The 144,179-nt window shown below is 42.7% G+C and overlaps 4 protein-coding genes across 4 annotated transcripts; 1 reads left to right on the plus strand and 3 right to left on the minus strand.

The window, feature by feature from the left end:
- Nucleotides 1–855: 855 nt before the first annotated feature.
- On the minus strand, nt 856–26,834 carry ide (insulin-degrading enzyme). Its single transcript, XM_053436364.1, has 25 exons — nt 26,470–26,834; nt 24,246–24,430; nt 23,314–23,521; nt 21,249–21,418; nt 19,974–20,096; nt 18,994–19,106; nt 18,723–18,885; nt 18,266–18,358; nt 18,060–18,151; nt 17,642–17,722; nt 17,161–17,264; nt 16,034–16,136; nt 15,802–15,924; nt 15,297–15,379; nt 14,569–14,713; nt 12,018–12,128; nt 11,683–11,803; nt 10,664–10,755; nt 9,704–9,815; nt 6,851–7,018; nt 6,051–6,323; nt 4,985–5,046; nt 3,317–3,389; nt 3,150–3,217; nt 856–1,870 (listed from the first exon to the last, which is right to left on the minus strand). The coding sequence occupies exons 1-25, from the start codon at nt 26,553–26,555 to the stop codon at nt 1,775–1,777; spliced, it is 3,048 nt and encodes a 1,015-aa protein (XP_053292339.1). The 5' UTR covers nt 26,556–26,834; the 3' UTR covers nt 856–1,774.
- Nucleotides 26,835–27,408: 574 nt separating this feature from the next.
- On the plus strand, nt 27,409–43,289 carry LOC128453461 (kynurenine 3-monooxygenase). Its single transcript, XM_053436380.1, has 15 exons — nt 27,409–27,726; nt 27,943–28,012; nt 28,130–28,227; nt 28,764–28,853; nt 29,291–29,339; nt 31,282–31,369; nt 35,531–35,696; nt 35,802–35,873; nt 37,366–37,487; nt 37,970–38,117; nt 38,196–38,253; nt 38,721–38,803; nt 39,863–39,964; nt 40,052–40,111; nt 41,234–43,289. The coding sequence occupies exons 1-15, from the start codon at nt 27,664–27,666 to the stop codon at nt 41,375–41,377; spliced, it is 1,413 nt and encodes a 470-aa protein (XP_053292355.1). The 5' UTR covers nt 27,409–27,663; the 3' UTR covers nt 41,378–43,289.
- Nucleotides 43,290–43,817: 528 nt separating this feature from the next.
- Nucleotides 43,818–54,828, minus strand: opn3 (opsin 3). The gene is made up of 4 exons (XM_053436625.1): nt 54,471–54,828; nt 48,196–48,515; nt 45,017–45,268; nt 43,818–44,622 (listed from the first exon to the last, which is right to left on the minus strand). The coding sequence occupies exons 1-4, from the start codon at nt 54,787–54,789 to the stop codon at nt 44,350–44,352; spliced, it is 1,164 nt and encodes a 387-aa protein (XP_053292600.1). The 5' UTR covers nt 54,790–54,828; the 3' UTR covers nt 43,818–44,349.
- A 15,152-nt stretch (nt 54,829–69,980) lies between these two features.
- On the minus strand, nt 69,981–77,266 carry LOC128453813 (intraflagellar transport protein 88 homolog). The gene is made up of 17 exons (XM_053436903.1): nt 77,198–77,266; nt 76,784–76,879; nt 76,139–76,241; nt 75,646–75,992; nt 75,385–75,452; nt 74,767–74,853; nt 74,204–74,303; nt 73,733–73,819; nt 73,358–73,544; nt 72,913–73,021; nt 72,598–72,748; nt 72,232–72,347; nt 71,819–71,871; nt 71,212–71,277; nt 71,012–71,109; nt 70,716–70,788; nt 69,981–70,105 (listed from the first exon to the last, which is right to left on the minus strand). The coding sequence occupies exons 3-17, from the start codon at nt 76,200–76,202 to the stop codon at nt 69,981–69,983; spliced, it is 1,731 nt and encodes a 576-aa protein (XP_053292878.1). The 5' UTR covers nt 76,203–76,241; nt 76,784–76,879; nt 77,198–77,266.
- Between the last annotated feature and the right edge of the window lie 66,913 nt (nt 77,267–144,179).

Here is a 144,179-nt window from a genome sequence, read left to right on the forward strand (position 1 = left end):
GAGCACGGCGCTAACATCGCTGTGCTCAGAGCGGACAGTCGTCTCCATCGAGCTGTGGCCACGTCTCACTCTGCCTCAAACTGTCCAACATCATCAAGGTTTATTGCTTTGAGAGAGAGAAGTGCATATATTCAGACCAGAGCTTTTCTCCAACTCCCTGTAGACATCCACGCGTTTCTTTTCAGAGAAGAAGGCGAGCTGCTGCTTTCTTTATTATCATTATGAATCTATGTTAAGAGGCAGGACACAGTCCAGCATTTCTGGGTGGGTGTGGGATGACAGATGGTTCAGGATTCTGCTCTGGATCAGACCAGGAGCAGCTCAGTGCAGCCACACAGTGAGTGATGCCCCCCTGGAAAGGCACAAGCTGCACAAGGTCTCACCTGCAGACAGTGTGAGGATCGTTTTTCTCCCAGAGCAAAACAGAATGGAGGAGAAAATGAAAATAATAGTGCACTTCATTTCTGCAGCAGCTTTTAACTTTACAAAATATAACTAATCTCAATTAAGCTGTTTTCAGACATAAGCGGAGGAGAACGTCGACAAGACAAATCTCCAGTGTTGAGGTGTGTGGGGGGGGGGGGGGGGGGGGGGGGGGTCAAGCAGGCAGATATTCATTCTGCTGCAGATATCACGTGTTTTTATTTTACAGCACAGACACCGGGTCTCGCCCATTCATCTGTGGCTCCACTTTTCATCTTATTATTTGATTTCCTTCAGTTTAGCTTCTGCCGCTTGTTACAAATGTCTTGAACGCCTGTGGAGGATCTCCTGCTGCGTTCTCATCTCGGTTCTTACGGAGAACGTCTGAAAGCAACTCGAGTGAAGTGAACAAAAGCACGACCGTAGATGACAGACTGATAAAAGTGTTTTATAGTTTAATTCTTCACTAATAAAAATTCAATGAGAAAGAAAAAAAACAAACAGCATGGAGGTACCCTGAGATGTCTGGATTACACACTACTGGAAAATGCAATACAAAATAAAAACTATTTTTACAGGTATGATTCTCTGTGAAATTAAAACAGCTCCTCAAAAGGTTCCCAACATTTCACCAGTTTCCTAACAAAGAAATGTAAAATATCATGAGGATTAAAAGTAGAATTATAAGGCAAACATTCTTCAGGTTGAACAAAATGTTCCGTTCTACCGAGTGCGTCTTTTAAGATAAAGTTTTCAGGAGCGACTTGGAGCCTCCGAGGGTTACATGACAAACGTAAAAAGAGAAAAGACCTTCATGGGGCTACTGCCCTCCGCTTGCGCATAATCACAATACCCCCGCTGTCCCTTCTCGAAGCAGCGCCTCTCAAATTATTATTTAAATAAAATTACCTCCTAGTGTGAAGCTTCTGCAGTACACATTCTTTAAAAAGGGGATCTGGCCCTTGTCTTTTTTTGTTTAAGCTTGTTTCTATTTCCTCTAGGACAACCTACACAGTGTTGTGATGCGCGTGAGTGTTGTGGTTCCTTTCAGAGGCTTGAACGTGTTGTGAGTCTGGCGTGAATTCTAAATCGCAGCTACGTTGACGATCACGGCTATTTGTGATTCAAATACACGCGTTGGTTTTTCTTGTAGTGGTTCCGGCCTGCCACACACGTCCACCCACACACACCCAGCCAAACACACACACACACACACACACACACACACACACACACACACACATGCAGGCTCAGTCAGATTAAAGTCTTCCTGATGGGAAGGAGCGGGGGTGTGATGAACAGAGCAGGCGCCCCCCCCCCCCGCTGCTGCGTGTCCACCTGCAGGCCTCGCTCACAGCTTAGCAGCCATGAAGTTGATGTGAGGTTTGACGAGTGGGAACAGAGGGAGACTCCTCTTGAACTCCGTCATGTTCTCAACCAACGTGGGCTGTAAACAAACAAACAAACAAACAGCAGGTCAGACCCACACACCTGACTCTAAGAGCTGTATGCACATTGTTTCTATGGCAACTACGATGAGTACTTTCTAACTTAGGACGAGTGAGTTAGCTCGAGTCCGTTACAGCAGCTGCGCACATTATGGTTTTGGTTCTTTTTCACTCAGCATCTATCACTTCTTCTAAAAGTAGAAGTTTCCTGAGTTTAGACGCAGTTTCTCTTCTGCAGAACTGACCACAGAGACTTTTCAGTTTGGTCTCGACCCAAGTGACGGGTGTGAAACGTGCCTCGGATCAACGACCCAGAATATAGTCCGACCAACACAGGTGGTCCGAAGATGTGACCAATTAAATAATGGCTCTGTTTGCTTGCAGTTCAGAAGTTGAAAAGAAATCGAAGCAGCGATCTTCACCTCTGTTTATATATTGTGCTCGTCCTAAGTATTGTACCTTTAGTTTGTGATGCTAGTAGTAACACCGTAGTTATACTAGAGTAGCAATGAAATGGTTCATTCATGTTCCCTGGTTAAACAGAGCACGTCGCTCTACGATCCAATCAGTGTCAAGTAGAGGTGCATATATCGTACCAAAGTCTTTTGTTCGCAACTGAAACTACAATGTTAAACCAAAACTATCTGGATCCCATTTAACAACTAAGACATGAAGCTTGGTTAATACTTTAGGATGTGAAAACCCTCAGGTCGTACAATAAATATAGATTTTAATATAAAAAAAAACTTTTTAAATAACTTTACTCAAAACAGCAGGACGTGGAGCAGTTCAGAAACATTTACCTGCACATGTTAACAGATTGTGTGATCTAATGTTGTTCAGGGTCTGGATGTGGGACTGAGTCTAAATAAACAGTGAGTCCATGGTGATGATCAAACATGTCACTCAGTATCACAGTGAGACTTCAAGAAGGAGTAAGAGTAAGATACACAGGATAAATCAGGGTAAGATACAAAGGTTCTAAGTGTTAATGGAATCCATACATTGTTAGTTTAGGTCTTTTCAGGTGATTTGACAAATAGACTGTTGCTAAAAACACAGGGTCTGGTACGATGACTGGCATTATCACATTTTACCTCTACACAAACTTCTGTCCACACGGAGCAGGACTAGTTCTTTAAAGGGTCTAGTTTCTGTCCTCTTGTACAAAGCAGTTAGTGTTTAATAAGCCTGGACGTGCTGTGTGCAGTTCACTGATGTCCTGTCACATTAGTTCAGAAGGCTTGATGGAGCATAAACAGAGAACATGACTGTTACCTGTGGCAGAGAAGGAGCAGGAGCAAGGTTGACATCATTCTGAGCCGGGAACTCTCCCACTATGGGACCTGGAGAACACACACACACACACACAGTGTAAGGGTGACGTCAAGGTAAACCTGACGCTGACTGAAGCCAATGTGACCAGCACGTCTACAGACACTCACAGGAGTCCATCTCTCTGGACAGGACGTGCACAGACACCTTGTGTCTCTTCGGGGCTTCGATCGTCAGTCGTTCCTGCAGAGACACAGACGGACGGGTGAGTTGATGAGCGGGAAGGAAACGGGAAACATTGGAACGGCTTCGTTAAATGACGACTGCATCATTACTAGAACCACACATTCGAGTCAAAGTCATTCATTAAAGACTGAAGCCCCTTTTCCACTGGCAAGACCGGGAGGTGAAAGTGTGACGTTTAACAAGACGCACCAGGAAAAAAAAGGAGGCTTACTCCTTCACTGGCAACATGACAGGAGTCGATTTTAGCATGTTGACCGGTGTTTAATAAACTGGCATATAGCCACTAATTTTGGTGTATTGTAGGGTTCAAAACTCTGGTAAAGTGTGGCCAACATGGCCGTGGTTTCCCCCCCAGTCTGGGATGAGATGTGACAGTCCCGTGGAGACTCAGCTCCGCAGTCGGGCCTCATCACTGTCTCTGGATGGAGGATTATACCAGAGTGAAGATTTGGCTCATCTGCAGTCACACAGCGTCGGCTCTGCTGGCCAAAAAACATGGGTGGGGGGGGGAGAGTGATCGCAGCCGATATGACATTAGAAATGCATTAGGTGTATTCTGCATGGGGCCTGGAATGGTTTCTGCCGGGCAGAGATAATGCCAATTCTTTCAGCGGCCGCACGTCTTCGGCCGTTTATCCTCCTTGAAACAGGCTGGCTGTCATTACGGGGCTGATACGCTGAGAGCACCTCGTGTCAGTGTCACCTCCACGGCTATGAATAGAAGCAGGGAGGGAGATGAAAGCTGGGGGGGGGCAGACTGAGTCCAGTAAAACGATGTGTGCATGTGGATACAAACACGCACACACACACTAGACCAATACTGCTGTTATCACAAATGTACCCATCATGCAGTCAGTGCTGAGTAACAGTGATATGAGAGATATCATTCAGACAGTACAGCTAATCAATACAACGCTGATCATGTGTAGCAGGGAGGTAAAGCATCTGAAAAGAAGCTACAGAAACACTTAAAGTTGGGTTATTGTGGTAAATCATGTAGCTGCCACCCAACAGCACCTCTGCAGTCAGTACAGCGTTAACTACGGCAACAAGGTCCCAAAATTTAGGTCAAACCATAATCATAATCTAAGGCTCAAATAAAACGGTGGCGCTCTGAGCAACAAATCTAGCCAGGGAGCCATTTTATGTTCATTCCCTTCAAAATGATGTTGGTATCTCCATTTGAAATAATAAGCTAAAACTCTCAAACTCAGATCTGTGTGTTATTACTGGTTTTTACCGTCCTCTCATCACAACAAGTGAGAATAAGGATTAATGATATTTAACAAGAGGTTTAAATAGTCATCTGAAGAGTCTGAACTGCCCCTGACATGATGGGGTTGGTACTTCAACTCACATGAGAACTTGTCTTTCACTCTTTAATACTCAGAAACACACATCGATAGAAACCATTCCTGTTTGCAACATTGAGTGAGTCGAAAACTAGAAAAATCATTAAGTCTGAGTACAACACCCAGTCCACAAGTTCAGGAGGGGACTGAGTGAGAAGACAAGTAGAGGACGGGGACATGTCTCCCACTGTCACATGTAGTCAAAGAAAGACCCATGTGACAGAGGGTTGAACTACTTACTCTGTAGAACTCCATGATGTTTTCTTTTGTCAAAGTCTTCAGATACGCCACTTCAACGTTATCTGCAACACGACAAGGGAAACACAAGTGTCAGCATAAATCAGTTCTAGACACATCACTGCTCAGCCAGAGGAAACAGCCTGGACTTCACATGAGCTCTATTTTAACACATTATGTGTGTTCATTTTAAATAAGTACTGTTTGTTATTGTGTCATAAGATTCAATCAACCAATGCCCTTCTACAATCCCATCCTACCCTTCCTTGCATAAAAGCACATGTTAACAAGGTTTATGTAAAATAACATAAGGTAGGAAATAAGTAGATATATAATTAATTAAAATGGATATAGACAAATAAATCCTAGTCAAACTGCTATTTTAACATTTTTTAAAGTGAAAGCAGTTTTATTTTAGGTCAAAGCTGTTATTGTTGCAAAATAATGTGTATCTAAAACACTCACTTTAAATTGCTGTTCAGACTCAGTTGCTTATGAAAAGCTCTGATATCAGGATGTTGTCAAGTTAATTTGTCATTATATATTAAGTTTATTGTTTGACTTTATTTGTTATATTGTCTCCAAGTTCTGAGCTGCACAAGGAGGGAAATTCACAGAGAAGACTCAGTCTCTAAATAAAAAGTCTAATAAACGTCTGTTGCCCCTGAGTGATGATGTGTGCTGGATGTTTTTCTGTGCCCTTGGCGTTGAGCGCCAGCCGCCCACCCAGCCTCCTCCACCTCCTAGTATCAGTAATCACCACCACCCCCTTAGGCAGCCGCTCAGTGTTGCCATCACTCAGGGCTTTAGGCAGATTACTAGTGATTCAGGCCCATTAAAATCCATTACTGCACTCAGGAGAGCGCTGCAACAGAGAGGTGTGCTACGGCAGCAGATTATTACGGGCTTTAATCGGGCTCACCTCTGGGATGGACCAAAATACTGAGAACCACAGAACTTACAGCACGTCTGGCTTTGTATGCAACACAAGCGCTTCAGAACAGCTGGTAGATCCGGAGAGGGTTTTTGAAAAATGCTACAGTGAGCAGAGACATGACGAGGACCTCACCTCTGTCAAAATTATACTGCTGAGAGATGATCTCTCCCCAGTACTTGGCGCACTCAGCGGACAGCTTCTTGGGCTTGTCCAGGCGGCGGATGGCCAGGGCCTGGATGTGTTTCTGAAAGGCTTCATCGTTCATCTCCTCCACAGCCTTCTCCATGGTGCAGAGGAAAGCCTCCACGCGGCTCTCTAGGTAGTGCGGCGCTTTCTCCGACTGGATGATAAAGCGCAGCCCTTGAACGCCGTTCGCCCGCCGCGGCCCACTGAACACAATGTATCCTGTGGGGGGCGGGGGGAAGACAAGGAAGATATGTTAAACCTCAAGCAGGAAGACAATTTGGTTTAAATCAGAGAAAAACTGCTCAACGGTCATTTGGTTCCAAACTATGGATTTCACATCCGCTAACAGACATGAACCTTATACGTGTTTAGGTAGAAGCATTTTACAGGAAGGATTTAGTGAAGCGTGGTCCTCGCTTATTTCTTACCACCTTCTTTCGATTTATCTTGATAATCACATTAGGTCTGCGTCTATTATTATAGAACAGCTGCCAAGGAAATGTGGTTCTGAGCCACAATCTACCCTAAAATTTTGAACCATCATCAGCACTTTAGAAACTTCACTTACACAGTTCCTGTTCTATGTAGAGCTGTATCTGATTTCTAAATGCAGATTAAAAATCCTCTTCTAAGAAAAATGCCCAAATTCACTTAGTCCCAGCAGTTTTTCTTGCATCTGCGTGACTTGAAAAGTAGGTTGGAAAATCCAATAAGCTAAACATTGGACATGATATTTTCGGACTCACCCAGCTGTTCTTTGGTTCTCAGTGTGTTGAAGCAGGGCTCGGAGATGATCTGACAGAACAGCTCCAGCTGCATGTTGTCGCGGGTCGACTGCATGTCTGTCTGGTAGTAGATCTCAATGCCACAATTGTTGTGCACCTCGTTCCTCTGCTGATAAACATACCAGCCACCTGAGAGGAACAGAAGAAAGTGGGTCGTCTCTTTCAGTATCATCAATCAGAAAATGCAAACACATTCACTTAGAAATGAATTACTGATGCAGAAAAAAAAAGAAGCAGGGCTTCTGAGCTGGGAACCAAACGTTCACAAGGTATACAAAAAAAAACAGAACATCCGAACTTGATTAACACTGGGTGCTGGACAGAAGTTACAAAAATCAAAAGACAAGAATGTCCACACACCAGTCGATGCTCCCAGAAACAAATTAATGTAGGTGAAGTTTCTGGGGAAAAGGCACAATCGAACATGACCTGTCAGGTGACCTTTCAGTGCCGGTATCTCTGTCAGAAGAAAGGCCAGTGCCTGCTTTCCTGGTAGTTAAAATTTGTTCATGGGAGCATTAACTGTTGTGATGATATTCTCGTCTTATGAAAAACACAGCTCACTTTTTAAGAATTGTCTCAAGACTAAAGAAAGTAACCCAACTGAAAGTGTATCCATGCATTTTTTTTAGGTAGATGTATATTTAACAGTCATTGAGGTAGCTAAGAAAAGTTTCAAGTCATTTAAATCTAAACGCTTTCATAATTTAAAAAACCCTCCCCTGTCTTGTGCCGCTCAGTTTAACATAAACCAGATAATGAAGGAGGTTATGGAAGACAGAATAAGATAACATAAGCACTTTAATTTCTTTCTGCTTTGTGTGTGTAGATTTAATTTAGATTATAAAGCCTGTAAATGTTCAAAGAATTCTTTCTAACATGACTGCACCCTGGTGAGATATGTTGACAACTACACTTAGCATGTAATGCAGTCAGTGAGCTCAAGTAGAAACCGAAATCCACAATGATCCATCATCCGAGATAAGAATGCTAATGTATTTCACCGGCTCAGATACACACATCGATACAATCCATTCCCCTTTGCAAAAAAGAGTGTGTCAAAAATAACTGCATCATTAAGTCTGAGTAAAATACCTTGCACAAGTGTTGAGCTGTTTCTGTAATAGATACACAGCCAGCCAAGCCTGGGCACTTTGCTTGAGGCACTGATTGAGTGTAAAACATCAGAGGTTCAGACGGAGGACAGTGGGGACACTCTTCAGAAAGGCGGAGATGTTCTGCTGAATACCAACATTGTGCTTTTTTTTGCTGAGTGTCTCCAAATTGGCCTCCTCCAGCCTTTTATCTCTACTTGAAATATGCCTGCTGAGGAGCCCTCCATTCATCCATGGGGAAAACCAGCTTCTTTTACGCTCTGCTTCAGTTTGTTTGAGTCCAGTGTGATCAAGCTCACTTTGAATGAAAGAGAAGTTAAGGCTGGGTAATGCAGGTAGCTTTATGCACATGCTGACTGAGCACTGCGGCTCTGCACTCAGGAAGCGTCGGGTGTGCACAGACTTTCAAAACTGCCCTCGCATTCTTCTACTAACTTCGCACTTAAGTTCACTTAGAAAACACAATAAGGAATAGGTGACAACTTTGATTGTTCAAAGCACAAAAGTAAAGCGTCACGCTGTCAGTGTGGCATAAACAACAACCATGAAACACTATACAATAAAACTGCGTATTTGCTTGTCAAGTACGAACTGTGTCAATAACCCAGTTATTCATTTTCTGTGCATTTAAAAGATATGCCAGGTTGTTGAGTCTTTGCTAAGGTAAAATAAGACTTTAAGAACATTAGTGGTCGAGTAATCTATTTTCTAGAGTTGAACCCAGGCCACTCAGGGGTGTTTCGCGGAACCTCTTGGTTTTTCGTTTCAGCGCCTGTATTATCGGGTTAAATCTGCAACACTGACTGCTCCTATTTTCTCTGTGTAGCGTGCCTGGTTCACAGAAACATAGACAGTGAAAATTATCTTTTACCGAAGTCTGTCGAATGTGTCAGGGTTTCGTACCGTAATGTCCTGGTATTTAGTTGAGCACAGACCTATTTCTATTCAAGGAAGTAGTCAGACGAGAAACCTCACGTAGCAGCTTCACTGCAGACACACTCCAGACGTGCAGAAGTCACAGCAGATCAGCGATGCAGCCGTCAGATGCTGCCCCCCCCAGCCACATTGGCCAAGGCGTTAGTCCTTGTACTAAAAAGTCTAATGATTCATTTAAGATCACGTGCTCTCACAGAGATCCCTGTATAATCGCCTGCAGGTTAATTTGAACTTACTGCTCCAAAGCTTTCAGCTCTGAGAGTAATGTGTTTTTAGGACAACCAGCCAGTTAGTCATTTCTTAAGCCAATTTTGTGTTTACGTCCTATTCGTCCTTCTCTTGTGCCCCTGCTCTGTGTCTGACTGGCAGCCTGGAGCCAAACCTGGAAAATCCCTCGGTGACACACAGGATGTCTCCGGGTGGCCCTGCACGGCTCTGCTTTTCCTCTCCATATCACTCAAGTTTCCTAATGTAATCAGACAGGTCGCACAGGTGCTTGGCTTTGCATGTCAGCGGTCATCTCTGTATTGCGCAGAGGAGGCTGTGTGTGTACTTTGCCGGATGACGTTCGTTTCTACTCAGTTAGGTTCCTCTGTGGGGAACGAGGGATATTGAATTTAATCAAGTCTTAACAAACGTAAGAAGGCGTCACTGATGACGAGGGCAGAGGCACTGGGTAAGAACTCTTCGGCGTAGTCGCCATGGAGACCGGCATGACTGGCCGCTGATGAATAAGAGCGGTGTGGAGGAGTACAGGACCTACCGTCTGGAACCTGCAACTCTCTGTAGCGAATCAGTTGGCTCGGGAGGAGGGGCTTCGTGTGAGCGTGCTCAATGAGCTTGTCCTCCAACATTTGCATCATGCCAAGAGCAGACTGGGGAGAGAGAAAATACACTTTAGTCCACAAAAACTTTAAAAGTATTTTCAAGATAAATCGTACGATAAAAGTTTTACAATTTAATTACTGTGCACGGTTTCCCCTAAGCTGGCTCCTATTTTATTTAGATTTACTATGTACATTATCCTTAATTGCTTCCAGCATTCACTGACAGTTGCATTAATCTCTAAGCTCTACAAGACCAGAATTAAGTTTGCTTGACATTGAACCTTTCCCCCTTGTAAAGCAAATTGATGGTATATGTGGGCAATACACTGCTCTCAACCATCACTAATACTCAGTGAGGTTAGATTGATATTCACTGGATATGTTCCTCCTTCATTAACTTTCTAAGCAGATGGTTTGTTTCATTAGCAGGAATTGTGATCCATTGTCTACTGGGGCTACTACAGGTACCATAACACAAAGGCAGTGAATGTAATTATATTTGCTGTGCTCAGGGCTTGAAACAAATCGGTTTGAACGAGACCACAGCATTGTATGTTTCTAAAAACAAGGTACTGCTTAGTTGGGTTAATCCCAAACCTCAGTGTGGACACTCAAAAGTCTTCCACTTTTTAGCATAGCAAGTAATTTTCCTGCAGAACTACTTCAGCTGAATCATATTTTGAAGACATGTAATGTAAACGGCTCTGGACTCTTTCCACAGCATCTTAAGGGCTTCAGGTCTGAGCTCTGACTGGGCTTTTCAAAAAAAAAATCAAAATACATTGTCATGCTGCTTCGCTGAACTTTTACTGAGCTTTAGATAGAAAAACAGACATAAAAGTGTCATAAAATTCCAGTTCACTCAGCTGCCGCTAAAAAAGTAACTCCAGACAAACCTCCTTGGTGATGTTTCCGTGGAGAAGGGTTTCAATATGTAACCGTGACAATAGCTGAGGTATGAAGGCCTTGAGGCGTGGGAGCGTTACATCTGGAAAACAGATCACACACACACAACAGCAATTTATCAAAGAGCGATTTCAGAAGCTGCTATCAACACTGAATCTGGAAAAAAAAAGGTGAATAAATGCTGTGTGGCAATTTCACTGTACAGCATCTCGGTCACAGACATAAACAGGGTCACGTGATAGATTGTCATGCAAACCTGGAACAACACACAGCCAAAGCATTTAGTTACACATGCACACAAAATCCAGTCTGTCTCAATGTGGGCTGGCCAATCTGAATTCAAGCTAAGTCTGACCTACATTCACGAGGATGAGCTACAACATGGATACACACACAGACACTCGATTTATATAATGTATTCTTTGTCCATAGCAGCACCAACACACAAAAGCAAGAGAAACTGGTCAAAAGATCCCAGACAGAGGACGTGTTAGTGTGGGGACACTGACAAGAGAACAAGCTGTGGTAATTGGAGGCCGTGTTGCCGGGGCTTCCGGCCTTGACCCTTCAGGTTAATCGAGTCTCATGTGAATCCAGGGATAAGGTGTGTAAGCTCTGTTGTAAAAACATAATCCTCCCTTCAGGTTTCACACTGGCACTGCAAAGAGGAAGGACTGCAGCCAGGGAGGCATCTGCTGGAAATCAGCCTCAGCATTCAAATGAGGATTCAAAGGAGAGGGAGGAGTGAAAGACTGTACACCAAACACCTCAAACTTTATCCTAGCTCCTTCTTACCTATTCACTAACAAACTCATTCTACCAACCAGCTATATAGGCCAAGCTTCATTTGTTCAGTTCAATCCTCACTAAAGGGATTAATTATGCGAATTTCAGTTTGGCCCATAGAAGAAAAGGTGCTAATGAGCACAAAGTGAAAAATGAGATTGAAGGAATAAGGACTGGGACTTAAAGACGAACGTAAAGAGAGCGATTAAGAACAGTGTCTCACCATCCAGGGCCTCTCTGAGCTCATCTTTGGTCCAAGCAACCTCAGTCATTAGTAGACGGAGGTAGTACATGGCGTGCTGGTGAGGCTGCTCGGCTCTGAAGTTATTCAAAGACCTCATGTACTGCAGGGAGAGAGAGAGATGGTCAAGACAGTTTGACATCAGGGACTGAAAGAGTCAAAATTATTTCTAATGCTACATCACTGCTCTTGTGTTGGAAGGAAAAATAAAGATTCAAAAGATGTTCAGTGAACTGGTGAAAGAGATTTTTCCTCAACCATGAGTCATCATAAACTTGTATGATGATGATGATGATTGCGTTGCAGTCAGACCTTACCGCTTCTTTGATGATGTCAAAGCGCCTCTCGTCTATCTCGAAGTTGGCCATTTTCTCAATGATCTTCTTCAGCAGGATGTGCTGTTTGTCATTGTAACCTTTAACGGACAGCTGTAGCAGACATGGACAGAGGACACATGGTACGTTATCAAACAACACAGAGATAAGATGACGCTAGATAAGGTGATCAGTGTGTGACAGAGCAAACTGGAGCTTCATTTGTTTATTTTAAGTTTTGAGGGATCCATTTCTAATGTGTAGATAAGTGCTTTGATTTCTGGCAGAACAAATGATTTTCAACAAAATCCCCCATCTATCGATGAGTCAACTTCACTACAATTCATACTTAAAAGGTAAAGTCCCAATAAAGCACCAGTACGGTTAATAAACACTGACATTCCACTTTAATTCAATGAGTGAAAGTCTTTGACATACTTATTGTATAGTATGGCGTGTTTGTGCATTAACAAATATGAAATGTCACAGAATGATTAAATATATGTATAAGAAGATTGATCTAAATTAGGAAGAATCACTTCATCATCTCTGGTAACATATTTCACTGTCATCTCTCAGGAAGATGATGCTTTCTTATGGAAATATATATCTTACAAATTGAGACCGTGACAGTCTCAATTTGTGAAGGTTATTTAAAGCTTCACTTTGCAATGTAATTCAAACCTTATGGCCCTTCCATGATTCAGCAAAAACCTGCAGCTACATGGCAATGCTCCCTCTCAGACTCATCCCATTCCACGCTTCTGCGTCGCTAAGCCCCCGAGGTGACACCTGTTAAAAGTAATCTCTCCTAACATCATTAACCTTGAAGAGAGGTCAGCCAGCTACACCGATACTGCTGACTCAAATCAGCCAAACACAATCACACAGCTACAGTGTGTTGAGGAACAGTGCCGAAGGGCACAACGCAATCAGAAATTTACTGGGAGTAGCAAAAAAAAAATGCAGGTTACTGGATCATATAACAAAAGGCTGCAGAGTGTTAGTTAGAAGTTAGAAAAAAACAAAAGCACCACCACCGCAAATAAGTCATACGTGAGTAGGTTGCTAATTTGCTATGGAACACTAAATCCCTGACACACAGGCACAAAGCTATACTCTTAAACTTATGTAACCATCGCAGCTAACCATGTCCACCGAACGTCCTGGTTACACATTCACTTCCATCGTCTTTTCTGCACTAACAGCAGAAATGTTACTAAAAATATCTGCATCTGCCTCTTCTGACTTCATTATTTGTGTCCTGAAGACATTACCCTGAACAAATTTCAGAAGTGAAGCCGTAATATCAGCTGAACCCACTAGAGTTCAGTGTATACTGACAGTCTGCATAAAATGTTTAAGGTTTATTATTTTCAAGGCTATAAAATAAAAGGCCAGTACTTTAAATAATCTCAAATATAATTCATTTCATATAGGCTCATGTTAGAAATGAAAGCCTTGTTAATTTGAGTTGTCTAGTAAAGAAAAAATATATTAAATCCCTTTGGGTGAATGCAAATGCCTATGACATCTCCAGAGGGCAGCATTACCTATCCTACAGTAACATTAAGTTTGAGATAGCACAGCAGCAATCACAGATTCCAGTAAATCTCGCAGGTTGCACAAACGACACACAGCACTGCTCATGTTCAAATAGAGCGCAGACCACCAAGCCAGTTCCACTCTGTAGCAGCCGCAGAACGAACCATTCACTGGTGCCCCACTTCCCTCCAAAATTCAAACAGCTTACTTACGAGGATGGCATTCATCCCTGAGGCTACGCCATACACCAGCCCGGCCAGGCGGGCTGCATATGTATACTCTTTTAAATCATCCTTCAGTAACCTGAGTAACAAGTAGGTCATGTTGCAGTGCAGGGGATCTGTGTATAGGTAGCGACTAATGGGAGGGAAAAAAGAACAGATAAAAAGTTGGGAATGAGGGGTTGCCAACCAGAGGGGGAAAGAAAACAACAAGTATAAGAAGAATGATAATAAGAGTATGTATATGCAGCCTTGTGACCAGCTGTCTGTCCTGACAGGCACAAACTCCTCTAGAGATGACTCGCAAGCCCAGTTACAAAATAAATCACCATATTTAAATACTGCATGGTGTTAACTGCAAGTATGCAATTACCTCCGATAACCCAAAACTGTGAGAGAATAAATACCTCCTCAGATGATGAGGTTTCATGGAACATGGGTGAGATGGGAATAATGAGGAATGAAAAAAAGACGCAGACCCAACAGACCAACCAGGTGTAGGTCAGAAGGTTTTGTAAATTATTTGCATTTTTCTTAAGCTACAAAGGTGAGAGTTACCACATGTCTCAAATTGACAATGACTTTGATAATACAAATAAGTGGTTTTCTGAAACTGTATTTCCATTCATCTGATTGTGAAGAAAAACCTTCCAATCTGACGAGGTAAACAGCTTCAAATTACCTGTTGCCTGGCTGAGCCACAGCAACACAGTCTGAGGTGATGAGTAGGGGACGTAAGGTCTGGGATGTGGTGTGTGTGCACTGGGAAGGCCTTTCTGAATACTTACATACATCCCATAGACGGTATTTTGGAGGTCATAGTTCAAACCAGCTAGCTCGGCTGCATATGCATACTCGTTGAGGGAGTCCTTGAGGAGCTCCAGGTATAAATATGCCATGTTACAATGCAATGGGTCCACATATGCAAACGGGCTGTAGAGGAAACCGCAGTGGTTAAACAAAGCACAGAAACACAGCATAGAGATACTAGTCTCTTCATTGTCTCATGGTAAGAGCTGAAGAGAACACAAGTACAGTACATGAGTTTACAAATAACCAAACAATTAGCTGCAGTTATTAAAGGGTGTAATGCTACAGTATGTGAGTACAGTTTTCACAATGCCCTGAAGATTCGGTTTGGCAGCTTATTACAGATATGGTGTAAACAGATTAATTACAGTCTAATGGACTAATACTGTGTAACTAGAGTCCCACCCAGAAGGGTTTGGCAGAATTTCAGGTGTTATCTGCTGAAATACAGACATGTGAACAGGGGAAGAAACCTCCAAAGTAAGATTGTGTTCAGAAGTTAATTATATGAAAACTGAACAGTTGGTGCAAAACTATTCATCTTCGAGTGAAATCCTGTTGTGATATTTAGTGGTAGTGAGTTTTTTTTTTTTTTCATTACTTAAAAAAGTTGGAAGATGTTTAGTATTACTAAACTAAACGTGATTTGCATTGACATAGAACTTGGTGCCAGGTGAGTTACACAGGTTCATAGATATTGACTCACCTAAAGAACTCAAAGTTCAGACAAGCCTTGGGCAGGAAGAATTTGTCATCCTGTTTGAACCACACCTTGCTCATGGCAGTGTCCTGTAAGAAACACCACAAGCAGGCAGTTGTCATTTTTAGATTCATTTAACATTCACTCTGTAAAAAGAAGCATTTGCATGGGGGTCCATGGAGATGCCAGCAAAAGCTCACCTCAGCTTATCATCACAATCAGACTCTTGACATCATGTTAGTTTAATATTAACAGATTATAAATATGGTATGCAAGTACTAATAGAAAAAGACAGCGGCTCTTATCTTGTCTTTCTTTCACAAAATGGAATATGTGTGCTGTTCTTCAAGTAAAACTAATGAATTCAACCGTATCACTTGATCACAAGGAAAAACATTATCACCATATGAAAGTGTAAGAGATTTGTAACTATATCAGTGCAGCAGCGACTTTGTCTTAAGGTAAGGAAAGTAACAATTCTTTGGTGAGAGAGCAGCTTTTCAAATCTTGCCTTGATTAAAGTTGGTACTGATGGAGAGTCTTTCTCGAGAGGGTAGATCTCGAAGTTGGTTGGGATGAACTCGTTCTTCATCGGTAATTTGAACTTGCCGTTGAGGTCTGCATTTTCCCATTTCTGGAAGACAGGAAAACATTGAGCAAGCAGCGTCTCTTAGGACTTCCACAGCAGTCATACACCCACACCAAATAAGAAGAACAGACTCCACAATGACTTAATTGATCACCTTGATGGTCTCTTCGGTGATGGCCTCCTGTTTGTAATGTGTGCCATACCATTCTTCTGTCTTGTCTGTTTGCCCTTCAAAAGACTTTGACACCACCGCAACCCTGGAAAAGAAAAAAGAAAGAAAACCATGTCACATTACATGATAAAAACACATCTCTTACCAAGCATATTAGATACTGTTTGTACGCCACAACTCCACAATATGAGATGAAAGTGGTTTGCTATTAGTGTTCTATTTGAACACATGTTTGCCTCAAACTGACCAGAAATATTTTGAATTCCTATACGAACGACTGGAGACCTCAGTGTCCTGCATTTGGAGTTTGTGCTTCACTGGTAACTTAAACATTTATACAATAAAAAAAAACAGCAACAGTAGATAACTACTTATTAAACAACCCATGATGACTCAATGCAAGCGTGATGATGCAATCAAACTTGCTATAACTTCCCTTCCAGCGGACTGAGTGAAACTGGCACTAAAGGGAATCTAATGAATTTTAAGCAGCGCTGGTGAATCCCCAAGGTTAAAAAGCCACTTTAGCAAAGGAAGAGACTGGCATTCAAACAATCAGTGTCACTGAGTGCAAGCTATCTCTTCCATGGTGAGCATTAAAGAATAGAGTCGTCACACATCTGCACTTCGCATGAAATGATATACAGTTAAAGGCTACATCTATGAATACATTTTAAAAGCTTGATATCACAGCCAACAGCTACAGAAAAGGACGTCACTCTCCCTCTGTGTGGGTTGTAATCTGTGCAATGATTGTGCGCAAAGAAGGATGACGTGTCTGTACTTTCTTCCACTACAAATAATGAAGCCAAAATATATCTAACACAGGTGCAGCCATCTTGTGCTGGAGACATCATTTAGAGCTAGAATCTGCACAGTAATGTTCAGGGAGTTGAGCTGCGGAGTTGAGGTCCCACCAGTAAACCCACCCACTCCCACTTATATATAACATATTATTAAAGGTGAAATATTTTATTCGGGCCAAAGTGTCAACACTCTTCGGTTGAGCATGCCTCAAAAAACAACAAAGAAAACATTTTATACTTATATATTGACAGCGTCCCTCAGTGGTTCTGAAACTGACCAGAGACTGATGTTCTCACACTGACCTGACATGTTCTGGTCTCAGCTTATCCAGCACCATCTGGATCAGATCTGGTCTGAATTCCTCCAAAAGGTACTCTGCTGCTAGAACCTCTTCAAGGGGGTAGTACTGAAACACAGAGCCGACAGTTGATAGCACTGTATAGCTGGAGGTGAGGAGATAAATAGTAAGAAATTTGAGGCAACGACAGAGAATTAAATTCTTACTTTCTTTAAAGCTAAAATATTTGAATGATTCAACCGCCACTGGAGGTGAGAATCAATCTATCATTTTAGTTATAGGTTTCATTAATTTAGCAAGTGACAGTGAATTGAAATTCCATGGTAAAAACAGTAAATGAGTCTTGATGAGACAATCCTGACTGTAACTCTGCAAAATCTTCATTCTCTCAATGCAGTCAACATGAGGAGCACGCAGCCTAATGACGCCATGAGCTGCATGGTGTTGCCATGGAAACAGCCTTTACAGATGGAGAGGGGACCTACATGTAGTAATCCAGCAACTTTGGAAGTGTAACCTCGGGGTCTTTCCTTGTCCTTGAACCTGAAGGCCACTTTGTTTAAATCCTACAGAGAAAGAGACAGATTTGGAGGTTGAAACAGGCAAAGTCATGACATAGATATAAACGACATAAATGTCTAACCAGATTCTAGACGGAAAGAACTGCACAGAAAGATTTTACACTGCAGTATGAAAGCTGTATATAATGCAGCTTCATTTATATGGCATAGAGAGACACGGCAGAGAAGATGATGAATGTAACTGACAGGTTTGAATCCATCAATCTCAGCTGTCAGTGTCTCTGCTGCTTTATTAGTGTCTCAGCTAACCAGAACTAAGTGGGTCCAGTTTGTCGTGCCCCTCCACCTGAACTCTTGTCGCTGGGTAGAGAACGTTCATTACCTTGCACTCATCAAACACCCACTCCTGAGGCCCCTCTGTACGCAGCTTCTGGACGTATTGGAACATGTGGAAGATGATGTCCTCAACGTGCACTGCATCAACACACAGATTAATGTTCTTTATCAACGCATAGCCTCATTAACAAATAATCACAACCATGTGCAGGAAAACATTTACAAACATGTAGAGTCAGGTGTGTTACTTACAAAGGCCCTCTTCAGTCAAGTCCACATTGATGATAAAGAACATGAATCCTCTGGCTCCTTCTTTTTGCCCTCCGACAAGCGTGTTCACCCAACCTAAAAATCATAAATCAAATTGATCACCTTTAGCATTATAATTATTTTTCATTTATTCATGAGTAGATTTTATTTCTTTATATGGTGGAAATTTAAATCTCTGCATATGCTTGATAATATATTTAGAATTATTTAAAAAAAAATCTGGATTATGAATTAGAAAAGTATACTCTGGTGGGCAATTACTCTATCTTAGGGTTTTTCTATAAAATGGGAACTACACAAAGTAAAATTGTAAATTCTCATTTTTATTTTAATTCCATTTTCAATTCTTTTTTTGAAAAAGATAACTTTCAACCTATCACAATCCCTAAATGCTCCAAACATGTCTGTCATTATCTGGCGGCTTTACCCATCTTTTTACCTTTAGATTTTAGCTCAGACAACAAACTTCCAGGTCCTTCATGGCCAATCAGATGTCCTAGATAATGTCCAGGGTTAGACTTGTAGTACTTCTGTAGGTCCGGGATGGGGAAGGTCACATAAAGGTTCCGGATGTCTTTGATAGGCACCACATTGTAGAATTGCTATGACAGAACACAAAGAACATTAAATCAAGTTGCTTGGGAAATTACATCATAACTTCTTAGGTATAAAGTTGAATAAATCCTGGGGCGATAAGTTAAGCAGCTCACTCTGAGGTGTTCTTCCTGGAAGGGATGCTCGGGGAATTCTGGCACAGGCACATTCTTGTTTTCCACTTCTGCAAACAGCTTCACCACCATGGAGGTCAAATCATCTAATGATTCTGTAGGTAACCAAGAAGGACAAAAACTTGAATTTTCTCATTTATCATAGATTAAGTTAAAATACAATAAGTAGGTTATATGAGTGATGAGGATGTTTAACTGTTTAGCAGAAGATTTGAATGCGACTTTGACTTTGAATGCGCTCATCTACTTAAGTAAAAACCTACTAAAGCCGTCTCATCATTATTACTCATTTCCAGGATGCTCACATCAGTTTGTCAGCAATAATTTATTTTAACAATAAATGCTGTACAGAAGCTGATGAGAATATATAATTGATGATATTGATTGATGCATCATTACATAGGCTTATCATATTTAATGGTGTAATTAGAAAGCTATTGAAACCATATTTGTGAAACATTTTAGCCGTTAACTCTTCCTTTTAGCTAAGTTACATCAGTAGTGTTTGTAAATGTCTTCACAGGAAGAGGTTGTACTTCTACCACAAAGGAAGCAGAAGTTTTCACGATAAGGGATTACTACGAGTAAGAAGCGTGAAAGGCTAGAGGGAGGAGAGAGAGATGAGAAAATAAATAGAACATCCCACAATGTTCAGCATAGCTAAACAAGCGGTAAAGATACAATATGATAAGCTGTAGGGCATAGAACATATGGACAAACCTTTAAGAAGTTACTCAACCAGAATTAGGTAGAAGCTTCTTTTTCATAACGATGGTTTCCAAGAATTACAGTTTTAAACTTTTAATTAAAAAAATATATATAAAAATCTATGGTTCTTGCCCAACACACCAAGTCATATGTGACATGTATTGTTTGTTTCCCTTTAATGTCTTAGAGTACTGTTAAAGCCAAGTGATGTTTTTGTTAAATTTAAATGTTACTTATGAGTCATGAACTCTTACCTCTCCCTAACACACACAATCCCATGAGGTTAGAGGAGTAATACATGGAGTGAAACTGCAGGAGCTCCTGACGGATGTCGATCCCTTCTTTACAAGGTCTGGTCTCAAGGGTCAACTTGTTACCTGTAGGAGAAATAAGGGATATATATTTTGACTGAGTATATGCTCTGTTTTGATTTTTAAATGCCACTACTTCATGACAAAGAACAGATGTAATAATCTATCTTTGAAACCTTGCAAATACATTATTCTTCATAGTTCAACCTCAATTAAAAAGCTTGTTTAAATAAAAAGATTAAAAAATATGACCAGTGCCGACTGACACTTCCTTAAATTTATTATAAAGAATGGACAGGTGATGATCACAGAAAAGGGTGAAATAATGAATACGCCTCCTTTTGGAATAAGATTTCATTCATTGCTGCCTTACAAACATGTGAGTGGTTTAGGCTGAGAACCTGAAAGGCTAAGGGATTAGGATCACTATGATTATGATTCACTTTTATGATCACTTTTTTATTTTCACTTTATGGTTTCAAAGTGAAAATGGTCTTTAAAGTACATGAACAAGCTGCTTGCCTGCATAACCTCTGAAGAAAGCCAGGTGCCATTGGTTGAAACTTTGAGACAATGAATAGGAATTAATCTGGAGAAGATTATGATGGTCAGTTAGGAGCTTGTCAGGGCCGGTATGATCCTCCTCTATTTTCAACTGGAATAAAGACGATATAATTCAAGACTGCCATCAGGTGGCTATTTTGAGCATGGAGCTACTCCGAGCCAGTGCTACTCTAATCCGGCAATTCAGTTAAATACAGCATGCTCCCTTCATGATATGAGAAGCTTTACTGCAACAGTTCCATGTCAACTGAACATTTTAGTGATCAATATATTTATTGCCCATATAGCTTTAGAAAACCATGTCCTTGTTTGGCAAGTGTGACGCAGTTCTTTGTGTAAAGCAAGACATAATCTTTAACCGTTTAGCCTGTGTACCTGTCACTCAGAAGCTGTTATGAGTCAAGGTGACCTTCATGCGTGTACACTTATTACCACCATAGATGAATGATTTGGTGGGAAATGCTGATTAATAAGAAGTATTCATAGGACCATATATATATATAAATATTACACCGCTTTAGTAATTTATTAGTGTCTAAATACTTATTGTTCTCAATTGTGTTTGGTGTGTAGCCACAGAGAGAGACTGCAACGATGACTTACTATAACATAAGTGATTAATGTAACGAGCAATGGTGGTAATGGAGTTTCTACCTGTTCCAAATTTACTGAAGGGGTGGTTAGGGTTGCCAGTGGCCTTCTCTAGCTGAAACAGCCTCCAGGCATCATTCATTAGGTTCTTCTCATGCTCGGAGTCCACAGCATTCACCTCTCTGTCCTTACAGCTCTCATCAAACAGTGGACAGAGGAAGAACTGGGCAAACCTACACAGATAAAAAATGACAACTAATTCAACATACCACATTACATTATGTAGAATCACCATTTACATTTACAATGAAAGAGCCAGGGATTTGTAACTTTCAACAATAAAAGATGTGCACTTGGTGACCAAATGCTATTCAAATGAAGGTCATCTATGTATACGTGCGTGTGTGTGTGTGCACAGTACAATTTTAAGAAACAGAAAAATATATAAAGTCTGTAATGGGGAAAAAACGAAATTTGCATGAACATTAGGTGTGAGCAACTGCCATGTAAATTAGAAGTGATACGAACACAGACAATTTGAATGTTTTTAAAGCCACCCCACAGATCAGTTGCTGTTGTAGATTTAAGCAACAGATGGCATATTGTTCAAAGTCCGGATAAAAATCCTTGTTGGATTGAACTAAAATGTTGCTGGATGCTTAAATCTGTTAAGACTCCTTGCATAACAATCACATCATGAATGTTGTTCTGAAACATGAACTACACTTTAGGTGTTTGCATTAAGTATTGGGTTGGGGTTGCATTAAGACTTACATAAGATGATGGGTATAAAAATCCCACTATTTTAAATTATCAAATGTCTAGAGTCACTGTGATTATAACTATACGAGTGGTTCAAATAATTCAAACCGTAGATGACAAATTATTCTTTCAGACATATTGCTGTTCTATTTTCAAAGATGGACAATCATCAATATTTCAGCACACTCTGTAATGTTCTTTCCAACCACACTAGCATCCAGATGGCCTTTGCAATTCACTGGCACAGAGGAACAATTAGTCTGTGCTACAGACACAGGTGCTTGCTAGACTATCATTCATTTATAAGTAGGTAACCTTATCCCTATAGGTTCAATACTGACACCACCTGACTGTCCTCTGACACAGCTGACTGGGGAGCTCTGCTCCCCAGCAAGGCCAGGGACATCAGTCTCACCCTGTGCCTGAGGTTTCTAGTTTGAGGGGGGTAGGAACTAGTGCTGATGGTTACAAAATTGAGCATAATGAAACAGGGTCTGGTAACCAAAGACGGACAGACAATGACCTGGCAGCGTTCGTGAATTAACAACTGGGCTCCCATGGGAAGAATCGTATACTGATACAACCACTTAGACCAGGTGTGTGGGACATCCTGCATCGGAGCCGTGTGTGCTCCCTGAAAGACTTTAAACTGGAACATAACAAAATTCATAAAAAGCTATTAAAAAAAGGAACCCAGACACCTAAAAAACACTTGGTCAGGGTGACCTGAACGCACATGTAGCACAGGTCAAACTTTTCTGGCAGAAAGGCAAGCTAACCCAATAGTTTTGTTGCCAAACCCAGTTTTGGGGAAATCATTTCAGTAGTTTTTGCGTAATCTTGCTTACAAACATACAAACCAAGAGCAAACACACACAGGGATGAAAACATAACTGTCTTGGCAGAGGTAAACATTTGTTTTGTAAGACTTTGAGTAGAGTGGACAGAGTTGCTAAAACCAGACAAAACTAAAACATGTTAGTTATTGCAAAAAAGGTCTGAAGGAATCCACAAAAAAGTTATAGTTTCTCTCTGGTTTCATCAACACCATCATCTGACATCAAACCCCTCGTAAAAGAGCAGTTCCAGTCCTCTCATCAGAGAGGTTAGTGTGATGCAAGTTCAATTATTTAGTATAGACCTAGGAGGATGTTACACAAATTGAAATGGCTCTTGACAGGTTCCCCAAGCCTGACTTCAACAAACTGATGTCAAGTACTTTAATTGAACAAAGGTCTCCTCTATGCAAGTGGAGTGGAGTGAGAATGATCAGCTGTCTAGAGGTTACTTTCAGGTTTGCTAATTAAGGCTTACATTTAAGGAAGGACAACGAAAAAGCAATCCCATTAAAATAACAGGAACGTACCTATCAAGTGCGCCTTCCAGGTGCTCATGGGACACATCAAAGTAATAGTTGGTATGCTCTCCACTAGTAAAGGCATTGGAGCTGCCTGCATGCTCGCTGAGGAACTGGCTGTACTCATTCTCCTTGGGATACTTCTCTGTTCCCAGGAACAGCATGTGCTCACAGAAGTGTGCCAGGCCCGAGATATTCCCTGGGTCCGATAATGAACCTGTGAATTCAAGAGAAATGATCACAAAAAAATGTAATCAATCAAGCTATATCAATTTGCTCATTAATGTTAACAGATACGTGTCAGAGATTGACAAGCTGGTCAGCCAGGGTGGGGAAGAAAGCAAAGAGCAGAAAAAGATTCAGGGTGTACATCAATAGTTGTTATAAGTGTCATTTCAGCAATCTTTTTACTCTTAAACATGAGACTTAAATAATGAAGTGTATGCAATTTACTACTCTGAAAGATGTACTAGTCAAAATACCTGGCATACTCTGGCCTCATTATCAGTACATCTTCAACTATGAAACATCTGTCCACAAACACAATTTAGCTTTAAGTGTTGAGAATTGAATCACCACTCCCTCCTTTCAACTTACTATGGCTTAATCTGAGGAGAGTTACATGTTAAATCATAACAACGTAGCTTTTGCGAGTTAGTAGTTTTAACACAAAATGAGAGGTAGACAGTAATAATTTGTTAACATTGTCATTCAGAGCAACAGGAACAATTGGCCGCAGAGGTCAAAGCATAGAGAAGAATATGAGCAGCATTGGGTTTTACTCTGTACATGTGATTATTATCTGTAAAGTAAATTTCTTTGAAGGAATTTTTATATGTGGGGCAAGATAGTCGCATTGTATTCCACTTCTATGCCCTAAACCGGTATAATACAGGTTCCCATGGGGACGAAAGCCACTGGCTGGCAAGACAATACCTCACCTATGTGAACATCCAAAGCAGCTGAGGATTTATCTGTGGTTGGGTCACTGATGAGCATGGCCTTCAGGCCATTGGTAAACTCCAGAGCCCTGTAAACCCGTTTGTCCTCTGGAGAGCGAATTATGTCTCTAACCACCCTCTGCACAGCCGGGTCGGTCATTCTGAGTGGTAAGGATGACACCAGCCTGTAGTGGAGGAAACAGTCAAAAGATTAATGCAGATAGCCATGTTCCTGTTTTATGTCCTCACTCTGATCAAACCTAACATTATGGCCGAAGGAGATATTAGAGCTGAGGGAAACTGCAGATGCAGCCTGCTTTGGGTCCAAATAATTACAAGTGACATCCAAGTATATTTCTGAAACCTTCAAGAAAAATACTGTGCATCATGTATATACACGGATATATTGGTCAGTCAGTAGTTCACTAGGATCACCCAGCTAAATTGAATACAGTTGGACACAACACTGCTACTAAAAAGCCTAACTTCATGAAGAATGTCCACATTCAAGTCTGGAGACAAGGAAGGGCATGGAAAAAAACTCATTCTTTTTAACCTGTTCCTGAGTTTACTTTGCTTCGCGCTCTGGACCATTTCCTTGTTGACTGATGCTCTGCCATTTTCTGATTGAAGAGGCTTTGCTTTGAATATCTGTTGATACTGGTCTGCTTTCATTCTTCCTAAGAATTTATGACCTGAGTGAGCCTCCACTGGGTTTGACTTTGGAAATGATATCTCTCTCACCACATGTACCTGTGCAGTTTACAACCAAATAACTTCTTTGGTCTCATCAGACTACACAATCTTGCCTCACATTATGTTCTTCGCAGTTGCATGCCCTGAATTCTTTGAAACATTTTATATCCCTCTCAAGCTTTGTGAAAAATAACCAATTTCATATTGAGGTTATACGACAGCTGCTTCCCTGATCCCATTGTTTAAGTGGCTCTCAGCAGACTGATTGAAACCAACCTGGTGCCACTCATCAAGCTTTATGTTCTGGCGATATTTGTTTAAAGATCAGACACCTGATTTTACATATTAAAAAGGTAAATCCTAGAGGTTTTATAAAAAAAAAAAAAAAAAAAGGTACTTAAAAAAGAATTTAAACTTTGAACTTCTTGCCATAAAAGATAAAGTTGGACTCATACTCAGCTTAGACCATCCCATACAATTACTTTTACAGGGGACCGTAATACCTTATTATGAAAGAGTACACTGAGCATAAATTGTGCATTAAAGTGTTTTATTTAAATCTATTAGGAGACACAAACTTTTGCCCTGAAAGGTAAATCCGTGTGTGGACTGAATATAACACACAGCTTTGTGAATAATGCAATACGGTTTAACAGCAGCACAAGCGCGGCCCTCAATGTGTGAAGGTAGGATTGACCGTAGTAGAATCCAAGAGCATTGGTTTTAACTAGGTGCACCTAATAAAAAGCCAACTGGGGAGTGTTGGGGAGACACTACCTTCAGGTCAGAAGTGAGGTTGACGGCGACATTCAGGACACAACGCAACAATGACACAAAGCCGGTAACCTCACTGTGAGAGACGGTGCTGTTGTTGAATGTTTGATGTAGCCCATTTTGTAAAGGAATACAAATAAGCCATTTATTTACAGCTGCAAATGCACTTGTGGGGAACGGTTTCAGAAATACAGCTAAATAACATTTTCGAACAGTTTGTATATTTACTTAGAGGCACGACTAAAATGAAGACCATAATATATCCTGACTAGGTTTGTAGAAATGTTTGGCCAAAAATACGTACAATTCTCAATTCCGTGTTATAAAGTGAATTAATAGGACGCATATTGGTGCTTCTCATCGAACCCAGTGGAGATTAGCGTTGGTAGCTAGCTAGCCAGAGGACCTTAATCCCACTCACAGGAGGGACACCAGCGTTAGCTTCATTTATCAAAAAAGATAAAGATAACGTGCGTCATGGTGGCAGCGGGATCAGATTGTTTAGGTTGATGCTAACATACAAAAACACACTCTGTTGTAAAGTAAACTATATCTCGTCCAGTTATATAGGCAACCCGCACGCAAAGCATTTGAGCTAACAAAGCTAACCAGTGATGCTAGCCGGTCAACAAACCGGCTTTAACAGCCCAAGTTGCTAACGTAAACTCTGATGCTAACTACCCAGCTGCGTGTCGTGGAAAATAATTCCGTGGTTTTTATCAAAGAGTTTCGGCCTTTGTCTGGCAACACTCACCTAAAACCTTGATTGAGACAGAAACCGGTGCCTGCTGACTGGAGGTATCTGGAACACTGGGCTGTTCTGTTAATGCACTTAAACATACTTTACACCCATGGAAAACAAACCTGCGTTCTTACAGCGCCATTTTAGAATAGACCCAGCCAATCGAACGCGGAGGGCAACGTGATCCAACTATTAGTCCATTGATTCTCCGAAAAATTAAGCGACTGATACGTACAATCACGACAAAGTCTACTAATTATATTAACTCTACACATACGGACATTTTAATTGACTGACATTTCGCAGATCGCTGAAGCTTTTTCTGTAAATCGCGTCGTGTCATTGATTCTGATGTCGATTGTTTAGGCTGCGCGTGGATTACAATTTTGCATTCAGTGCGTCAGATCCGGTCAGAGCCTGGATCCAATCCAACAGTGGAATAAATTAATTAATGAAAAATCATCTGTAGAGATATGAAGTGATGAGTCGGACGAACACGTTTTTTAAAAGTAATATTATTTTGTTTTAATTGTCAAACCCATATTTAGTTATTTATATTATGCTCTTAATGTCGTGATTTTATTTTCACTTTTAGTTTATTCCACTTTTAAGACAAAAAATGAAATGTAGCACCAGGATTTTGAACTCTTGTGTTGTTTTTGGAAATAATTCTAAAACATCTGTTTGCGTTTTACTTTAATGGACCGGTTCTGACATTTGTTTAAAAATAAGAAGAGAAGGATTTTCAGTTTATTCTTTGTTTTTAAAGGCAACCAAGTAAACAAATATGTAAATTATATGAACTAAAACTATCTGGGTTTTTTTTACTATGCCCGATGTATCAGCTGTGAGTGTGCAGTGTCATCTTACAACCACTAGATGGCGACAAAAGCCTATGTCTGTTAACAGCTTGTTTCTGTTCTTGCAGGTTTAACGTCCAACAGAAAAGGTTGTTGTTCTCTGAGACCACAACAGTGAGATCTGCTCATTGAGTAAATTGGTAGTATGACTCCTTCAGGCTTTCTGACCGCACTGTGTGTTTTCAGACGCTGTTATCAGTCTCCTGTTTACTTTGAAAGGGGAACTGATTTCGAGAGTGCATGTCTCTCTGCTCCTCCTCTTTAAACAGGCCAAACACGCAAGTTGTGTAAATCACTGTGACCTGAGAAGAGAGACGGTCAGACCACCAGACACACCAGAGGTACAATGGAGAAATCAGCAGAGGGACCAACCAAGAAGAAAGTTGTGGCAGTGGTGGGAGGTGGTTTGGTAAGACAAAGATTGAAGTGAATTATCAAGCTGCAGATCTTGACTTTTGATTTCTCAACCTTTTACATTTACTAAGGCTAGTGTCCTCTTATGAAGGGGACAGTTCATCTTAAATGGGAGGGGAAAGTGAGACTTATTAAATAGTTAGCAGATTATTATTTATGTGCGGCAGTGTAATATTCACAGGACTGTCCCCATTCCTCTTCACCCCTTCAGGTTGGAGCACTGAACGCCTGCTATTTTGCCAAAAGAGGCTTTGAAGTGGAACTCTTTGAAACCAGGGAAGGTAAAGCTCTTCAGTTTCCTCTCTAAGTAGCTCACACATCACCCCTGTCTCATGATGCATCCACACTGCTTCATAACTAAAACATTCTTCTAAGACGCCTTGTGTGCATTTGGTCAGATATCCGCCAAGCCAAAATTGTGAAGGGGAGAAGCATCAACCTGGCTTTGTCTCACAGAGGCCGAGAAGCACTGAAACATGTCGGGATGGAGGAGAAGGTGAGCTCATTGGATAGTTAAGTATGGTAAAGTAAAGTGCATATGAGGTAAGAGGTTCCCTCAGGTTGGTATTAGATAATTATGTAGGTCATCCAATATTCCTGTTACATGTAAGTCTTATCACCCAACATTGATGTACTGAATCAGGGCAGCTGGGTGGAAATCTGTTCAGCCGGTTTTTCATCTTGCATTTCACAATTTTTCTTTTCCCTCTGTAATTTAAGGTCAGCAGTCTCTTTTTGTTGGTCCGTGTTTGCTGCACTGAGCATGTTATGCACGCCTGAGAACTCTGCATCAGACCCTCTTTCTTACACTTAAGTAACTTTCAGCCTGAGAAATCAAGGTTTTAAAGGTTTATGAGTTTATATACTCCCATAGATAGATATTGAGTGCTATCTGGACTGTCCTTGACACAATATAATTTCTTTCCACTTATGATTTATCCAGATCCTGGAAAAAAAAGAGTCAAAGCAAATTATGAAATTATACCAACTTATTCATTCTAAATGGTAATAAATGTCATATTTTTTCCTCAGATTACCTCACAAGGAATTCCCATGCATGCAAGAATGATCCACTCACCGAGTGGGAAACAGTCTACGATCCCTTATGGCAAGAAAGGCCAGGTAAGCTGCTATTGGTGTAACACATTTGATCAAATTTGAAAAAGTCTCGGTTTTGTATAAAACACTATAACAACCGGGTGGTCAGCAGTAAGAATTTGGTATAACAGTAAGACTGGTATATTGTCAGAATCTCCATTGTTTAATAATGTAAGAGATATTCCACTACATAATGTGTGTGGTTGTGAGGAAACATACTCTAATAATTGCATCACGTCAACTGAGTAACTCTGTAAATGAAATATTGACAGGAATTCACAGAATGATGATCAGTGTGAGTTACAACTCTATATACAAAATATACAAGACAAACTGTGAGAACTTGGGGAGACAGTAAACAGAGAGCATGAATCCAAGAGGCTTCCTGTTCTCATTTTAAATTAACAGTGTGAAGATGAAGGACTCACAGAGCTGCACTTTATTGATTGTTCTCCTTTCAGTACATCCTGTCAGTTGACCGAGCCAACTTGAACAAACAGCTGCTAACAGGTAGGAATATTAATAGCGATTTAGAATTCGATTAATATTGCCATGGGCTCCAAATTGAAGCCAAACTGGAGAAGCAATTTAAATGATCTATTTTTCAAAAAACAAAACTGACTCATGGTCCCTCTCCGGCACACACCTCTGTATGTTAATCTAAAGGCCATTTAACATGTCCGTCACATGTGTGAATAAGCACCTGAGCCACAATAAACAGGCTGTAAATGTTAAAATGTTACAAGGTCGCACTGAGTAACATTTATATCACACTGTCAACAAACTCCAAGAATGAGTTGAATGCCATCAGGTTTACACAACGGCCGCAGCAGCACTAGGTGAAACGTGTAGGGACTGAATGAGAGAGATTCAATGCACATCTTGTAATGGCACTGCCTTTCAACAGGACTGAAAATACAATAAATAATATCAATAAATAATGTATTATATTGAATGGAAAAAATTATGAAAAAACATTTGTAAGTTATTGAGAAGATTCCTCTTATTCAGGCTACAATTGTACCCTGACTGGGGCAAAAAAAGTTTTACTTCTGATTTTCATATGTTTCATTCATAGAATATCTGGCATAACAATTTCCAAACAGCATGCAAACTACTAGAGATACAAGTAACCCAACTTAAAGTCCTGTCAAAATTTGCCCAATGATTAAATGGATTAACTTTTTTAGGGATAATTAAAGTAACACTTTGTGAGTATCACTGTATTCTGCTGCTGTGGCCACAAGTTTCCGGATAATGTTAAATGCTACAACATGGTGTGAAGCACGAGAGGAGAAGTATCATAGGATGTGATCGGAATCATCAATTTCCTCAAAACACAACGGGATAAAAAAAAAAGTGATCACAGCAGGTACTCTTTTCAGTTTCAGTTCTACAAAGGTTCACGTTTCAGTGAGGATACAGATGTGTCCAAAGTGAGTCAGTGAGGTATGTAGTAGCTCCCATTAGCTAACAGTAGCTAAAAGAAGCTGACATTAGCTCTTGGCTCAACCAGACCAACTAAGACTGAAGCAGTTAACTGCCTTTGTGCACTGAAGTTGGCAAAATTGCAATTTATTGCTTATAAATCCAACTTTTTGTTTGAAGAGGAGTAACTTTCATAAGTTGCATCAGTTAAAAGTGTTCCCTCTTTACAAACAGCATATCATACAGTAAATGAACACATGATCCCTGAGAGCCTCAATCAAGTGCTTTGTCTGAATTCTCAATTCATTCTTAATTCATGAGCTCTGCACTAAGCTCTAAGTTACATAGCCGCCCCCCCCCCCACACACACACTTCTCCAAAATGAACTGTTTTCTAGTGAGTCTAATCCTCTATAACTGATCGTCCCTGTGCTTTAGCCTCATGCCAGGCTATTAGGATGCAGTCGTCTTTTCAGGGTAAAGGGATTAAGGTTGGCCCAACGCCGATGGCTGACAGTCAACCCCATGTTGAACCCAGCCTATTCTTCATCGTCCCATTGTTTCACATCTAAGCCAATTTAGTTAACATCTGCCGATTACTAAAAGAGATTTTGCCTAATATTAAATGAAGTGCCTCGGTATATGCTTGGAGACAATGTGTGACAGCGTGGGTCTGTCTTTAATTAGATTGTCTGAGTGTGCTGACAGAGAGGCTGATTGTAAAGCTGTCGCTCTTATCAAGGACAATCCAGCCTTGTGGAGTGAGCACTGAGATAAAGAGATTATGTGTGACAGGCTGAACATCAGTTTCCCAAAACCAAGCCCTCTGAGTTGTGATCATCAGCATGTGTTCATTCCCCTTCAGTTCGGGGGGGGGCTGATTTAGTTGTTTGCCGACAACCTGTGTCCCAATGACATTTTATTAGAAATGGAAAAATCTCCTATATATTTGTACTGTCCTATTAAACTTCTCGTGTTATATCATTTGTGATATAAGCTCCTTTTGTAACATTTCACCCCCACAGAGGCCGAGACGTATCCAAACACAAACCTGAACTTCGGTCACAAACTGCAGGACTGGAGCGCTGAAACAGGGCTAATGACCTTTGTCAGGTAAATAGTTACCGATCTTAAATGTGTGCACCTTTGCACTCGCAGCCCCACAAACACTCACAGACACACACACACACACACACACACACACACATATGTGTTCATAATATATGAGAGTAATCCCAGAGAATGATCCACTCGTTTGGATTCTTTGTTTTAACTTTATTGATCATGTTTTCCTCCATGTCAACAATCATCTTTGTAGATGTTAACTGCAAGAGGCCCGGTTGCTGATAAAAACAAAAAACGTAGCCTTTGAAGCCTTGTGCGATCGTCCTTGAGTTGAATGTGCCGCACAATATACAACCCAATTACCGAAACGAGTCCAGGTCTTTTTAGTCTTGGGTATTAGTGAATCAGTGTAGTGAATTATTAGCCCAGTATGCAGGAGCACAAACTGCATTTCGTTTTATTGCCATGTTTTAATTGAATCCAGCCTTATCCAAAAGGCGTAAAAATGCATTTGACCTGCATGATATCACTTTGCTTTATTTATTTATTTATTTCTCATGCCCGGTGGTCCAAGCTGTACCTGCGTGGGTAAAAATGTGGTTCGGAATGAGTCACTGTGTTGTTTTCGATGCATTGAACGCTTTAATGCACTTTAATTTAATCAGGGTTTGTGCACATCGCGGACACATCCTTCCCCCTCCCCTGTAGTTGAAATGTGACGGCTCATATTTGTTCTCCCTAGCTTGTGTAATTACTTGTTCACGGAGATGCTGCCGCGATCCTCAGCTTCTTTCCATAGTAACCAGGAAATGTTCTGAGATAGCCATCAGCACGAAATAGATGAACATGACCTCCTTTCTCCCTCATCTGGGCTATAATTGTACCTTATTGATTTAAATCTAATAACATTTTAATGAAGGCTGAGAATATCACAATTTGAAATATCAGATTAATTTTGGGACATGTGCTATATTAAGATTCTGAACTGTTATACAGTGGTGGGCAGACACAGTGTGAAATCATTTTCCAATGATGCAGGCTTGTGCACAGAAATAAAGCATTGTATTTAGGAAAAAATAAATTGTCATGTATACTTAATCCATCTACAAATGTGTTGGTTGCTATGCATGTTTTAAATTTCATACGATGTATCAAGCTAGTCATTGCACTGTAAAACAAAATAGTAAAAATAACATTTACAACAGCTGTGATCACTATGAATTATGAATGAACAAAGTTTTTTGCTTAAATTATCATTCATTGTGGAAGCTGCTGAAAGGAGAACTCAGGCAGCAACTGATGTCTCCTTCAGAAGGTTTTAATGTAGACTTGATGCATCAAGGAGACCAGAAAATATACAAGCAGAGCAACATGAGCAATTGTCACCCCCAAATCTGAGGAAGTCTCCCACAGCATCCCAGTATATCTTCCTCTACTTGTGTCACCTATTCTAACAGCACATCCATGAATGGCTCAAATTGCTGTCACTCTCTATGTTACAAGTAGGTGTTCGCATCCTATTGGATAGTTAAGCCTAAAGTATGCATTCCTAAATAATATTGTGTCCTTACGTTTTGCCACTGGTGAAATACACAAAAGAGTTAAAGTTGGTGAGAGTTGAAGTCGGTGCCTCTCTGTCTGGTGCATCTGAGGCAGATATGAAAGTCTCTAAGTGGAGACACTACAATGAACTGTTGGTTGGTCCTTTATCTATAACCTGACTTTGGTTACTGCCTAGAGAGAGAAGGGAGGATCTGTGGAATTAGACAGGCACTTTTCTCCTGTACAGATATATTATCACATACAATATACATAATATATACTGGCTTAATACAGTTATACGTGAAAATTCCTCAACCCTATGTTGGTTGGTAGAGCCACCACTTTCCCCCAGTATGAGGAATAGACAGCATAAAAAGTTGGAAACTTCCTGACACTATCCAGAAATGAAGCCGTAACATCCCTGTTACGAATGCCACCATCTTGTGCCAATGATGCAATTTGGTGCCAATGTCTGTGCTGAGTCAATCTAAGCTGTCAATCATGATGATTCACTTAATTGTTACAGCATCAAATAACTATTTGAAACCAAACTGAGCAGTTTGTTGGATATGAAGGTGGCATTGTCTATGACCTAAACCGCAGCTAGCCACCAGGGGGAGATCAAGACGCTTTAGCTTCACTTTTTGTGGAGCATCATTCCAACCATTTACATACAGTTTATGGTCCAGGCTGAAACATCTCGTGATTTTGATGGATTGCCACAAATTCTAAACATTCACTGTCCTTAAGGGATAAACCACAAAGACCAAGGCGATCTACACAGGTTTCCTTTGGTGGCAGATTGCCATTTTTAGTTTTTTGTGAAGAATTTAGATTTAGGAAACACGTTGAGGTCCCCCTTCAGGGTGATTCAAGATTCAAGATTCAAGATTTTTTATTATCAAATGCACAACAATAACATAAAGCAGTCACTGGTAGTATAATGCTTGAGTCACAGGCTCTCTTCTAGCAATGCTCAAGTAATTACAACCTAAAAAATTAAATAGAAATAGTATAAAATGGAATAAAATAGAATATCAAAATTTAAAATGGAAAATAAAGTATATATATCTAAATATATATATAAAAACAGCTGAAGAGAAAATAAAACAACAATAGTGCAATTTGAGCAATGGTGCAAATATGCAAGATGAGCCTCACAGAGCCGACAGCATGGCAAATCCTTTTTGTAATTACAAAAAGTAAAATGTTCAAGGACCCAGTTCAAACTTAGGTGGTGTCCAATGCTTACGGTAATAACCTGTTCCACCTTGCAGACCAGGACTTAGACTAAGGTTTGCGGTCTGGAGTAATTTTAAAGAATTACACTCTGCAAAGTTGCTTGTGGATAACTAAATAATTGGAATTGTGTTTTAAGCAATCTGCCAACACCAAAGAGCCTTATGAGGTCCGCAAGGATAATTAGATACAATGATCGGGTTCCAAGAAAATATTCAGATGGGCTTAGTATTGAGTTGAACAGATGCACCAGCATTTCCACTCGGGTCATTAATGTGTTCCGAGCCATGAACAGTGTAAGATATCAGTGCCAATATTTAATTCCCATGTAACTCCAGGCACCTTGACAGAACTATGTTCATGTGGCACATCAGACTGCATGTGGAGATGTTGGGAATACTAATGTCTGAATGAGCTCTTCAACACAGTCAGCAAACGCACTAAGCAATATACTGCTATTTTTGTTGCCATAGAGATTTAGAGTTAAAATCATTATCACCAACATGGCTCAGAGTGAAATGTCCATGAAGAAAAAAACATAATCATTCAATGATGCAGCTGTAGTGTTAAAGAGGATCTAAAGTGTGAAAAAGATATTAAACATATGTGTGTGTAATACAATTGTTTTGAAATAAGAGTAAAAAGAGTAAGACATTGGAATCCAAAACGTCGGTGTTCTAATTTCCCACTGTAGAGGTAAAGTAAGCAGCAGCTTTAAGTGAACCCCAGCTGAGGAAGAGAAGTTTTCTGTTTTATCAAGTAGCAAAGTGTGAGAAAGAGAAGCTCCAACACAGAGCGTTCACTCTCAGTTACCTCTGTGTCTGAATCAAACCCAGAGCAGCACTTCATATATTTGAATGCCTTAAGGAGGAAGATGATTAACACACCTCAGTGTCAGTCTGGGCTGCAGGTGAAGGGACGTTGGTGCTAAGAAATATAATAAAGATCTGTGACCAGAATGTTGCCTTTTCTCTTCAAATAATTTATTGTGTGTAGGATTTTTTAATTTCCTGGATCCTCAGGCTGAGCATGAAAATGATTAACTTTTAAATTAACTTAAAAGTCTAGAGGTATTTCACTTATATTTGTGGCAGCTATGGTTCAGGGGGTAGAAAGGATCATGCACTAACCAGAGGGTTGGTGGTTCAATCTCCGTCTTCCCCCATTCTGTGTACCAAAGTGTCCCTGGGCAAGATTCCTCACCACAAATTTGTTGGGTTGTGACGTCTTTGAATAATGCATTGTATGAATGTGTCTGAATGTGTGTGTGATTGGGTGAATGGCAAAACTGAACTGTGAAGCCCTTTGAGTGGTCATCTAGACTAAAAAAGCTCTATTTAAAAACAGAGCGTTTACCATATTCAAATACATGTTGAAAGTGCAGAGTAAATTAAAGTGACATTTTCATGTTGCTGGTATGGTCTCCAGGTCAGATGGATCCGAGGACCAGATCCAGGCAGACCTGATTGTGGGCTGCGATGGAGCTTTCTCTGCCATCCGCAAGCAGTTCACGCGTCGCAGCCGCTTCAACTACAGCCAGACGTACATCCCCCATGGCTACATGGAGCTTACCATGCCTCCCATCAATGGAGAGGTCAGTGCTCCTCTGTACATGTTCTCTTTGTGTTGTTTACTGGAGGTGAGGGAGATACTGCTTGTGGCAGACACATTTTTCTTTGACCCACTTTTCCTCCCCTAGTTTGCCATGAAGCCCAATTATTTGCACATCTGGCCAAGGAACACATTCATGATGATAGCCCTGCCCAACTTGGTGAGTGTACATTTTGGTTTTTCCTCTCTCTCCTGGTTTTATTTTTGTAGATGTACTGTTTTCCCCAACTATTCCAGGAAATGGAGCAAAAACGCATGTTTGTTTGTGTGAGGTTACTGCGTCACACACTTTGTCAGCCACTCTCTTTTTTCAGACACAAACAAGCATAACAAGTTCAAAAACACAGAGCAGGATCGACCTCTGGGATGTCCCCATACAGTTAATTAGCCTCATTTACAGGCACTTCATAGCCAGTAGAGGCTTAATCATCACAAATCGTGGTCTGTGAAATGTTTCAGCTCCGGAGGTTTAACCTAGATTTAACACAGCAGTCGTGTCCTCCCCATCTGACGTCTCTCTGTCACTCATGTCCCTCTTAATCCCTCAATGATTGTTCATGCCTGGCCGACTCGGCAGAGCAGCGTTCACACTCTTCTCTGAGACCAGGTTAAGGCAGCTGAGGTTGAGGAGCATTTACACTGTCACTCAATGCCCTAGTTCCCGGTAATGAAAGACAGAAGCCCCTTGCTGCTGTGGACACCAAGGTAACAGAGGAAGTGCTGAAAGGTCCTTGGGGAAGACCTCTAGATGTTGATGGATGGCACCTGGTCAGATGGGCTGATAATGACACACCTACAAGCTCAGTGCACTTTCATCCATCACATGCACTGGGTGGGGTTTGGATTTTGCAGATCCATGAAAGCAATTTGATTCTGCATTCAAATGCCCAACTAAAAGAATATACTGCATATAAATGGGAAGCAGTGTGTACGCAGGGATGCTTATTTATTCGTGAGTGTTTCTTCTTGACCTTGGAAGAATTAATCTCTATAAATTACACACAACGGAAAACACACTCACTCGAGCTGTGACTTCTTTTGTAATTTAAATTAGATCCTAATACTTATGTACTTTTGCTTTAGTTAAAATTAGAATGCAGGACTTTAACTCAAAACGTCACTATGGCTAGTACAGCTCAAAGGCTGAATTAAAAAAAATGCACCACATGACAATTCCCCAAATACGGAGCCAAATTATCTTGGTTGCCTCCTGGTGGCTGGCTGCAGTATGGGTCATAGCTCCGGCCTCCTCCATGTCAATGAATGGGATATACCCCAAACCCCTGAAATAGATGTAAAAAATTTAAAGATGGCTTCTTTCATTTTAAGACACATCATCCATCTTCATCTATGCTCACAACTCAAGTCTTTTTTTGGGGGGGACAATGAACACACATGACCATAAAGACAATCCCCAAATGTATCTAACCCTATAACTTTTTACGACACCATTATTCTATAAAAGTTGTACACATTGTTAATGTCTCGTGAGGCAGTGAAACATACAGTGTAGTCTAATGTATTAGGGTTTTATAGGTGTTATATATTTGTGTAAATAAAAACGACTCTATTTAAGTATGCCATATGAGATTGGGGAGCCAATATCGCTGCACAACACATTATTTATTATGATCTTTTTTGTTCCAACTTAGGACAAGACATTCACCTGTACCCTCTTCATGCCCTTTGATGACTTTGAGAAGATCACCACAGGAGATGAAGTCGTTGAGTTTTTCCAGAAGTACTTCTCGGACACCATACCACTAATAGGACTGTAAGTGCCCCCTGCCTTTATCTCTTCATCCAACCTGCCGAGCCATTTCAGCAACATTTTCATTCCCCAGCTACTCCGGTCACATCCAGCGCCACAATCCGTGAAGTGTGAAATTGCAGACTTACAGCAACATGGCTTTGTGCAGTGAGGTTTTTAATTAGAGGTGAACTCATGTTGATGGTGGCGGTCAGATAGCAGCGGCACGAGCTGCAGAAACGCTGCAGGCTCTCCTTCATGCACTCGCTCTTTGGGTAGACTTTATTTGAAGTGCTCAGGCGTTAACAATTGAATGCTTGCTTCCCTTCTTCCATTTGGCTGTTTAGCTTAATCAGAGCAGACAAAGCATGGTTGTTACAGCTTATTCAGATGTGACAAACGCTTTTGTAGTAAACAAAAAAGTCTGTTCAGTTCAAAATGCGACTCTCAAAGTAAAGTGCTCAAAGTAAGTTTGTTATTGTTCTGTTTCTACCTGTGCTTCGCAGCGATGCTCTCAAGAGGGATTATTTCCGTTTGCCTGGGCTGCCCATGGTGTCTATAAAGTGTTCGCCGTATCACATTGGAGACAAATGTGTCCTTATGGGCGATGCAGCCCACGCAGTGGTGCCTTTCTATGGGCAGGGGATGAACGCTGTAAGTAACTCAACTGAGGTGAAGAAAAGACAGAAAAGAATCAAATGAAGACTTATTAATTTCATTCCTGCCTCATAGGGCTTTGAGGACTGCATTGTGTTTGACGAAGTAATGGATCAGTTCAATGAGGATTTCAGTAAGTATTTTTTTCATTCAAAGGCCCTGTGAAATTAAAACACTACATTCTCCCAGTTTGATATCTTTTTTTAAATACTAAATATATACAAACAAATTATAGTGTACTGTGTTGACATCAAAACCTAATTTCCATCACTGTCCGTATCAGTGGTTAAAATCATAGGCGTGGCAACGGTGGTGGCAAGAAGTCCTCTAAAACAGAAAGTAGAATAATCTCAAAGCTGCTAGCTACTGTCAAATTTCTCATTACTCATTTAGCGCTAATGACTACTGAAAATGTCAAACAACATCCGTGGCAGTTCCCTTCATGGCTTCGTCTTTCTATAGAGAACTTGTAAATGCAGAATCAAATTGAACTCTGGTTCTGGTCATGGGGATTTCAAATGAAAAAGATAAACACAGACTCTGAGGATCGGGGCGTAATTCTTGATCAGATCCGATGTTTCCCTTTGTGTATCTGCGCAGGTGCTGTACTGCCTGAGTATACTAGAGTGCGAGTTCCAGACGACCACGCAATTGCAGACCTGGCCATGTACAACTACATTGAGGTAATGTATATTTATTTAATATGATTAATTTAACCTCCATCTGTCTGACTCTGTTGAGGCCTCAAAATCCAAACATTAAAACCAAACAAACTGGGGTTGTTTTCTCCCTTAAGCATACGAGTGCCAATGCTGTGTGCCTTGCTCTCCTTCTCATTCCAGTTCTTTATTATCCCCTGTTCTCTCCTTCTCCCGTCCTTTTGCCCTCTGCGGGTTTTCTACCTGCAGAGCTGTAGAGTCTGTAGTTTGATTGCAAGCCTCGCTTTGCCCCCATGTTCTTGATTAACACCTCCCGCTACAATTACTGTTATTCTAATCATTACTATGATTATTATTAATGATTACTCTACATCTCTGTGTGAATCTTGGCATTGAGCAATGCTCTCTTTCCTGCTGCTATTTGTTTTCCATACCCTGAATTTACTGGTTTGGTTCAGCCTTGTTTTTGACCACAGCAGGAAGAATCTAATATAATCACACTTAAAAATTGTTTTTGTTATTAATTGTGGTATTTAAACTGAAAAGCTTAAAATAAAAACACTTCAATTAATAACACTCAAATTATTTATTTTTTCCAAAGTAAAGTTATAGTATCTGTGAATAATAATAATATTAATAATTTATTTAAGTTGCTTAAACTTTATTCTTTCAGTGTAACCTGTAGTAATGATTTTCAAAGGTATTCTCCACTTATAATTGAAATACCATTTGTACATGAAGTGTGGAGAAAAGCCATTAATTGTCACAAGAGGGGTCATCTTGTACTGACTCCAATTACCAGTGGATATTTGCACCTGACAGCTGGACAGCTAAGCAACCATCTGCACATTGAAATGTGTGCACTCAAAAGGCCAGTAATTGGTCTCAGCACTGTTGTTATTCTCACCGATCTTAAACCTGGCCGCAGCCCTTTGTGTTAACTTAATCCTCCGTTATTGCATCTAGACCCAAGAGAGCAGAGGAAACCATGTGGCATCTCTGATACAGGAGTAAGATGTATTTTATGACGTTGCATCACAGATGGTTCCGCTTCACTAACAAATGCACTGTTTTGTTTTGCAGATGCGAGCACATGTGAACTCCACATGGTTCCTTTTCAGAAAGCATGTTGATAACTTCCTCCACTTCCTCATGCCAAAGACAATCATTCCACTTTACACGATGGTGAGAATCCTAATAAACAAAATAGTCCCAGACACGTCGCTCTGTCTACGACAAGATCTAAATCCTTCTGTCCGTCACTGTCTGAAGGTCACCTTCACTCGGACAAGATACCACAAAGCCGTGGAGCGCTGGCATTGGCAGGACAAAGTAAGGGCACCATGGTGTCATCTTCCCTCATGCATACACTTAATTTTTTTGTGGGGATGTTTCATACCTTTGAAGAGCCTAGTTCTGTAATTGGGACTCTTTTGAAGTCGGCGTGTTATCAGCAGCGAGCATGAAAGCTGGATGAAGCTCGGACTGGGGAAAATCCACTCGATTTATTCTGCCACAAAAACAGTTCTGCTCCACAAAGACTTCTCCCACTTAGCTCTATGAGACACTCGGATGTGACCTGCGTTAATGGCTAATGGTCCTCTGTCAAATAGGCAGCAGGGATTTTCACAGCCTCCCTTGCCGTAAGTTGTTAAAACACTCCGCAAAGGGCGAAATTACCTCCATGGTGGGGAAGTAGAACTACTGTATGAGCAGAACATACCGTAGTAGAGCATAAGTGTTATAAAAAGGATGTGAAATTGAAATGAGCTCATAGAGAACAGCTGCAGAGAGGACATTGTCTGTGTCTTAGGTGAGTGCAGGGAGGATGTAGAAGTATAGCTGTAGCCACTATAGGAACAAGTATAAGGTATTCAACTTTACTTCACGGTTATAAACAATACAAATTGAATTAAATGTAATACAATACCATAGAGTCACACAATTAAATATGCATTATGTTTTGATATAATTAGCTACTGATTAAAATATGTTAGCATGCAAACGTACTAAACTGACTAACCATTAGAACATGTTAGAAAGTGAGCATACTGACATACTACTGACATTAGCACTAAGCTTAAAATGTTCCAAATGTTCTCGCGTCAGTTTAAATACCCAACTATAGCTTTTTATCATGCTCTGTTCTAAAAAATAGTAAGAGGATCTATAAGTTACCTCGGAAGTAATTAACTAGAATGTAGAGATAAGACAATGCTGCCTTTTTCTTACAGAACCTTCATATGAGTTTATAGCAACAAATAATTTCCTTTCTATGAGTGGGACTTGAATACTAGTTTTACCAAGGATACAATGTAAAGGATTTCAGTCATGATGTGCTTTCATGCATCTGCAGTGGGATTCATTCACAAGGCCAGAGGTAGGAGGAAAGAAATGTGTTTGTGTGCATAACACTGAAAAGAGGATTGAGCATATTTTGAATTCATTTCACAGGTGATAAACCGTGGCTTGCTGTTCAGTGCTACCGGGGCTGTTCTGGGATGCTCCTACCTGCTCATTAAAAATCCTCCCGATATCAACAAGCTCATCCTCCCCGCTGAGAAACTGTGGAGCAGGGTTGTGGCCCTCAGGACCTGACGTACTCTGATCTGACAGACAAGTGTTAAGACTGGACTGATTAACATGAGGAGAAACCAAGGGGGTCTTACATTTTAATTAGAGTGTGATTGAGTCTTCTTTTTCAAAATAGAGGCTCTGCTGGACAAATTAATTTCCTGTAATCATGATTGTGGTAACTTGTCATAACGATGGATTATATTATTTAACAAGAGATTAACAGAATCCAATTCATAATGGTTTGAATGAAGGAGTCCAAACGTTGATCTTTTCAGTCTTTACATTTGATTGTTTTCATGCCATTGTCATTATTAGCACAACTTTTAATGTGGAAACAGTTAAGTGTTAAACTCAGGGTCACAGGCAGGATCTATGCTACATTTATGAGCTTATATTAATGGTTTTAAAAGAATTGAAAATAAATGTTCCCTCAGCACATAAACAGTCATGTTTTTAAAGTTTTCTTTCATCCTCTTGTTCTGCTACTTTCAAAACGTCTTAATTAAACAATGTAAAATAACAGCCTTTTGGGCAAATATCAACTCTGTATCAACAAAATTCTTAAACCTGCAACAACAAATTTCCTTTAGTTACAAGGGGGCAGAGGAGTAAGTTCTGAGTCCCTTGATAAGGCAAACATTTTAGCAGTTACTTATTTACAAATGCAAAAGTTACAAAGCTACATTAGCACTCAGTGTTTTTCACCGCATGACAAATCCAATATTCACAGTTTTAGCTCCGTTTTAGGTCTTGAGGAAAATATATGAATATTAGCTCTAATCTAACTTTAATTTCATAGCATTTGTCAGTTGCAGGAAGGTGTTCTGCGAGAACATACATTACCTCCACTGAGGCTAATGCCCTATCTTGCAATGTCAAAGCAGTGTATACCATTTATTATCTAGATTGTTATGGCCAACCATGTTCTAAATTGTCTGTTTTTTTACACTTCTAACATAAAGAGTCACTTGGTGTTTTGCTCCTTTGCCGCGTTGTATAGTTGTGTGCAGGGCTATTTGACATGTGTTGTGAAGTTCATTGTCCGCACAGAGTGAAACCTCTAGTTTGAGCTGCAGTTCAGCTCGTACTTGCAAGTGGGTCCTGTTCACTAACCAACTCTGAGGAAACCTGAGCTGAAAACACCACAAAACTGAAGTTGGAGGGGAGCTGCATATTCTTGTCAAAATTATTTCTGCATTCATCACTGAGTAACCCCTCTCACGCTGTCACATTATTTTCACTCTTATTTCATTGTCTTCATTAAAATAATGTCTCAAATAGTTTATTATGGGTCAACTCTTCAGCTTATCAAGTAACATTTTACTTCATTATATACTTTTTTATTGATGTAAAACCGAACATTTTGATTGACAGCGAGTTTTCACTTTGTCATATTTGTTGGCATGGTACAGACACATTATTGTAAAACTTGTTTTTATTATTGTCATAGAAATTATTGAATCTAACTGTCCTCTTGTAAAATGTAACAGATCCTTCTGTCCTGACATAGCTATGCTCAAAGTTCAGTTGGATTGACCTGAATAACAGCATTATATAAATTCTACTTAATGTTTGCATCTGCCTGATATCAGGAAATGTTAGTTTGAACCTAAACGTCCTTGTGACTATTTGATTTTCTACCCAGTGTCTATACACTCAGGAGAGAGGGAGGCATTTTGCCCCTTCTCTGCCAATGTCCGAGCACTGGACACGTCCTGCCTGCATGATATCAAAGGATGACGTGGAACCCTTGAGCTGTGCATAAAAGATGGCACATCTCACCTCGCCATTCGTCAGATCCTTGATACCTGCAGTGGTGTTGAGGATTCTGCCCTGCTTGGCCCAGTGTATGCTTAGTAACTCTGTTTGAGTTCAAATCTATTCTCTGTGAATTGTTTCTTGACCATTAATTAAATACTTTGATATCATTGAATTGATCACTCAGTCTGATGGTTTATTTCCTAACCAGGGAATTAAATACAAATTCCCACCACAACTCTCAGGTTTTTGAAGAGGTTAATTACAATTTCATGTAATGCTATTATTTTATTATTATTCTTATCATTAACTTTCAGCAAGGCCCATTTCCAGTCTTTATGCTCAACTGTGCTAAATGTTTCTCTTCATCAGCTTCCTATTTAAAATGCAGATGAGAATCAAATCAATCTTCACATCTCACTCTTAGCAACAAGGTGAATAAGAATGTTTCCCACAATGCCAACCTATACTATGAAAGAAACAATACATGTAAAAACTCACACCCATCCTCACTGTATTATCAGAAATGGAAATCTGTTCATCAAGTCTATTCATAGCCGACAGCCCAGGAGGTTATGAAAGGAGCGTCCCACTGGAGCATACAAGGTCCAAGGCTCACATCCCCTTATCTGATTACTCTGCTTTCATCCTCAGGCGACTCATCACACAGGATGATTTAATAACATAAGGCACACAAGCTGGATAGCCTAAAATATGATCTCTTTATTGAATCCATACATAGCAAAGTCAGTTTGTGTACTATGGTATATGGCTAAGGGGGCTAAGGCTTATTTCCCATTTTACACACTTGCAGTTGGGTACCAACTAAAACAATCTGCTATCACGTGTGGATCCAAGCACAGGTCCATAACTCCGCTGGCAGCTCAACACAGTCCAACAGTTGTCATCTACACTACATGGTATGTTTAACAAAGAGCTGTGGTTCTTTTTCTAATGGAAACATCATTGTTAACTACAACATAATGTGCTAATGTCACCACAGCTGATGATGTTTGACGATGTTGGACACTTTCATACTACCTGCTTAGACTGTCGGGAAATTGGTTGAGTTGAGATTTCGGCCTGACAGTTGGATATTTACAGTTAACTGGTAACAAGTCTGTAACTGTGTGTAGATGTAGAAAGGAGGTCAGACAGGGTCATTTTGGCTTGGAATTGCATGAGACATCCTAAGGCATACTGAGTGGTGGGGTCAAAAGTCTGGTCCTTGTGGATCACAGTGGTCTCACTTGAATGACGTTCCCTTCGGAGGATCCTCCAGACTTGGAGGGCACGTCAAGGTGCTGAAAGTCATTGCTGGTGATGATGAAGACTATGGAGGAGGAGTTGAAGGTCACTCTCTTTTTGGGACGGTTTCTGCTTCCGCAAGCGTGAGACACAACGATCGGCCGGATGGGACGCTCGACCGGGGCCAGGGGGCGCTCTTTAATGCTGCGCTGCAGCCAAGAGAAACGCGAGCAGAGCAGCTGCAGCAAACAGCGGCGGAACTGTGAGGGGAGGAAGAGGAGGAAAGATAAAAGCATGGTATTTAACAAGGGGATGAAATAGCACCCTTTCCTCACTCATTTTCCCATAAAACACACAAGATATCAGGATGCCAGCAATTTCACTTCAACACACAGTAAATGCATTCTGTATATTTAAGTACACAGAAGGCATTAATTGCAGATATTTTTCTCCAAACCTTTACAGCCCTTTATCTCTAATTCTTCTCAAATAAAATTCTGCACTAATTTGTCTAAAATTGCTTCAAGAAAATACTAGTTTCTTTTCACTGACTTCCCCAACATTAGCCACATAGATCAAGATATTCGTGCTGGAGAGGTACAGAGTTTTCCCAGAATTGAATGTTCCTTCCTGCAAGCAGAAACTATTACAAACCTTTCTGCTCATGAACACATAGATGAGGGGATTGTAGGCAGTGCTGGACTTAGCAAAGAACGAGGGGATGATGGCCATTGTGGGGGAGACGATGCTCTTCCGGCCAAAGGCCTCCATCATGGACACAGCAGCGTAGGGTGTCCAACACACCAGAAAGCAGGAGATCATCAGGAGAAACATGACGGCGACCTTCTTCTCGTACCGCAGGATCTTGATGATCTGAACCGTCTGGAGGTCCTGGATGGAGCGCAGCTAGGAGAAACAGGTGAAAGTGAGATGCCACCATAAGGGAGACTTTGGCCAAACAATTAGACGGATGACCACATTGTCATACCCGACCAATAAGCTGCGTCTCAAGCCAGGGGCTGCATCATTTGGAGGCTGCATTTGATGACCAATTGGGTCACAGTGGTGTGACTAAGCTGTCTCATTTGCTTCGACCAACAAATTCGTTCCTCTATCCCAGAGAAACAAAGGGTGGATTCTTACTGTCTCAACCTATCCCAGGATAAGGAAGGTAATGACGCTGGCAATGCACAAGACATCCGATGCTTGAGTATCAGGCTTCAACTTGACTGAACAATTCCCAGTCACATACAAAAAAAACAAATGAGGCATTCAAAATGTCTTGATGTGTCCTGCTAGAGCTCTGTTGCTAAGCAACAGCAATAAGGGTGGGACTTGCTGGGGACGGTGATCATGGAAAGCCTCTTTAGACCAGACCATCTTATTTCGGCTTGGCATTTGTGGTCTGTGGGCCGGGTAGACCGCGTCCTCCAAAGGATGTATTAAAAGATGACTGCTCTCAAAAAAATTAACCCAAAGTGTCTCCATCGCCACCTGGTGGCTGGCAGCAGTATGGGTCATAAATCCTACCTCCTCCATGTCAGTGGGTGGGATGTGGACAAAACAACAAAGATCGATGTCAATGTCAAAGAATGTTTTTAAAGATGGTTGCTGTCATTTAAAATAAGTTTGTAACTTTGTAAATCATTTTTCAGGTAATGTTACTTGAAATTATAAAAGTAGGCTGAAAAATCATGATTGACAACTGAGACTGACTCAAGATTGCTTTAGCATGTATATACACTTGATCGCTACTGCGCAGACTCTGGCTCCAATTGGTCAAGAGGCCAGAATTCATATCCAGGATATTTTGGCTTCATATTTTAATGGTGGGAAGAAATGGAGAAGCTTTGTTTATATATGGTAAGACTCTTTCAGCAATACCTGAATGTAATGAATTAACACAGACACACCTACCAGTGCGAATATGTCTATTTAAAACCAAACAACTATTTATAAGTGCAGCATCGTGCAGCTTTATTCCCAAAAGCTTAGCAATAGCTGACAGCACATGCAAATAACATTGCGATAGTCTGAGTGGGTTACTGACACAGTGGATTCTACCCTTCAGATGAAGAGATGAGATGATACAGCATATGGCTACATTACAGACTCCCTCAGGACAGTCGACAGCAGCTGACTGAATACCTGCAAGCTTTCAAATGTATTCATGAATTCACAAGTTCTGTTTTTTATTCATGTTCTACATTTCTGATGATCCATTTCCATGTTAATATTGCTTCCCTTTTTCTGACGTCTTCTTTTCTTGTGTATCAAGCCAAAAAAATACTCTGTAGGGTTCAGCGTACGTCTCTTTGAAGGTTTTTCGTTGCAACTCCCAAAATGCTGTGACATGCGATGAGTCCTACCAGGCCTCTGATGTGTTCTGGGAATTTGCGTAGGGGCCGAGTGTATTGTGCACTCGGGCTCGGGGCTGTGAGGAAGTAGCAGCTCATACAAGGTTGTGAACACTTGAGGACATAAAGATAGCAGCTGTGGCCAGTTGTGATGCAGACAGACACCTCATTCGATTAGTGTGTTTCTCATTTACAAACTGCTTCCATACTTTCCTATTCTAACACTTCAGTGACCATCTGCTTGATCGTACACATAAATTCACTAATTTCCATCACAGACACTTCTACTTCTAGGGCACAATGAGCTTTCCAACGATTTGCACCTCACAGAACAAGCACTATAGCCACAGACACATATTACAATAATGGAGTCTATAATGAAAGAGGAGTGAAAGGCAGCATGTGTCTGCAGAAGGTCAAACTGTTTATTTTCATCAAAAAATGAAAAATAGTCTGTACAGCTGCAGGTAATAACGGCACGTGGATTGATTTAATTTGTAACATACATTTACAACTTAATTTCACATCTGTATTTAGAAAAGGAGATATTTAATCAAGAGAATGTGTGCGCCTGTGTTCCGAGATATTAAAGCTGTAACATTTGAAATAGTTTTCTTTCCGTCTGACATCTGATGTGCTTGTCATGGGGTCCACACAAGCAGTCGTACAAGGAACATCCCTGTGCTTTAAAATGTATCCCATGAGATCTAAGCTGCTTCTTTAAGTCTTGCCATGTCACTCCCTTAACATGGACTTGTTTTCAAGCATTGGCTGCAGGTCCACTTGTCAGAATCAGCATTGTGACTGTCCAGCTTCAGGCATTTTATTGTTGTTTCAGCTCAGGTTTGAGGCAGCCACTAGCTAACAGAAGGTCAACATTACATGCTGCCACCAAAGTTAAGTGGAATGTTAACCAGACCCGTGCAGCGATTTCCTTTTTGCCTGTTAGCAGGGCGACTATTACACTTCATAATGCACCAAAATGAGGCAAATCTGTGATTCGGTCCGAATAGTATTGCCTGGGTAGGAAGTGATGCCTGACAGACTCCTAATTTTTTGTATCCTGCCATAGTGTTGAACATGATGATTGGACAGGCGATACGTTCAATATTAAAGGTTTTAAAGTGTCACTCAAACTACAGTCGCTTTGTATCAGTTGAACAGTTATTTGAAGATTAAGAGATGAGAACTGTAGAGATGTCAGATCTTGAAGTTGTGGATGAGTAAAATCATTGATGCATTGATACATGTCACACTATCTAATTTTAGATCCTGATGCTTGAAAATGTGCTGATTTTACATTAGAAGTAAACTGAAGATCTTTGGGTATTGGTTGGGCAAATAACGTAGCTTTTTTATTTTTCATCGATAACAAAAAGCAGCTATAAAAGTAGCAGACTAGCAAACTCATGTTAACTTTTTTTTAAATCTATAGATGGAGAACAAAACAGTAAAGAGAACATCTGCCTGTCTTACCATTTGCACTGTATAGAGGATGTTGCCGTAGCAGTAGATCATGATGCCCACAGGCACAAAGAAACAGGCCAGGAGGAACAAGAGGATGAAGGAGGCGTCATTCGGGTCCTTCGATGCCCAGTCCAGAGAGCAGCCCAGCTGGTGGATCTCCAGAGTGTAGCGGTTCCAGCCCAGAAGAGGAGCCCCCGTCCAGGCCAGGGAGTACAGCCAGATGTGGGCGATGGCCCGCCACGCCCAGGGGAAGTCCACCACCTGGGCGTGGACCACCCGGATGTAGCGCTCATAGGCCAGGGCTGCCAGAGTCATGATGGAAACAATGCCTGTTGAAGGAGAGAGACATCCACGCTGAGTAATGCAGAGCGATCGCTGCAGGATCTGGGTCAGTGGCTACTCAGCATCTCTTAAGACTGAATGAATCTCATCCTGATCAATTTAAAAGCATCATCTTGGTACTGAACATCAATTTTCAGCATTTTTTTGTTGAATCGACCCCCCCACACACACTCCTCAAGGACCTGCGTCTGCATTGTACAGCCTGGATTTTCTTCTCAAAGTTACATGGTTTGCTTCAAATGCTGCAAGCCAGAGTCATGGTGCATCGTCTGGAATTGATTCTGCATCTTTTTTGTCAATAATCACACACACGCACACATGTGGGATTAATAACTCTGCAAGTTATTAATCCCTTTATTAACATGAGAACACAACAACAGTGTCGGTAAATGGACATAAAACTTTGAAGACACACACACACACGCATCTAGGGCTGTGCCATTTCATAGCATTCATGTTCCTTAGAGCGCACAACAGTCTTAATTTTGGCAGCTATTTTTGATTTAGTCTTAGTCTTGGTCTTTTGACGAAAATGCATATTAGTTTTAGTCACATTTAGTCATTTTTATCCTTCTTAGTTTTAGTCTAGTTTTAGTCGACGAAAACAAATTACATTTTAGTCTAGTTTTAGTCGACGAAAACTAATTACATTTTAGTCTAGTTTTAGTCACCTATAATAGCCACATTAAACTCCTTTTCTTCCCTTCTCAGGCCCAGGGACCCTGTGTTGTGTCTAAAACTGCAAAATAGCCTAGCTTGCAGTACTTAGGTTGTCCATTAGATGTCCCTACCAGCATAGGTCTATAGCAGGGGTCGGCAACCTTTACTTTCAAAAGAGTAATTTTGCCCCCGCTTCCCCCAAATAAAATTTGTCTGGAGCCGCAAAACATATTTGATAACAAAGCTAATAAAGTTTAATATAAAATTATACTATACTAAACTATAGTTTGTTGCATTTAAGAAATTATATAACGACAATAAAGAAAACTCTTGACATTTTATTGCTATTTGTACCTGTTACAACAAAGGAAAACACAGAACACTTATGAAGAGAAGAAAATACACAGGCAAGTGTGACCTACTTTGAAATACATTAAACACAGAACTTTGTAGGGCTATTTGAATAAGAAGTACCCTATTTTGAAATAAATAAAAACATATAGCTGCAGCCTAATAGCTTAAATATATATATTTAGTTTTCATTGTGAAAACAAAAAGTGAGAGCAGGTTAGACTGGAGGCGAACACAGAAACTGAAGCTCGGTACAAACCACCTGCAGCTTCTGCTCTGATCAAGAAGCTGCTGCGTTGATCTCTGATCAGCTGAGACCAGAGAAACTCTGTGTTTTCACTGTTTCCACTGTTAAGAAGCAGCTTCACATGGACGAGCTCAGATCTTGTGTCTCTGAGCGAGTGAGCTCAGCCTCGGGACCGGTGCGCTATCTGGGGCGCACACACACACACACACACAAAGACACACTCACTCGCCCGCTCCTGATACTTCATCACGGCCTGATACGATACGATGCCTGACTTAGTCAACCACCAACATTTTCGTCTCGTCTCATCAACGAAAGTTAAAACAGATTTAGTCATAGTTTTTATTTTCAAAGAATCGTTTTCGTTACGTCTTCGTCTCGTCTTCGTCATGGAAAAAAGATCGTTAACGAATATTTTTCGTCATCGTTTTCGTCAACGAAATTAACACTGGCGCACAACAACATCACAAGCCTAAACATGTCTGCGAGCGAGAGCAGTGTATCAGCCTCCGATGATGATTTAGTACCTTAAAAGAAACTGCTTCTCCAATAGTGTGGAAGCGGTTTGGCTACAAGAGGCCAGACCTTCGACAAAGTGAAAAATATGAAAGTAACTGTTACTGCTAAATGTGGAAACACAACTTACTTGTTTCACCACTTGAAGCGAGAACGCACCGTCGAGTACAACCCGGCTGTTAAAGGTACAGTTTGTATTATTTAGATGAAAGGGATCTACCGGCAGAAATAGAATCCAAAATATTGCTATATGTTTTCCCTAGTGTGTTTCATCTAAAATTGTACAAATCGTTGTTTTCTTTACCCTAGAATGTGCCCTTTATATTTAAACACTCTAAATTACATCTGTAGAGAATCTCCTCTACTGAGGCTGCCATGTTTTTACAGTTGCCCAGACTGAACAAACTAAACATCTTTTGCGTTTTTATGACAACTGAAGGTTGCCACAGGTTCTCTTTCATGTTTGGAAGAGGAGGATGAAGTGAGGGTTTTTAGCTGCAACATGTAATTTCACCACTAAATGTAATTTAATTTTACACACTGAACCTTTAGGGCATGCGATGAGGAGACACGAGCAACTGATAATGTGCGGCCAAAAGTAAACAAATGGCTCAACCGAGGAGCACCCGCTAGTTGCTCTCGCTAGTTGCTCTTCATGAGAGGAAGAGCAAAAGTGGATGTAAAGCACTGATGGGGTTACATATCCTTGCCTGCAATGTATGAAGCATGACGCGACCGACAAGCAACTACACTATCGTCAGTGGAGTTTTTTCCCTCAACCACGGACCTGTGGTGGAGCCGAACCACAATTACATACATCAAGCCTGACCACGCACTACATCGACAATGACTGGAAGCTGCACACCTCCTGCCTTGAGACAAATTTCTTTTCCAAGGGTAACACTGGCAAAAATATTGCGAGATGTTCAAAGAAGTTTCTTAACTCGTTGAAGAGGACAAACAGTGTGTGACAACAGACAACGGGGCCAAAGCCATCGCTCTCAATAACTGGACCAATAACTGGACCAGACTGTCGTTCTTTGGCCATCGTCTTCACATTGCTATTTGTAAGCTTAATTAAGCATTACAAAAATATTCTAAATTTGTAATTAATTTATATTAGAAATGCCTTTCACTTTCCCACCAAAACCAAATAAGAACTAATCCCAAAATCATAATCCTCTCCCATGCCTATTCTTAATAGCAGGCAGTCCCAAAACAATTATTTTCATGGGATATTGCTATGGGCAATCATTTCTGCCTTCAGTTATTAAAAATCTCCCTTTCCTTTTTGTAAAATATGTATGAGTGTTATTGATGTGCTTTCATTTGTCTATTCCCGGATTAGATGATCATATATAATTCATTGTTGATTCAACCTGTTTTAAACCTGAATCTGTGCTAAAAACATTATAAAATGGGTTTATAAGCACCTATAGCTTTATGACAATCTGATCTACTAAAAATCACATCTGGTCACACTAGTGAGAGAGAGACAGACTGTGTGAGAGAGAGTGAGAGTGAGACACGAGTGTGAAGGACCCCAGGATTGACAGAACAAAAAGAGTGTGTCTGCCTTTGCTAACCGCTGGAAGTGGACAGCGGGCACTCAGGGATGCTCAAGTGGAAATAGGACTACCTCAGCACAAAATGGTCCCAGAAAGACAAAAGATGATCCAGCTGATGGAAACTGCCCTTCATTTTGTTTGCACTGATTAATGCTGTTGCTGCCTTTAAGCTGCAATCAGCGATGAAACGTTGTTCAGTATCTTGCGTCCATATCTTCACAGATAGCGTTTTCATAAAAAATCCGTGAAATATCGTGATACCATTATGAGTCTATATCGCCCACCCCTACACACAAAACAGGGGGATGATTCACATGAAGCACTCAGCTTGAGCCACAGCTGCCCAGATAGAGTTTCAGTAGGAAGGATAGAGCTGCCGGGGCTTATCGCTCCGGCCCAGTAGCCTGTGTGTGTGTGTGTGTGTGTGTGTTTGTGTGTGTGTAGGTCACACTGACACCGGCCTCCAGTGGGTATGATAAGGCACAAAAATGATGGTGTGTCAGGGTTACAGCTGTGCGATTTATTTTTTGTACACTTGTATATTACAAACCTGAGTCAGCAGGAAGACATATTATCCTTGTTCTACCAGAAGGGGCTGCGAGCCTGAGGTGCTTCCACCAAATCCAATGTGTCACGTACAACACGTTTAATTTTTTATTCATTGCAACACTGCACTGCAAATAACAAGGGAAGGACAGGATGTGTCACAGTAGCTGAAAATGTCCGTCATCAGCATCAGCTTTCTGTTACCCATCGTTTGAGTGTGGGCCAAAGCAGCCGGACGCCACATCCTTTCTGTGCAATGTCACCCAAATGAGAGTGCAAGTCACTCTATAGCCATGTCTACAATACTGAGGACATTTTCTTTTTTAACAGATATTTTCCGCTTCGCGTTTGAAAAAAATCTCTGTCCACACAACCTTCTTTTGGCAAAATATGTCTATCAAGACAGAAAGGACCAGAAACAACAAGCACATGAAGCCAGTCGGTGGAAATAAGTTCAACAATCCGTCAAATATCAGAGAACATCACTGTGAGCATGCTCAGTCGGCTTATTTGCCTTCGGTGGTCGTAACTTCAAAACCAAAACAACCGTATCTCATCATTTTTTACTCATATCTCTAATTATGGATATTTGACATATGTTCCCTCACCTTATCCAAGAGCAAGGCCTTTCTGGCACACGGCCCAAAGTGCTGATACACTCAAACAACAGCAGGCATGCACGGAGTTAAGCTCCCGGGTCATTGTTTCCCAAAAGGATCTGATTTCAAAGTACACACAGACACACAAAAACTGCAGTTACTTAAAAATCCGCACTTTGGAAGGTGTTAAATCTCACTCTGAGGGCAAGGTCACACCATCACGAGTACAGCAATTCACTTCCAAACTGTGCGAGCGAATCAAGGAAGCACCACAGGTGCTTCCTGTGGTGAGGCAAATTGCAGCGTGGCTTCACGTGGAGCTGAACTTTGGTGAACTGTGACCAGCGACATTCACATTCTCTCACTGTGGACGATTCGTATAGCTGATGAAAGGACATTCGCTTGTGAATTGACATATTAATTACAAACGTGCTGCCACAGCTTTGCATGAATTGATTCGTCCCTCTCATTTGCATCACCCATTTGCGACGCAAACCACATCAACAAAAGGTGCAAGTGTTCCCTCAGATCAAGTGCAAAACAAACCCAATGTCAATTGAAAGCTGGGGCAGATAAGGATCAATCAGGAGGGAGCCCTCCACTTCAGCTCTGTGATTATTTTGCTGATAATGCAGCTGAAGACTTGCAGGCTGGCACTAATGAGCTAATTATCCCACAAATCCATCCTCCTTAGCTGCATTTCCTACAGGGGGGGGGGGGGGGGGGAGAGAGAAACCTCCCCACTGACCCCCAGTCAGTGTCTGTCACACGTCACTGCCAGGCACAGTTACGCTGATGATAAAACATCATCAGCGTCATGTTACAGTCAAGAGGGAGCGTTGGATGCGATGGACATAAGGAAATCGTCTTTTATTTACTTATATACAAGCATTCTGTAGTGTCTGATAGGAACATTAACACACAGGATTGAGAGCTCTTTAAGGTCACATATCACTGCAGCCCACCATAAGCCAAACTATAGAGGGTGATGAACTGTTTTAATTAGATATCTCTTTATATTCTGCAAGGAAGTGCTCACAACACGAGCAAAGAGAAAATGTGTCGCCATAAGGGCAGAGGATGTCGCACCTTGTTCAGCCCCGCGGGACAAATTGTGATTTATGAATACCGGCTCAACGCAAATCCAATCGGACTAATATTTCACCATCACTTGTGAATTTAAACACTTTTCTCAGAAAAATCCATTTCCACTCGCAGCATCATTCTCTCCTGCGTAGTGGAAAAGTCAAGTGGAGGATGAGCGCCTCTCTGCTTCTTACAGAACTACATTGGGCTGCATGTGTTCATCGGCTCAGTTACACCAGGTGACAGAACCATGGCAGGGCATGCACTTTGATGAATTACTTTTTGATTCATAAAAAAAAAAAAAAAAGTTGACAATGAATTTGACACAGCAGGCATGTGTGAGTAAACAATTTCTAAACACATTCTCACCAAACAGGCTGTTGCTGAAACCGTCCCACACGCACGTTGCATGGCTCCAGAACCATCCGCCTTTGACGCACGAAACAAACGTGAAGTTGATCCCGATGACGGACACCAGAAAGTCGCTGAGGCTGATGTTGACCAGCAGCAGGTTGGTGGGCGTGCGGAGCCGCTTGAATTTGCAGAAGAGCACGATGACGAGCGCGTTGTTACAGAAGCCGAAGAGCCCGATGGTCCCGATGGTGACAGCCAGAAGTTTGTAGGTGCCCGCGGCGAAGAGGAGGCGCTCCGCACTTCTCTCGGCTCTGGTCTCGTTGGCGGGATTCATTGCGTGAACTCACCAACTCCGGTCCCAGCATTGCGGTGAGCGCAGTGTGTCGGCGCGTGTCCCGCACACGAGAGGAGTGCGGGCTCCACGCGCGCCACGCGCCGCTCATCCATTCCAAGCACAGTTGGTGGAAAGTGGGTCAATGTACCACTGTCCACACACACACAGGGAACCAACGACACACATCCGGATGCACTTTCAAAGTAAACTCTTTTCTTTTCCTCCCACATCTTTGATGACAAACACAGGTTTTGAGTGAGTTTGAATTTAAATTTTTAAAGTATGATGCATAGAGGGAGCATATGGAATAACGTCTGTAAAGTAACCTCTGCTATAGCATATTAAAATTGATCCAGTATTGCATTTTTTTCTGGTTGATTATTTGGGATTTTATTTTGAAACTAATGTCGACAACTAATTTCCTGTTTTACTGTGACTAACAGTGAGTGAATTGATACAGAATTCAATTCAATTATCAACATCGTAATGTCTTATCTTTTTTGCATCTCTGAACACAGACTGCACATATTTGTTAAGGTTATTTCACACTTTGAAAGTGTTTGCATATAATGTTTAATGTTTTTATAATGTTTTACTATGGTATCTTCTTCTTCTTCTTCTTCTTCTTCTTCTTCTTCTTCTTCTTCTTAATAGAGTTCAGGATATATAAGCAATAAGACCTGTGAATGTTGAGGTGACAGGTTAAACTCTAATAAAATTATAAGGCTCCAATGCATGAATGATTTTAGCTTTTATAAATACACAAACAATGATCAAGTTCTGTACAGGCACGACTGACAAAACACCAGTGTCCTGTCAAAGATGTGTGTTTCATAGTTTATTTAGAGAAGAGCAACCAACTGGAACTCTACAGATGACTCCCATTGTGCTCCTGACAATGTTTGAGAAAGAGAACACTTGTGATCTAGAATATAAAATAAACCTGTGTTAATGCCACTAAATTTACCACATTACAGCAGCATGAGGGGAAAAGTGAAATAAACACACAATACAATATAGGGAATTATGAAAAAGATAGAAATGTGCACAATGTAAATGTAAAATATAAATGGTAAAACAGTGTATTGAAATTGAGTAGATAGATAATGGTTATTGCACAGTTAAACCGGTTGAAAACTTGAATGAGATATGGTGATTGTATACTGGGAGCAGAACTGGTTGTAGAATCTTGCTGCTGCAAGAGGGAACGACCTCTGATACCTCTACCTCAGACACAATCTGTCACGGAAGGAGCTGCTCAGGGCTGTGATGGTTTTCCATCAGAGATGACAGCTTCGCAATCATTCTCCTCTTTCCCATGCACCTTTATATGGTCAAGGGGGTATCCCAGGGCCAAGCTGGCCTATTAATTGATTTTTAACTATTTATTGATTTTCTTTAAAACAAACAACACAGCAGTGTCCGGGGCTGGACTCGCCTCCAGACGAACAAGACAAAACAAAACAGAACAGATAGAGCTCGGCCCACTGACACAAACATTTAGACAAGAAAGAGACTCAGTCATTACATAATGTACGACAACCAAACTTAAAAGGAAAACAGAATATAACAATATTGAATTAATAAGAAAGAAATAACATTACTAGAATAAAAAGTGACAATAATAATTCATACTACTAGATAATGGAATGGAGAAAATCCGATCCAATATACGACATGAAAGTGAAAACATAGTCTTTAGAATGTAGTAGACATGTTAGGTAATCTAACAAGAAATATTCAAGTAGGACCTTGTGACATTGTGATAGAGTTGTAGCTTTGTCTGTTATTCAATTCATTTATGTTTTCTTGCCCTAAATGATTACATTTTATAGTGATTACCTCCATACATATCAGACAGAAAGACCTTAACTCTCCCAAGTAACATGCGTAGTGGATCGCTTTTAAGATTAATGGCTAGAATTGTATTAAATTCTTGCCCAATAACAAACCAGAACCTCTGTATTTTCCAGCACGACCACAGACAATTTGCCGTCTCTATTTTGCACCTGAAACATATAGGGGGGAAGTGTCAGCAACACATTGGTGGGGTTGCGAGGGAGGAATATTGCTTTTTATTCCATTACAGACACTTAAGGTCCTTCCGCTGTCCCACACATCATCGTGAATTTTGGAAGTTTGAACAACAGAGGGGGAGGCACCAATCTTGTCGTGTTTGTCTTGTGGAGTGACGACATTACATTGGCCTCTTTGAAGGTTACTTGCTTACTGTTAGTGTTACAATTAGGTTTAAGTCAGGGTTAGGGTAAGAGTTGGGGTTAGACATTTTGTTGTGGTAAAGGTTAGGGAATGCAGGATGGCAATTGGTGTCCTCACTAAGATAGAAGTATAAGGTTGTCTCTAATATTTGTTGGCTTTTGAAAGTGTGTGTGTCAGTGGAGTCGGGGGTCATAATGCCAGAGAAAGTTTGAGAACCTCTGGTCTCTACCCAGTGTGAGATTTTGAGGTGCTGTCCTTTTACCGGTTGTTGGCGATTCGTCCACAGAGAAATATCACCACGTTGAAAAGTTGAATTCCTGCTGTGAAGCTTTGTGTCTGACCTCATTTCACCGTGCCCTCAGGTTGATACAGCACATATATCAGCCACCTCTTCAACAACACAAGAGATGAGAGTATACGTTGAAGACTCGAATGACAAACTGAATCGAAGATTGTTTTGTTACACGCTGCAGCTCATCCAATGAATCGCCTTCATGGTTTGAGGGTATTTCACTAAAGTTTTCAATTAAGCTTTTCACTCAGCTTGTTTTTGTTTACCCGGGTTTTATGCTTAAGCCTGACACAAAAACAAGTTTTTTTCCTTTTCCCAAGAGCATTAAAAAAGGGCACTGAGGTCTTTGGTTCATTTGCTTTAAATATAAAACATGATTGAAGATAATGAAAATGAAGATATCACATTGTTTTTTCAGTGCAATTAAAGCTGCAGGAAACAGTGAAGGGCCCTCGTACCTTGTGCATGAAGGAGCAGATTGTTCTTTTGGACATGAAGGGGGTGGACATAAATTCTACTTTATGAAATAGTAAGGCTTTGTAAATGGAGAACAAAGCTGTTTTCAGACATGAACTTTTCTGGAGTTTGCTCCTCATATATAAAGAACGGAGAAGAAGATTGTTCTGGTCAGATGTGTTCACACCGACAGGAAAGTGTCCGGAACATTCAGGCGAGGGATGATGCGTCTAAAGAGCATGCAGGAGGCAGGAGATAATATATAAATCTCGTGTTTTTGTTTACATCACATCGATACAAGCTCTTGAATCTTTTCAAGTCAACGTCTTCGTCTGAGCCCTCTACATGAGTGACACCTTTTTTGTCATCCTGCGATATTTCTATTCTTTTTTTTTTCCACTTTCGGCTCCATCCTGTGTTAGAAACATCATTCACACTTGCTCCCTGTGACTTTGTGAGTTTTGGCACCCGGGTCACACATGCACAAATGTATCACAGGCTGTGGCTCAGGAAATAGAGCAGCTCGTTCAATCACAGTCTTCCTCCTTCCATGTGTCAAAGTATTTTTGGGACACTGACGGATGTGCATGGATGATAGAGAAAGAGCTACACTTAGAGTTCAACTAAGGTGCAGCCTGCATGTAGGTGGGGGGCTTGCAGAAAAATGTTGTGGAAAATGTCAGGAGCCAGAGACATTTGCGTATTCACCACCATGCGCCTCTCCAGAAAATTTCATAAAAATGTCTGTAATTCAGTGCAGAACTGAAAGTAGCTCAATATGCTGTGTACAAAGGAGTTACAAAGGAAAAGGCAGAGAGAGACAAAGATACGAACAATATCAGACATTACAAGTAGTTCTGACTAATACAGTTTCATACACATGAAGTACTGCAGGATGCAGTGGATAAGTAAAATACTTCAATTCTATTCAGAGTCTAATATACGTGCATTTAGCAATTGTGCCATGCCCATGCATGAGACCCATAAAATACACAAGCTCTCGCATGACCTGAAGTGTCTGTAAAGTTTTGTTCAAGAATGATCTTCAAAAATGTGTTTATCTCTGGTAAGAGTTTCTGCAACAAGGTCAATCTTCCAATCAAATAATTTTTCACACTCCTCTATCTGTCAATCTTTCTCTCTCCTCCCAACTGTTTATCGGCCTCCTTTTTTATTAATTTATTTTACGAGTTATTGAAGGTAATCTCAGAGCATATGAGCCTTCAGGCTTTAGCAAAGCTGCTTGCGTATACACAGGCGTCCACTGCTGTGCCCCCCCGAGAAGCAATTACTATAGAAATACACTCACTCTGCTGTGAACTCGCTCCATGATGCATTTTTAAGTGGCTTTTCACTGTCAGAACCATCAGCACTTCAGACATGACCGAGCTCTGTACCCGCTCCACCATCACCACTCAAATGTCCACACATAATCCAATGACATTACATCTTTGCTGATTCTCTCCAGTCATGGTGCTGCGGTTCACTGAGTAAACAGCTTCTTGTCTCTTGTGAACAGCTTCAGAAAAGAGGTGATATCCAGGCTTTGTTAGCCCATCCGATCAGAACCAGGGTTATGCATGCAGACAAACATTAAGGTGTTAACATGTTGCCTTTTTAACGTGAACATGACGTATTGATTTTCTCAATTTGCTGGACAGGCAGTTGTAGTCGTGGTTTATTTATATTGGAAGTTAAAACCACACTCATGATCTAAAATGTACAAAGCACTGCGTAGAAGAAAGACAGAACAAGAGAGTGAATCATATTCAATCTGTCAATATAGATCAGTGCAGCTTTTGATACACAGACAAGCAGGGGAGGGGTGTGTGTGTGGGGGGGTTAAAGAAATAGATCAACATCTGACGAAATACGCTTATTCCCTTTCTTGCCAAGAGTTAAGGAGCAATTCTGTGGATTTTCTCTTGTCATCGAGAATGCCAGCTCTTCCACATTCAAAATTTAATCACAAATGATATGACTCTTGGATAATACTCTAACTCTTAGTACGGGAGGAGCAGGAGAAGAGGACATGCATGAATTTCCCCCGAATCATACCTTTTATTTAAGTTTACATGCACAAAACTAGATCTATTTTCTTTGCCTTGATTCATTCACCAACTATGTCTCTGGCATTACTCATCAAATTGTCCTGATATAATCCCGGCAAGCCTTGCTAGATGATTCTGATGAGCTACTGCACAAGTCCTTGACAGACCCTCAACACATTCATCACTGTAGCAGTTGAGACATATTCAGTGGAAATAATGCACGTGCTGAAAATCAGCTTCTCTCAAGTGGCTGTGTCATATCATCCCCAACTTTCTCAGAGGGATTAACAGAGAGGAGAATGTGAATTTGGAAGTTGAGCAGGGGGGGGGGGGGGGGGCTGTGCAGCTGTGCATGATTAAAAAAAAAGGTGCTTTTAGCTGTTAACATCTGTTAACCTGTGATTTAATCTATTTGTTGTCACAGCACAAATGCTTGAGTATCTTTTTAGATGCAGCTGGATTATCGATGTTGAGTTTAATATGGCCAAATAGTTATTCTGCACATTTTAAAGAACATTTCTAGCATCTATTATTGTTATTTTCACACTTGTTCTTTTTCATCATTCCACTGTGCATATCTACACTGTATAAGACAATGCCAGGAATTTCTCTCCAATCTAGTTTAATCACTTTGTCTTGAATGTGCCACGAGACAAACTCCACGAGCAGGTACAAGGGCAGGCAGAATTAAACTCTACTCACATGCGAGTCATAGACTGCCGGCCCCATTCTGAATCCGCAAAAAGCAACTTCATTATGGCAAGCTATGATGTCAAGCTGAATTCAAGAAATAATCTTTTAAAGGGATTCAGAGGAGCAGACACCAGATTAACACACTAACCCTTGTCGTGTTGATTTATGAATAATTCATTACAAGACACCATATCTTCGTCTCGCAGTAATGGGATAAGATTGATGTGTGCGTGTATGTATTTAGCAACTATGAGTATAACATACCATAGTGAGAGACATAAAAGGTTATAATTGACGCTCAGGGTATTTTGCTCTGGGAGCTACAGAGGAGCAGCGCAGATATTCTTGGATGCTTTTATTTTCCACCTCTGGGGGTTTCTCTCGACAGAGGAGTCACGGATCCATGATGTCATGAAGGTTTAATTGTCGGGCTGGTGTCTGGTTTCACATCCAGTGTTTCCCAGCCTGAGAGGAACTGGAAGAAGGAAGCAGATATGCAACAATAAAAAAATGTACATTAACACAAGCCATAGTGAGTATATGTAATGTGATAAGTACTACTCAAAACAAGGAACCCACCCAATTATTACATCATAATGTACTGATATGCCCCAAGCTTTTTGGACTATCTAGCCTCCTTAGCTATTGACAGCTAAGGGTCAGCTGTCAATCCTTTCATCTCGTTTTTACACCATCAATAAACTAAGTGAGACCACACCTAATTGGAAAAAGTAACAGTTGATAAGAACCACCAAAAATGACAGAAACCATCTCTGAGAAATTGTCCTTAACTTACTTAACTTTTTAGTTCAGTCCATTGTCCCGTTCTCTAACAGACGTTCACCAGGGGGCGATCAAGAGGATTTGGTAAGCTGCCATATTTATATACCGTCTATATGCCAATATGATTTCATCACCAGTCTTCACCAAATGTGAAACAATGGCTTAACAACATGAACAATATTGATTGGATTGTTAGATTTATCAAACTGTATAGCTGCTCTAGTCATACTGTTAACAGGCTTGTACATTACACACAGACACATGCATTGGTATATGTGTACATTTATATATACACGTACGCAACTTTCATCAATAATTCTACATATTTACCTTGTGTTTTCAGTGGCTTTGAGATGCATTGAACTTTCTGGCGGGCATTTCTTTTCCCACACACAAATTTTTCAGATTCCTGACCTACATCTCTTGCTTCTGTGCATGTCTCTCGTTAGATGAACTCTCTTTTGAGAATCACCTTTCCTCCCTACACGGAAATTTTCTCCCCTCTCCCTGATGTGCCTGACATCGCTTGAGTAAGTGCTAAAAGTTTGAAGTCAGTACAGACTGCAACACACACCTCCTACGATGACCGATGTACCAGTGCTGGCTGAAATGCGAAAGTGTCATAGACGTAGTTTTATGTGTGCTTTTAGTGGTTTAACGATATGAAAGCATGCATCAGGCTGGCACCCCATGCGACCCGTCCTGTCCATTTTCTGACTAACAGGATCAGTCACTCTCCTCACCTTGCTGGGTCATTTCATGCCGGTCTAGTGATGCTTTCTGCTATAAGAATTACAGTGTTTGTATTGATCTCAAACTAACTTATTTGCACTGGTCATCATTTTATAAATAACTGCTCTGCCAATGATGTCCCCTCAGCTCCCTCTAAAACATGCACTTCGAGCAAACCTCTGTGTCATCTTCAATGTCCTCTGCTGTCACAGTGAGAAATACTGATTCATAAACAACTGGTGGTCCTCTTCATTACATTAATTACGCTGATGCCCTCCACCACACACATAGGCACATGTATGCACATTATTATAATGAGCAAATTCAAACCAGAAGAGGCTCATCCCCTGAGAAATTGTGGCCAATTAAAACCAATTTATTGGTATTTCACAATTGATGTGCTTAATTAATATCTATCTGATTAACTGTTAGTCCATCTGAATAACTTTCAACTTGGAGTTTTACCCTGCTCAAACTTAGTAAACATTGCTGCAGACACAGCAAAAATGTCAAAAATACATGTTTTGGAGGAAACATTATAAAAAGTATGTTTTAGAAAGCAATGGATATTATTGTGTGGTTAAAACAACAACAAAAAAAGAACCAAGAGCACAGGAATTGTATCATTTTCATATGTGCCGTACAATCTAAAATGTTAAAACAGGTTGAAGTGTGGACTGATAAAAGCTGCTCTTAAGTTGAAGACACAATATTCCCCTTGAAATAGTTTTTTCCCTTTCAATTGAATCATTTGGTACAACACTTGAAGTATGGGATATCGCACACACCGCATATGCTTGCGCCTCTATGCTCTAGCCAAAGGGGCACGTGACAACATCAGCGATACTCAGCAGTAACTGCAGCAATGCAGCTATGCTACCGGAACTAGCGGAAACACAGCTCCGGGAGAGGATCACAGTGGACATTAGGCAAAAACGATGTAAAGTTACTTGTTTGAGTCAAATTTGAATGTCGGGCTTCTGGACAATTGGATGACACCACAGGAGCAATATGGAGCCATTTTATGTTTTGTTTTTTTCTTTATTAAGACATGGTCACTTGGATTGTTAACCGCCCCTGTTTGTGTAGCCCTCACTACTTTAATAAACAAGTTGTAGTATTATATGGAGGATGATGAACGAATAAAAAGCTATTTTGCTCTTACAGGTTCAATTATATTCCCGGGAAACAAATATCTCATCAAGTAAAATTAAGTAAAGCTGAATATTTGTTTTTAATTTTTTTAAACAGTCAGGCTAGCTTTCTACAAGCTTAGTAGGTATAGCTTAACCATTAGTCATTGAATATATCATTGAAATGATTTGAGAAGTTTTGCTCTGAAATTCTCTGCAGCCTGTTCTGTTCTTTGTGCTCCAGCTTTGGACTCGGCTGATCCTGGTTGTGTGGCAAGACACATTAGGCTGAGGAGACTACACTTCTGTCCAAGGAAAAACACACAAGCTTCCCCTTGATTGACACCTTCTCCCAAATGCCACCTTGGTTTTAATCTTCCTCAGGGGTCAGGTACTTTGTTCTATTTTTGTTGTCAACTCACAACGACTCACTGCTCTCACAGACAAAGATGAAGGTCATGTGTAGTACGTACAAATGTTCTTCTGTTAGAGAGAAAAATCATTTTCTTAGTCAAGTGTGAACTCATTAAAAGGCCATTGTCTGATCTTTTGCCTGCTTCTGTTTCTGTACAGTGAGGTCCAAAGGTCTGGGACCACTTTCCCATTTACTTGAGAACCCTACACTACTTATAGACAAGTGAGTGGGCATATAGTCTCTCTTAATTACCATGTGCTGTAGCTGCCAAATTGATGTTCTTCACTTGATCCCTGTTGTATAAGATTTCTGCTGAAGATTTTCATTTAATTAAACCCCACATCAATCATAGTCTGAAATGATGGCATCTGGGAAAGTGGTGTCATGAAGCTGAGCACCACAGTAAATTAATTACATTATGGCTGGAGTGGTAGGCTGCTCATTTTGTTGGCAGCAATTTATTTGAAAAGTATGGAAGTATGTCATCCAAGTCATGATATCTTCAGAAGTTGTTCAAGTGCACAACATTCTGTAATCCTTTACACAGATCTGTTATCTTTTATTCAACTTCTATGGACTCTTAACATGTTTTACTCAAATTGCAGAATGCATAAAGTTCAGTTTTTGCTAGCAGACATCCTATGATATTCCACTGCTTATTTGACTGTAGTTTCCAGAAGGAGAGCTCTGCATTGAGAATGCATCGAAGATAAAAGGTCACAGAAGACAAGATGAGAGAGAGCAGTGTCCTGGGACAACAAAATCCAGGATTAGTGTACCTCAATGTCAGACTGTATAATAACCCTGTATTTTCTTTTTAACTTGGAATCCAGTGGGGAAATCAAGCCGACAATTGGAAATCATAGTGAAAATGGAAATCATCCTCTGCTGCTTTAAAGGTCACATAAGTTGCTTTGCATAGAATATATCACTTCTTCTATTGATGTTTGACGTTATTGTTCTATATTCAATATAAGCATGTCAAATATTTTAGATTATAATGAGACGGTGAAATGTTGCTGATTGATTAATGCCTTTAAATGATCAGGAATGTACCTGACTAAGACTTTGTGAGTTGAATAGAAAAAGAAATGGATTGTAGTAGTCAGTAGGGACGTTTGCAGCAATTATTTATATACAACTGAATTCCCATGCTTTTATTTTGAAAGTTTGGGTCCTATATCAATTACTTGATAGACCATCTATGAAAAATAAAACCAGTTAAGTAAGTCATTGAAACTTATATATAAACCACACAAATGTATGCAACTGTAATAAAGCAAATTCTATTTCATTTAATGAAAACGTTGAGTATAAAATCTTGATTGCAGATAAAACAGGTAGGAGGATCACAAAGTTTCTAACTTCCCATCTGCACCATAGACAGTTTATCAAAAGCTCTGCACACAAAGTCCAGCACACAAACCATTAAAAGTGACAGTAAATTGTAGAACTGTTTGAAGACTCACTAATGACAAAGAATAATTAAGTAAGTATTAAGGAAGAAGCTCTGGAGCAGCAACACAGGATAAGAGAACAGAACATTTCAAACAAGCAGGTATAAAATGTACACTGCAGTAGTAGTAAACAAATATTGGATGTCACACAAAAGGAGGAGAATATGTTGTTGTTGCTCTGCTCTGTAAATTCACCACCACTTAGCAAAAGGCAGAAGAAAACATATCAGAGCCCGACCGTACAAAGCCTCTCTTCTTCTTGGCAGCTGAAATGTAATGTAATGTGTTCCCTCACAAAGCCGACTAATTGATATACCTGATGGATTTTACTCTGGAGTGCTGTGTCAAAGTGAGGAGGGCTCACTCTGCAGATACTTCTGGGAACTGAGATGTTTTAAATAAATTAAACATAAGCATAAATAATCACCGTCATCACCATCGGATCATTGGAATCTTTTACTTTTAGGGAGAAACTTTCAAATCTACTGTTTGAAAGACAACAAGTTTTGACCAATGGTTTTCAGAAGTTTGATGCAGGGAAAAAATTATGCAAACTGAGCAAATGTAGCCCTACAGCAAGAATGAACGACAGAATGGGGGGGTCGCTGTTGACCCAATACATTAAAGTCCCCACTAACAGATAGGATGGGCACCAGTCGGCCATTTGATATGACCGCCTAGCCCCTGATGACAGATGATGAAAAGAACTCGCGCTTCAGACCTCCTTCCCCATTCAGCAGACCCCGGCACAGCCTGAAAACTTATAGACAGGTGGGGGTGAAACCCAATAACATGTTCACAGGATGGTGACAGTTCAAAGGCCACTTGATCCTCACTGTGTCCCCATCGCTGTCTAACCTAATCTCCTCGTGGTGACAGCAGACCTGCAGCTCTGTCCTGTCCAGGTTTAAGGTGGACTGAGGTCAGTGTGTTGAAACAATTACTTTTAAACCAATGTACTTCATCACTTGCTTTAAAAAAGACAGCCAATGTGCTACATTGTCTGCCCTTAACCAAAAAATGTAGAAACCTTCTCTCCCACGTACAAAAGTACAAAAGATGTATTTGAGCTCGTGAACCAAATAGCTATATTTTATAACATTATTATATCATAATAACATAAATGGAGTGGTGTATTATTGTTTTTGTATTCATGCAAAAGAAAATGTGTGAAAGAGATACTGGAGAAGTATGACAATTGTAATAACAGTATTGCTAATAACAAAAGTATATGTGAGTTGGCATATTTTATATCTAAGTAATCTAGTTGTTATCATTACACATGATTAGCTGCCGCCACTCCGGAGCTACTTCAGAATAATTCCATGTCATTAGTAAGTCCCCCTCAAACAGTTCTACCATATACTGTAACTTTTTATTGTTTGTGTGCGTAACGTTGTGTGCAGAGTCTATGGTGCTGACTGAGGTTAGTAAACTTTGTCCTACCTGGTTTACCTGCGGAGAAGATTCTAAAGTCATTTTTGTAATCAAATTGAAATGAATTTGCTTCATTAGTGTTCATGTTAGGCTAATATATTGTATATGTTTTAGTGTTATGATTGACTCAACTGGTGTTATTTGTTCATCCTTTGCATATTGGCTATTTGAGAAGTCTGTTAAGCAAGCAACACAACCTTTCTAAATAAAAACTCTTTTATTCCCCTTCCTAAAAAGCATGACAGTAACTATTGGTTTTACCTCATAGACTACTTTACAATTACAACTACATTAAAATGGAGGTGATGCTGTTGCCATGTCTTTGTCAGTCCTACATCGTTGGTTTAAAATAATCAAATTATATAAATGATCCAGTGTAGATTTTGTTCCGCGGTTTCACCCAGTTGCCAACCACTACTGTAGTTTATCCAAGGACATAGAATAAAACCTGTGTGACGGATATTTGTGGAATTAGTAGGTAGATGATGAAGTCTTAGTTCCTTATTGTGGCTCTCCATGTTGGAGTCATGTTGGCTTTATCCTGAATCTGTGGTATTTGTCAACTTTTGTTTGTGATTTCTTGTGCCGCTTTTCCTTGTGTCATATTCTCTTATACTCACTTCATCAACAATGTGCGGGTCCTCACACTTCCATCACATTTAGAGATTTCAGTCCTGCTAGCAGCTTGGCTCTAAATATGTAATGAGCAGCGATTTAACCACAGATCCATTTAGCAACAGTCTGCATATGTGTGGTGTTTAATTTGATCATGTTTGGCTTTGTGCTCCTGGTTACGTAACGCTGAAAATCAGAGGCAAACAAAGGCGTGTGAGGGTATTTCAAATATCCCCTCACAGGAATCTTATGAATGAAGCAAAGAGCTAGGTCAAAGGGCTGACTGTGGAGCTGTGAATGGGTCTGGAAATGAGAAGCAGAGGACGGAAGCAGGTAGAAAACGATCAGCTCCATTCATCTTTAATGCATCACTTGTCGTCTTTGAGGGGCAGGGCTTAGTCAGAGCCTTGTTTGAAGTCTTCCAACCTGATTAGAAATCGGTTTCCTGATGAGGAATCCGGTCTCGTCTTCGGCAAATCTATGAGGACTAAGACCTTTCAGGAGGAGGTTTGGATGCTTCTTTGATGTTTGCGCAGGCGGGTCCATTGTGACTGTGAAGTCATTCACACAAACACACATGTGTAACGTTTGTTATCTTTAAGCAAAGCCTTTTTTCAATTCGACTAATGACAATCTTTCAAATCAGACGATGTTTTGATGATGGCTCTCCTGAACCTACTCCCACTGTGGGATTTTTCCAGGTTGGAACTCTTCGATCCATGTGATTGCAGCTATTGAAAGGCTGTTGCTGGCAGTCGGTGACATTTCAGCAGAGTGGTGGGCAATTACTTTACCCTTAAAGTCCCAGAGGAGTTATATAATCCTTCAAAAACATCCGCACATCATCAAATCACAGTGTACTGGCTACAGTGTACCTTACCTCCCAATGTCATTTGGATTGGCTCCAGCTCCCCCCGGTGACCCTCAAAGTATAAGCGCTATATATAATGGGGGGATAAATGGATAGTTTAGATTTAAGAGATTAAGAGTAAGATCTTGTTGCATTATACAGTTGTGAGCAGTGCTTTGATAGATAGATAGATAGATAGATAGATAGAAGATTGAAAGCTTTATTGTCATGATACAGACACAACAGTGCTCCTCAAGATTAATGATCATTTTAAATTGAAAAACAACATCAAACACCATACACAATCATTCCTCAGCAGCCAGAGGGAAACAGGTCTAACAGGTGGTGCGCTGGATGGGAGGAGTCCCTCAGTATTTTTTAGTTCTGGGAAAGCAGTGGGAGCTGGAGTTGTCCGCCAGGGAGGGCAAGGGACAGACAAGACTCCGGTGCTCTCATTATGTCCAACAGAAGTCGCTTGTAACGGCTGAGCTTATTTGATGCGAATTAACTCCTTGTGTGTGTAGACATACGTTGCCTGACTCAACGACTCACAAACAAATGCATAAGGCCCTCAATCATAGGAACAACATCTTGAGGTCTTTTTCAAAACGTATGTGTGTATTTGCGTTCCGTGTGGAGGGGAGATCTGATCAAAATTCGCATACCAAGACCAGGTGTGTACTGACAAATGTAGAGCTGTTCACTTGTTATCAGATCACCCCAGATGCATGTTGATACCAGAGCTAGAGACACAGCATCAAAGAAAAAAGACAACTAGAACAAAAATCAGGAGCTCAGACAATCATTTGAGGATTTCCATAAGTTTCGGATAGAAGAATGAAACTATATTTTCCAGGCACCCAGACCTTGCATTGATGTGAATGCTGCTACTGCACTGAATTGTGGGAAGACATTCTCTCCTCTCTTTTCACAAAGGATGGTCCAGTGTTTCCTATGCTAAAGGACATATTGGACATTTAGAAAATTGAATGACTTATTACCGTGCGCACTGATATATTTTCAAATCATTTCACTCAGTTAACCTTCCTAAGCAAAATGTGACTATGGGAACACACCCGAGTCTCAGGATCACGACAATAGTTCTTGGATGTCAATTGCTCTATTTCTACTCAGATCAAGGTCACCTGTCAAACCTCCAAACAACAATTTGATGTAGTCATGAACAAGCTGCAGAAGAGCAGAACAAAGGTTTGAAAAAACATGTCTAGTGTCTCACATGTGGTCCTCTTCGAGATTATTTCTAAACTCACAAATCTCAATGGTTGCAACCGACTCACTGATGAGTTCTGACACTGGTGACTGCTCAATTTTACTGCTGCTCGATCTCAGTGCAGCTCTCGACACTGCTGATCATAACATCCTTCTCAATAGATTAAATTACTGCTATATCCGGAACTGCCTTTCAGTGGTTTCATTCATATTTTACAGATAGAGAATTATAATAGAAAGAAACAGAGTGTCTATTGGTAATCAAATTATATCATCAGCTGCACTGATGGTACCATTTATTTTTCCCGTAATATTCTTCCAATAGGAAAAAAAATGGAGCCTCCTATCACTGCTAGGAAGGAGATGCGCAAGTTTACTTCTCTTTTAAACAATAATGTCATCTGAGGAATTGAATATGTCACAGGAATATAAAAATGTATGTCTTTTAACTTTCTGCAGCTCATATCAATAATCATATTAAATCTTGTTACTTTTAATCCTCAGTGTCTCGGCTTCAGCTTGTACATAATGCTGCACCTCACATTTTAACCAACACCAAGTGTAGAACAGTTAAATTAAGGATTGATTAAAAGATTATTTAAATAACTTTTAAATGCCCAGCACAGTCTGGCCCAAAGTTATATTAGAGAGCAACTAACTCCCTGTGCTCCAAGTTGTAATCCAAGATCTTCAAACCATCACTTGCTAGTTGTTGTATTTACTTTTGTGATCTTCTCCATTTTTGTTTTGCCTTGTTTTGTTCTGTTGTTTTATTCCCATGTAAAACACCTTCAAACCTAAACAAATAAAGTAAATTCCTTTTTTTATTATGATTCTGGCACGAGGTATCCTCCCACCACTTCAGCATTGAGGCCAGCAACATTCTTGAGCATGTTCCCTCCTGTCATTGGTCTCGCCATCTGAGGCCCCAGCGGATCCACATAGAACGCATCTACACATGACAGCAAGATGAGAGTTAATCATTATGAAATGCAATGGACTCTATAACCTGTTAACAATCATTCTTAGTGATGAAGAGCATTTTTGGTTTGTACACATTTTCCAGCATTGTCCTGGAACCCCCGAGAGATTGATTTCAGATAGGTAAGTGGTTAAGATGAAAATAAAGTTTCCCTCACCCAGTTCATTTGGGGCGCTGGCCTCGTAGGGCTCGTTGGAGGTAGTGATCGACCTTATCATGGATGTCCGCTTATGTTGTTTGATGCTATTGCTGAAGTCTGCACAAAACACACACACACACACACACACAATTGGTGATCGACTAATTTATGTAAACGTATATATAAGTTAGCACATATGACATGTGCAGGGCTGTTAGATGTGTTTGACCTTCAAAATACATTTTGTTCTATCTCATGCACAGTGTGAGAGTGCACATAAAGGAAAGAAAGTGTTTTTAACATGTTAATTATTTTTGGATTTGCACGCTCAAAGATTACAGGTTACAAAAACCATTCAATGTGTGGAAACAGGTGTTGGGTGTTTTGGATTATAAGCTTCTGCAACAGGACGAATCTTGTGCTTTATAGTGACCAACTCACCAGCACTGGCAACGCTGCCCTCTGTGCTTTCTCTCCAGCCATGGACACTGAGCCTTCGTTCGGAATTCAGCCTCTGCAGAAAGAGATGAAGAGGATTTGATTACGTATTATCTGAACAAAAAACGCTTAAAAGCGTGAATAATTTAGCTACAGGGTGAAACCCTATCAGGGTCACAACTGCAGAACAGACGCTTTTTTACATGACAACTTGACAACAATGGCTATGCTTATCTTAAAAGTAAAGTGTAAAGTTGCGACATTCATGAGACATACTGTATAACATATATATACTGTACCTGTTCACTGATCCTCATTGCCCTCTCCAACTTGCCCTTGTAGTTGTTGACTTCCTCTAGTCCCATATCCATGCACAGATTCACCAAGAAACGCAAACCTGAACACAAACATTAACATATTGCTATCATCTCTACACTCTCATCAGTGGATTGTGTGGTTTTGTTCGGTTAGAAGCTGTGCAACAAACCGGATTACTTACATTCTATATCCTCTGGAAACAGGCAGTGGATGTGTTTGTATTTTTCCAAAGCTGTCTGGTATTCTCCTTTAAAAAAAGCAAAAACAGGCACGTTTCTGAAATGTTGAGTTAAAAAAAGGGCAGCTTGTTCTCATAATCTGTGAAGACTACTTAAAGGTTCAGTGTGTAAAATTGAGTGACATCTAGTGGGGAAGTTGCATGGTGCAGCTGAATACCCCTCATCTCATCCTACAACTCGAAAGAGAACCTGCGGTAGTCTTCAGGTGTCATAAAAACTCAAAAGGTTTTTATTTTGTCCAGTTTGGGCTATTGTAAAAACATGGCGGCCGCCATAGAGGACCCGCTCCCGATATATATATATATATATATATATATATATTAATTATATATATATAATTTGTACAATGTGTACAATTTAAATGATCACCATCTAGGGAAAACATCAGTAGGATTATTTTATATTCACTTTCTACCAAAGATCCCTTTCCCCTAAATCTTGCAAACTGTACCTAGATTATATTCTGTAGGAGTTTCAAATGATTAGGTTTTCAGTATAAAACAGACAAAGATTACGCAGTTAGATCTCATTCTTTGAAATCATTCTCACCATTTCTCCTGTAGCAGGCTGCCACCAAGAGCCGCCCTTTCACCAGCTTCGGTCTGAGGAAACAAAACAGAAAGACATCTGCTGAGTATGAACACACAATCCTGCACGGTTAATGTTTGTTTTTTATTTGGTTGAAATGAAATTGTTATCCAATTCTGAATATTCAGCAGATAATCTGTCCTCTTTGCTCGAGTAAAAAAGATGTCTTCCTCTTGTGTGGTTGATGAGAAAACATTTCTAAACAAGAATTCCAACAAGAACAATTAATGACGACAGAAGAAATCCTAGGACCAAATAATACTCTCAGATAAATTGGTATTATGGCGATGATCCTGAAATTATCATAAATTTTACATTGATATATTTGGTTTATGCTCTTCTCTTCATAAGTTAAGTAAATACTGGTTACTCACTGCAGGACTGCAGCTCTCTCAAAGGATTCGATGGCCTTCCCACAGGACTGAGTCTGTATGTAATACTTCGCAAGCCTCTCAATCATTTCCACTCTGCAAGGGTAGAGCTTAAAGGACTAAACAGCAACATAACACCACAATATTAGAGCACTTCCATTCGTGTGTCTGTGTGTGCCTATGGTTTTTCAACGCCTATTCAACTACAGACCCTCCTGGCCCGTATCTGGGCATCCACCCATTGGTGCCAGGTGTCTACCCATAGGAATATCCAGGTTTCAAGTCGGTAGATTTCTGTAGTGGACGAGGCTTCAAGTAACCAGAGCTGAAATGTCAATTTAGAAAAACACTTGCTCATAAACCTTGTACCTCGTAGTAGTACTGGTAAGCCTGCAACTTATCTCCTGTTGCATCATGCAGCTGCCCTAGCTTGGCAAGTGCACCTGGGTCGGTGGGAGTTGAACTGATGATGTGCATCAACCATTCTATCGCCTGGTCGTGATCCCCCAGAAGCTCATATCTGAGACGCAGAGAGTCAAGGACCAAGAGATGCACCTATGGCGATAGGGCGAGGGGCAGGTTTGAATTCCTATATGAGGCAACAACCACTGAGGTATAGCTGACTGAAGAAGCTACACCTCATAACACACGCACATCCACAAACACTTCTTATGAGGAGGATACAGTTTGACCAGCTGATAAATGACTTGGTTGTCGTTCCTCAGATAGGAGTGGAGATCCAGGAAGCAGTGCAGAGCCTCCTCCGGACAAGTCAGCTTCTTATAGCACAGACCTGGTACAAAAAGAGGGAGATGAAAGTTGTTGATTAACATTTGCTCAAGGGCGAATTTAAATCAGCTACTGTTAATATTTTGTATCATAATGATGAGTCAAAAGAAAGTTTGATGATAATGTGTCAATGTTAAAGCTCCTCTCTGCTATAAAAAGCTTCACAGTGACGTTCAACTCTTTTTAACTGTTTTTGTCTGGCCATCAATTTCACTGTTTCACTGCCGTAGTCATCAGCCACAATAAGCAATTTTCAGTAATAAATTCCACAACTACTGCACAGTTACAATACAATAAATCCACCCTTGTACTACCACTACATCATAAATGGATGTGTTACCAAGGTTGTACAGGGCCTCTGTGCAGGTGGAATTATTCCACAGGGCCTCTTTGTAGCACTCCACAGCCCTCTCATAGTCCTGTTTGCCAAACACTGCATTGCCCTTGTTGATGAGTGCTGCCGGGTTGTGGGGATCAGCCTTTAAGGCGAGATGAGCGTATTCCTCTGCCTTGTCATAGTTCTTGTCCTGTAAGAAGTTAAAAATCTGAGGGAATCATGTACTGGTACTAGCTTGCACAGAGAGTGTAGGTTGTAATTCTAAATAAATTTCACTTGAATAATTTTGTAGAAAAACTATTTGACCTAATGCATAAGGCAATAATCTCCAAACATGCCTCGTCATGTTTGTGATGTTTAGTCATTGAAGAGTCTTACCAGGAAGTGACGAAAAGAGAGGTTGTTGGCTGTTGTGCCCCTCATTCTGTTGTCCTTCAAATGAAATGTATTCAGGATTTCAAATGCCTGATAAGATACATACACAAAAAAAAACATTAGTAAAACATTTGACCATGGCTTTTGTCTAGTTTATCTCTATATTATTGTACTGACTATGACTAAAGCCTGTTTCCCCAGCATACTTCCAAACATTATAACCCATGTTTTTATTAACTTTGAATTAAAAAAAACATAAATTTTCCACATGTTCATTGAATTATGACATTGATTTGTTTAACTAATATTAATCAGCAAACTTTGACTAATGTGGAATTATAATATATATATTCTGAAAAACAAGATGATCCAAAATCATCATAAATCCAAAAACGATGTTATACATTTTGATAGTATGCACCTATTTCCAAGGTTATTTGCAAAATTCATAACAAATGATAACAATACACTCACTGATTTGAAATCCTTCTGTTTGAGTTGGGCGAGGGCTTTGGCAAACTCCAGGTCACTGGCGAGCTCAGAATGCTGAGAGTCCTTCACCTTAGTCATGCACCTAAAAAAACAAAAGAAAACAATCAACACAGTATGATTATTAGGTGCTTTTTTTTATACCAAAAATGTTACATGAATAATCAATGCCTCCTAAGCAGAGAGAAAAAAGTGAGAAAAATGCCCAATTGTAACAAATTATTTAGGTTCCTGCTTAAAAAACTTGCTGCCTGCTCCTTCAACAGTGCACAAAATGAAACTTTACACTAGTACCCAGCAGTAACTATTGTTTTCACTTTTGCTTGCACAGGGACACAGCTGCATGTAGAATCGATGCCAATATGATGCCTGGATAATTAGAATCGCACCAAACGGAAATATCGTGCGATATCCAGGTTTGATTTTCAGAACCAAAATTGGAAATCTTGATTCAGAAACTGCTGATTTTACTTGAGTTCACTTGTATACACTGTATGTCATCTGCTATTAACAGTAAGATGTGAAACAAAAGCACAGTAGTCACCAACCAGTCAAGTCCAGTTGCAGCAGAAGTCTCCATAGCCGGAGCGATGAGCTTGGCAACGGTCATAATGTACTTTTCTGCCTGTTTTTCTCTATGTAGGGAAAGAGGAAAGGACACGAATTGAGGACATTAGGGGTAGAATAAAAACATAAATTAAACGTTCAGTGTTTAATATTTCAGTGAAAGGGATCTACTGGCAGAAAAGTTTCATCCAAATTTTACGAATTGTTGTTTTCTTTACCCTAAAATGGCCCTTTTGTATTTAAATACTTTATATTTTCATCAGGAGCAGGTCCTCTCTACAGAGGCCGACATGTTTTTCTTACAGTAGCCCAAACTGGCCAAACGAAACACCTTTTGAGTTTTTATCACAACTGAAGAGTACCACAGGTTCTCTTTCATGTTTGGAAGGGGATAGTGAGGTGAGGGGTATTCAGCTGCAACATGCTACTTCACCACTAGAATTCTACACACTGAAACTTTAGATCAAGGGGGAAATCTGCAATAAAAATGCTGTGTGGTGAATGAGTCAGTGTTTTGTTCCAGAAAATGACATGTCACTGTTTGGACAATGCTAAAAAAAAATTGTACAAGAGAAGTGTTGCGGACATTGTGTTCTTACTGTGTCTCCTTCGTCTGGTGAAGCTCGTCGTTCATGGACCTGATTGTCGCGTTTGGACAGTTGTCACCCTTGGAAATTCAACAGTATAAGGTTTGATTTAAGACGTTTAGCATCGTATTTTGTGCATCGTCTGTAGTGACCAACAAAAGACAGGAGTAATCCTTGAAATTCAGCAATCAACTTTAATTTGTTATTCCTGGTGTGCTGTGTAAGTCAACCAATTGAAATTGCTTTGATTACACATATCTTCCTGCTACGCACCTCAGACAGGGATTGCTCGGCCTCATCATCAGTGCCCAGAGGGGCCGAAAGTAGCATCTCAAACCCATTCCTCATCATCTTCTTGTCACCAATGGCGTAGTAGCACAGGACGAGGTTGTAGCCCACCGTGACGTTAGGGCACTCTCTCATGACCTCTTCAAAACAGCCGATGGCATCACGGTACTGGCGCATGTGAACAAAGACCACGCCAATATTCTGCTTGATCTTCATCCTTTTCTCCTTGTGACAGCCTGGGGTCCGATCCAGTTCCTTGCAGTAGAGCTTGATGGCTTTGGGGTAGTTCTTTTGATTGACATAGATGTTAGCCTTGCTGAGTCTCAGTAGGCCTGGAGGAACATCACAGACAAAGTTTTAAGGAAAATCTAGTACGACTGATATAAAAAGCAGTGCACAAGTATTTCGCAAGTATCTTGGGATATTTCAACTACTGATGGTGACTGCACTCACAGGTTTAAGATAGCAGTCTGCTTACCAGTATTATTGCAGTGCCTGTTCTTTACCATAACCCGATAGGTGTTCAGGGCCTCTGCGTACATCTTGTTGTTCTCAAACTGGTGTGCAAGGTTAAACAAAGCCTAGTAATGGAAATATTATATTTATATTTACAGTAATGAGTCAATTAATTAAAATAAACTTAAACCCTGACATATAGTTAATTTACTGTATCTTCCTGTAACATGGAAATAGTCACAAATGAGAAATGAAATAAGATTTGCCACTATCTTCTGAAGAAAATGTATGTATTTACAGGGAAAACTGATCATAAAAGTTAAATTTGACATCACACCTAAAGAACAAACGGAGGGAGAATTCCCCCTGCCACATACAATAGCTGCAAATAATGTAATCTGCCTTCCTAGGTGCATTTGTACATGAGAGGTGCTGGAAAAACTCTCATTTTATACTAAATCACCATACTCTTGAGCCATTAGCTGAAGAAAAAGGCAGGTATTGTCCTTTTCTTAAGTGAACTAAACACCAGATTTTAGGAGGGTTACCCAAGATAGTATTTAAACTTTAAGGTATATCATTTTAGAGTAGGCCTACAGGAAGTAAAACTCCATCATATCACCTAAACGCACTACAGCAGCCAATGAGGTACAGCAGCCTAACTTACATTGAAGTTGAGATCGACATTGATTCTGTACTCCTTTCCAGACTTTTTCACCAATGCTTGCTCATTCCTCACTGCCTCTATGGCTTTCTCAAGAGCCTGTAGAACCACAACACACGAACACATGCACAGGTCATTAGAAGAGACACCAACAGAAGAGACATCTACATCCGTGTCCAAACTGAACAATATCAAGTCAGTGAAGTGAAGGCTGCCACAGGTTCTTCTTCATGTTTGGAAGAGGAGGGTGAGGTGAGGGGTATTCTGATGCAACATGCAACTTCACTACTAGATGTCACTCAATTCTATCCACTGAACCTTTGAGCTTTTTAAGGTTTTAAATGTCTGCTGGATGAACCGAAGCTTTCCTACAGTATTGCATTTTATAGTAGTAGAGTAAGTGGTAAAGAATCTGACCAATTTTGAGTCTCCCTTGCTCTGTTCTAGCCAGCTCTCTTTGATCAATTCATTGACATCCTCCTCCAGGATCTTATTCATTTCGGACCTGTAAGACCGCAGACACAGAAATACAACTTGTGATAATGTTGCTGGAAAGCACAACGTATTCTTCTGCTTGAAAAGACAGTGACAGGCACAGTATATTAGGGCAGATACATAAATAAATATTTAGACTTTTTTAATTCACAATTAACTGTTGAGAAATTGCCGGGTTTGGGTTATACAGTGATATTCTTCAAAGAACGCTGGAAAGTTCAACTCACATATCCTCATCCTCTGCTTCAAGAGAAGGGTTCTTGTCAGAAGGGTCATTAGTTGAATCTAGAAATGTAAGATAAAAAATTAATACAAAGTCAGACAGCAACAGTCTTTAATTGATGATTAATACTATTGGACAGAGGGAAATCAGTGGGTAGAGGAAATTAACAAATAAAGTAATAACCCACTAACTACTCTGAGAACCACAGTGACAAATTTTCTCTAAACAAAAACTGTAAAAAACTATATTTGCTTATGACTTTGTAGAACTCACCACAACATATTGAGGAGGTGCAGCTTACATCACTAACGACAGTCATTGGCTGGTAGATATGCATTGACCGGTAAGCACTAATTGGCCGGTAGGCAGTCAATGGCCGAGAGGGGGTCATTTGCCGGGAAGCATTCATTGGCTGGGAGGCAGTGTTTAGCCGGTCGGCTCCACTCTGTCACAATGCATGAGGTTGTTAGAGTGTTTTAAATTAATATATTAATATAATGATAAAAAAGTTTGCAAAACTGTTCGCTAAATCAAAACTTTATGCACATTGAACAAGTTAGTTTTAGTACTAATATGCATCAGTTCACAAACTGATGCATATTAGACCTTAAAAGCACACTTGAGTCAATGCCTCGTACCTTCACAGCTCCAGTCATGGGTCTGGCCACTGAATTGTGCTTATGGTTGTGAGACCTGATAAAACAATAAGAATAAGGTATATGTGAAGGATTTAGTCATGTTTAGGCATGCAACTAAACTTAGTCATCAATAATAGCTTTGATGATCTGGCAATTGCCTTCTTGAAAAAAATGCACAGTATATCAGGGCAGATACATATATAAATAGCTAGACTTTTTAAATTCACAATTAACTGAAGAGAAATTGCTGGGTTGGGTTAAACAGTGATATTCTTCAAAGAACGTTGGAAAGTTCAACTCACATATCCTCATCCTCTGCTTCAAGAGAAGGGTTCTTGACAGAAGGGTCATTAGTTGAATCTAGAAATGCAAGACCCAAAATGAATACAAAGTCAGACCACACAGTCTTTAATTGATGATTAATACTATTGGACAGAGGGAAATCAGTGGGTAGAGGAAATTAACAAATAAAGTAATAACCCATTAACTACTCTGAGAACCACACTGACAAATTTTCTCTATATCTGTTTCTGTGGTAGAATAACTTCTACAATGTAGACACACTCACATGAACAGCCCCTGAATCACAAGCTAATACAAGATCACATTATAACCATATAATAAACATATTTGTAGAAAGAATGACTCACAATCAAAAACTGTAAAAAACTATATTTGCTTATGACTTTGTAGAACTCACCACAACATATTGAGGAGGTGCAGCTTGCATCACTAACGACAGTCATTGGCTGGTAGATACGCATTGACCGGTAAGCACTAATTGGCCGGTAGGCAGTCAGAGGCCGAGAGGGGGTCATTGGCTGGGGTGCAGTCATTGGACGAGAGGGAGTCATTGGCTGGGAAGCAGTGTTTAGCCGGTCGGCTCCACTCTGTAACAATACATGAGGTTGTTAGAGTTTTAAATGAATACATTAATAAAATGGTAAAAAAGTTTGCAAAACTTTTCTCTAAATCAAAACTTTTTGCACATTGAACAAGTTAGTTTTAGTACTAATATGCCTCAGTTCACAAACTGAGGCATATTAGACCTCAAAAGCACGCTTGAGTCAATGCCTCGTACCTTCACAGTAATAAAACGATAAAACAATAAGAATAAGGTATGTGAGAAGGATTTAGTCATGTTTAGTCATGCAACTAAACTTAGTCATCAATAATAGCTTTGATGATCTAGCAATTGCCTTCTTGAAAAATTGCAATTTTACTACTTCCTAGTCAGTTAATTTATAAATTATAAATTATTTTTGTCTTTTAGTATCCTCTACGTGTGGCTTTGTAGAGCAGTCATTTAAGGCATATCTGTCTGTGTCCACGACCGGGCAGTTCTCCATGTCAGAGGCCAGGGAGAGCTTGTGCCTTTTTTTATTGGACATCATCCGAACATTCAGGCATTTGAAAGCATGGTTGGTATGTAAAAAAGTATCAAATTTGGGTTTGTAATTCAAGGCGTGTAAAGAGGCGTGGATACCAAGTATGACTAGAAAATGAATTTCCTGACAAAAAATGTGAATACGAACATGCTGAAATGCTTCGTTGAGGATGAAATGTATTGCGAATCATAATCTGCTGGAATGCTTTGCTGAATCGAGCTGAAGACCCACAATATTTGACTCTTTCCAAGAGTGCTGCTGAATGTGAGAATTAAAACAAAATATTAAAACCCCTAAAAAGATCTACGGAATGGGTCACACGATCATAAAAGACAGCAGGTGAAAATGCCACGGAGCAGATATCAAAGGAATGTCACATTGACAAGATCAAAGACAAGTGATGTCACTGCAGATAATGCATGTACACAAAGAGGCACTTCCACTGTTACTTCTAGTAAATGTTGTGTCAAAGATTTAGGTGCAAGAGAACTATTGGCAGAAATTTAATATAAAAGAACCCTAGTGATGTTATCCCGTGTTTGTAATCATCTAAAAGTGAATTATTGTTTGATTTACCCTAAAACAGGCCCTTTATATTTAAATACTTTATATTTACATGTGGAGGGGGTCCTCTCTATCGAGGCTGCCATGTTTTTTAGTCCAAACCAGACAAAATAAAGACCTTATTAGTTTTTTTGACAACTGAAGGCTACCACAGGCTCTCTTTTAATGTTTGGAAGGTAAGTGTGAGGTGAGGGGTATTCTGCTGCGACATGTCACTAAATTCTACACACTGAACCTTTAAGGTTTTTTGTCCGTCCACCTTTTTAAGGTTTAAAAACTCCTGGTGGAGAAAGCTTTACTTACATTCATCTTAAAATCAGTCCAGTTTGGACTGTTATTGTTTAAGAGTCTTTTATTCATCCCTAGTGAAACTTTATGAAGTAAAATTAAGCTAGAGTCATTAGTCACTGTGTGGTTAACATACCCTCCATCACAATCAGGTGCAATTTATATTGTAGGTCACCCAAGTTTTTCAGGGATCAACACATAATCACTTCAGTTTTGCACCTCGACAGCAATTTAGTTGATGTGTAGAAATTTTTGTAGAAAAAACTAGCTATGTTGATTAAAACATACAGGTGCACACGGTGGAAGATACTTACTATAAAGACATCTAAAATAAGGTGGTATAGCATGTTGGAGTTAAATGGCACTCTCTCAGCATCTTGCTGTGAGTCCAGGGCTGGATAGAATGTGCATCCTCTTTTCTACTCAATGATTTCCCAGCAGTTCAGACAAAGAATAGCAGTTTGTGCAGGAAATTAGTGATGCATGCAGCACAGCTATGTTAAACATAGATGTCGAATGTGATACCAGTGATCATGGGTCCATGAAAGGGCCAGCACTTTGTCTTTGTCCTTAGAAATGCATTAATTCCTCAAGACATAACGGTCCTGTTGACTTTAACGTGTCCTTGCTCAGTTTATTTATTTGCTTCCTTGTTCCTGTGTGTTGATATAATGACATCAACAATAATCCCTCCAAATTCTCATTTTAGGTATTCACCTCGCACTGCAGTGTCATTTCAGATTGAGTCTTAGTTTCTGAAGGAAGGATTACTTCTTTCACAGTAATTACCACAGCAAATGTTACAGGGCTTGATTGCTATTCAGAATCAATTTAAACGTTAGAGAAGATAATCTTACCACAGCATCAATCCGTCATGTTCTGTCAGCAGGCCGCAAGCTGTGTGAGGGGATGCAAGCAAAGCCTTAATGATCCTCTCAGCTGCGGACATTTTATCATGCATGCATCCATAAATTCAACCTTCCATCCACCTGTTTTTATTCATAACATTATATAGAGCAAGTCACATTGTCTCTAGGTAAAATATAAAAGTTCTGGCAGTTTATTTCCCTCTGCAATGGTCGGAGGATCAGCGATGTGTCCCTGAGGGTTAAAATCAGCAAACGCTGAGAGACTTGCCACCAAGAGAGGTGTCATGTTTTTTATTTTTTTAACCTTTCCTTTTTTTTTTACCTTTATTCACCAATTAGTGCATGTATATATACATAGATAAGGTCTGTGCTCTAGGGTATAGGTCAGTTATTTAGGGTACAGGTCAGTGCTTTAAGGCAGGGGTTCCCAAACTTTTCAGCCCATGACCGCCAAAATAAAGGTGCCTGAGACTGGCGACCCCCACTGACCCTTGAAGTGGTATATAATGTTGCCCATAGCCACACACACGCACTTTTAAGCCTATGCACAGACTGGCATTAATACAAAAGAACAACAGCCTTACAGCCATGATCTTATTTTTATAGTTATTTAAGAAATAAAATATAACCAGAATACAGGGAATCTCCCTGTATAACCAGCAGGTCTGAGTGAACATATAAGTATACAGGCAAATGATGTCTGTGTTTGTCTGTGCGTGTCTGACTACATGCATAATGAGCAGCAGACACCTTATTGCTGCCATGTGCAGAAACTTTAGGGTTATTTATTTTGGCCTACACATTACTTTAATTTCTTAAACTCACTAATGAGATGGGTGGGCAATATGCATGGAGCAGAGCAAGTCAATTCTGGGCTTTATTTTGAAGACGGCCACTCGGAGATCATTCTCCACGTTTAGTTGCGATCTTTATTTATGAGCCATTTGGCCCACACAGTAGATCAGACATATTACCTCTATCGTACCAGGACTCTGCTATGTGTGATTGGGTAAGCGCACTCATTTTATCAAATCTGTCTCTCATCTGGACAACATAGGATACAATGTTCACGGATACAACCCCCCTACACTGAGGAGACTGCTGGACCGAAATTGTCTGATGATTGAGGATTCTCCCTCTTTTGGTATCAGTACTCTTCCAGCTCTAGGCCAGGCTTTGGCTATAATTGCCTTACCCATGCAATTCTCATTAATTTCTCATCAGGAGCATTCTTATATCCATTTGTTCTGGTTGCTCAATCGGTGGAATATGAGATGGAATAGCTATCAGATAATTGGTATCAGAGTGTGTTCTTTCCAGGTGCTCCTCCAAGTCCTGCCTCTTTAGTCCTCAGGGCTCCTCCCTTCTTTGTGGTGATAAGAGATTTCACGAACTTGAAGAGGTCTTTAAATAAAAAGTTCTTGCTCTTTCTTTTTCTGAACTGTTCTTAGGTGCTCTACTCACCTTAAGGTTGTCAGTCAGCTCTTGATGTTCTCCTGCAGAATGTTAATTCCCCCCTTCTGGACTTCTGAGGCTTTCTTCTTAAGCTGCCTCCTCTTTTGTACCAAGCGTTATATTTCCAACTGCCTTCGGGACTGGGTTAGTGGTAACAGTTCTTTTTGTGTCACTCCAAAATGCTCTGCTCCATAGTTGTAGATTATGTTACCAATCCTCTCAAGCTTTGTCCCAACTCTGACCTCTATCTTGTCAAGAATACCTCTTAGGTTTGCATTGATGGCCCTTTTGCTTGTTCTGAAGCTTTAGGGTTAGTAAAGGCTTCTTCTCACATTTTGGTTAGCCTGTCTGAGGGGGCTCTATACCGTCTTCTGCGACTGCCTCTGTGCTTGAGTGGACTTCCTCAAATGCAGGGGGGCTGATGTCCTGCAAACTTTGGGATGAGTCTGGTCGCTGGACTTCACTCGACTGACTTGATTGACTTCGTAGAAAGTACTGATCAATACGATACCGTTGCTATCTTTCGATCAAGCTCCTTGCCAATGTTATTTCCTCCCAGCCACAGGGACACATCTGGAGCTTCTTGTCAGAGACTGCTCTGTTAGCTTCTTATATTGTGCTTGCTTTCCTCTTCGTTAGTTCCATTCCAGGATCATTAGCCATGTGGTCCATAAGTGAGTCACCTTCTGCCCCCACTTTTGCAGACTTTGGGGGTATTGCCTGTGTAGCCATTGGTGGGTGTCTCCAAATACCAATTTGTTTGGGATGCTGCCAGCATTGTAAGCTGGCCTATGCCTGCCCCAATGGGGTCTATTCACTCCAGTCAGTTGTCTTTCCTTGCAATCACAAGGTCTTTTCCTTATTGTAAGCTATCCTGTTCATAGCGGTCACTGGATGCATCCAGCTACAATCATCTTAGAATATAGGACAAGATGGTAAATATCCCTTGTACGTTTGAAGGTCTTCTGCACATTTAGGGGTGTATACTACAAAATGTTGGCATTTTTCTGCCTCCCAGCTGCCGATGGAGTCAACTGTCAAACTCTCATCCTCTTCCTCTTTGGTTTATATGGCAACATTGTTCAAAATAAAGCTGCTCTGGTTCTATTAAAATATTTCCTTCCATTATTGATGATCGTTTCAACACTCACTGTTATATATGATACAGATAAACTTTTTTTTTGTATACCTCATAACTTGCCTTAAAGGTTTTATATTTCTATTCAGGAAAGACATCATTTAAAGTTTAAACACAACTATGCTATATTCATGCTTTAATTAATTATAGTGTAGGCAGTATTCCCTTGTACCTGTCTCTGTTTTATAGGTCAAATCTATGAGCCATTACCTCAAGATAAAATTACTAAATGCCAGATATCATCAAAAAAAGGACCATTTGTGTGAGGCTAATTATCTTCAATTAATCTCGCAAAAGCTTTGTTTGACCTCCCACATGTAATCAATCATTGTCTGTCATTATATCTGATGTGATGTGTGGGAGAACAGCTGTCTTATAATGAGTAGGTACATTACTGTGTAGTATGCAGAATATGTGAAAAAGATATAAATAGAGATGAAACGGTGTGAAAATGCTGCATCCAGATTGTAAACACATGCAATGTGGCAACAGTGGATGCTAACATGTGTTAGCTATTGCCAGAGATTAAAGTTTTCCTCATTCAGACTTGTCTGCTGCTGAAGTGAATTTCCCCGTTGTGGGATCAATACACTTTTATCTTATCTTATCTTTGCATCAGTTGTGCCGGAATCAATTTGACCCCAAATTAGATATTGAAAGTCTGGATGAGTCATTCATTAGACACAAAATATCTTCACAAATAGGACTATTTATATTCTATATAGAAGGCCAGAATGGCTAATGATGTGTTACAGCGACTTCAGTGTTTTAATTGGAAGAGAATGACTCCCTTTGCCACTGGCTTTGGCTTCTTTAAAGGTTTTGACACTAATGACATTTATTTAGTCTCAAAATTCTGTGCATGTAAAAATCTACTCACTTGAGCCAAAATCATGAATAATTTTGGAAGTGGGTGAACATAGGCAGATTTGGTTGAAGACTTTGAATCAAAAATGATTGAAAAACACACGAAAGGAAGAACATTAAAAAGTAAAATGTCTCCTGTAAGACTCTAATCGACGTGCCTCCCAAGTTTAACACATCTACAGTTCAGTTAAAGCAGGGGGCTTTGATTTATTAAACTGTTAGGTAGGCGCAATAGAGACATTTCTTCACACTCATACTTGAAAGCCATAATATATAATATTTAAGACAGGAACACTTCGTCATGACTTAACCATTTACTGTGCAAATGGGACTGTGTTCTGCATGAACTAACGTGATACTTCATTTCACTGACTGGATGTGTGTGCAAAGTTTTGTGAGTTTTCAGTATGTTTAGGCCTTTAAACATACATTGAAAGACTAAATGTTCAAGGAAACAACAGGAAACTTTTTTCATACATTAAGGTAAATCACAGAATATGATTTAGGAATATAGTTCAGGCCCCTGAGTTTTGGAGCATTGTATCATATTGCCATTCTATTCATTATATAAACATGACTAAATATGCCTTTATTTATTCCTAAAATCTTTGTGTAAGCCTCAGCATAGTTGCAATGGTTGCAAGTGTCTGAACTCAAATCTCAATGTCTGAATCAGGGAATTAAATGAAAGATAATAATTACAGTCTTCCATTCATTTTCAGGACGTAACTCAGTCAGCATGTGGCTTCACTGATTCAACATTAACATTAATAACATGAACATAATTTATGTTATGCAAGATAACCCATGGTTTGCCATTTGACTGAGCATTGTTTGCTGTCTGATGTTAATTTATTTCGTAATGTCGATGAGAGTCCGTCTCTCCTGTCTCCTCTCTGAGGGGTTGTTGTGCAGACAGGCTATCGATTGGAACGCATTTATTTTCCTGATGGCTCGCTGCAAAACATACACTGTCTTAGTGTAACCCGAGGAGAACAATAGTGCTGCTACTGCTGCTGCTACATTCAAGCCTCACAAATTGTATCCATCTGAATAGACAGCTGCACTGAGAGAAAGAGCAAAGCAAAAGAAACAAAGTTTGTTTCAGTGTAACTTTTCTATACTCATGTTGGCCTCCACAGATGGTGCATAAACTCTGGGCATGCCCAAATCCGTTTATGGTGAACACATTGGGCATTGCAATATGATCCAAACCCCTACTAAGAAAAGAGGTCTCAGGATGAAGAAAATATAAAGAAAGATATAAAGGGAACCAGGCTACATGGCAACAATAATAAACAATGCCAAACATGTGCATGTGCATTTTCTGCCACACCAGAATCTGCGGTACCACTTTGTTTACCCCTGGATCGCCACTCTTTCCAGAATAAGCCTTAACAGTACCTAAACCAGCCTTAACATGCAGCATACAGAATCTATAATCCTGTTACTCAGCCCATCAGGCTCAGGCTAAGGCCAACACTGGAGCTCAGGGTGACAGCCATTAGGAACTCTCTGTTGAAATGGCAGAAAAGAGTCAGCTAAGCCTCATATGCATTTTTTCACTGCTGTTGTTGATAGTGTAGATGAGTAACTGTGGTCAGTGACATATTCAGTGATATTTTTTTTATCTGCTTTCATTATTCATTGTATTCCTTTTTTTTAGCCTTCTGAAGTTTGAAGTTCAGTCTTCCGTCTCTTTTGCCACCTTGGCTTACCTCCCTTTCCCTCCTTTCTCTTCCCATGATCCTCCTCCTTCATCACACTCTAGTGGAGGTGGCAATCGGCACAAGCAGAGTGATGCACTGCTGAGACAGATTGCTGTTGCTGCCTGCTTCACACTTGTAACAAGCATTGACACACACACACACACACACACACACACACACACACACACAGAACCTGTGTGAGAAGAATTGTTTTTTGTGCCTTCCCCTTTGCCCATTCTGCACAGACCACAATCTTGAAAACATTGTGAGTTAAGGGGCAGTTATCTTTAGCAATCAATCCACTGCCCTGTATAGCACAGCTTTGTGTTTTTTTTTTTAACAACACTAAAACATGAAGGAGTGCAACATGTGACACGATGACGCATGAGACAGTTTGGTCTGTTTAGATGAATTCAGGATTCAGGCAGCAAACAGTGCAAGATAATGCTCATGGTGCCAACCTGTGTTTGCTATGCAGGGCGTTGGCAGCTGATGCCCAGTGGGGCCTGCAGATCAATACAGACTGCTCCTCCACCTGCAGCCCACTGGACAAGTGTTGAGCTGACAAGCCACAGCTCGTATCTGCTGTTGTCTCGGCTGCAGCTCATCTGGAACATTCATAGTTGCTGAACCCTGTTGTCTGGACACCTGTATATATTTCTGATGAGGGACTGCTAGTGTACATGGGTTATGTTCATTTTATGGTTGTAGGTAAATCCCCTTCAATTCAATTTTTTCCCAGTGTGTCAGACTAGAGATTTGGTTGCTAGGTAAACTAGAAGAGTTGCTAAAGGACATTTATAAAAATCAGCGATATACTTAACAAGTAGACAGACTCCATGACAGACATTTATTAAAATAATACATACCCTTACCTTAACCACCACAACTAATGCCCTGTCCCAATTTATTTGTTAGCTGTACCACTTGGGGTAGTGTTGCTCCCTCTCTGTATGTGATGTAGGGCTAGTGGCCATCTAGCCCTTCCAACACCCTTTTTACCATATTCCTCTATTCAGGACCCCCCTCAAAACAGTGGCGTTAATGAACATTTCTCAATGTATATGTATTGATCAGTAGATCAGTCTGTCCCATCTGTCACTGTAATAATGTTGGTTGGCAGCTGATGACGTAACGAGTGGTGTCCCCATTCCCAGGGGAAGATTTTCTAGCCCTCTACCATGTGACTCTGTTTGCAAGGGGACTCTCCCAGTGAAGGGCACTTCATATCCAGGGGAAGGGCCAAGGGAGAGGAATTATGACAGGACGTAACCCTAACCCTCAAAAAGTTGTCTCTTCCTGTCGAAACCTTAACCTTACCACAATTTTAGTTGCATGTTGTTATACCGAGGGAGGAAGCTGGAGTGCTCTGAGAAAACAGACACAGACACAAGGAGAAGAATGAGAAGCCCTCATTCTTTCCCCACATTGAGACAAGTTCTCATTGGTTAGTGTGTGTTCAGGTTGAAGACCCCCCGGCCCAAGAGAAACTGGAAAGTTGTTTAATATTCGTTTGCAGATATGTCCTAGAGTGACTGACACTTTTTATGCTACACATAGTTTAAAGATAGGTATTATGATGTGCAATACAACCATAATCCCTTTGTCATGGGCAGATTAATCCACATAATCCATCAACTCAATGGCAATATACTGATTTTCTTAGCAGTTAAGCTGGATTCTAATCCAAAGACCTTACATTGGGACTGCAGTCAAGCTTTTGGAGCAACCTCAGCATGTGTCAGGACGGAGGATGGAACCTGCTGATGTGTGAACCTTATATGCCCTGGGTTATATTACAGAATTGTCACTGCTGCCCTTACAATGCATGTGAAATTGTGCTGCAACAGCAGCAACAACAGAGACATTTTTGGAAGGACTCGTCACACTGTGACCATTTCAACCACTGCTGACACAGCTGCAGTGTCCATCCCATCCGTCACCCTTCTAAACATCTATTTACTTTCAAAGGCAGCAATATGTACTTAAATAGTCTTGTTATTATTTATCACTCACATGGTCAATGAACAAGACAATTATTTATATTTATAGCTGACATTGTTCATAAGGCATGAAGTTTACAGGAAGCCTGCGGTCTCATCTTATTAAATGTAAAAATGTCAGAATTTACATTACATTTAGCTGACACTTTTATCCAAAGCAACTTATAATAAGTGCATTCAACCATGAGGGTACAAACCTAGAACAACAAGAAGCAAGAAAGTACAATTTCTTTAAAAAAAAAAAGTTAAACTACAAAGTGCTATAAGTAAGTGCCATTTAAGTGCTACTAAATTGTTAGTTTCAAAATTGTATTCAAGGTTTTGTCGAAAGAGGTATGTTTTTAGTTTGTGGCGGAAGATGTGTAAACCTTCTGATGTCCGGATGTCGATGGGGAGCGCATTCCACCATTTAGGAGCCAGGACAGCAGAGAAAGCAGAGCGGAGTGAACGGGCTGGGTTGTAACGTTTGACAATGTCCTGGATGTAGACTGTACCCGATCCGTTCGCAGCATGGTATGCAAGTACTAATGTTTTGAAACGGATGCGGGAAGCCACTGGTAACCAGTTAAGGGAGCGGAGGAGTGGAGTAGTGTGAGTGAATTTAGGTTAAAGACCAGTCGAGCGGCTGCATTCTGGATGAGCTGCAGAGGTTGGATGGTACTAGCAAGTAGACCTGCCAGGAGGGAGTTGATGTAGTCTAGGCGTGACATGACCAGAGCCTGGACCAGAACCTGCGCCGCCCTCTGAGTGAGAAGGGGATGTAATCTCCTGATGTTGTACAGCATGAAGCCAGAGGAACGTATTATTGCAGTAATGTTGGCAGTAAGGGAGAGTTGGCTGTCGAGTGTCACACCCAGATTCCTGGCAGTCTGAGTGGGGGTTAACACAGAGTTGTCAAAGGCAATAGTCAGGATGCGGGTGGGAGAGCCTTTCCCGGCAAGGAATAGTAATCTAGTCTTGTCAAGGTTAATTTTCAGGTGGCGTGCAGACATCCACTGAGAAATGTCAGTCAGAAAGGGCAGAGATGCGTGCTGCTACCTGTGTTGACTTGTGATGAAGTCCTGATAATCTCCTGACATTCTCCAGAAGGACTGTAAGTGAGAATGCAAATGTCTGGGTGAGAGACTCCAGACATTCTCCAAATTCCTCCTGTCAGTTCCCTAGTGAAAACTCCAGATTATACCTGAATGAGCGATGGGAGTACATAGTAGAATATCATCTGCAGAATTCACTGCAAGTGGGTGCATGATGATGATGGCTGAAATGCCAAAGATTCGTTTTTAAAAAAACATGTGATCTCCACAGTGGAATTAATAAGTTAGGTCCTGCCTCTGCCTGCTGCACCAGCCCTCACCTGAATGCTCCCGAGATTTCTGTGTTGTGAACACGTCTGAGGGGAGGATCTTGTGTTGTGTTGTTTATGTGTGAAAGGCAAACCCTGAAGGAAGCCTGGACTGGAGTTCATGTCAAAAACCGGCTTCTATTGTCTCATCTGTCTCTTCTCTCTGATGATGTCCACATCATTCTATGTCCGTCTGTAAGTCCCTCAATATGTCCTCAATTTGGTTTTCAATGTTAATGAAGACCTACTTATTGCTACGAGTGTTATCCCAGCCTAGAGAAATATCAGGTAAACATCGTCACTTTCTACAAGGTGACAGTTCGGTGTTGCACCTGCCTCTGCAACATCTGTGAGGACGTGTGAAGGACGACAGACGTAAGCTGAATGCAAATTTGACAGTTTATCAAAAGGAATGAATTCTGAAGAGAAGCAACATCAATACTGTGTCGCACTTGATGGTGCACAGGGTGGTCAGGAGCAGCTTTGAGGATCCTGTGGCATTTCCCCTGGAACTGTCGAACAGCTCTCCTAACTGTCTCACAACTCTGTGTGAACCTATAACCCCGGTGTTGCTGACCCCATCACCCGAGAAGCAAGGAATCAGCGCGGTTCTGATTAAATGATCTTATCTCGTCCTGCTCTTCACCTCGCAGCCCAGAGACTGGCTGCCGAAGGACTTGTTTCAGTCTTTAAAGCCCACGGGGACACTGCTCTCTTGTTTTATGTCCTTCACCCACTTTCAACCAGCTTATCCACTGCAGAGCGTCCTCTGACACAATGTTGAAACATGAAAATATAAAGGAAGCAAATTAATCATGTCCCTGTCAAAAACATTTATTGATCAAATTTCCGCAGCTCGAAAGCAAGCTATTGAACTTCACCCTAATTTTCACGCTCTTTGTTTTGAGTGAGACATTTTTCCCACCCAGCCTAGAACATGCTGTTATCACATCACTTCAGAAGTGATCCATCAAACGCGTTTTTCATTGCCTCCAGATGGCTGTTGTTTTTGATTTTTATATTCGGTATTAAGAGGCCATTGTTACATGTGATTGCTTTTTTTCTCTTCATGCAAATCCACCAGCAATGTAGGGCATTGCATGTCCTTGGTGACTTTATAGAGTCACTGAAAAACTATTTAATTTTTTTAAGCTACACAATGTCATAAAAAAGGGTATATATATATATATATAAAAATAATAAGGTATATTGTCAATAATGTAAGTATGATGCTGTCCAAGTTTGGTAAGCAATAGCTGGACATTTTGACATATTAAGTAGGGTAGGGATATTAACAAAATCGCAAAGACAGCACCGGAGCTGGAAGAGTTAAATCCCTCTATTTTCCCTTTCATGTATCAGGTGTACATCAGTTTGTCTTAATAAAACTCAAACACACTCTGAACTGTCGTGTTGCAGGCGAACACTGTATTTGACAGATGTAATATTGTGACAGCGCTGTGTCTCAATGAGACGTGTGGGAGATTGGCAGATGAAAATCAATTGAACAGAATTGGCAGCTGTGTGTCAGTAAAGTAAAACAAATACATTTTTACAAAAACATTCTGTGCTTAAGACGTCATTACAATGATGAGTTTAACGAATCTTTGGCGAACGTTTTTATGGTCAATTTCTTAAAACATCAAAAGCATATAAATATTTGTCAACTGTTGTGGACCACATTCGGACATATCTATAAAAATGAACTGACAGGGGGGACAATCAGAGTAGTGGTCACCATGGGAGCCAGAAGTTTCATTTATTTATGTCCAGCCTCTTCTTTTGCGCTCCCTTTTGTGAGAGTATGGGATAATAAAAAAAAATTGATTGCCATCTCCAGCTCATCTTTTAAACAACAAAACAGTGTTCATAAGGCTGCTGTGATAAAAACAGGGACAGAGGGACATCATATCTGAGGTCTGTCTTCGTCTCCGGCTTTAAAAATCCAGTGTGGAGGCTGTTTGCGCCTGATGAATTTAAATGAGGTGTGTGACAATCACAGCAAAGTCGTGACAGGAATTGGTAATGACAGACTGAATTAGACCTCGCCCCTTAGCTTTTCATTGAGGGTTTGACAAATTTCCGATTTGCTGAAGACGTCATGTGACGAGCACTGGACATGCAATTCTACTGGCGGTGAAGTGCTGGACCCTGAGAGCTGGCAGCTTTATTACACTCACAAGATGATAGCTTTGAAATGTACAGTTCACCTTTCTTTGACATACAGCAAAATAACTATTTCTAATTCTAAGTGCTTTGGAAACAGACAATAAATAAAACACAAAACAAAAAGTAAATTACTGATTAGGAGAAACATTCCTTATACTGTACATGAAACACCTGACTGGAGACTGAGCAGAGCAAGCTCAAACATTTGCTTTTTACCTGTTGGAAATTCACATTCTGTGACAAACTGTTTTTGCAAAGAGGTGGCAAAGGGCAAGGAGAAAACGTCAGAGGAATTTATTTTTATTTGTACTCAGCTGAACTCTTAATGATACACATGTTAAAAACACCTTGTCATCATTCTTAATCAACTGAAGAACTTTGTCAACTGTTGCCTGGCAACAGACCTCCAGTTGAAAAGCAGTGTACACGGCTGATAAAGGATGCAGCCCATGATGGCTGCGTAGACCAGCTCCTCCAAAGGATGCGGTCCCTGAATTGTGACACAGCTTTAGACTGAAGACGAACAAAAACAACAGGTGTGGTGGGTACCTTGGATCATGGTCTGGACCAGCAAGGAAACTGTTTAATCAGACCAGAAGTGCTGGTCACAGTTCAGATCACACTGAATCATGGTTTGGATTGTTTGCAGTGTGAAAACACTTTATTGAATAGTTCACACTATCAAAACAAATGCAGGGAGATGAGACAGCATGAAACAATAAAAGAGCAAAACGAAGCAGAAGCTTTACTGGTCTCCAGAGGCAGAGTTTCCCAGGTGCGTTAGATCACTGTTTTTCAAAAACATTTTTTTTTAAAAGAAAAAGACCATCAGACCACTGGACTGAAGATGACTCAGCTGCAATACTGCCACAACCGCAGACTATCACCTTGACATCTAAAACTCAGAGGAATGAAATCTCTTCTTCCATTAGTCACCACATACCCTCTGCGAGTCTGGCTCTTCTACATTGAAGGCATTGAAAAGAAAGCACAGGGCATGTCTGCAAGTGGAGAAAAACAGTCGTCTGGCACTGACAGCCAAAAAAACAAGGATATATTAACTGTGTGGGAGCCAGCAAGCCCACCCCTCCCACTAATGAGGGGCCAGGTATACACACAGATACCAACATACTTAAATGACAAGCACTGTTTATAACAGAAAAGACACACTGAATGTGATGAATAAATAACAAAATAGAAATAACTAGAATATATATATATATATATATATATATATATATATGTTTATGTTTAATATGACTATACAGAAATGACAAGGAATGTTTGTAACAGATGTAAGACAGATTATTAGTTATTAATAAAAATACGGGAAATATATCAAGAAGCTCTATGTTTGATTTTGGATATTTGCCATCATATTGCACAAGTAATTAAAAAAAAGTTTGCAACTGGGGGGTCCCCGTCAGAGGCTTATGCTACATGGGGGTCCCTCGCTATGGAAAAGTTTTGGAACCCCTGCGTTAGATTGCTTGCTGTCTTTGCCTGAGATACAATGTTTGAACGATGAGGGCGTTCATTTTTCAAATTAGAACTAGGCCCTGGGGCTGAAGTTTGTGATGCTGGTTTTAATACTATCATGGCCACGAAATAAAAAATGTGTTCCATTCAGAAGGAAAGACACCTGACAAGTTGACAACACGTCAACCTCAAATGCACGACCGTCTACCAACTAAACAATGTCAAGTAGAGGGGGATGCAGCCTATATACAAAGTCTTTGGCGCGATCTCTAAATTGCAATGAAATCTGCATAATAAACACGACATGAACCTTGTTTCAGACTTTCATGTTTCAAAATGCCTATTGAGTTTACACCAGTCTCACCTCTGCAGACCCCAGCCTCGAGTTTCAGTCATGTTTTTACACTTCAGGACAATGTTCTTCCCTTTAACTGTCCCTGACCAGCCTGAGTCTACACACTGGAGAGATGTAGGACAGAAGCAGCTCAAGCTTCGTCTCCTGTGTGAACATGGGTATAAGTTAGTAGACTGTACACCTGACAGCAACACTATTTACATGGATGTTGAGCTGCCCCCTTGCTGAGCTCCCATCCGCCGTGCTGGATTTAGCACTCAGTTGACAGGCAGATGATGGCGACTCTGGCCTGTGATTTATCTAAGGTGAGCAAATCAATCTAAGAGCCATCCCAAAGTGAGTGTGTAATTAAGGTTGTGCAGCCCAGGCCCGATATGCTCAGCCATAGCGTTACCGAATTGCGATGACCTTTCGCTTTGTGGTGAAGTGGTGAGGGGGATATATATCTCTCTGCTTCACCACGTGCACTCCATCACAGAGTGTTATCAACTGTCATCTCTCATTTTTCCTGCTGCCACGGAACTGGAGTAGAGGTAGGAGCTGGACCCCAGGTGGACAGATGGGGATTTGTTGTGGTCATGCAAAAGTGGTATATGAAAAGCAGTCCAGCTAATTGATCATCCATGTTTTTTTTCATCACATCCCTCAGGAGCACCCTGTCTCTCAAATCCCTGACAGCTCTCCAAGAGATGTGAGAACACTTTGAAAATGCCTGCTGTGATGACGTGTTTCATGACAGAGACGAGAGGATGAAACCCTCCAGACGCTGACTGCAGCTTTGTGTAGTCTTCTCATTGTGGAAATCTTTAATTCATCAAATGGAAACAGTCTTCAGACCTGACACTGAGGGGCCGTCTAACAAACACTGAGTCCTAACTGACTGCTAAAACGTACAGAGCTTGGTCCTTGAGGTGAACCACGTTTAAAGAGCCCTTCACAGGCAGCTAAGCATCTAACTCAACAGTCATTGGTATTTTCCCAAACGGAGGCTGGCTTGGATTCAAGGTGCTTGCCCAGACTGCATGATGATACGCTTTATCTCTGTTTACATGTCTCAGGATAAAGGGACTTAAAGACTGAATTAATCATCCACTGGTCTTGTTTTATATTTTCTTTCTGGTCATGTCAGGGTACCAGGTTACTACACAACATTAGGATCAGTTGGAATAAAGGAGCTGATTGCTGTCAGTTAAAGTATTTTATCGTCACACTCAGGAGAGATCAATGCTTTACGATGACTCAGGTTGACAGTGACAGTGCAGGCAGTTGGCTACTGCAAAGATTCACTGCTGCAAACAAATATCTGTAATTCCTCCCACATTCCCGCTCCCACCTGTCGACCATGAAAATCTTGCTGTGGGCTAAAAGAAATATTTTCCCCCAGCACTGGCAGAAATGCAAAAGGGATATGAATAAATATTTCAAATTCCAGTAGTTTTCTCACTGGGTGTTTTTGTAATGATTGGAAGGTATGCAAAAAATGTGTTTATTGCATTTAAAAGAACATTTTCTTGTTTTGAACTTAATCAACTTTTGTGTCAAAATGAATAGAATAATGTAGAAAAACTTATATCAAACATGTTGGTGAACTTCCAACATATAAAACCATGTGATTGATGCTAGCTGAAGATTAGCCTGAATTGATAAGAGTAAAGTGGGACAAATGCTGTGGGGTAAAGTGAGACACTGTCTCACTTTAACCCACCATGAAGCACAAGTTAAGTTTAGTCTTAAACATATTTTAGTGTTATATTACATTATATATGTTTTATTTTTAATGTCATAAACATTGTAGAAAAGCCATCATGCCAAGAAACTACACCAGGAAGACAACCTGGGGCCAAACACCCCTCGCAGAGATTGAGAGTGCAGCTACTGAGGTCATGCAAGGAAAGAAGTCCTTAAGAAAAGCTGGAAGGGATAGAAATATTGATGAAGACAACCCTCAAAAGTTTCATAAAGAAAAAGAGAAAGGGAACGTAAAATCAGTAGCCTGGGGTGCAGGAGCTGAGGAAAAGAGAATATTCACAGATGCAGTGGCGATTTTAGCTTGAAATTTCTGGTGGGGCAACTTTGTATGACGTCATGTCACCATCACAAAAACAGAGGTAGCTGATTATTATAAGCAGTAATCCCTATAAAGACCAGTAAAATATACTATTAGTGAGGGCAACATATGAAAATCTGGGAACTAAATCCTTACCAAGAAATGTTTTCACAATTGTGTTTAGGAAGGTGTGTAATATCATGTCTTAAAATGTTGAAATTCAACTCCCGTGGGAAACCTCCTAAAAATTTGCTCAAAGTTGGGGTACCTGTAACCGATTTTTGAAAAATCGAAAATGTTAAATTTGGCTTTAGGTAACTTGTGAGGGGTCAAACTAGGGGTTTTTCATGATTCTGAGTTGATTGCAAACATTAGTTTTTCACCAAAACTACTCCTTAGTGCAAAAACAGGCACCCCCACTTTTCCCACTCACTGCATTTTCAGCCATTATTCACGAATATAGGGTTCCAAACCCCACGCCTCCCCAAAAACAATAAAAAATAAAAAATAACCCAGTAAACACCATGCAAAATTCTATCTTTTTTCTATTTATCTAGTGCTAATTCAACTGACCTCTGGGAAATAGGTTGTACTTACTTGGTGCCAAAATATGGATAAATGCAAGTACAATTAAAGTTAATGAAGGATTTATTAAAGGATTCTTCTATAAAGCTGTTAATAAAAATAGAAAGACCTTCTGTGCAGGCACGCAAACGATTAAAGAATAAGGAAGGAGCTGCAAATATTGTGTAAGCTACAGACGGAAAAAAACTAGTTTCTCACAATGAGAAATGCTGTTTGCCTTCAAATAATGAAATGCTTGCATCAAATGATAGCAAAAGGATATTTTAATACTTGTATATATTTTTCCATACATAACTGAAAATATAAGGAAACTAGAGATCAACATCAGATTTCATTTTTTGTTTCCCTAAACAAATTCCTGTATTGATTAGTTTATTGGTATACATGTGTAATGTCCACACTGTATTTACAAGGGCTATCACCAATACCACTCGTCCTCTTGGGCTGGACCGTCCAGCAGCTCCTTCGAACTGGTTCCCCTGGTCAACGGATCAGGCTGAGAAACAGCAGGCGCATTGTGCAGCAGATTGTAGAGGCGATTCCTGCGATTCCTGTTCTTATTGCCTCTTCTGCGTGGGGGACGAATAAACAAAGAGTCAGGAAGGATGGCAGTGTAAATGAGAAACTCTGAATATCAAGCTTTTCCACCAATTTGGAACCTACTACAAAATTATTATCACTGACCTAAACAGAAGCAAAACAAAACCCTATTGACAGAACTGATTTATTTTTAAATTAATGGATTCTAGTTAATCAAAGTTAAAAATATCCTGCTAGCAGAAAAGATAAATATCAAAATCACAGAGACACTCTCCTCAAGTTTCAGAGAAACCTAACACCAACAGGAGCCTTCAAATCAGACAGCGTTGTCATCTCATACCTTCCGTCGAAGTCTGCCTTCTCTTGAGGAGCGGTGGAGGGTTGGGGCGAGGGGCTGGACTGCAGCACTGAGAAGCAGTTGAGGCCCGCAGAGATGAAACGTTAAAAGAGAGAAAAGTCAAAAATAACGATTGTGGGTGATCAGAGTCAAGGTCCAGTCATTAAGAGGAAGATGCTTCACCTGACTCTGTGTACAGGATATGCTGTAAGTTACTGTTTTATATCAGGGTTTCATCAAGTTAAATTTAAAACCTTTTTAAGAACATAATGAAGGAAATTCTGGTAAAATGTAATAGATATGAAAGACTATCAGACTCCCAGATTTTTAACAAGCTTCATATCTTAGATGAATCAGTGACAACAACAGCTAAACAGAGCGGAGCAGCCGAAACATTGTGAAGTGAGTGACACCCTTTCAGGTTTGAAAGTCATGTGGTGTGGCCTCACCTGAGTCACCGGCCTTGGCTCCTCCACCACTGCCCTTCACCAATGAGACCTGAGCCCAGGGGCCCTGCAGGATCTTATCGTCCTTTTGAGGCTGTACTTTTTTCGGCTCCTCCTTCTCTTTAATCTTTGCCTCCTTGTGGACAATGGTGATCGGACCCTGCTCGGGTCCTCTGGACACCCAGTTGTTCTGAAAAAAAAAAAAATGTACAGAACCTTACTTTGAAGAATTTGAATGTTGGACTCTTTACAATTGTGCAAATGAAAGAAAAATCGCGAAAACCAACTCACCAATCTCAGTTCTATAATATCCTGCAACATGACCCGTATCCGAGTCGCTATCATCCCCTCTCGGACGATTTTTTTAATCTGTTTAAAATACTGATCCATCCAAGGCTGTTGAGACAGAGAGGGAGAGAGATGGTTAATTTGAGACATGAAGTTCATGTTCAGCATGTATCCATTCAATCTACCAGACAGCAGGTTGCAGATATTATTATTCTACAGAGTTGACCAATTGTCCAGTTTATCACTTGGAACAGTCCTGACCGCCCGAGAGGACCTTGCCCATGGTGGTGAGCAGGCTGCATAGACACTCTACAGACTCTTCGTCTTGGTGGTTCAGCAGCCTGACTACGCAGTCATGCATGATGGCCGCGGTTTGCATCTTTAGCTTAAGATTTCGCCGATGAACTTGATGTTTTCAACGAAACGCCGCCGGATAATGTCCTCGGCCTTCTGCAGATTTATCCGAAGTCGTTGACGATCCGTGTAATGGGACCAAGGAATCAAACCTATGGACAGAGTTGAAACCAAAACTAAAAGTCGTTTCGGGAAAGATCCGGCGTCACACTTAAGTCAGGTAAATCAGGCTTGAAACAATCATTGAAACATTTAGTGTAACCAATGACACTGACACGATATGCAGATCTAGTTGCTTTCAGCAAAGTACATGAGAACTGAAATGTCTGTGTCAGTTGCCACGGACACTGTCTGGAACTTTTCCAACCGGTTCCTGAGGAAAATGTGCAGCAATGTTGATGACGTTTCTAACATGAAAAACATATATACAAGTCAGGATGCAAAAGAGATGTAATAGACGTGGAAGACGCCATTAAAGACATCAGGGCCAAAGCCTGTGCTGTGTCGTTTCTTGATATATCACTCAGCCCTTGGACTTAAGTGGACAAAGATCAGAGCCAAAGTTTGCAAATAGAACAGGGAGCTAGGCAATAAAACGATATCAATAATTATCATTATATAATTCTCATCAATAGCTGAATAAGTAAAGTCAGTCCCTTATATCTTTATCTTCTAACACTGGGAACATGTACGGTTACACAGACAAAGGGGTGGATCCAGGGAGTTATTTTGTCACTGTCTTTTCACATTGTGGGATAGGATTTTTTTAAAGTTTTACCAGTAACCAGGGAATAATTTGTGGATCAGGGCTTCAAATCAGAGACTTTAGGCCCCTGGTGAAGCCTTTTTTGCAAGCAGGTACCAGCAAACTATTATGATGATGATGGTGGAAGAAGAGAAGCAGGAAGGAACATACAGTTGGGTAAATTACCTGATGATGCGTCTGTCTCGGCTCGGTAGCAAACTTGTGGGTTTTGAGGAGATGTCCAGCAAGGTAAGAGAGGAGGGATGACAACTAAAGGTCAAGAACTTCAAAGCACATTATAGGACCGGAGCATCACTCATTTTGATTAAAGGCATTAAATCTCCCTTGAAACCATTGCGCAACATCCTGGAAAAGCTGCAGTCCACTGGATGGCCACTAGTGGCCGGCTCCATGTTAAAAAGCCTGAATTAATATTCAAGGTGATAATCTCCCACAGAGCTGTTGAAAACAGTCCACATCATGTCTCTCCACTTCTCTGTGAAAACATAATTATATAATGAATAATAATAATAATAAATACACCAGTGTATTGATTTTTGTGAAGATCGGTCAATGTGAACACGTTCCGGGGTCTCGGGGGGCACCATTGAGCCATTTTGTGATGCCCATTGAAAATTCCTCCAGAGTACGTACATTTTCACCACAGACGTAATGCTACTTTAAACAGCTGGTCTTAAAATGCAGATGTGACTTTAAATACTCACGTTTCAGTTGATCACAGTAAATCGGTTTCTGCAGAATAATAATCTGTGTAACGTAGTCAAGTCAAATGGTTTGGCGAGTGAAACAACTTTACATACCATCAGATATCTTGACTTTCAAGATGGCGGCGCGTGTAGACGCAGCGACCACTCGTGCTCCCAACAAAGCGGTGTTTTGTTTATTTAATAAGTGTTTCTCCGGAAGTTTTCCGTGTTCGTCTCGACTGTCTGCGTCGGATCATAAGTACAGTCAACAGGCTCTGTTAGACATCTGTAAGAGCAAGATTAACAACGGGTTGGATACTACAACAGAGACAACCATCAAGGAGCTCGGATTACTCCGCCAGCCCGTGATTACACCGGACCCGACTGCAACCACAGCCCCGATAAAGAGACATCGGAAACGGTGTGCGAGGAAGCAGAAGAGGGGCAAGCGCGGAGGTATCCGAGCTAGGCTAGCGGCTAGCCCAACTCGCCCAGCCATACCATCCATCATCATGGCTAACGTACGATCCTTGGACAATAAAATGGATCATATACGACTGCTGAGGTTAGCGAATCGGACAGTGAGTAACTGCTGTGTGCTTGTTTTCACTGAAACATGGCTTAATGATAACATCCCGACTCCGCTGTACATCTGGAGCAGCTAACATGCTATCGAGCGGACAGAGTCCTCGTCAACGGAGTTAAACAACGCGGCGGAGGAGTTTGTGTTTACACACGTGATGCGTGGTGCCAGGACGCTGTGGTAGTATGCAGACACTGTTCACCACTGGCGGAGTTTATGATCATAAAGTGCCGTCCTTTCTATCTGCCGAGGGAATTCACTGCGGTTTTAATAATCGCGGTATATATCCCTCCAACCTCCAGCTGCAGTGACAGGGATGCGGCACTTTGTGAACTTTATCAGGCTATCAGCGAACAACAGACAGCACACCCAGATGGATTTACAATCATCGCTGGAGATTTTAATCATGCTGATCTTAAAACTGTCTTACCAAAACTTCATCAGCATGTCAATTTTCCAACAAGGGAGAAAAACACCTTGGACCTGGTTTATACCGCACACAAAGGAGCATACAAGGCCTCCCCCCTCCCCCACATCGGACTTTCCGACCACATCTGTTACGATACGCGACGGGTGGACCCCAGAGCGGAGGCAAAACACAGAGCACTGAGGTGGTGCGTTCAATGATGTTTATTTAACGTGGGACAAGGTGGATAGACGGGGTGCTGATGGCTCCGGGAGTTCTTCAGCGAAGGGGAGAGGCAGGAGGGCAGGACGAGGGAGTGCTGATGGCTCCGGGAGTTCTTCAGCAGGAATGGAGAAGCAGGTGAGCAGGATGACGGGGTAGCTGATGGCTCCGGGAGTTCGTCAGCGGGAAGGAGAATCTGGTGAGCAGGATGACGGGGTAACTGGAGGACAGGAGAACAGACACGAGGATTAACTGGGAGAATAATCACAGGAGGATATGACTATGAGCCGAGAACGAGAAACTACCACTGTAGTGACAAGAACGAACTGGCGATGACTCCGTGCTCAGCCAGGGCAGATATAGGGAGCAGTTGATGAGTGCAGGTGCGCCTGGTGAGCCGGGTCATCTAGTGAGACGAGCAGCACCTGCGGGAAAAAGGAGAGGAGAGAGGACGAGGGGCACAGAGAACTGTGACAACATCACTGTCATGCTAATGCCAGCATATATGCCCAGAGTGAAAGTGGAAAGACCAGTCCGGAAAGAGATTACAGTGTGGCCGGATGGATCAAGGTGTGCTCTTCAGGACTGTCTTGCGACAACAGACTGGGATATGTTCAAGCAAGCAGCTACATACAACAACCACATAGACAATGAGGAGCTTACAGACACTGTTCTCTCCTACATCCGCAGATGCACAGATGATGTGACCCACACAAAGACCATCATCACTCGGGCTAACAAGAAGCCATGGCTGACAGGAGCTGTCCATCGGCTGCTGAGGGCCAGAGACAAAGCCTTCAGAGCCGGGGATAGAATTGGCCTGAGGACAGCGAGAGCCAGCCTGTCCCGTGGCATCGGAAGAGCAAAACAGGACTACTCCAAAAAAATAATCAGCCACTTCAAGGATAGCAGAGACACGCACAGCCTGTGGCAGGGCATCCAGACCATCACGGATTACAAACCTGCATCACAGACCTGCGACGACAACATCTCTCTGCTCAACGACCTCAACAGCTTCTTTGCACGGTTCGAAGCAACAAACAACACAAGCCCACAGAAAACTCCACCACCCCCCCACGACCAGGTTCTGTGCCTGTCTGCCGAAAGTGTGAAGAGGGCACTCTCCACTATCAACCCCAGGAAAGCAACAGGCCCAGACAACATTCCAGGCCGTGTACTGAAGGACTGCGCAGAGGAGCTTAAAGACACGGATATCTTCAACACTTCTCTGAGTCAAGCTGCTGTTCCATCACATCTCAAGACCTCCATCATCATACCTGTGCCAAAGAAACCGGCTCCATCCTGCTTCAATGACTATCGCCCTGTGGCACTGACCCCCATCGTTATGAAGTGCTTTGAACGGCTAGTCATGTCTCACATCAAGTCCATCCTCCCCCCCACCCTGGACCCCTTTCAGTTCGCATATCGGGCTAAACGTTCCACAGAGGACGCAATCTGCTCTGCTCTCCACCCAGCCCTCACCCACCTGGAAAATGCAGACTCACATGTGAGAATGCTTTTCATAGACTTTAGTTCAGCGTTTAACACCATAATCCCACAACAACTCATCTGTAAACTGGACCAGCTGGGCCTCAACACCTCCCTTTACAATTGGATACTGGACTTCCTCAGTGAGAGGCCACAAGCAGTACGGGTCGGCAACAACACCTCGAGCAGCATCACACTCAGCCCAGGGGGCCCACAAGGCTGTGTGCTCAGTCCCCTGCTCTTCACCCTGCTGACTCATAACTGCACATCAACCTACAGCACAAATCACATGGTGAAGTTTGCGGACGACACAACTCTGGTGGGTCTCATAACCAAGAACGATGAGACCCACTACAGGAAGGAGGTCAACCTCTTGACCACCTGGTGCAGAGACCACAACCTCCTGCTGAATGTCAGCAAGACAAAGGAGATGGTGGTCGACTTCAGGAAAAGCCTCACTGAGCATCCCCCACTGACCATCAATGGTGCTGCTGTGGAGCGAGTGAGCAGCACCAAGTTCCTGGGGGGGCACATCAGCGAGGACCTCTCCTGGGCTACCAACTCTGCATCACTGGTGAAGAAAGCCCAGCGGCGCCTCCACTTCCTCCGCAAACTCAAGAAAGCGAGAGCTCCCATACCCATCCTGAAAACATTCTACCGGGGCACCATTGAAAGCATCCTGTCCAGCTGCATCACTGTGTGGGGCAGTAGCTGCACTGCACACAGCAGGAAAAGACTCCAACGCATAGTCAACACAGCTGGTAAGATCATTGGTGCCCCACTCCCTTCCATTCAAGACACTTACACCACCCGCCTCACCCGGAAAGCCACCTCGATCGTGAGTGACACCAGCCACCCCGCACACGGTCTGTTCAGCCTCCTACCCTCTGGAAGAAGGTACAGGAGCCTCCGTTGCCGAACCACCAGACTCGGAAATAGTTTCATACACCAAGCTGTCAGGAAGCTAAATTCTCTCCCCTCACTCCCCCCAGCCATATCCTCTAGTCTGACTGGAGGCTGAAATCCCCCCCCCCAAAAAAACTAAAAACACTCAGGACTCTGCAACAAACGGTCTCTTATACTTCTTGTACTGTTTGCACTTTATCACTTAATCACTACGTTTAAACGTTAGAGAACCCTATGCTGCTGTTCTAAAAAATTCTGTATGTTTACTTAGTATTAGGAAATGTCTTGTGTTATCTGTTGTGCCTGTGCACTTTATATGTTTCACTGTGGGAGAGTGGGAAACGTCGTATCGATTCCTTGTATGTTCTGAACATGTTAAGGAATTGACAATAAAGCTAATTTATCTTTTTATCTTTATCTTTATCTTTGGTGGAGCGTATCCTCCAAACACACTCAACTCTAACGCTTTCCCCCGCTGGGTGGACCGGATCATGTTGGTTCATGTCGGGTCAATAACTCTGTACGGTCCCGTTAGCATCGCCTGCAGGCTAGTGGAGCTAAACTAACAAGCCATGTAAAGGTACCTGCTCATCACTACTAACACATAAATACAATACTAAATTTGACTTACCACAGAAACGGGAGCGCAGACGTCTTTAGCTTCTCTGTCAGGAGAACAAACCGAAGATCAAACCGTGTAATTCATCCGATATGTGAGTGAAACCAGGTCGTGTTAGCCTGTTAGCCTGTTAGCTCAGGTGGAGCCGAGCAGGCAACAGGCTCGGAGCTGGAGTCGCGATTCGCATTATTCAAGTCGAGTTGCTAGGCAGATTCCGTGGGGCACATCTGAAAGTGCCCCCCCACCCAATGTTAACTTCGGCCTGTGTGGTTCACGCTCATTGGTGTTTCCAAGACAACAGTCTTAAGCTTGGGCCATTGCCCCCAGAGCAGAGACGGACGTCAAGAGAGACACTGTATCCAACTAGTGCTAATTCAGCTGACCTCTGGGAAATGGGTTGTACTTACTTGGTGCCAAAATATGGATAAATGCAAGTACAATTAAAGTTAATGAAGGATTTATTAAAGGATTCTTCTATAAAGCTGTTAATAAAAATAGAAAGACCTTCTGTGCAGGCACGCAAACGATTAAAGAATAAGGAAGGAGCTGCAAATATTGTGTAAGCTACAGACAGAAAAAAACTAGTTTCTCACAATGAGAAATGCTGTTTGCCTTCAAATAATGAAATGCTTGCATCAAATGATAGCAAAAGGATATTTTAATACTTGTATATATTTTTCCATACATAACTGAAAATATAAGGAAACTAGAGATCAACATCAGATTTCATTTTTTGTTTCCCTAAACAAATTCCTGTATTGATTAGTTTATTGGTATACATGTGTAATGTCCACACTGTATTTACAAGGGCTATCACCAATACCACTCGTCCTCTTGGGCTGGACCGTCCAGCAGCTCCTTCGAACTGGTTCCCCTGGTCAACGGATCAGGCTGAGAAACAGCAGGCGCATTGTGCAGCAGATTGTAGAGGCGATTCCTGCGATTCCTGTTCTTATTGCCTCTTCTGCGTGGGGGACGAATAAACAAAGAGTCAGGAAGGATGGCAGTGTAAATGAGAAACTCTGAATATCAAGCTTTTCCACCAATTTGGAACCTACTACAAAATTATTATCACTGACCTAAACAGAAGCAAAACAAAACCCTATTGACAGAACTGATTTATTTTTAAATTAATGGATTCTAGTTAATCAAAGTTAAAAATATCCTGCTAGCAGAAAAGATAAATATCAAAATCACAGAGACACTCTCCTCAAGCTTCAGAGAAACCTAACACCAACAGGAGCCTTCAAATCAGACAGCGTTGTCATCTCATACCTTCCGTCGAAGTCTGCCTTCTCTTGAGGAGCGGTGGAGGGTTGGGGTGAGGGGCTGGACTGCAGCGCTGAGAAGCAGTTGCGGCCCGCAGACATGAAACGTTAAAAGAGAGAAAAGTCAAAAATAACGATTGTGGGTGATCAGAGTCAAGGTCCAGTCATTAAGAGGAAGATGCTTCACCTGACTCTGTGTACAGGATATGCTGTAAGTTACTGTTTTATATCAGGGTTTCATCAAGTTAAATTTAAAACCTTTTTAAGAACATAATGAAGGAAATTCTAGTAAAATGTAATAGATATGAAAGACTATCAGACTCCCAGATTTTAACAAGCTTCATATCTTAGATGAATCAGTGACAACTACAGCTAAACAGAGCGGAGCAGCCGAAACATTGTGAAGTGAGTGACACCCTTTAAGGTTTGAAAGTCATGTGGTGTGACCTCACCTGAGTCACCGGCCTTGGCTCCTCCACCACTGCCCTTCACCAATGAGACCTGAGCCCAGGGGCCCTGCTGGATCTTATCGTCCTTTTGAGGCTGTACTTTTTTCGGCTCCTCCTTCTCTTTAATCTTTGCCTCCTTGTGGACAATGGTGATCGGACCCTGCTCGGGTCCTCTGGACACCCAGTTGTTCTGAAAAAAAAAAAAATGTACAGAACCTTACTTTGAAGAATTTGAATGTTGGACTCTTTACAATTGTGCAAATGAAAGAAAAATCGCGAAAACCAACTCACCAATCTCAGTTCTATAATATCCTGCAACATGACCCGTATCCGAGTCGCTATCTTCCCCTCTCGGACGATTTTTTTAATCTGTTTAAAATACTGATCCATCCAAGGCTGTTGAGACAGAGAGGGAGAGAGATGGTTAATTTGAGACATGAAGTTCATGTTCAGCATGTATCCATTCAATCTACAAGACAGCAGGTTGCAGATATTATTATTCTACAGAGTTGACCAATTGTCCAGTTTATCACTTGGAACAGTCCTGACCGCCCGAGATGAACTTTTCTCTCTTAAGTCTTGGAAACTGTGTCCATGTAAATCAGAATCAGCTCTTAAATCACTTATTGGACACTTTCAGAAGAATACATCTTGGTGGGATGAAAGCAGAGACATGAACTGATCTTCGGCTGCACTAATGTCAAAAACACTGCTATCGAAATGTTCACATCACATCTTCATCCCTCCAAACAACGCATTTCTCTTAATATTTAGTTTTAGAAAGGGAAACCAGACGCATATTATCCTTTAGATTATATTCGAAGCTTTCAGTCTGTAGCCCTTCAGACCTTTTCTAAGACCGTAATAAAAGAAATGTAAGATTTATGTCAAATGTACTACTTCCAGCTCACCTTGGCCTCCTCTAAGTGAAGGACCTTGCCCATGGTGGTGAGCAGGCTGCATAGACACTCTACAGACTCTTCGTCTTGGTGGTTCAGCAGCCTGACTACGCAGTCATGCACGATGGCCGCGGTTTGCATCTTTAGCTTAAGATTTCGCCGATGAACTTGATGTTTTCAACGAAACGCCGCCGGATAATGTCCTCGGCCTTCTGCAGATTTATCCGAAGTCGGTGACGATCCGTGTAATGGGACCAAGGAATCAAACCTATGGACAGAGTTGAAACCAAAACTAAAAGTCGTTTCGGGAAAGATCCGGCGTCACACTTAAGTCACGTAAATCAGGCTTGAAACAATCATTGAAACATTTAGTGTAACCAATGACACTGACACGATATGCAGATCTAGTTGCTTTCAGCAAAGTACATGAGAACTGAAATGTCTGTGTCAGTTGCTACGGACACTGTCTGGAACTTTTCCAACCGGTTCCTGAGGAAAATGTGCAGCAATGTTGATGACGTTTCTAACATGAAAAACATATATACAAGTCAGGATGCAAAAGAGATGTAATAGACGTGGAAGACGCCATTAAAGACATCAGGGCCAAAGCCTGTGCTGTGTCGTTTCTTGATATATCACTCAGCCCTTGGACTTAAATGGACAAAGATCAGAGCCAAAGTTTGCAAATAGAACAGGGAGCTAGGCAATAAAACGATATCAATAATTATCATTATATAATTCTCATCAATAGCTGAATAAGTAAAGTCAGTCCCTTATATCTTTATCTTCTAACACTGGGAACATGTACGGTTACACAGACAAAGGGGTGGATCCAGGGAGTTATTTTGTCACTGTCTTTTCACATTGTGGGATAGGATTTTTTAAAAGTTTTACCAGTAACCAGGGAATAATTTGTGGATCAGGGCTTCAAATCAGAGACTTTAGGCCCCTGGTGAATCCTTTTTTGCAAGCAGGTACCAGCAAACTATTATGATGATGGTGGAAGAAGAGAAGCAGGAAGGAACATACAGTTGGGTAAATTACCTGATGATGCGTCTGTCTCGGCTCGGTAGCAAACTTGTGGGTTTTGAGGAGATGTCCAGCAAGGTAAGAGAGGAGGGATGACAACTAAAGGTCAAGAACTTCAGAGCACATTATAGGACCGGAGCATCACTCATTTTGATTAAAGGCATTAAATCTCCCTTGAAACCATTGCGCAACATCCTGGAAAAGCTGCAGTCCACTGGATGGCCACTAGTGGCCGGCTCCATGTTAAAAAGCCTGAATTAATATTCAAGGTGATAATCTCCCACAGAGCTGTTGATAACAGTCCACATCATGTCTCTCCACTTCTCTGTGAAAACATAATTATATAATGAATAATAATAATAATAAATACACCTGTGTATTGATTTTTGTGAAGATCGGTCAATGTGAACATGTTCCGGGGTCTCGGGGGGCACCATTGAGCCATGTTGTGACGCCCATTGAAAATTCCTCCAGAGTATGTACATTTTCACCACAGACGTAATGCTACTTTAAACAACTGCTCTTAAAATGCAGATGTGACTTTAAATACTCACGTTTCAGTTGATCACAGTAAATCGGTTTCTGCAGAATAATAATATGTGTAACGTAGTCAAGTCAAATGGTTTGGCGAGTGAAACAACTGTACATACCACCAGATATCTTGACTTTCAAGATGGCGGCGCGTGTAGACGCAGCGACCACTCGCGCTCCCAACAAAGCGGTGTTTTGTTTATTTAATAAGTGTTTCTCCGGAAGTTTTCCGTGTTCGTCTCGACTGTCTGCGTCGGATCATAAGTACAGTCAACAGGCTCTGTTAGACATCTGTAAGAGCAAGATTAACAACGGGTTGGATACTACAACAGAGACAACCATCAAGGAGCTCGGATTACTCCGCCAGCCCGTGATTACACCGGACCCGACTGCAACCACAGCCCCGATAAAGAGACATCGGAAACGGTGTGCGAGGAAGCAGAAGAGGGGCAAGCGCGGAGGTATCCGAGCTAGGCTAGCGGCTAGCCCAACTCGCCCAGCCATACCATCCATCATCATGGCTAACGTACGATCCTTGGACAATAAAATGGATCATATACGACTGCTGAGGTTAGCGAATCGGACAGTGAGTAACTGCTGTGTGCTTGTTTTCACTGAAACATGGCTTAATGATAACATCCCCGACTCCGCTGTACATCTGGAGCAGCTAACATGCTATCGAGCGGACAGAGTCCTCGTCAACGGAGTTAAACAACGCGGCGGAGGAGTTTGTGTTTACACACGTGATGCGTGGTGCCAGGACGCTGTGGTAGTATGCAGACACTGTTCACCACTGGCGGAGTTTATGATCATAAAGTGCCGTCCTTTCTATCTGCCGAGGGAATTCACTGCGGTTTTAATAATCGCGGTATATATCCCTCCAACCTCCAGCTGCAGTGACAGGGATGCGGCACTTTGTGAACTTTATCAGGCTATCAGCGAACAACAGACAGCACACCCAGATGGATTTACAATCATCGCTGGAGATTTTAATCATGCTGATCTTAAAACTGTCTTACCAAAACTTCATCAGCATGTCAATTTTCCAACAAGGGAGAAAAACACCTTGGACCTGGTTTATACCGCACACAAAGGAGCATACAAGGCCTCCCCCCTCCCCCACATCGGACTTTCCGACCACATCACTGTCATGCTAATGCCAGCATATATGCCCAGAGTGAAAGTGGAAAGACCGGTCCGGAAAGAGATTACAGTGTGGCCGGATGGATCAAGGTGTGCTCTCCAGGACTGTCTTGCGACAACAGACTGGGATATGTTCAAGCAAGCAGCTACATACAACAACCACATAGACAATGAGGAGCTTACAGACACTGTTCTCTCCTACATCCGCAGATGCACAGATGATGTGACCCACACAAAGACCATCATCACTCGGGCTAACAAGAAGCCATGGCTGACAGGATCTGTCCATCGGCTGCTGAGGGCCAGAGACAAAGCCTTCAGAGCCGGGGATAGAATTGGCCTGAGGACAGCGAGAGCCAGCCTGTCCCGTGGCATCGGAAGAGCAAAACAGGACTACTCCAAAAAAATAATCAGCCACTTCAAGGATAGCAGAGACACGCACAGCCTGTGGCAGGGCATCCAGACCATCACGGATTACAAACCTACATCACAGACCTGCGACGACAACATCTCTCTGCTCAACGACCTCAACAGCTTCTTTGCACGGTTTGAAGCAACAAACAACACAAGCCCACAGAAAACTCCACCACCCCCCCACGACCAGGTTCTGTGCCTGTCTGCCGAAAGTGTGAAGAGGGCACTCTCCACTATCAACCCCAGGAAAGCAACAGGCCCAGACAACATTCCAGGCCGTGTACTGAGGGACTGCGCAGAGGAGCTTAAAGACATCTTCACGGATATCTTTAACACTTCTCTGAGTCAAGCTGCTGTTCCATCACATCTCAAGACCTCCATCATCAGGGTTAGGGTCGAACTGGCGATGACTCCATGCTCAGCCAGGGCAGATATAGGGAGCAGTTGATGAGTGCAGGTGCGCTTGGTGAGCCGGGTCATCTAGTGAGACGAGCAGCACCTGCGGGAAAAAGGAGAGGAGAGAGGACGAGGGGCACAATGAACTGTGACAGTACCCCCCCCTCAACGGACGCCTCCGGGCGTCCCACCAGGACGGTCCGGATTGGCCCGATAGAAGTCTCGGAGGAGGGTAGGGACAAGGATGAGTCGCCGGGAGATCCAAGATCTCTCCTCTGGGCCATATCCCTCCCAGTCTACCAAATACTGGTACCCCCTGCCCCGTCGTCTGACATCCAGGATTCTGGAGACAGTGTAGGCCGGATGATCGTCGATGAGCCGGGTGGGTGGCGGGGGCTCGGCCGGAGGGCTCAGAGGACAGGTGGAGACAGGATTAACGAGGGAGGTGTGGAAGGTCGGATGCACCTTGAGAGCGGCGGGAAGCTTAAGGCGTACCGTCCACCTGGAGTGGAATGTCCCGGGCGGAAAGCCACACCTTCTGCCCAGGTGTGTAGGTAGGAGCGACAGTACGACGGCGGTTGGCTGTCCTTTCATTCCTGGCCGCCGTACGGACCAACGCTGCCCGAGCCTCCCTCCAGATTCTCCGGCAGCGGCGCAGATGGAGCTGAACGGAGGGGACGGCCACGTCCTCCTCCTGCGACGGGAACAAGGGGGGTTGAAAGCCGTTCATTATTGTGAAAGGGGTCATACCTGTGGCAGAGCTAGTCAGGGAGTTGTGGGCGTACTCGACCCAGGCCAGGTGTGAACTCCAGGACGAGGGGTGTCGGGCAGAAACGCAGCGGAGGGCTGTCTCCAGGTCCTGGTTAGCTCGCTCGGTCTGTCCGTTGGTCTGGGGGTGATAACCCGAGGACAGGCTGACCGAGGCCCCCAGAGCCCGGCAGAATGCCCTCCACACCTGTGAGGTGAACTGTGGCCTGCGGTCGGAGACAATATCCAGGGGCAGACCGTGCAGCCGGAACACGTGCTGGGTGAGAAGGGCAGCTGTCTCTAGGGCCGAGGGGAGTTTGGGAAGAGGGACAAAATGCACGCCCTTAGAAAAGCGGTCCACAATGGTAAGTATGGTGGTGTTACCTGCCGAGGGAGGGAGCCCCGTGACGAAATCCACTGCGATGTGGGACCATGGGCAGCTTGGGATGGGAAGTGGTCGGAGTAACCCCGAGGAAGGTTGGCGAGAGGCCTTCTCACGGGCGCAGACCGGGCACGCGGCGATAAAGGCCTGGATATCTTGCGTCATGCCGGTCCACCAAAAACGCCGGCGGATGAACTCCAGCGTCCGCTGGATCCCAGGATGGCAGGCAAGCTTGGATGCGTGGCCCCAAACTAGCACTTGGGATCTAAGGGAAGCCGGAACATAAAGGCGGTTAGGAGGACCGTTACCTGGACCGGGATCCGTGAGCTGGGCCTCCTTGACCCGAGACTCCACCTCCCAGAAGGCCGCCGCCACGATGCAGGATGGAGGAAGGATGGTCTCAGGTGCCTGACTGTGGATCGCAGGAGCCATCTGCCGGGAAAGAGCGTCAGGCTTGAGGTTGCGGGAACCAGGTCGGTAAGTCAAGGAGAAGTTGAATCGGCCCAAGAATAGAGCCCATCTAGCCTGTCGAGGGTTAAGTCGTTTGGCTGACTGGAGGTACGACAAGTTCTTATGATCTGTCCAGACGAGGAATGGGTGCTCCGATCCTTCCAGCCAGTGGCGCCACTCTCCCAGCGCCAGGACCACGGCCAGCAACTCACGATTACCGACATCGTAGTTCTGCTCAGCGGGGGAAAAAAGGTGTGAAAAAAAGGCACAAGGGTGCATCTTACCGTCCCCTGGGGAACGTTGGGAGAGGACCGCCCCAGCCCCGGTGTCGGAGGCATCCACCTCCACCAAAAACTGCAGGGCCGGATCAGGGTACACCAGTACTGGGGCGGTGGAGAACCACCTCTTGAGCTCCGCAAATGCTCTTTCTGCACTAGGAGACCAGGAAAACAAGATTTTAGGTGAGGTGAGTTTGGTGAGTGGTGTAGCGACCTTACTGAAGTTCCGTATGAACCGGCGGTAGAAGTTAGCGAAGCCAAGAAAGCACTGCAGCTGTTTCCTGGTCCCGGGGGTTGGCCACTCGCTCACTGCTCGAACCTTAGCTGGATCCGCCCAAAGCTGACCCTTCTCCACGATAAAACCCAGGAATGGAACAGATTGTGAATGGAACACGCACTTCTCAGCCTTAACAAACAGCTTGTTCTCCAACAGTCTCTGTAGCACTAGCCTGACATGTTGTTGATGTTCCTGCATGTTCCAGGAGAATATTAGTATATCGTCCAAATACACGAAAACCATGCGGTTGAGCATGTCCCGCAACACGTCATTGACTAAATTCTGGAAGACCGCTGGAGCATTGGTGAGTCCGGATGGCATTACTCGATACTCAAAGTGACCAAGTGGGGTGTTGAAGGCCGTTTTCCATTCATCTCCCTCCCTCCTTGATCCGAACCAGGTGATAGGCATTGCGGAGATCCAGCTTGGAGAATATAGAGGCCTCGTGTAAGGGGCCGAAAGCAGCATCGATCAGGGGGAGTGGGTACTTGTTTTTTACTGTAATTTGGTTCAGCCCGCGGAAGTCAATGCAAGGCCGTAGTGAGCCATCCTTTTTTTTTACAAAAAAGAAACCGGCTCCCACCGGTGATGAAGAGGGCCTGATGAGTCCTCCTGCAAGGTTATCCTGGATGTACTTCTCCATCACCTCCTTCTCAGGCTTGGAAAGGTTGTATAGACGGCTGGAGGGAAACGTGTGTCCCGGAGTTAGATTGATTGCACAATCGTAGGGTCGGTGAGGGGGTAAGATAAGGGCCTTGGTGACGGTGGGACAGAAACTGACGGGCTGGCTGAACGGAGGCAGTTTGCATGACAATGGGAACTCCACCCAATCACCGTGCCTCTCCTCCAGTCGACGTGGGGGTTGTGGAGCTGTAACCAGGGCTGTCCCAGAACCAGGGGGGAGTGAGGTGAGGAGATGACCAGGAATTGGATAGTCTCTCTGTGATTCCCTGATGCCACTAGGGTGAGGGGTTGAGTCTGGTGGGTGATTTCAGCCAGATGTCGACCATCCAAGGCACTAACCTCTCTCGGTCTTGGGAGGGGAATGAGAGGAATGTTGCCTTGAGAGATAAGATTAGTGTCTATGAAGTTCTCATCCGACCCGGAATCCACCAGGGCCTTGAGGGGGAGAGAAAATGTGTTGGTGACTAGTCTTGCCTCTAATAATGTTCTGGGGGGGAGAGGGACTTGGAGGACTGAGTGTGGCTCACCAGGACTCCCCCTTTACCTGATGAACCCCCTCTTTTGGCCGGTGGGAACAGATGGAGAGAGTGTGACCGGGCTGACCACAGTACAGGCACAGCCGTTCCCGAAAACGTCGCTCCCTCTCAATGGCCGTGAGCCGGGCCCTCCCGACCTGCATGGGCTCCTCAGTGGAATCCCGGGAAGAGGAGCTGAGTGCAGGATATGTCGGAGGTGGATTGACTGAGGTACGGGGGAGTGAAGCTGGGGCCTGCTGACGTCCTGCTCGCTCACGCCTTCTCTCCCTAAGGCGGTTATCTACAGTGCCTTGCATAAGTATTCACCCCCCTTGGACTTTTTCCCATTATGTACTGTTACTAACTGGAATTCAAATAGACTTAAATAAACTTTTTCCCGTTTGATCAACAAAACATGCATAGTACTTTGGAGGTGCAAAATAAATTTTATTGTGACACAAACAATAATGAGAACAAAAAAGTTGACATCTGTTGGGTGCATAAGTATTCATCCCCCTGTGTCAATACTTGGTAGAACCCCCTTTCGCTGCAATTACAGCTGCAAGTCTTTTGGGGTATGTCTCTACCAGCTTTGCACATCTAGAGATGGAAAGGTTTGTCCATTCTTCTTGGCAAAAAAGATGAAGCTCAGTCAGATTGGATGGAGACCGTCTGTGAACTGCAATCTTCAAGTCTTGCCATATATTCTCTATTGGATTGAGGTCTGGGCTTTGACTGGGCCATTTTAAGACATTAACATTCTTTAATCCAAACCATTCCTTTGTAGCTCTGGCTGTATGTTTAGGGTCATTGTCCTGCTGGAAGATGAACCTCCACCCCAGTCTCAAGTCTTTTGCAGACTGCATCAGATTTTCTTCAAGGATTTCCCTGTATTTGGCTCCATCCATCTTTCCCTCTATTCTGACCAGTTTCCCTGTACCTGCTGAAGAGAAGCATCCCCACAGCATGACGCTACCACCACCATGTTTCACTGTTGGGATGGTGTGCTCAGGGTGATGGGCAGTGTTGGGTTTTCGCCACACATAGCGTTTTGCATTGAGGCCAAAAAGTTCAATTTTGGTCTCATCTGACCAGAGCACCTTCTTCCACATGTTTGCTGTGTCTCCCACATGGCTTCTGGCAAACTCCAAACGGGATTTTTTATGGATCCCTTTCAACAATGGCTTTCTTCTTGCCACTCTTCCATAAAGGCCAGATTTGTGGAGTAGACGACTAATAGTTGTCCTGTGGACAGATTCTCCCACCTCAGCTGTGGATCTCTGCAACTCCTCCAGAGTAACCATGGGCCTCCTGGTTGCTTCTCTGATTAATTTTCTCCTTGTCCGACTCTTCAGTTTGGGTGGACGGCCTCCTCTTGGTAGGTTTGCGGTTGTGCCATATTCTTTCCATTTTCTTATGATGGATTTTATGGTGCTCAGAGAGATGTTCAAAGCTCTGGATATTTTTTTATAACCTAACCCTGCTTCATATTTCTCCACAACTTTATCCCTGACCTGTTTGGTGAGCTCCTTGGTCTTCATGATGCTGTTTGTTCAGTAATGATCTCCAACAAACTCTGAGTCCGTCACAGAACAGGTGTATTTATACTGAGATTAAATTGCAGACAGGTGGACCCTATTTACTAATTATGTGACTTGCAAATGTGACTTGTGAATGCAATTGGTCGCACCAGATCTTTGTTAGGGGTTTCACAGTAAAGGGGGTGAATACATATGCACTCAACACTTTTCAGATTTTTATTTGTAAATAATTGTGAAATCCATGTAATATTTCCCCCCACTTCCAAATGATGAACTATTTTGTGTTGGTCCATTACATAAACTCACGATGAAATCAATTTTAATCTGTGGTTATACCATGACAAAATGTAGAAAAGTCCAAAGGGGGTGAATACTTATGCAAGGCACTGTAACCTAATGGCTAAAGAAATCAAATCGTCCAGGGATTCTGAGTCATTTTTAGCTGCCAACTCATCTTTGATATTATCCCCTAAGCCATGAGAAAATACGCTCTGTAGCGAAAGCGAATCCCATCCGCTCTCCGTAGCGAGAATGCGGAATTCAATTGCGTAATCCGCCACTGAGCGTGTCCCCTGTCGGAGCGAAAGCAAGCGATTGGCTGCCTCCTTGCCCCGAACTGGGTGGTCAAAGACCTTTTTTATTTCAGCTTGAAACTGGTCAAATGAGAAATTAAATCCTGAGTCTCGTTCCCACAGCGCCGTGGCCCACTGCGCAGCCCGGCCTGAGAGGAGACTCACAACACGGTCACTATCATAACTACGGGGCTGATGATCAAAAACAAGTGAGCACTGGAGCAGGAAACGCCGACAAGACCCCAACTCACCAGAGTATCGTTCAGGTGTGGGCATGTGGGGATCATGGGTGGGAGCCACAGGAGGGTCGGAAGACGTTGGGGTGGAGGATTCCTGCGAGGAAGATGCGGAGGAGAAGTTGAGGCGCTCCTGAAGCTGTGTGAGCAAGGTCCCAACGGAGTTCACGGAGTTAACAAGTCCCTGGAGGGTCTGGTCGTGTTGTCCTATCAGGCTCCCTTGCCTCGCAATGGCGTGGCGGAGTTCGTTTGTCTCCGCGGGGTCCATGGTTTAATGGCCAGTTCGTTCTGTTACGATACGCAACGGGTGGACCCCAGAGCGGAGGCAAAAAACAGAGCACTGAGGTGGTGCGTTCAATGATGTTTATTTAACGTGGGACAAGGTGGATAGACGGGGTGCTGATGGCTCCGGGAGTTCTTCAGCAGGAATGGAGAAGCAGGTGAGCAGGATGACGGGGTAGCTGATGGCTCCGGGAGTTCGTCAGCGGGAAGGAGAATCAGGTGAGCAGGATGACGGGGTAACTGGAGGACAGGAGAACAGACACGAGGATTAACTGGGAGAATAATCACAGGAGGATATGACTATGAGCCGAGAACGAGAAACTACCACTGTAGTGACAAGAACGAACTGGCGATGACTCCGTGCTCAGCCAGGGCAGATATAGGGAGCAGTTGATGAGTGCAGGTGCGCCTGGTGAGCCGGGTCATCTAGTGAGACGAGCAGCACCTGCGGGAAAAAGGAGAGGAGAGAGGACGAGGGGCACAGAGAACTGTGACAACATCACTGTCATGCTAATGCCAGCATATATGCCCAGAGTGAAAGTGGAAAGACCGGTCCGGAAAGAGATTACATTGTGGCCGGATGGATCAAGGTGTGCTCTTCAGGACTGTCTTGCGACAACAGACTGGGATATGTTCAAGCAAGCAGCTACATACAACAACCACATAGACAATGAGGAGCTTACAGACACTGTTCTCTCCTACATCCGCAGATGCACAGATGATGTGACCCACACAAAGACCATCATCACTCGGGCTAACAAGAAGCCATGGCTGACAGGAGCTGTCCATCGGCTGCTGAGGGCCAGAGACAAAGCCTTCAGAGCCGGGGATAGAATTGGCCTGAGGACAGCGAGAGCCAGCCTGTCCCGTGGCATCGGAAGAGCAAAACAGGACTACTCCAAAAAAATAATCAGCCACTTCAAGGATAGCAGAGACACGCACAGCCTGTGGCAGGGCATCCAGACCATCACGGATTACAAACCTGCATCACAGACCTGCGACGACAACATCTCTCTGCTCAACGACCTCAACAGCTTCTTTGCACGGTTTGAAGCAACAAACAACACAAGCCCACAGAAAACTCCACCACCCCCCCACGACCAGGTTCTGTGCCTGTCTGCCGAAAGTGTGAAGAGGGCACTCTCCACTATCAACCCCAGGAAAGCAACAGGCCCAGACAACATTCCAGGCCGTGTACTGAAGGACTGCGCAGAGGAGCTTAAAGACACGGATATCTTCAACACTTCTCTGAGTCAAGCTGCTGTTCCATCACATCTCAAGACCTCCATCATCATACCTGTGCCAAAGAAACCGGCTCCATCCTGCTTCAATGACTATCGCCCTGTGGCACTGACCCCCATCGTTATGAAGTGCTTTGAACGGCTAGTCATGTCTCACATCAAGTCCATCCTCCCCCCCACCCTGGACCCCTTTCAGTTCGCATATCGGGCTAAACGTTCCACAGAGGACGCAATCTGCTCTGCTCTCCACCCAGCCCTAACCCACCTGGAAAATGCAGACTCACATGTGAGAATGCTTTTCATAGACTTTAGTTCAGCGTTTAACACCATAATCCCACAACAACTCATCTGTAAACTGGACCAGCTGGGCCTCAACACCTCCCTTTACAATTGGATACTGGACTTCCTCAGTGAGAGGCCACAAGCAGTACGGGTCGGCAACAACACCTCGAGCAGCATCACACTCAGCACAGGGGGCCCACAAGGCTGTGTGCTCAGTCCCCTGCTCTTCACCCTGCTGACTCATGACTGCACATCAACCTACAGCACAAATCACATGGTGAAGTTTGCGGACGACACAACTCTGGTGGGTCTCATAACCAAGAACGATGAGACCCACTACAGGAAGGAGGTCAACCTCTTGACCACCTGGTGCAGAGACCACAACCTCCTGCTGAATGTCAGCAAGACAAAGGAGATGGTGGTCGACTTCAGGAAAAGCCTCACTGAGCATCCCCCACTGACCATCAATGGTGCTGCTGTGGAGCGAGTGAGCAGCACCAAATTCCTGGGGGGGCACATCAGCGAGGACCTCTCCTGGGCTACCAACTCTGCATCACTGGTGAAGAAAGCCCAGCGGCGCCTCCACTTCCTCCGCAAACTCAAGAAAGCGAGAGCTCCCATACCCATCCTGAAAACATTCTACCGGGGCACCATTGAAAGCATCCTGTCCAGCTGCATCACTGTGTGGGGCAGTAGCTGCACTGCACACAGCAGGAAAAGACTCCAACGCATAGTCAACACAGCTGGTAAGATCATTGGTGCCCCACTCCCTTCCATTCAAGACACTTACACCACCCGCCTCACCCGGAAAGCCACCTCGATCGTGAGTGACACCAGCCACCCCGCACACGGTCTGTTCAGCCTCCTACCCTCTGGAAGAAGGTACAGGAGCCTCCGTTGCCGAACCACCAGACTCGGAAATAGTTTCATACACCAAGCTGTCAGGAAGCTAAATTCTCTCCCCTCACTCCCCCCAGCCATATCCTCTAGTCTGACTGGAGGCTGAAATCCCCCCCCCCAAAAAAACTAAAAACACTCAGGACTCTGCAACAAACGGTCTCTTATACTTCTTGTACTGTTTGCACTTTATCACTTAATCACTACGTTTAAACGTTAGAGAACCCTATGCTGCTGTTCTAAAAAATTCTGTATGTTTACTTAGTATTAGGAAATGTCTTGTGTTATCTGTTGTGCCTGTGCACTTTATATGTTTCACTGTGGGAGAGTGGGAAACGTCGTATCGATTCCTTGTATGTTCTGAACATGTTAAGGAATTGACAATAAAGCTAATTTATCTTTTTATCTTTATCTTTATCTTTGGTGGAGCGTATCCTCCAAACACACTCAACTCTAACGCTTTCCCCCGCTGGGTGGACCGGATCATGTTGGTTCATGTCGGGTCAATAACTCTGTACGGTCCCGTTAGCATCGCCTGCAGGCTAGTGGAGCTAAACTAACAAGCCATGTAAAGGTACCTGCTCATCACTACTAACACATAAATACAATACTAAATTTGACTTACCACAGAAACGGGAGCGCAGACGTCTTTAGCTTCTCTGTCAGGAGAACAAACCGAAGATCAAACCGTGTAATTCATCCGATATGTGAGTGAAACCAGGTCGTGTTAGCCTGTTAGCCTGTTAGCTCAGGTGGAGCCGAGCAGGCAACAGGCTCGGAGCTGGAGTCGCGATTCGCATTATTCAAGTCGAGTTGCTAGGCAGATTCCGTGGGGCACATCTGAAAGTGCCCCCCCACCCAATGTTAACTTCGGCCTGTGTGGTTCACGCTCATTGGTGTTTCCAAGACAACAGTCTTAAGCTTGGGCCATTGCCCCCAGAGCAGAGACGGACGTCAAGAGAGACACTGTATCCAACTAGTGCTAATTCAGCTGACCTCTGGGAAATGGGTTGTACTTACTTGGTGCCAAAATATGGATAAATGCAAGTACAATTAAAGTTAATGAAGGATTTATTAAAGGATTCTTCTATAAAGCTGTTAATAAAAATAGAAAGACCTTCTGTGCAGGCACGCAAACGATTAAAGAATAAGGAAGGAGCTGCAAATATTGTGTAAGCTACAGACAGAAAAAAACTAGTTTCTCACAATGAGAAATGCTGTTTGCCTTCAAATAATGAAATGCTTGCATCAAATGATAGCAAAAGGATATTTTAATACTTGTATATATTTTTCCATACATAACTGAAAATATAAGGAAACTAGAGATCAACATCAGATTTCATTTTTTGTTTCCCTAAACAAATTCCTGTATTGATTAGTTTATTGGTATACATGTGTAATGTCCACACTGTATTTACAAGGGCTATCACCAATACCACTCGTCCTCTTGGGCTGGACCGTCCAGCAGCTCCTTCGAACTGGTTCCCCTGGTCAACGGATCAGGCTGAGAAACAGCAGGCGCATTGTGCAGCAGATTGTAGAGGCGATTCCTGCGATTCCTGTTCTTATTGCCTCTTCTGCGTGGGGGACGAATAAACAAAGAGTCAGGAAGGATGGCAGTGTAAATGAGAAACTCTGAATATCAAGCTTTTCCACCAATTTGGAACCTACTACAAAATTATTATCACTGACCTAAACAGAAGCAAAACAAAACCCTATTGACAGAACTGATTTATTTTTAAATTAATGGATTCTAGTTAATCAAAGTTAAAAATATCCTGCTAGCAGAAAAGATAAATATCAAAATCACAGAGACACTCTCCTCAAGTTTCAGAGAAACCTAACACCAACAGGAGCCTTCAAATCAGACAGCGTTGTCATCTCATACCTTCCGTCGAAGTCTGCCTTCTCTTGAGGAGCGGTGGAGGGTTGTGGTGAGGGGCTGGACTGCAGCGCTGAGAAGCAGTTGAGGCCCGCAGAGATGAAACGTTAAAAGAGAGAAAAGTCAAAAATAACGATTGTGGATGATCAGAGTCAAGGTCCAGTCATTAAGAGGAAGATGCTTCACCTGACTCTGTGTACAGGATATGCTGTAAGTTACTGTTTTATATCAGGGTTTCATCAAGTTAAATTTAAAACCTTTTTAAGAACATAATGAAGGAAATTCTGGTAAAATGTAATAGATATGAAAGACTATCAGACTCCCAGATTTTTAACAAGCTTCATATCTTAGATGAATCAGTGACAACTACAGCTAAACAGAGCGGAGCAGCCGAAACATTGTGAAGTGAGTGACACCCTTTCAGGTTTGAAAGTCATGTGGTGTGACCTCACCTGAGTCACCGGCCTTGGCTCCTCCACCACTGCCCTTCACCAATGAGACCTGAGCCCAGGGGCCCTGCTGGATCTTATCGTCCTTTTGAGGCTGTACTTTTTTCGGCTCCTCCTTCTCTTTAATCTTTGCCTCCTTGTGGACAATGGTGATCGGACCCTGCTCGGGTCCTCTGGACACCCAGTTGTTCTGAAAAAAAAAAAATGTACAGAACCTTACTTTGAAGAATTTGAATGTTGGACTCTTTACAATTGTGCAAATGAAAGAAAAATCGCGAAAACCAACTCACCAATCTCAGTTCTATAATATCCTGCAACATGACCCGTATCCGAGTCGCTATCGTCCCCTCTCGGACGATTTTTTTAATCTGTTTAAAATACTGATCCATCCAAGGCTGTTGAGACAGAGAGGGAGAGAGATGGTTAATTTGAGACATGAAGTTCATGTTCAGCATGTATCCATTCAATCTACCAGACAGCAGGTTGCAGATATTATTATTCTACAGAGTTGACCAATTGTCCAGTTTATCACTTGGAACAGACCTGACCGCCCGAGATGAACTTTTCTCTCTTAAGTCTTGGAAACTGTGTCCATGTAAATCAGAATCAGCTCTTAAATCACTTATTGGACACTTTCAGAAGAATACATCGTGGTGGGATGAAAGCAGAGACATGAACTGATCTTCGGCTGCACTAATGTCAAAAACACTGCTATCGAAATGTTCACATCACATCTTCATCCCTCCAAACAACGCATTTCTCTTAATATTTAGTTTTAGAAAGGGAAACCAGACGCATATTATCCTCTAGATTATATTCGAAGCTTTCAGTCTGTAGCCCTTCAGACCTTTTCTAAGACCGTAATAAAAGAAATGTAAGATTTATGTCAAATGTACTACTTCCAGCTCACCTTGGCCTCCTCTAAGTGAAGGACCTTGCCCATGGTGGTGAGCAGGCTGCATAGACACTCTACAGACTCTTCGTCTTGGTGGTTCAGCAGCCTGACTACGCAGTCATGCACGATGGCCGCGGTTTGCATCTTTAGCTTAAGATTTCGCCGATGAACTTGATGTTTTCAACGAAACGCCGCCGGATAATGTCCTCGGCCTTCTGCAGATTTATCCGAAGTCGTTGACGATCCGTGTAATGGGACCAAGGAATCAAACCTATGGACAGAGTTGAAACCAAAACTAAAAGTCGTTTCGGGAAAGATCCGGCGTCACACTTAAGTCAGGTAAGTCAGGCTTGAAACAATCATTGAAACATTTAGTGTAACCAATGACACTGACACGATATGCAGATCTAGTTGCTTTCAGCAAAGTACATGAGAACTGAAATGTCTGTGTCAGTTGCCACGGACACTGTCTGGAACTTTTCCAACCGGTTCCTGAGGAAAATGTGCAGCAATGTTGATGACGTTTCTAACATGAAAAACATATATACAAGTCAGGATGCAAAAGAGATGTAATAGACGTGGAAGACGCCATTAAAGACATCAGGGCCAAAGCCTGTGCTGTGTCGTTTCTTGATATATCACTCAGCCCTTGGACTTAAGTGGACAAAGATCAGAGCCAAAGTTTGCAAATAGAACAGGGAGCTAGGCAATAAAACGATATCAATAATTATCATTATATAATTCTCATCAATAGCTGAATAAGTAAAGTCAGTCCCTTATATCTTTATCTTCTAACACTGGGAACATGTACGGTTACACAGACAAAGGGGTGGATCCAGGGAGTTATTTTGTCACTGTCTTTTCACATTGTGGGATAGGATTTTTTTAAAGTTTTACCAGTAACCAGGGAATAATTTGTGGATCAGGGCTTCAAATCAGAGACTTTAGGCCCCTGGTGAAGCCTTTTTTGCAAGCAGGTACCAGCAAACTATTATGATGATGATGGTGGAAGAAGAGAAGCAGGAAGGAACATACAGTTGGGTAAATTACCTGATGATGCGTCTGTCTCGGCTCGGTAGCAAACTTGTGGGTTTTGAGGAGATGTCCAGCAAGGTAAGAGAGGAGGGATGACAACTAAAGGTCAAGAACTTCAAAGCACATTATAGGACTGGAGCATCACTCATTTTGATTAAAGGCATTAAATCTCCCTTGAAACCATTGCGCAACATCCTGGAAAAGCTGCAGTCCACTGGATGGCCACTAGTGGCCGGCTCCATGTTAAAAAGCCTGAATTAATATTCAAGGTGATAATCTCCCACAGAGCTGTTGATAACAGTCCACATCATGTCTCTCCACTTCTCTGTGAAAACATAATTATATAATGAATAATAATAATAATAAATACACCTGTGTATTGATTTTTGTGAAGATCGGTCAATGTGAACACGTTCCGGGGTCTCGGGGGGCACCATTGAGCCATTTTGTGACGCCCATTGAAAATTCCTCCAGAGTACGTACATTTTCACCACAGACGTAATGCTACTTTAAACAGCTGGTCTTAAAATGCAGATGTGACTTTAAATACTCACGTTTCAGTTGATCACAGTAAATCGGTTTCTGCAGAATAATAATCTGTGTAACGTAGTCAAGTCAAATGGTTTGGCGAGTGAAACAACTTTACATACCATCAGATATCTTGACTTTCAAGATGGCGGCGCGTGTAGACGCAGCGACCACTCGTGCTCCCAACAAAGCGGTGTTTTGTTTATTTAATAAGTGTTTCTCCGGAAGTTTTCCGTGTTCGTCTCGACTGTCTGCGTCGGATCATAAGTACAGTCAACAGGCTCTGTTAGACATCTGTAAGAGCAAGATTAACAACGGGTTGGATACTACAACAGAGACAACCATCAAGGAGCTCGGATTACTCCGCCAGCCCGTGATTACACCGGACCCGACTGCAACCACAGCCCCGATAAAGAGACATCGGAAACGGTGTGCGAGGAAGCAGAAGAGGGGCAAGCGCGGAGGTATCCGAGCTAGGCTAGCGGCTAGCCCAACTCGCCCAGCCATACCATCCATCATCATGGCTAACGTACGATCCTTGGACAATAAAATGGATCATATACGACTGCTGAGGTTAGCGAATCGGACAGTGAGTAACTGCTGTGTGCTTGTTTTCACTGAAACATGGCTTAATGATAACATCCCCGACTCCGCTGTACATCTGGAGCAGCTAACATGCTATCGAGCGGACAGAGTCCTCGTCAACGGAGTTAAACAACGCGGCGGAGGAGTTTGTGTTTACACACGTGATGCGTGGTGCCAGGACGCTGTGGTAGTATGCAGACACTGTTCACCACTGGCGGAGTTTATGATCATAAAGTGCCGTCCTTTCTATCTGCCGAGGGAATTCACTGCGGTTTTAATAATCGCGGTATATATCCCTCCAACCTCCAGCTGCAGTGACAGGGATGCGGCACTTTGTGAACTTTATCAGGCTATCAGCGAACAACAGACAGCACACCCAGATGGATTTACAATCATCGCTGGAGATTTTAATCATGCTGATCTTAAAACTGTCTTACCAAAACTTCATCAGCATGTCAATTTTCCAACAAGGGAGAAAAACACCTTGGACCTGGTTTATACCGCACACAAAGGAGCATACAAGGCCTCCCCCCTCCCCCACATCGGACTTTCCGACCACATCACTGTCATGCTGATGCCAGCATATATGCCCAGAGTGAAAGTGGAAAGACCGGTCCGGAAAGAGATTACAGTGTGGCCGGATGGATCAAGGTGTGCTCTTCAGGACTGTCTTGCGACAACAGACTGGGATATGTTCAAGCAAGCAGCTACATACAACAACCACATAGACAATGAGGAGCTTACAGACACTGTTCTCTCCTACATCCGCAGATGCACAGATGATGTGACCCACACAAAGACCATCCTCACTCGGGCTAACAAGAAGCCATGGCTGACAGGAGCTGTCCATCGGCTGCTGAGGGCCAGAGACAAAGCCTTCAGAGCCGGGGATAGAATTGGCCTGAGGACAGCGAGAGCCAGCCTGTCCCGTGGCATCGGAAGAGCAAAACAGGACTACTCCAAAAAAATAATCAGCCACTTCAAGGATAGCAGAGACACGCACAGCCTGTGGCAGGGCATCCAGACCATCACGGATTACAAACCTGCATCACAGACCTGCGACGACAACATCTCTCTGCTCAACGACCTCAACAGCTTCTTTGCACGGTTTGAAGCAACAAACAACACAAGCCCACAGAAAACTCCACCACCCCCCCACGACCAGGTTCTGTGCCTGTCTGCCGAAAGTGTGAAGAGGGCACTCTCCACTATCAACCCCAGGAAAGCAACAGGCCCAGACAACATTCCAGGCCGTGTACTGAGGGACTGCGCAGAGGAGCTTAAAGACATCTTCACGGATATCTTTAACACTTCTCTGAGTCAAGCTGCTGTTCCATCACATCTCAAGACCTCCATCATCAGGGTTAGGGTCGAACTGGCGATGACTCCATGCTCAGCCAGGGCAGATATAGGGAGCAGTTGATGAGTGCAGGTGCGCTTGGTGAGCCGGGTCATCTAGTGAGACGAGCAGCACCTGCGGGAAAAAGGAGAGGAGAGAGGACGAGGGGCACAATGAACTGTGACAGTACCCCCCCCTCAACGGACGCCTCCGGGCGTCCCACCAGGACGGTCCGGATTGGCCCGATAGAAGTCTCGGAGGAGGGTAGGGTCAAGGATGAGTCGCCGGGAGATCCAAGATCTCTCCTCTGGGCCATATCCCTCCCAGTCTACCAAATACTGGTACCCCCTGCCCCGTCGTCTGACATCCAGGATTCTGGAGACAGTGTAGGCCGGATGATCGTCGATGAGCCGGGTGGGTGGCGGGGGCTCGGCCGGAGGGCTCAGAGGACAGGTGGAGACAGGATTAACGAGGGAGGTGTGGAAGGTCGGATGCACCTTGAGAGCGGCGGGAAGCTTAAGGCGTACCGTCCACCTGGAGTGGAATGTCCCGGGCGGAAAGCCACACCTTCTGCCCAGGTGTGTAGGTAGGAGCGGCAGTACGACGGCGGTTGGCTGTCCTTTCATTCCTGGCCGCCGTACGGACCAACGCTGCCCGAGCCTCCCTCCAGATTCTCCGGCAGCGGCGCAGATGGAGCTGAACGGAGGGGACGGCCACGTCCTCCTCCTGCGACGGGAACAAGGGGGGTTGAAAGCCGTTCATTATTGTGAAAGGGGTCATACCTGTGGCAGAGCTAGTCAGGGAGTTGTGAGCGTACTCGACCCAGGCCAGGTGTGAACTCCAGGACGAGGGGTGTCGGGCAGAAACGCAGCGGAGGGCTGTCTCCAGGTCCTGGTTAGCTCGCTCGGTCTGTCCGTTGGTCTGGGGGTGATAACCCGAGGACAGGCTGACCGAGGCCCCCAGAGCCCGGCAGAATGCCCTCCACACCTGTGAGGTGAACTGTGGCCTGCGGTCGGAGACAATATCCAGGGGCAGACCGTGCAGCCGGAACACGTGCTGGGTGAGAAGGGCAGCTGTCTCTAGGGCCGAGGGGAGTTTGGGAAGAGGGACAAAATGCACGCCCTTAGAAAAGCGGTCCACAATGGTAAGTATGGTGGTGTTACCTGCCGAGGGAGGGAGCCCCGTGACGAAATCCACTGCGATGTGGGACCATGGGCGGCTTGGGATGGGAAGTGGTCGGAGTAACCCCGAGGAAGGTTGGCGAGAGGCCTTCTCACGGGCGCAGACCGGGCACGCGGCGATAAAGGCCTGGATATCTTGCGTCATGCCGGTCCACCAAAAACGCCGGCGGATGAACTCCAGCGTCCGCTGGATCCCAGGATGGCAGGCAAGCTTGGATGCGTGGCCCCAAACTAGCACTTGGGATCTAAGGGAAGCCGGAACATAAAGGCGGTTAGGAGGACCGTTACCTGGACCGGGATCCGTGAGCTGGGCCTCCTTGACCCGAGACTCCACCTCCCAGAAGGCCGCCGCCACGATGCAGGATGGAGGAAGGATGGTCTCAGGTGCCTGACTGTGGATCGCAGGAGCCATCTGCCGGGAGAGAGCGTCAGGCTTGAGGTTGCGGGAACCAGGTCGGTAAGTCAAGGAGAAGTTGAATCGGCCCAAGAATAGAGCCCATCTAGCCTGTCGAGGGTTAAGTCGTTTGGCTGACTGGAGGTACGACAAGTTCTTATGATCTGTCCAGACGAGGAATGGGTGCTCCGATCCTTCCAGCCAGTGGCGCCACTCTCCCAGCGCCAGGACCACGGCCAGCAACTCACGATTACCGACATCGTAGTTCTGCTCAGCGGGGGAAAAACGGTGTGAAAAAAAGGCACAAGGGTGCATCTTACCGTCCCCTGGGGAACGTTGGGAGAGGACCGCCCCAGCCCCGGTGTCGGAGGCATCCACCTCCACCAAAAACTGCAGGGCCGGATCAGGGTACACCAGTACTGGGGCGGTGGAGAACAACCTCTTGAGCTCCACAAATGCTCTTTCTGCACTAGGAGACCAGGAAAACAAGATTTTAGGTGAGGTGAGTTTGGTGAGTGGTGTAGCGACCTTACTGAAGTTCCGTATGAACCGGCGGTAGAAGTTAGCGAAGCCAAGAAAGCACTGCAGCTGTTTCCTGGTCCCGGGGGTTGGCCACTCGCTCACTGCTCGAACCTTAGCTGGATCCGCCCAAAGCTGACCCTTCTCCACGATAAAACCCAGGAATGTAACAGATTGTGAATGGAACACGCACTTCTCAGCCTTAACAAACAGCTTGTTCTCCAACAGTCTCTGTAGCACTAGCCTGACATGTTGTTGATGTTCCTGCATGTTCCAGGAGAATATTAGTATATCGTCCAAATACACGAAAACCATGCGGTTGAGCATGTCCCGCAACACGTCATTGACTAAATTCTGGAAGACCGCTGGAGCATTGGTGAGTCCGAATGGCATTACTCGATACTCAAAGTGACCAAGTGGGGTGTTGAAGGCCGTTTTCCATTCATCTCCCTCCCTCCTTGATCCGAACCAGGTGATAGGCATTGCGGAGATCCAGCTTGGAGAATATAGAGGCCTCGTGTAAGGGGCCGAAAGCAGCATCGATCAGGGGGAGTGGGTACTTGTTTTTTACTGTAATTTGGTTCAGCCCGCGGAAGTCAATGCAAGGCCGTAGTGAGCCATCCTTTTTTTTTACAAAAAAGAAACCGGCTCCCACCGGTGATGAAGAGGGCCTGATGAGTCCTCCTGCAAGGTTATCCTGGATGTACTTCTCCATCACCTCCTTCTCAGGCTTGGAAAGGTTGTATAGACGGCTGGAGGGAAACGTGTGTCCCGGAGTTAGATTGATTGCACAATCGTAGGGTCGGTGAGGGGGTAAGATAAGGGCCTTGTCCTTACTGAACACCTCCTGGAGGTCGTGGTATTCTGGGGGAACCTGAGATAGGTCTGGGGGGGGGGAGGAGGAGGTGACGGTGGGACAGAAACTGACGGGCTGGCTGAACGGAGGCAGTTTGCATGACAATGGGAACTCCACCCAATCACCGTGCCTCTCCTCCAGTCAACGTGGGGGTTGTGGAGCTGTAACCAGGGCTGTCCCAGAACCAGGGGGGAGTGAGGTGAGGAGATGACCAGGAATTGGATAGTCTCTCTGTGATTCCCTGATGCCACTAGGGTGAGGGGTTGAGTCTGGTGGGTGATTTCAGCCAGATGTCGACCATCCAAGGCACTAACCTCTCTCGGTCTTGGGAGGGGAATGAGAGGAATGTTGCCTTGAGAGATAAGATTAGTGTCTATGAAGTTCTCATCCGACCCGGAATCCACCAGGGCCTTGAGGGGGAGAGAAAATGTGTTGGTGACTAGTCTTGCCTCTAATAATGTTCTGGGGGGGAGAGGGACTTGGAGGACTGAGTGTGGCTCACCAGGACTCCCCCTTTACCTGATGAACCCCCTCTTTTGGCCGGTGGGAACAGATGGAGAGAGTGTGACCGGGCTGACCACAGTACAGGCACAGCCGTTCCCGAAAACGTCGCTCCCTCTCAATGGCCGTGAGCCGGGCCCTCCCGACCTGCATGGGCTCCTCAGTGGAATCCCGGGAAGAGGAGCTGAGTGCAGGATATGTCGGAGGTGGATTGACTGAGGTACGGGGGAGTGAAGCTGGGGCCTGCTGACGTCCTGCTCGCTCACGCCTTCTCTCCCTAAGGCGGTTATCTACAGTGCCTTGCATAAGTATTCACCCCCCTTGGACTTTTTCCCATTATGTACTGTTACTAACTGGAATTCAAATAGACTTAAATAAACTTTTTCCCGTTTGATCAACAAAACATGCATAGTACTTTGGAGGTGCAAAATAAATTTTATTGTGACACAAACAATAATGAGAACAAAAAAGTTGACATCTGTTGGGTGCATAAGTATTCATCCCCCTGTGTCAATACTTGGTAGAACCCCCTTTCGCTGCAATTACGGCTGCAAGTCTTTTGGGGTATGTCTCTACCAGCTTTGCACATCTAGAGATGGAAAGGTTTGTCCATTCTTCTTGGCAAAAAAGATGAAGCTCAGTCAGATTGGATGGAGACCGTCTGTGAACTGCAATCTTCAAGTCTTGCCATAGATTCTCTATTGGATTGAGGTCTGGGCTTTGACTGGGCCATTTTAAGACATTAACATTCTTTAATCCAAACCATTCCTTTGTAGCTCTGGCTGTATGTTTAGGGTCATTGTCCTGCTGGAAGATGAACCTCCACCCCAGTCTCAAGTCTTTTGCAGACTGCATCAGATTTTCTTCAAGGATTTCCCTGTATTTGGCTCCATCCATCTTTCCCTCTATTCTGACCAGTTTCCCTGTACCTGCTGAAGAGAAGCATCCCCACAGCATGATGCTACCACCACCATGTTTCACTGTTGGGATGGTGTGCTCAGGGTGATGGGCAGTGTTGGGTTTTCGCCACACATAGCGTTTTGCATTGAGGCCAAAAAGTTCAATTTTGGTCTCATCTGACCAGAGCACCTTCTTCCACATGTTTGCTGTGTCTCCCACATGGCTTCTGGCAAACTCCAAACGGGATTTTTTATGGATCCCTTTCAACAATGGCTTTCTTCTTGCCACTCTTCCATAAAGGCCAGATTTGTGGAGTAGACGACTAATAGTTGTCCTGTGGACAGATTCTCCCACCTCAGCTGTGGATCTCTGCAACTCCTCCAGAGTAACCATGGGCCTCCTGGTTGCTTCTCTGATTAATTTTCTCCTTGTCCGACTCTTCAGTTTGGGTGGACGGCCTCCTCTTGGTAGGTTTGCGGTTGTGCCATATTCTTTCCATTTTCTTATGATGGATTTTATGGTGCTCAGAGAGATGTTCAAAGCTCTGGATATTTTTTTATAACCTAACCCTGCTTCATATTTCTCCACAACTTTATCCCTGACCTGTTTGGTGAGCTCCTTGGTCTTCATGATGCTGTTTGTTCAGTAATGATCTCCAACAAACTCTGAGTCCGTCACAGAACAGGTGTATTTATACTGAGATTAAATTGCAGACAGGTGGACCCTATTTACTAATTATGTAACTTGCAAATGTGACTTGTGAATGCAATTGGTCGCACCAGATCTTTGTTAGGGGTTTCACAGTAAAGGGGGTGAATACATATGCACTCAACACTTTTCAGATTTTTATTTGTAAATAATTGTGAAATCCATGTAATATTTCCCCCCACTTCCAAATGATGCACTATTTTGTGTTGGTCCATTACATAAACTCACGATGAAATCAATTTTAATCTGTGGTTATACCATGACAAAATGTAGAAAAGTCCAAAGGGGGTGAATACTTATGCAAGGCACTGTAACCTAATGGCTAAAGAAATCAAATCGTCCAGGGATTCTGAGTCATTTTTAGCTGCCAACTCATCTTTGATATTATCCCCTAAGCCATGAGAAAATACGCTAAAAAACGGCTAGTCATGTCTCACATCAAGTCCATCCTCCCCCCCACCCTGGACCCCTTTCAGTTCGCATATCGGGCTAAACGTTCCACAGAGGACGCAATCTGCTCTGCTCTCCACCCAGCCCTCACCCACCTGGAAAATGCAGACTCACATGTGAGAATGCTTTTCATAGACTTTAGTTCAGCGTTTAACACCATAATCCCACAACAACTCATCTGTAAACTGGACCAGCTGGGCCTCAACACCTCCCTTTACAATTGGATACTGGACTTCCTCAGTGAGAGGCCACAAGCAGTACGGGTCGGCAACAACACCTCGAGCAGCATCACACTCAGCACAGGGGGCCCACAAGGCTGTGTGCTCAGTCCCCTGCTCTTCACCCTGCTGACTCATGACTGCACATCAACCTACAGCACAAATCACATGGTGAAGTTTGCGGACGACACAACTCTGGTGGGTCTCATAACCAAGAACGATGAGACCCACTACAGGAAGGAGGTCAACCTCTTGACCACCTGGTGCAGAGACCACAACCTCCTGCTGAATGTCAGCAAGACAAAGGAGATGGTGGTCGACTTCAGGAAAAGCCTCACTGAGCATCCCCCACTGACCATCAATGGTGCTGCTGTGGAGCGAGTGAGCAGCACCAAATTCCTGGGGGGGCACATCAGCGAGGACCTCTCCTGGGCTACCAACTCTGCATCACTGGTGAAGAAAGCCCAGCGGCGCCTCCACTTCCTCCGCAAACTCAAGAAAGCGAGAGCTCCCATACCCATCCTGAAAACATTCTACCGGGGCACCATTGAAAGCATCCTGTCCAGCTGCATCACTGTGTGGGGCAGTAGCTGCACTGCACACAGCAGGAAAAGACTCCAACGCATAGTCAACACAGCTGGTAAGATCATTGGTGCCCCACTCCCTTCCATTCAAGACACTTACACCACCCGCCTCACCCGGAAAGCCACCTCGATCGTGAGTGACACCAGCCACCCCGCACACGGTCTGTTCAGCCTCCTACCCTCTGGAAGAAGGTACAGGAGCCTCCGTTGCCGAACCACCAGACTCGGAAATAGTTTCATACACCAAGCTGTCAGGAAGCTAAATTCTCTCCCCTCACTCCCCCCAGCCATATCCTCTAGTCTGACTGGAGGCTGAAATCCCCCCCCCCAAAAAAACTAAAAACACTCAGGACTCTGCAACAAACGGTCTCTTATACTTCTTGTACTGTTTGCACTTTATCACTTAATCACTACGTTTAAACGTTAGAGAACCCTATGCTGCTGTTCTAAAAAATTCTGTATGTTTACTTAGTATTAGGAAATGTCTTGTGTTATCTGTTGTGCCTGTGCACTTTATATGTTTCACTGTGGGAGAGTGGGAAACGTCGTATCGATTCCTTGTATGTTCTGAACATGTTAAGGAATTGACAATAAAGCTAATTTATCTTTTTATCTTTATCTTTATCTTTGGTGGAGCGTATCCTCCAAACACACTCAACTCTAACGCTTTCCCCCGCTGGGTGGACCGGATCATGTTGGTTCATGTCGGGTCAATAACTCTGTACGGTCCCGTTAGCATCGCCTGCAGGCTAGTGGAGCTAAACTAACAAGCCATGTAAAGGTACCTGCTCATCACTACTAACACATAAATACAATACTAAATTTGACTTACCACAGAAACGGGAGCGCAGACGTCTTTAGCTTCTCTGTCAGGAGAACAAACCGAAGATCAAACCGTGTAATTCATCCGATATGTGAGTGAAACCAGGTCGTGTTAGCCTGTTAGCCTGTTAGCTCAGGTGGAGCCGAGCAGGCAACAGGCTCGGAGCTGGAGTCGCGATTCGCATTATTCAAGTCGAGTTGCTAGGCAGATTCCGTGGGGCACATCTGAAAGTGCCCCCCCACCCAATGTTAACTTCGGCCTGTGTGGTTCACGCTCATTGGTGTTTCCAAGACAACAGTCTTAAGCTTGGGCCATTGCCCCCAGAGCAGAGACGGACGTCAAGAGAGACACTGTATCCAACTAGTGCTAATTCAGCTGACCTCTGGGAAATGGGTTGTACTTACTTGGTGCCAAAATATGGATAAATGCAAGTACAATTAAAGTTAATGAAGGATTTATTAAAGGATTCTTCTATAAAGCTGTTAATAAAAATAGAAAGACCTTCTGTGCAGGCACGCAAACGATTAAAGAATAAGGAAGGAGCTGCAAATATTGTGTAAGCTACAGACAGAAAAAAACTAGTTTCTCACAATGAGAAATGCTGTTTGCCTTCAAATAATGAAATGCTTGCATCAAATGATAGCAAAAGGATATTTTAATACTTGTATATATTTTTCCATACATAACTGAAAATATAAGGAAACTAGAGATCAACATCAGATTTCATTTTTTGTTTCCCTAAACAAATTCCTGTATTGATTAGTTTATTGGTATACATGTGTAATGTCCACACTGTATTTACAAGGGCTATCACCAATACCACTCGTCCTCTTGGGCTGGACCGTCCAGCAGCTCCTTCGAACTGGTTCCCCTGGTCAACGGATCAGGCTGAGAAACAGCAGGCGCATTGTGCAGCAGATTGTAGAGGCGATTCCTGCGATTCCTGTTCTTATTGCCTCTTCTGCGTGGGGGACGAATAAACAAAGAGTCAGGAAGGATGGCAGTGTAAATGAGAAACTCTGAATATCAAGCTTTTCCACCAATTTGGAACCTACTACAAAATTATTATCACTGACCTAAACAGAAGCAAAACAAAACCCTATTGACAGAACTGATTTATTTTTAAATTAATGGATTCTAGTTAATCAAAGTTAAAAATATCCTGCTAGCAGAAAAGATAAATATCAAAATCACAGAGACACTCTCCTCAAGTTTCAGAGAAACCTAACACCAACAGGAGCCTTCAAATCAGACAGCGTTGTCATCTCATACCTTCCGTCGAAGTCTGCCTTCTCTTGAGGAGCGGTGGAGGGTTGTGGTGAGGGGCTGGACTGCAGCGCTGAGAAGCAGTTGAGGCCCGCAGAGATGAAACGTTAAAAGAGAGAAAAGTCAAAAATAACGATTGTGGATGATCAGAGTCAAGGTCCAGTCATTAAGAGGAAGATGCTTCACCTGACTCTGTGTACAGGATATGCTGTAAGTTACTGTTTTATATCAGGGTTTCATCAAGTTAAATTTAAAACCTTTTTAAGAACATAATGAAGGAAATTCTGGTAAAATGTAATAGATATGAAAGACTATCAGACTCCCAGATTTTTAACAAGCTTCATATCTTAGATGAATCAGTGACAACTACAGCTAAACAGAGCGGAGCAGCCGAAACATTGTGAAGTGAGTGACACCCTTTCAGGTTTGAAAGTCATGTGGTGTGACCTCACCTGAGTCACCGGCCTTGGCTCCTCCACCACTGCCCTTCACCAATGAGACCTGAGCCCAGGGGCCCTGCTGGATCTTATCGTCCTTTTGAGGCTGTACTTTTTTCGGCTCCTCCTTCTCTTTAATCTTTGCCTCCTTGTGGACAATGGTGATCGGACCCTGCTCGGGTCCTCTGGACACCCAGTTGTTCTGAAAAAAAAATAAATGTACAGAACCTTACTTTGAAGAATTTGAATGTTGGACTCTTTACAATTGTGCAAATGAAAGAAAAATCGCGAAAACCAACTCACCAATCTCAGTTCTATAATATCCTGCAACATGACCCGTATCCGAGTCGCTATCGTCCCCTCTCGGACGATTTTTTTAATCTGTTTAAAATACTGATCCATCCAAGGCTGTTGAGACAGAGAGGGAGAGAGATGGTTAATTTGAGACATGAAGTTCATGTTCAGCATGTATCCATTCAATCTACCAGACAGCAGGTTGCAGATATTATTATTCTACAGAGTTGACCAATTGTCCAGTTTATCACTTGGAACAGACCTGACCGCCCGAGATGAACTTTTCTCTCTTAAGTCTTGGAAACTGTGTCCATGTAAATCAGAATCAGCTCTTAAATCACTTATTGGACACTTTCAGAAGAATACATCGTGGTGGGATGAAAGCAGAGACATGAACTGATCTTCGGCTGCACTAATGTCAAAAACACTGCTATCGAAATGTTCACATCACATCTTCATCCCTCCAAACAACGCATTTCTCTTAATATTTAGTTTTAGAAAGGGAAACCAGACGCATATTATCCTCTAGATTATATTCGAAGCTTTCAGTCTGTAGCCCTTCAGACCTTTTCTAAGACCGTAATAAAAGAAATGTAAGATTTATGTCAAATGTACTACTTCCAGCTCACCTTGGCCTCCTCTAAGTGAAGGACCTTGCCCATGGTGGTGAGCAGGCTGCATAGACACTCTACAGACTCTTCGTCTTGGTGGTTCAGCAGCCTGACTACGCAGTCATGCATGATGGCCGCGGTTTGCATCTTTAGCTTAAGATTTCGCCGATGAACTTGATGTTTTCAACGAAACGCCGCCGGATAATGTCCTCGGCCTTCTGCAGATTTATCCGAAGTCGTTGACGATCCGTGTAATGGGACCAAGGAATCAAACCTATGGACAGAGTTGAAACCAAAACTAAAAGTCGTTTCGGGAAAGATCCGGCGTCACACTTAAGTCAGGTAAGTCAGGCTTGAAACAATCATTGAAACATTTAGTGTAACCAATGACACTGACACGATATGCAGATCTAGTTGCTTTCAGCAAAGTACATGAGAACTGAAATGTCTGTGTCAGTTGCCACGGACACTGTCTGGAACTTTTCCAACCGGTTCCTGAGGAAAATGTGCAGCAATGTTGATGACGTTTCTAACATGAAAAACATATATACAAGTCAGGATGCAAAAGAGATGTAATAGACGTGGAAGACGCCATTAAAGACATCAGGGCCAAAGCCTGTGCTGTGTCGTTTCTTGATATATCACTCAGCCCTTGGACTTAAGTGGACAAAGATCAGAGCCAAAGTTTGCAAATAGAACAGGGAGCTAGGCAATAAAACGATATCAATAATTATCATTATATAATTCTCATCAATAGCTGAATAAGTAAAGTCAGTCCCTTATATCTTTATCTTCTAACACTGGGAACATGTACGGTTACACAGACAAAGGGGTGGATCCAGGGAGTTATTTTGTCACTGTCTTTTCACATTGTGGGATAGGATTTTTTTAAAGTTTTACCAGTAACCAGGGAATAATTTGTGGATCAGGGCTTCAAATCAGAGACTTTAGGCCCCTGGTGAAGCCTTTTTTGCAAGCAGGTACCAGCAAACTATTATGATGATGATGGTGGAAGAAGAGAAGCAGGAAGGAACATACAGTTGGGTAAATTACCTGATGATGAGTCTGTCTCGGCTCGGTAGCAAACTTGTGGGTTTTGAGGAGATGTCCAGCAAGGTAAGAGAGGAGGGAAGACAACTAAAGGTCAAGAACTTCAAAGCACATTATAGGACCGGAGCATCACTCATTTTGATTAAAGGCATTAAATCTCCCTTGAAACCATTGCGCAACATCCTGGAAAAGCTGCAGTCCACTGGATGGCCACTAGTGGCCGGCTCCATGTTAAAAAGCCTGAATTAATATTCAAGGTGATAATCTCCCACAGAGCTGTTGATAACAGTCCACATCATGTCTCTCCACTTCTCTGTGAAAACATAATTATATAATGAATAATAATAATAATAAATACACCAGTGTATTGATTTTTGTGAAGATCGGTCAATGTGAACACGTTCCGGGGTCTCGGGGGGCACCATTGAGCCATTTTGTGACGCCCATTGAAAATTCCTCCAGAGTACGTACATTTTCACCACAGACGTAATGCTACTTTAAACAGCTGGTCTTAAAATGCAGATGTGACTTTAAATACTCACGTTTCAGTTGATCACAGTAAATCGGTTTCTGCAGAATAATAATCTGTGTAACGTAGTCAAGTCAAATGGTTTGGCGAGTGAAACAACTTTACATACCATCAGATATCTTGACTTTCAAGATGGCGGCGCGTGTAGACGCAGCGACCACTCGCGCTCCCAACAAAGCGGTGTTTTGTTTATTTAATAAGTGTTTCTCCGGAAGTTTTCCGTGTTCGTCTCGACTGTCTGCGTCGGATCATAAGTACAGTCAACAGGCTCTGTTAGACATCTGTAAGAGCAAGATTAACAACGGGTTGGATACTACAACAGAGACAACCATCAAGGAGCTCGGATTACTCCGCCAGCCCGTGATTACACCGGACCCGACTGCAACCACAGCCCCGATAAAGAGACATCGGAAACGGTGTGCGAGGAAGCAGAAGAGGGGCAAGCGCGGAGGTATCCGAGCTAGGCTAGCGGCTAGCCCAACTCGCCCAGCCATACCATCCATCATCATGGCTAACGTACGATCCTTGGACAATAAAATGGATCATATACGACTGCTGAGGTTAGCGAATCGGACAGTGAGTAACTGCTGTGTGCTTGTTTTCACTGAAACATGGCTTAATGATAACATCCCCGACTCCGCTGTACATCTGGAGCAGCTAACATGCTATCGAGCGGACAGAGTCCTCGTCAACGGAGTTAAACAACGCGGCGGAGGAGTTTGTGTTTACACACGTGATGCGTGGTGCCAGGACGCTGTGGTAGTATGCAGACACTGTTCACCACTGGCGGAGTTTATGATCATAAAGTGCCGTCCTTTCTATCTGCCGAGGGAATTCACTGCGGTTTTAATAATCGCGGTATATATCCCTCCAACCTCCAGCTGCAGTGACAGGGATGCGGCACTTTGTGAACTTTATCAGGCTATCAGCGAACAACAGACAGCACACCCAGATGGATTTACAATCATCGCTGGAGATTTTAATCATGCTGATCTTAAAACTGTCTTACCAAAACTTCATCAGCATGTCAATTTTCCAACAAGGGAGAAAAACACCTTGGACCTGGTTTATACCGCACACAAAGGAGCATACAAGGCCTCCCCCCTCCCCCACATCGGACTTTCCGACCACATCACTGTCATGCTAATGCCAGCATATATGCCCAGAGTGAAAGTGGAAAGACCGGTCCGGAAAGAGATTACAGTGTGGCCGGATGGATCAAGGTGTGCTCTCCAGGACTGTCTTGCGACAACAGACTGGGATATGTTCAAGCAAGCAGCTACATACAACAACCACATAGACAATGAGGAGCTTACAGACACTGTTCTCTCCTACATCCGCAGATGCACAGATGATGTGACCCACACAAAGACCATCATCACTCGGGCTAACAAGAAGCCATGGCTGACAGGAGCTGTCCATCGGCTGCTGAGGGCCAGAGACAAAGCCTTCAGAGCCGGGGATAGAATTGGCCTGAGGACAGCGAGAGCCAGCCTGTCCCGTGGCATCGGAAGAGCAAAACAGGACTACTCCAAAAAAATAATCAGCCACTTCAAGGATAGCAGAGACACGCACAGCCTGTGGCAGGGCATCCAGACCATCACGGATTACAAACCTGCATCACAGACCTGCGACGACAACATCTCTCTGCTCAACGACCTCAACAGCTTCTTTGCACGGTTCGAAGCAACAAACAACACAAGCCCACAGAAAACTCCACCACCCCCCCACGACCAGGTTCTGTGCCTGTCTGCCGAAAGTGTGAAGAGGGCACTCTCCACTATCAACCCCAGGAAAGCAACAGGCCCAGACAACATTCCAGGCCGTGTACTGAAGGACTGCGCAGAGGAGCTTAAAGACACGGATATCTTCAACACTTCTCTGAGTCAAGCTGCTGTTCCATCACATCTCAAGACCTCCATCATCATACCTGTGCCAAAGAAACCGGCTCCATCCTGCTTCAATGACTATCGCCCTGTGGCACTGACCCCCATCGTTATGAAGTGCTTTGAACGGCTAGTCATGTCTCACATCAAGTCCATCCTCCCCCCCACCCTGGACCCCTTTCAGTTCGCATATCGGGCTAAACGTTCCACAGAGGACGCAATCTGCTCTGCTCTCCACCCAGCCCTCACCCACCTGGAAAATGCAGACTCACATGTGAGAATGCTTTTCATAGACTTTAGTTCAGCGTTTAACACCATAATCCCACAACAACTCATCTGTAAACTGGACCAGCTGGGCCTCAACACCTCCCTTTACAATTGGATACTGGACTTCCTCAGTGAGAGGCCACAAGCAGTACGGGTCGGCAACAACACCTCGAGCAGCATCACACTCAGCACAGGGGGCCCACAAGGCTGTGTGCTCAGTCCCCTGCTCTTCACCCTGCTGACTCATGACTGCACATCAACCTACAGCACAAATCACATGGTGAAGTTTGCGGACGACACAACTCTGGTGGGTCTCATAACCAAGAACGATGAGACCCACTACAGGAAGGAGGTCAACCTCTTGACCACCTGGTGCAGAGACCACAACCTCCTGCTGAATGTCAGCAAGACAAAGGAGATGGTGGTCGACTTCAGGAAAAGCCTCACTGAGCATCCCCCACTGACCATCAATGGTGCTGCTGTGGAGCGAGTGAGCAGCACCAAATTCCTGGGGGGGCACATCAGCGAGGACCTCTCCTGGGCTACCAACTCTGCATCACTGGTGAAGAAAGCCCAGCGGCGCCTCCACTTCCTCCGCAAACTCAAGAAAGCGAGAGCTCCCATACCCATCCTGAAAACATTCTACCGGGGCACCATTGAAAGCATCCTGTCCAGCTGCATCACTGTGTGGGGCAGTAGCTGCACTGCACACAGCAGGAAAAGACTCCAACGCATAGTCAACACAGCTGGTAAGATCATTGGTGCCCCACTCCCTTCCATTCAAGACACTTACACCACCCGCCTCACCCGGAAAGCCACCTCGATCGTGAGTGACACCAGCCACCCCGCACACGGTCTGTTCAGCCTCCTACCCTCTGGAAGAAGGTACAGGAGCCTCCGTTGCCGAACCACCAGACTCGGAAATAGTTTCATACACCAAGCTGTCAGGAAGCTAAATTCTCTCCCCTCACTCCCCCCAGCCATATCCTCTAGTCTGACTGGAGGCTGAAATCCCCCCCCCCAAAAAAACTAAAAACACTCAGGACTCTGCAACAAACGGTCTCTTATACTTCTTGTACTGTTTGCACTTTATCACTTAATCACTACGTTTAAACGTTAGAGAACCCTATGCTGCTGTTCTAAAAAATTCTGTATGTTTACTTAGTATTAGGAAATGTCTTGTGTTATCTGTTGTGCCTGTGCACTTTATATGTTTCACTGTGGGAGAGTGGGAAACGTCGTATCGATTCCTTGTATGTTCTGAACATGTTAAGGAATTGACAATAAAGCTAATTTATCTTTTTATCTTTATCTTTATCTTTGGTGGAGCGTATCCTCCAAACACACTCAACTCTAACGCTTTCCCCCGCTGGGTGGACCGGATCATGTTGGTTCATGTCGGGTCAATAACTCTGTACGGTCCCGTTAGCATCGCCTGCAGGCTAGTGGAGCTAAACTAACAAGCCATGTAAAGGTACCTGCTCATCACTACTAACACATAAATACAATACTAAATTTGACTTACCACAGAAACGGGAGCGCAGACGTCTTTAGCTTCTCTGTCAGGAGAACAAACCGAAGATCAAACCGTGTAATTCATCCGATATGTGAGTGAAACCAGGTCGTGTTAGCCTGTTAGCCTGTTAGCTCAGGTGGAGCCGAGCAGGCAACAGGCTCGGAGCTGGAGTCGCGATTCGCATTATTCAAGTCGAGTTGCTAGGCAGATTCCGTGGGGCACATCTGAAAGTGCCCCCCCACCCAATGTTAACTTCGGCCTGTGTGGTTCACGCTCATTGGTGTTTCCAAGACAACAGTCTTAAGCTTGGGCCATTGCCCCCAGAGCAGAGACGGACGTCAAGAGAGACACTGTATCCAACTAGTGCTAATTCAGCTGACCTCTGGGAAATGGGTTGTACTTACTTGGTGCCAAAATATGGATAAATGCAAGTACAATTAAAGTTAATGAAGGATTTATTAAAGGATTCTTCTATAAAGCTGTTAATAAAAATAGAAAGACCTTCTGTGCAGGCACGCAAACGATTAAAGAATAAGGAAGGAGCTGCAAATATTGTGTAAGCTACAGACAGAAAAAAACTAGTTTCTCACAATGAGAAATGCTGTTTGCCTTCAAATAATGAAATGCTTGCATCAAATGATAGCAAAAGGATATTTTAATACTTGTATATATTTTTCCATACATAACTGAAAATATAAGGAAACTAGAGATCAACATCAGATTTCATTTTTTGTTTCCCTAAACAAATTCCTGTATTGATTAGTTTATTGGTATACATGTGTAATGTCCACACTGTATTTACAAGGGCTATCACCAATACCACTCGTCCTCTTGGGCTGGACCGTCCAGCAGCTCCTTCGAACTGGTTCCCCTGGTCAACGGATCAGGCTGAGAAACAGCAGGCGCATTGTGCAGCAGATTGTAGAGGCGATTCCTGCGATTCCTGTTCTTATTGCCTCTTCTGCGTGGGGGACGAATAAACAAAGAGTCAGGAAGGATGGCAGTGTAAATGAGAAACTCTGAATATCAAGCTTTTCCACCAATTTGGAACCTACTACAAAATTATTATCACTGACCTAAACAGAAGCAAAACAAAACCCTATTGACAGAACTGATTTATTTTTAAATTAATGGATTCTAGTTAATCAAAGTTAAAAATATCCTGCTAGCAGAAAAGATAAATATCAAAATCACAGAGACACTCTCCTCAAGTTTCAGAGAAACCTAACACCAACAGGAGCCTTCAAATCAGACAGCGTTGTCATCTCATACCTTCCGTCGAAGTCTGCCTTCTCTTGAGGAGCGGTGGAGGGTTGTGGTGAGGGGCTGGACTGCAGCGCTGAGAAGCAGTTGAGGCCCGCAGAGATGAAACGTTAAAAGAGAGAAAAGTCAAAAATAACGATTGTGGATGATCAGAGTCAAGGTCCAGTCATTAAGAGGAAGATGCTTCACCTGACTCTGTGTACAGGATATGCTGTAAGTTACTGTTTTATATCAGGGTTTCATCAAGTTAAATTTAAAACCTTTTTAAGAACATAATGAAGGAAATTCTGGTAAAATGTAATAGATATGAAAGACTATCAGACTCCCAGATTTTTAACAAGCTTCATATCTTAGATGAATCAGTGACAACTACAGCTAAACAGAGCGGAGCAGCCGAAACATTGTGAAGTGAGTGACACCCTTTCAGGTTTGAAAGTCATGTGGTGTGACCTCACCTGAGTCACCGGCCTTGGCTCCTCCACCACTGCCCTTCACCAATGAGACCTGAGCCCAGGGGCCCTGCTGGATCTTATCGTCCTTTTGAGGCTGTACTTTTTTCGGCTCCTCCTTCTCTTTAATCTTTGCCTCCTTGTGGACAATGGTGATCGGACCCTGCTCGGGTCCTCTGGACACCCAGTTGTTCTGAAAAAAAAAAAAATGTACAGAACCTTACTTTGAAGAATTTGAATGTTGGACTCTTTACAATTGTGCAAATGAAAGAAAAATCGCGAAAACCAACTCACCAATCTCAGTTCTATAATATCCTGCAACATGACCCGTATCCGAGTCGCTATCGTCCCCTCTCGGACGATTTTTTTAATCTGTTTAAAATACTGATCCATCCAAGGCTGTTGAGACAGAGAGGGAGAGAGATGGTTAATTTGAGACATGAAGTTCATGTTCAGCATGTATCCATTCAATCTACCAGACAGCAGGTTGCAGATATTATTATTCTACAGAGTTGACCAATTGTCCAGTTTATCACTTGGAACAGTCCTGACCGCCCGAGATGAACTTTTCTCTCTTAAGTCTTGGAAACTGTGTCCATGTAAATCAGAATCAGCTCTTAAATCACTTATTGGACACTTTCAGAAGAATACATCGTGGTGGGATGAAAGCAGAGACATGAACTGATCTTCGGCTGCACTAATGTCAAAAACACTGCTATCGAAATGTTCACATCACATCTTCATCCCTCCAAACAACGCATTTCTCTTAATATTTAGTTTTAGAAAGGGAAACCAGACGCATATTATCCTCTAGATTATATTCGAAGCTTTCAGTCTGTAGCCCTTCAGACCTTTTCTAAGACCGTAATAAAAGAAATGTAAGATTTATGTCAAATGTACTACTTCCAGCTCACCTTGGCCTCCTCTAAGTGAAGGACCTTGCCCATGGTGGTGAGCAGGCTGCATAGACACTCTACAGACTCTTCGTCTTGGTGGTTCAGCAGCCTGACTACGCAGTCATGCATGATGGCCGCGGTTTGCATCTTTAGCTTAAGATTTCGCCGATGAACTTGATGTTTTCAACGAAACGCCGCCGGATAATGTCCTCGGCCTTCTGCAGATTTATCCGAAGTCGTTGACGATCCGTGTAATGGGACCAAGGAATCAAACCTATGGACAGAGTTGAAACCAAAACTAAAAGTCGTTTCGGGAAAGATCCGGCGTCACACTTAAGTCAGGTAAGTCAGGCTTGAAACAATCATTGAAACATTTAGTGTAACCAATGACACTGACACGATATGCAGATCTAGTTGCTTTCAGCAAAGTACATGAGAACTGAAATGTCTGTGTCAGTTGCCACGGACACTGTCTGGAACTTTTCCAACCGGTTCCTGAGGAAAATGTGCAGCAATGTTGATGACGTTTCTAACATGAAAAACATATATACAAGTCAGGATGCAAAAGAGATGTAATAGACGTGGAAGACGCCATTAAAGACATCAGGGCCAAAGCCTGTGCTGTGTCGTTTCTTGATATATCACTCAGCCCTTGGACTTAAGTGGACAAAGATCAGAGCCAAAGTTTGCAAATAGAACAGGGAGCTAGGCAATAAAACGATATCAATAATTATCATTATATAATTCTCATCAATAGCTGAATAAGTAAAGTCAGTCCCTTATATCTTTATCTTCTAACACTGGGAACATGTACGGTTACACAGACAAAGGGGTGGATCCAGGGAGTTATTTTGTCACTGTCTTTTCACATTGTGGGATAGGATTTTTTTAAAGTTTTACCAGTAACCAGGGAATAATTTGTGGATCAGGGCTTCAAATCAGAGACTTTAGGCCCCTGGTGAAGCCTTTTTTGCAAGCAGGTACCAGCAAACTATTATGATGATGATGGTGGAAGAAGAGAAGCAGGAAGGAACATACAGTTGGGTAAATTACCTGATGATGAGTCTGTCTCGGCTCGGTAGCAAACTTGTGGGTTTTGAGGAGATGTCCAGCAAGGTAAGAGAGGAGGGAAGACAACTAAAGGTCAAGAACTTCAAAGCACATTATAGGACCGGAGCATCACTCATTTTGATTAAAGGCATTAAATCTCCCTTGAAACCATTGCGCAACATCCTGGAAAAGCTGCAGTCCACTGGATGGCCACTAGTGGCCGGCTCCATGTTAAAAAGCCTGAATTAATATTCAAGGTGATAATCTCCC

The sequence above is a fragment of the Pleuronectes platessa genome, chromosome 12, assembly GCF_947347685.1.
Source record: "Pleuronectes platessa chromosome 12, fPlePla1.1, whole genome shotgun sequence".
Classification (NCBI taxonomy): Eukaryota; Metazoa; Chordata; class Actinopteri; order Pleuronectiformes; family Pleuronectidae; genus Pleuronectes; species Pleuronectes platessa.

Excerpts from the sequence above, each read along its gene's own strand:
- ide (XM_053436364.1), bottom strand. The coding sequence starts at position 26,555 with ATGTTTAAGTGCATTAACAGAACAGCCCAGTGTTCCAGATACCTCCAG. Across the intron at positions 18,359-18,722 it reads GTCTGAGCTAAAATCTAAAG|GTTGGGTGAACACGCTTGTC; the intron begins GTAAAAAGATGG and ends TATGATTTTTAG. Across the intron at positions 9,816-10,663 it reads ACGGAAACATCACCAAGGAG|TCTGCTCTTGGCATGATGCA; the intron begins GTTTGTCTGGAG and ends CTCTCTCCCCAG.
- LOC128453461 (XM_053436380.1), top strand. The coding sequence starts at position 27,664 with ATGGAGAAATCAGCAGAGGGACCAACCAAGAAGAAAGTTGTGGCAGTG. Across the intron at positions 28,854-29,290 it reads CTTATGGCAAGAAAGGCCAG|TACATCCTGTCAGTTGACCG; the intron begins GTAAGCTGCTAT and ends TTCTCCTTTCAG. Across the intron at positions 38,118-38,195 it reads ATGGGCAGGGGATGAACGCT|GGCTTTGAGGACTGCATTGT; the intron begins GTAAGTAACTCA and ends CCTGCCTCATAG.
- opn3 (XM_053436625.1), bottom strand. The coding sequence starts at position 54,789 with ATGAATCCCGCCAACGAGACCAGAGCCGAGAGAAGTGCGGAGCGCCTC. Across the intron at positions 48,516-54,470 it reads TTTCAGCAACAGCCTGTTTG|GCATTGTTTCCATCATGACT; the intron begins GTGAGAATGTGT and ends CTCCTTCAACAG. Across the intron at positions 44,623-45,016 it reads ATGTGTTCATGAGCAGAAAG|TTCCGCCGCTGTTTGCTGCA; the intron begins GTTTGTAATAGT and ends CTCCCCTCACAG.
- LOC128453813 (XM_053436903.1), bottom strand. The coding sequence starts at position 76,202 with ATGTACGCAGAGGCCCTGAACACCTATCGGGTTATGGTAAAGAACAGG. Across the intron at positions 72,348-72,597 it reads CTTACCAGTACTACTACGAG|TCCTTTAAGCTCTACCCTTG; the intron begins GTACAAGGTTTA and ends GTTGCTGTTTAG. Across the intron at positions 70,106-70,715 it reads GGGCAGCGTTGCCAGTGCTG|ATGCGTTCTATGTGGATCCG; the intron begins GTGAGTTGGTCA and ends TGTCATGTGTAG.